Source organism: Nuphar pumila, chromosome 15 (assembly GCF_984573655.1).
Source record: "Nuphar pumila chromosome 15, dmNupPumi1.hap1.1, whole genome shotgun sequence".
In the NCBI taxonomy this organism is placed as follows: Eukaryota; Viridiplantae; Streptophyta; class Magnoliopsida; order Nymphaeales; family Nymphaeaceae; genus Nuphar; species Nuphar pumila.
The window spans coordinates 71,970,067-72,107,870 of record NC_143263.1 but is presented as its reverse complement, the minus strand read 5'-3'; the positions used below and the strand labels follow the sequence as shown (position 1 = coordinate 72,107,870).

The 137,804-nt window shown below is 37.4% G+C and overlaps 2 protein-coding genes and 1 long non-coding RNA gene across 3 annotated transcripts; 1 reads left to right on the top strand and 2 right to left on the bottom strand.

Moving 5' to 3' along the window:
• Positions 1 to 51,503: 51,503 nt before the first annotated feature.
• Positions 51,504 to 118,302, top strand: LOC149815569 (peptide deformylase 1B, chloroplastic-like). The gene is made up of 6 exons (XM_089988799.1): positions 51,504 to 51,756; positions 54,157 to 54,295; positions 104,247 to 104,439; positions 110,910 to 111,020; positions 116,199 to 116,261; positions 117,751 to 118,302. The coding sequence occupies exons 1-6, from the start codon at positions 51,546 to 51,548 to the stop codon at positions 117,844 to 117,846; spliced, it is 813 nt and encodes a 270-aa protein (XP_089844925.1). The 5' UTR covers positions 51,504 to 51,545; the 3' UTR covers positions 117,847 to 118,302.
• On the bottom strand, positions 88,834 to 90,026 carry LOC149815570 (uncharacterized). Its single transcript, XR_016427878.1, has 2 exons — positions 89,466 to 90,026; positions 88,834 to 89,359 (listed from the first exon to the last, which is right to left on the bottom strand). It is a non-coding gene; the product is annotated as an uncharacterized LOC149815570 (long non-coding RNA).
• A 756-nt stretch (positions 118,303 to 119,058) lies between the features above and the next one.
• On the bottom strand, positions 119,059 to 124,675 carry LOC149815568 (polygalacturonase At1g48100-like). Its single transcript, XM_089990575.1, has 7 exons — positions 124,379 to 124,675; positions 123,017 to 123,148; positions 122,745 to 122,906; positions 122,431 to 122,478; positions 120,285 to 120,492; positions 119,951 to 120,141; positions 119,059 to 119,681 (listed from the first exon to the last, which is right to left on the bottom strand). The coding sequence occupies exons 1-7, from the start codon at positions 124,673 to 124,675 to the stop codon at positions 119,289 to 119,291; spliced, it is 1,431 nt and encodes a 476-aa protein (XP_089846701.1). The 3' UTR covers positions 119,059 to 119,288.
• Positions 124,676 to 137,804: the final 13,129 nt, after the last annotated feature.

Below are 137,804 nucleotides of genomic sequence, written 5' to 3'. Positions count from 1 at the left end.
TTGATAAAATCTTTTCAGAAACTCCTTAACTTGGCCTTTAAAACCCAAAATCTTAGAGTCCTAAAAATCCAGGACTTTAACCCAGAGTTTCAGTTTGCTTGAGACTCTAGTTTCAAAAATTCTGAATTTCAATTATTGATTTTAACCCCTTTTCAAAGCTATTTTCAAAGTTTATTTCAAATTTTTCAAAACCTGAGGTGGGCCTACTCAGTTGGCGCCATATCCAGAGGAGTTCTGACCCAGTTGGAACTCTATGCCATTTCAAAACTTTTAATTTCAAGTTTAATTTTGAATATCTTTTGAAAATTCTCTCAATTTCAAGTTTTAAAATCGTTTTTGAAAATTCAAGTGGGGTCCACTCGAGGTGGCGCTACATTTGAGAAAGTCAGGGTTAGACTAGGGTTAGTCAGTGTCTTGGTTAGTTTTAGAAGTTTAAAAGAATCAAAATCCATTTTGAAAACCCATTTTGAAATTTGATTTTTAAACTATTGTTTTTAAAGGTTTTAGTTAAAACTTTAAAAACCAAATGTGGAAAAATGCCAAGTGGCGCCACATTTGAGGGTCTTTAGGTCTAGTTAGGAGTTCAATTAGGTGTCAATTAGGTTAATTAGGCCAGGGGTATATAGGTAATCTTCCACCAAAATCGCCCCCCCCCCTTTAGAGTCGATTTTTTTTTAAAACGACTTAAGTAGAAAAAAACCTAATTTTTTATTATAAATAAGCCCATAAGGGGGGTCGATTTTCCCATCTCTATCTTTTAGAATTCTTGGAGCTTCTCTCTCCTCTCCAGCCCTTCCTCCATTGCTGCAACTCCAAGGTAATTGTCTTCTTTATTTTTTTAGTTTTTATTTAATGTTTTTCATGTTTTAAATGAGATTTAGCCATTGGCGCCATCTCCTTCATGGGTTAAGCCATGGATTCAAGTTCAAGAACCTCAAGAGAGGTTCAAGAAGATGATCTAACCCTGTTTTGTTGTTTTTTCAGGGATTCTAATCCGTTAGAATCAATTATAGCATCGTTTTTCATGTTCTTAACCATGAAAACATGTGATTTACCCGTTAAATGGTTCAAATCCATGATTTTTAAGGTAAAATCAAATTTCAGCCATGGATTCCCTGTGTTTTATTTATTTCTTTGCTTATTCATGTTTATTACACATTTTCTAGCATAGAAATCAATTTTATTTTACTGTTTTGGTAATTTTTTTATTGTTTTCATTGATTAATGCATGCTTTATTAGGTTTTATCAATTTTTTGTGTGTTTTAAGCTTGGATCAGCAAAGAACATGTTATTTCGTATTGAAGTACTCACTATAAATTTCTGATTTTTTAATATGTGACACATGGATATGTCGATGAACTACTGTAAAAATTTTAGATGTTTTGCGATTCGAAAACTTTGTCAAAAAAATAAAAGATTAAACTATGATTTTCCATCGTATAGAATCGATATTGAAATTCATAGGTAAATTGCTGTTGTGTTATCTTCCTTATCCGATATTTGATTCAAGATCCATAAAGTGCAGTGGATTCTTATTAATGCGAACTATTTACTGTGAAATTTTGATGATTTTTTGCTTCTGTCAGAGAATCATATTTAAAATTTAAAACTCGTTAGGGTTTACCAAAACCCTAATCAGACTTGTAATGATCATTGATCTCAAACCATAGATCCAAATCATGATATGTAAAAAAGAAAGTTCATTATTTTTATGTCTACTGTTCACTTCTAAAATTGCAAGGATTTTTTATTAAGTCTGCCATTTATTTCTATTTTTTCAATCGTAAGTACTTGTTTTAACCCTTTTTAGATTCATCATATTTTAGTCCGAATTGCCGGAAGGGTTTATCCCTTATCAGAGATGATTTTTCCGATCTATAAAAAGGAAAATATCTGTTGTTTTGTCTAGTTTACTTATGTAAAATTTCAGAAATTTCTATGATGATTTGACCCATGATTTGGGTCTAACATTGAAACTGGTCTGTGAACATGGGTGAAAATAGATTATTTTAGGGTTTTAATGTAATTTTTGAATTAAAATAATTTTAAAAATATATTTTTATGATTCCAACCTAATTTTAGGGTGATAATAAGTACAGGTGTCGATTTGTATCAAATTTGGAATTCATTTGATGCTTGAATAGATCAAATTGCAAAACAGGGTACCTCAAAGATCCAAAAACACTGCCAAAATTGTGATATTTGTGATATTTCTTGATTTTCTTGTATAATTTCATGTTTTTAGGGTTTGTTCATGGTTAGAATCATATTAGTATGTTTCATGTTTGATTTTATGTTTATTTCAATCATAAATCCCAAGTTTTTACCAAAATCTATTTTAGAAAACCCTGATTTCAAGGCCATAGTCGTGCTATTAGGGGCATTTTGGTCATTTGACCTAAATTTCGAAATTCTAAACCCTAATTTTTATGTTTTTAATCATGTCATATCATATTTGGTTTAATTTATCCTCATTTGAACTTTAAAAGTTGTATTTTACAAAATATCTTTCTGAAAACCCTGATTTCAAGGTCATAGTCTTGCTATCAGGGGTATTTTAGTTATTTTAACCCCAATTTCGAATTTTCAAATCTTATTATCATTATTTCTTCTATTTTATTTCTTATTTCATTAAGTTTATATCAGAGAGTCATGGAAAAAGGCTTATATCTAGCAAAATCCAGTAATTTCTAGATATTACTGGATAAACCTAGAAAAGCCAACATATCTTCACTAACAAGTTTTCTAGTTTTGCAGAGACATTGAAGACTTTATTTTCAGTCATTTAAATTCAATTAGTGATGTAAATTGTTATTAAATTTGGAATAAGAATTTTAATTTCTGCTTATAGTAGAATTTGCATTGCATATAGTTTAAAACTTTGATATATAACTGCTATGTATGCCAATTCATGCACAATCTTTACAAATTCACTGTGGTCTACACAAATGGCACGTGCACTAGCTCTTATGGAGTTGACAAACTCGGTGAAATTCGTATTTATGGCTATAGTCAGAATACGAATGAGACCCAGATTTATGATCTTCGTATTAGCCACATTCAGCCTACACTCTTAGGTTCACTTCAAAATGCACTGCATTTCTCAAAAATACAAAAATATTTTCTCAATTTCTCAAAATCAAGTTTTTTTTTTCAAATACATATTCATTCATTTCATTCATTTGCAAATTCCAATTTCAATTCAGAGAAATCGATTTTATCAAAATTTCTAAGTCTTATTCAAAAATCGATTTTCTCAAAACATTAATTTTCCAATGATATTTCAAGCATTTCCCAAGTTCAAAATCCTAATTTTTCAAGTTATATTTCAAAGTTTGAATTCAAAGAAATCAAGTTTTTTTTCCAAAGTTATTCCAAATTTCTTAGAATCGATTTTCACAAAACCCTGATATTTCTTCAGAAATCGATTTTCATTTTCTCAGAAACATTCTCTCAATCATGATTCACGATTTTCAAAGGACTTATTTTTCAAGTATTTTCCAATTATTTCAAATCTCAAAGCAAACATCATGTTTTCAAATCTGCATTTTTCATAAAGTCATAGCACATGCTGATTGTTTGTGCATTTAGGAAATAGAACATGATTTAGACAAGTTGAGCAAAGCTAAGCACACTTTTGTTACTTGGTTCAATTACCCCTGGTAAAGGAGCCAGGAACGGTTGAACCTCATACCAACAGGTGAGTCTCATTCTTCGAAATTATCCTGCATTTTAAAATAGAGGCGAATTATTTTCAAAAACTTTTTTAAAGGTTAGTTTGACTCGCAAAAGTAAAAATTTTGTGATGATAACAGGTTTGACGACCGTGATGGGACTTGTCTTTGCCTGATCAATTGTATGCTTAACTTAGTTCAAATTGTCAAAATCGTGTTCCATGGAATGTGAGCTTTTATTTTATGATATCATGTGAACCTAGGAGCCACTTGGAACATAGGGTCTTTAACTGGTAAGTTGGTAGAGTTAGTAGATGTTATGTGTAGGAGAAAGATTGATATTTTATGTCTTCAAGAGACCAAATGGGTAGGTGAGAAAGCTAAAGTGATAGAACCTTGGGGATATAAGATTTGGTATACAGGAATAAATAGGAATAGGAATGGAGTAGGGATTGTTATGAGTCGTCAGTTTATAGATAATGTAGTTGAGGTCCGTAGGAAGGGTGATAGAATTTTACTTATTAAATTAGTATTAGGTACGGATATTATTAATATTATTAGTGTTTATGCACCTCAAGTAGGTTTAGATGATTCCATTAAGCATCAATTTTGGGAAGATTTAGATGGAGTAGTACAAGAGACATCTTATGGAGAAAAGCTTTTCATCGGCGGTGACCTTAATGGACATGTAGGCATTAGTAGGGATGGATTTGAGAATATCCATGGAGGCTATGGTATAGGAGAAAGAAATGAAAGTGGAGAAAGGATTTTAGATTTTTGTTTGTCCTATGATATGATCTTAGCAAACACTTGGTTTAGGAAGAGGGAGTCTCACCTAGTAACATTTAAAAGTGGGGTTAATACGAGTCAGATAGATTTTTTCCTACTTAGAAAGAGAGATAGGGGTTGTTGCATCGATTGTAAGGTTATACCAGGAGAAAGTGTAGCTACACAACATAGAGTCTTAATTTTAGATCTTAGAATTAGACAATGCCGCAAAAGGGATAGACATAGGATAGATCCTAGAATTAAGTGGTGGGCACTGAAAGGAGCTAAACAAGGAATGTTTGTAGAGCAGGTAGTTAAGGAAGTTGATTGGTGTCTCGAGGAGGATTCAGAATCAATGTGGAATAAGATAGCGGGTGGTATGAGAAAAGTAGCTAAGGAGGTATTGGGTGAGTCTAAAGGTGGTGCACCACTAGGTAAGGATACATCATGGTGGAACGAGGATGTCAAATTAGCTATTAAGGTTAAAAGAGAGTGTTATAGAAATCTAAGTAAGAGTCGTGATAATGAGAATTTGGAGAAGTATATGATAGCAAAGAAGGAAGCTAAAAAAGTTGTTCGAAACGCGAGGGCTAAGGTATATAAGGAGGTTTATGACAAGTTGGATACCAAAGAAGGCGAGAAAGATATTTATAGGCTTGCAAAGATGAGAGATAGGAAATCGAAGGATTTGGGTATGGTTAGATGTATCAAAGATGAAACGCAAAGGGTTTTAGTCAAAGATGAGGAGATTAAGGAGAGATGGAAAGATTATTTTGATAAGCTATTTAATGATAGTCATGCTCAAGATCTTGGAGACTTCTCCATTCCTTTTCATGAGATAAATCGTGACTTCATGCGCAAGATTCAAAAGAAAGAAATTGCAGAGGCTTTGAAGAAAATGAAATCAAGAAGGGCAGTTGGCCCAGATGGTATACCTATCGAGGCTTGGAAATGCTTGGGAGAGAAAGGTTTAGAATGGTTGACAAATCTTTTTAACTTGATTTGGCGAACAAATAAGATGCCTAATGAGTGGAGGAAGAGTACTTTGGTGCCTTTATATAAGAATAAGGGTGATATACAAGATTGCACAAACTATCGTGGTATAAAACTCATGAGTCATACTATGAAACTTTGGGAGAGGGTGATTGAGTCTAGGTTGAGGAAGGTTGTCATGATATCGGAGAATCAATTTGGTTTTATGCCTGGAAGATCAACTATGGAAGCTATACATCTTCTTAGACAACTTATTGAAAGATATATAGAGAGGAACAAAGATTTGCATATGGTTTTTATTGATTTAGAGAAGACATACGATAGAGTACCTAGGGACGTTCTCTGGTGGACAATGATGAAGAAAGGTGTTTCTCTCAAGTACAATAGTATAATTAAAGATATGTATGAAGGAGTAGTAACCAATGTCCGCACTTGTGGAGGGGTGACAACCAATTTTCCGATAACGGTTGGGTTACATCAAGGATCTGCTTTAAGCCCTTTCCTATTTGCGATAGTGATGGATGAGATTACGAGATCAATTCAAGAAAATGTACCGTGGTGTATGTTGTTTGCTGATGATATTGTTTTGATTGATGAGTCTAGAGTTGGGGTTAATGCTAAGTTAGAATTATGGAGACAGACATTGGAAGCTAGAGGTTTTAAGTTGAGTAAGAGTAAGACTGAATATATGGAATGTCGGTTTAGTAAGCAACGAAGTAGTGATGGGAGTGTAGTGAAGCTTGGTGAGCAAGATATACCGGTGAATGGTTATTTCAAATATTTGGGATCCATCATTCAAAAGTATGGAGAAATTGATGGAGATGTAAATCATAGGATAAAGGTTGGGTGGATGAAATGGAAAAGTGCTACTGGAGTGCTGTGCGATCGTAGAATGCCATTGCGGTTGAAGGGAAAGTTTTATAGGACGACTATTAGACCCGCTTTACTATATGGTACGGAATGTTGGGCTGCCAAGAGGCATCATATTCAAAAAATGAGTGTAGCTGAGATGCGGATGCTTAGATGGATGTGTGGAAATACAATAAAAGATAAGATTCGGAACGAAGAGATACGTAAGAAGGTAGGTGTTGCACCCATTGAAAATAAGATGCGAGAGAATCGTTTACGGTGGTTTGGACATATTCGGCGAAGGCCTAATGATGCTCCAGTTAGAAGGTTGGAGAAATGGGAAAATATATTAGTTAAAATAGGTCGGGGTAGGCCTAGGAAGACTTGGATGGAGATGATAGGAAAGGATATGAATGCTTTGAACCTCACCGAAGACATGGCGTTGGATAGAAATGATTGGAGGAAAAGGATTCATGTGGAAGACCCAAAATGAATTTCTTTTTTGGTTCATATCGCTGACCCCAATTGTTTTGGGATGAAGGCGTAGTTGTTGTTGTTGTTGTTGTTTGTATGTGAACCTAGGAGCCTAGACTTGAACCCAGCTGACATGAATTGCATGTACACTAGGCATGGTTTGGTAGGACCATATTGAGAAGAATTATTCATGCTCACATTGACTTAGGTCTAATACAACACTCCTCAATCTAGAAATTGTATGAAAACAATGCTTGCTTCTTCAAATATTTCAAAATTCTATCTCTTTAGGACTTAGAGCCCTCTGTTTGCTTGCATGTGCTCATGTTTTCAAAAACCACCCCACCTACTTTTACCCGGTCTTCACGTTGCTGGTCTCTCTTCCAAAACCATAGTTCGGGACAGAGCCTCACAACTGGGCCACTTATTTTGGCTAACGCCCCCCTGCCACGTACCAAGGGCCATAGTCCAACGTATATCAGCAGGTGCTCAAGGATGTTGGAAAACTTGAACCTAGAACCGGAGAAATTGATTTTATGCCACGTACATCGAGCCTTGGCTTGAGTATATAGGCATAGCTTGATTGGACACAGATGATCTGAACCTTAGAGTTAGGATTAAGATCTTACAGCTATTTTAAAACTTGTGCATCTAGAGTCAGCTTTTAGGGAATGTTGTATGTGCATACTTGTTTGTACAAGATGTGATTGAATGTCAGTTTCTTTTATTACATTTTTCCATAAGTTTTCTAAAATACTGGACGATTTTAAAAAATCTCCAATTTTTTCATATGTTTCCATATACTATCTAAAAATCCTATTTTATCCAAACCCTGGATGATTTTCTAAATTCTTTTATATTTCCTTCAAAACTCTAGGTGTTGTTCCGTTCTTTCATTCTTCTGGATCTCAAATTTTCCAGCTTCATTTTTATACTGCCTGCAATTTTTTAAAATTCTTGTATTTTTCTAAGTCTTATTCCAATTCTCCATGTTTTCCAGTCTGATGGCATCCAGTCAACTCGATTCAGTCTTTTCTGAAGGTCACATCTCCTACGAGGTGCGACAAGGTCTTCCAGAACATCGAGTCCTCAACACCAGATCCTTCCTTCTTCGGTGGTATTATTCATGGCTCAAGAACTTCTCTCGTATGTTTTCGGACCATTTGGACGATTGTGGATTAAAATTGGCATCTGCAGTGGGCTCCCCGTATTCCGGCAGAAATCAAGGGCAGCAGGTTGAGGACGACATTGATCCTCAAATGTATGCCATGTTCAAGAAAATGATGACCAAAATGCTGGCAGAGCAAGCTGAAGCCAGTTCAAAGCAGATCCAAGTTAAGCAAAAGGCAAAAGGTTGGGCAATGAAGGAGGTCTCGAAGGCAGCCAAGAAGTCCATTCAGTATGTTGATTCGATCGATGAAGAAGAATCAACGAAAGTATGTTAGAGAGATTGTGAGACTGCACGGTGTTTCGGTCTCGATTATCTCCGATCGTGATCCCAGATTCACTTCAAGGTTTTGGGGACAACTTCAGCTGGCTTTCGGCACAAAGCTGAAGTTCAGTACTGCGTTTCACCCTCAAACTGACGGGCAGTCGAAACGTACGATTCAGACCTTGGAAGACATGCTTCGAGCCTGTATGATGGACTGGAAGGGAGAGTGGGATTCCCACATCAGTCTGGCGGAATTCGCGTATAACAACAGCTATCATGCGAGCATCGGGATGACCCCACATTTCACAAGTCAACTCAAGGGCAGAGGTCAGCCCATAAATTCAAATATCAGTCTAACAGTGACTCTGACCAGCCACAATTCAAAGATGTGGTCAGAATAGTTCGAGATCTACAAGCCCATGACAAGGAAAATAAGGTCTTCACCAGCGAAGACTTCCATAATGGTTTGGAGGGAGACGATAATCTGGATAATCTCCCTAAGAAGTTCATCAAATTCGATGGTTCTGGTGATCCCAAGGCACACCTCGCCATGTTTTTCGCTGAATACTCCAAATTCAAGCGAGACAATCAGGCGCTTTTTCTTTGTTTCCCTCGCAGTCTGGAAGTAATAACAGCTAAATGGTACTCGGAGCATGTTAACCTAATTGAACTGAAAGAATTTGACAAGGTGGTAAACATGTTCATTGAGCGTTTTCTCTTTAATGCTGAGGCGCTTCCCACCCTCAGTCATTTATGCGGCCTCAAGCAGAGAGAAAATGAAAAGGCTAGAGATTTCATTCATCGCTGGAGGTCAGCTTGCCATAAGATAAGAGACCCCATATCAGAGGGGAATGCTTTGTCCTTGATTCTAAGTAATTTCTCACAACCTTTGAAAGGCCTCATCTCCACCGCACCATCCAGAACATTTATTGAGTTAACAGAGCAATCCAAATGGCTCGAGTTAAGTATGGAAAACGGTTTCTACGAAGGCTTCACTTTTGCTAAGAACAACAGTCTGAATGAATCAAAGAAAAAGACTCATTTCACCCACTCTGCCAGAAATGATAAATGAAATCATTGCAAAGGGCAGAATAAAGTTTTTTGTTATGGGGCCGGAAGTTCAAACAAGAATGATCAGAAAGGGAAGTCGATCTTGCAATTCAACAAGCTACTTCAGATAGAACAGGGACCGAAACCCCGGGAGAAAGTAAAACATGAAGGATGGAGCTATGATAGGAAGTTCACTCCACTGGATCAATCACTTGAGACTGTGTTCGAGTACATGTTGACCAAAGAAATGGTCAAATTGCCTAGACTGGTCGATCCCCATGTGCCCATGGTAAAATTCAATGATTAATTTTGCAAATTTCACAAAACAGTGGGGCATAATATTGAGAACTGCTTCGTTCTCAAGAATATCGTTCAACATCTCATCGACAAGAATCTTCTCGTAGAGGGTGACGAAGATGAAAATATGGATATTCTGAAGAGACAATTTCCCCATCATTCTACAGCAGTCATCTCTGAACAGTCTTTTCAACCACAGGAGCATATCAGGTCATGCTCTAAAAAGGATATGCAAGCTCAGCATCAGGTCCTTGTATTGCAGCAGGCTCGGTCCAAAGCTCAGAAGATGGATCTTATCTCGGCCTTTGGAAAAATGAAAATATCTGCCAAGCCCGCTGGGGTATCTTCTGATGTAGCTAAAAGAATGCCATGGTTCCCCAAACATTTTATTAAGCCCGCCCTAGAAAAAAATGAGACATCGACTGCAAAACCAATTACAGCATTATCTAATGTCTTAATTTTGGATTTAGCCCAAGCTTCCGCAAAACATCAGCAGGTGTTGGATGATCTATTGCGGAAAAACAAAGTAAAACCGAGCACAACTCCTGAGGACATGGCCCAGATAGTCAATCAGGCCATGACGAATGCTCCAATTACTTTTTCAGATGAGGATCTCCCAAAGCCTCATGTATTTCACAACAATGCTCTGTAGGTTGTGATTCGAACCAGAGGGATGACAGTTCCTCATGTGCTGATAGATGGAGGTAGCAGCCTCAATATATGCCCGGAAATGACAGCCAAAGCTTTGGGCATCATAGAAGAGGAATACATCCCAGACCCGATCACCATCTACGGGTTCGATAATCATGGCCAAACAGCGAAAGGAAAAATCTTCCTAGAGATTTCCATTGATTACTCGGTCCATTCAGTTCTCTTTCATGTGGTCAATGTGCCGCCTACCTATAATCTGCTTCTCGGCAGACCATGGATTCACAATACGAAGGTTGTGCCGTATACTCTTCATCAGTGTGTCAAGTGGTCAAAAGATGGAATAATCACAACAGTCTTGGGCGAAGATCCAGAGCAGAGGCTAGCACAGCCTATGGTTCCTAGACCCACTTTTACTATTGATATCTCTAGCATTAGGGGCATTGATGAGGTCAGCATCGAAAAAGATTCAAGAATACTGCAGACAACGGAACATCCAGAGCATATAGTGGCTATGATTCGATGGAGAGGTCCGCAGTTCTTCAAAATTGGAGGAAGAATTGACTATAGTACACTCAAGGATCATCCTCTGTTCTCCCAATTTATGAAGGCCAAAAGGGGATTTGATTTGTTAATGAAGCATGGTTATCAGCCTTTCCAAGGCCTAGGCAAAAATGGAGATGGTCGTCTTGAGCCTGTAGTTCCTCAACACTAGCCTAAGGGAGCCGGATTGGGTTTCACCGGCAGAAGATCTCAGAAGGGAACTATTTTCGTCAAGGGGACACATTAAAAGAATCTGCTCATCTTTTCATTTCTATTCTTTTGTTGGGATGATATCCCATTTCATTTTCATCATTGTCATTTGATCAATTCAATCTTTCAATAAAGTTACAAATTTCCTTTATCTGTCTGGATGCCTTTTCTCTCTATACTTCTTATTATCAAATCTTTGAAAAATTACCATTATTTTGCTCTTTTATCTTTCCAATTATTTTCTCAATAAAAAGAATTTGTTTTATGATGGGTGATTTCCCTGAATCAATTTATTCTCCAATTTTCAGAATGTCTTCCCGATCTATCAAGAACCTCGTTCTTAACCCAAATGCCTTTTCGAAGTCAGCAGTGATTTGTCAATTTAAAATAAGAGCAGAAAGCAGTCAAAATACAAAGCAGTCAGAAGAACCCGTAGAGTTCGATCCAACTCTTCAAGAACTACCAGAATTTGCAGCAATTCAGAAACAAGATGAGTCATCATCCTTAGTTCAAGATCCGACTGAGGATATTAATATCAGATCAGAAGATGATCCTAAAATTCTCAAGACTGGTAGCAGCTTGAGTCCGAAAGAGAAAGAAAGACTCATCAATTTCATCAAGCAACATAAAGAAGTGTTTGCATGGACATATGAAGATATGTCAGGTCTGTATACCAAATTGGTTGAGCATTGCCTCGTTCTAAAACCAGATGTGATGTCAGTTAAGCAGAAGCTGAGAAAGATGGATCTCTGAGTGGAACAACAAGTTAAGGAAGGTCTGGAAGACCTACTCAAAGTAGGGTTCATTCGAACCATTGACTATCCAGATTGGCTAGCAAATATTGTCGTTGTTCTCAAGAAGAATGGCAAAGTTCGAATTTGCATCGACTTCAGAGATCTCAATAAAGCGACTCCTAAGAATGATTATCCGCTTCCTAATATTTATCTTTTGATTGACAGCACAAAGGGCCACGCCATGTGCTTTTTTATGAACGAATATTTTGGATATAATCAGATTAAGTTGACCGCTCGCGATCAGTCCAAGACATCTTTCACTACTCTTTGGGGCACTTTTTGTTATACAGTCATGTCATTTGGGCTTAAAAATGCTGGATCCACCTATCAGCGTGCTATGGTTGTTATTTTCCATGATCAGATACACAAAATCATGGATGCATATGTCGATGATATTCTGGTAAAGTCCAACGAAGAGCAAGATCACATCGAAGCTCTCAATCAAGTTTTCAAGTGGCTCATTCTTTACAAGCTAAGACTCAATCCACAAAAATGTGTTTTTAGAGTCGAATCTGGCAAGTTATTAAGCTTTCTAGTCAGCAAAAAGGGGATAAAAGTGGATCCTGCTAAGGCCAAGGCCATCATTGACATGCCGCCCTGACTAATCTCAAAGAATTGCGTAGCCTTCAGGGACATATGCAATCAATTCGGAGATTCATATCCAATCTCGCCATGAGATGTGAGTCTTTTAATCATTTACGTAGAAAAAGAGTGAAGTTTGAATGAAGACCAGAATGCCAGCAATTGTTTGATCGTATCAAGAAATATCTTCTTAACCCACCCGTTCTGAAGCCACCGGAATTGGGAAAGCCTCTTTTGCTATATATTTCAGTTAACCAGGTCGCTTATGGTGGATTCTTGGCACGGTATGAGGAAGACAGTTTGACTGAGCATGCCATCAACTATGTAAGCAAGACTTTTATTGACTACGAGAAGAAGTACTGTCAGATAGATGTTATCGTCGCGAAATTTTCCCCCCGTCTTCCCTTCCTTGCGGAAGAGAGAGAGGGGAAACGCTTTCGTGCTTCAAACTTTGACCGGATTTTGGAAATTGTTTTGAAATACTCGCCTCCGTTTTTGAAAATTGCGAGAAAATCCATGGGATGGGGCTCGACCTGTCGGTACGCGGTTCGACCGTTCCTGCCGCCTTTAACAGCGGTAATCGAACCAAGGACCAAAACTATGCTTGACTTAGCGAAATTATCAAAGTTATGTTCTATCCTAAATGCACAGAGAATTCAGGCATGTGCTATGAGATTTTGGAAAATGCCAGTTGGAAAACATGATGTATGCTTAGAAAAACAGTTGGAGTTGGAAAGAATCTCTCAGGAAAAAGGTCAATTTCTCAGGAAACTCAGATAAAACAGGGGTTTTTGAAAACATGAGAAAGCTTATAAAGATGTGGAAAAATCAGAAATAGTTGAAAATCTTGGGAAAATGGAAGTGATTCTTGAGAAAAGATGAACCTTTTGAAAAGGGAAACACTTCTTAGGAAAACTTGGACTTTGAGAGTTTTCTTAGGAAAATGATGGAAAATTTATAGGAAAACTCATTGGAGAAGGAAATTCAAAACTTGGGAAATTGAAATCCTAGGAATTTTTACCCTTGAAATACTTGGAAATCGATTTTGATCTTAGAGAAAGATTGGAAAACTCTTTTGAATCTCTTAAGAAAATATCATTTTCCAGGGAAAACTGTGGAAAAACTTGTCTTTGGAAAACCGATTTTGAAAATTCCTTAGAGTTTCTTGAGAAATCGATTTCTTGAGAATGAAGTTTTCTTGAGAAAATCTTGAGAAAATCAATGATTTTATGATGCAAATGACATAAGTGAATGAATGCACTTTGAAAAGATTTTCTAAGAGATTTGTTGGAAAAATATGCATTAAGTCAAGATAAATCCTTCACATATCCTGACTGTGGCCATGAATATGTTCAGAATTTAGTTCATTTGATGCACATGATTTTGAAAACTTTGGAAATATGATGTGCATTTTAAGATAGCCTAAGAGTGTAGGCTCAATGTGACTAGTAGAAAGATGATGGATCTGGGTCTCGTCCATATTCCGACTAGGGCCGTAAATATGGATCCCACCGAGTCCATCAACTCCCTAAGAGTTGGTGCACGTGCCATTCGTGAACATCCATAGTGCTTTTGAAATAAAATGCATGAATCATAGAAACAGGATATTGCATAAATTCAAACTATATGATATGCATCCTAGTCTAAGCAGAAAATTAAATATCTTATTCCAAAATTTACATTATTACATCACTAAATAAAGGAAATAAAAGAAATTTGCAGACTTCAGCTCCTTCTTTGGAATGTCCCTGCCAAGCTTGAAATAAAGTTAGCTCAAATATGTGGGTTTTTCCAAGATTTTCCAATAATATTATGAAATTATTGGATTTAATTGGATATAAACCCTATTCTCATGCTTCCTTGATGTTTTGAAATGATGTAAATGCGGGTAATTCCGTGGAAAACAGTTTGAAATTCGGAATTGGTGGTCAAAATGACCAAAATACCCCTAATTATAAAGTTATACCTTTAAAATCAGGGTTTTTTGAAGGAAAACTTGGTAAAATTGAAATTTTGAAGTTCAAATTGAATCAAATGATGATGAAATGCAGTAAGAGATATGATGACATGCTGCTAGACACATTAAGACTGTAAAATCAGAATTTGGTATTTTGCAATTTATCAAAAATAACGATTTTCGCTTGTTTTTCGCTTGGATCCGGGTCCTGCGGGACCCTGTTTTGGTATTATGGATGATCCGAACCTCAAATGGATTCCAAATTGCACAAAATTCGGTATGAAGCATCTAAACACTCTGATAAACAACCTAGAATGCTAAAAATCACGAAATGATATGATTTAAATGCTAAAATTCAAGGAAAGTCCTAAAATGATGGATTTTGCCTATGGATCCGAACCAAATGCAATGCCTAATATGATAATGCAAGATTTACACCATAGAAACTTCTTATATTTTGTAGACTGCTAAAAGACCTGAAATGGAACATTTTTGGTTTTTACAGCCTCGGGATTTGAGCCATGGTGAGTTCAATAACAGGGGTTTAGTTCTGACAGAGGTAAAAATCACACTAATCTGATGTAAAATGCTAAAAAAATGTCAAACAGCCATGGAAATTTATGCAATTAATCAGAGTTATGCACGACACCTATATGAACAATTTTCATGTTTATAACTTCGGCATTTGATCAACGGAAACACAGATAAAAATATAACTATTCCTGCCTAAACTAACAGAACAGACAAATGTAGCAAAACAGAAGACTGACAAGAAAAATCCGAAGCAGGGGTCAACACTATTTTAAAAATTACAGGCTTTCAGATGCAAATATAGGATATCTCGGAAACCACTTTCACTTTTTATAATTTCGGATTTGGAGCAACACACAAAGAGAAACCATAGCCCTAAGTCGATCCAAGATTTCAGAGGCCCAAATTAGGCTCTGACACGTGTCCCGAACTCTCGGATTTTTTGTCAGACATAAAAAAATCATAAAAATCTGAAAAACTCATATTAAAAACTAGACATTCTCCCGAGTTCAGAACAACTTTCGGATTGAAAATCGGATCTTCCATGAGGGATATCTCGATTTTACAAGTCGGCAAATGATTTTGAAAACGTATCCCGGGTAACAAAACCCGACTTGCCATTTTGAATGTTTACCGCAGTAAACAAATTCAAATGGCTCCGAATTTTTGGCAAAATTTTAGGACACCTAAGGTCGCATTCCGTGATTTTTTTAAGATTTTTAATAAAAAACAAATTCATGAAATGACGTGTGGACTGACTGACAAAAACAGAGATCTACTGAAAATAAGCAGAATTGAAATAAAGGTTAAATTAATCCTAATTAATTCATGAAATATGCTAAATGAATGAAATAAAATGCAAATTAAACCTAGCTAACTATATGAATGTTAAAAATCATCAAGGAAGCATAACAAAACATTTTTATATATGTCGTTTTATGAGAATAGCTCAATCATCCCTCGGATGAGCTCTTTCTTCAAACGACTCCCGATTCGGATTATAGAATCACATCAAGGGGAAAATAAGTGCACCTTGCTTCGTTACGCAGCGTAGGAGCTCTTGAAAGGGGCGGCTATCACGAGCTTCCTTCGTCCTTCGCTCCGAGCTTCGGATGGTCCACCAAAATCGAGCTCTGTTGGAATCGGATTGGCCACGGCACGAACTTTACTCCACCTTCTTCAATGCGCCAAAGGGGGTACGATTTCCAAGGTTCAAAATCAGATGTTAGGAAGGCTAGGTCGGATTTTCCAAGTTCACAAGAGCTAAAAAAAAATGATCTCCTTAGGCTGGGCGTGAACCCTTGTTTTTATAACTTTTCTGAAAATTTTTGAAATTCAAACAGGCTGGATCTGAGCCCTCCATGTGGCGCCATCTCAGGGGGTGTCATCTGAGGGGGTTGAAATTCGAATTTGTCTTTTGCAGGGAACCCTCAGGTGGTGCCACCTCAAAAGGTGTTTTGATTTTGAGAAAAATAAAAGAAAATGGAAATTTTGTGGGTGAGACACCTCAGCAGGTGGATTTGGAATTTTTTTAAAAGTTTGCTTGATTCTCTCTGCAGGGAACTCCCAGAAGGCGCCACCTCAGAGGGTGTTCTCTTGGAATTTGAAATTCAAACTCACGTTTTGTAGGGAGTCCTCAGGTGGCGCCACCTCATGGTGGGCTACCTTTATTAAAAATAAAATAAAAAATAGAAATGGAGCCAAGTGGAGTCCTGGAATGGTGCCACCTCAAAAGGTGTTCTGAGGTGTAAAGTTGGAACAGTAGGGGCATGCCATGTGGCACCACCTCTGGGGGAGTTCAAATGTTTGAAATTTTGCTTTTTCTGCAGGAAAGGAGAGGCTGACATGTGGCATTTCCTCAGAGTGGCTCCTACGATGCCATGTGGCAGGAGAACATGAAGGGAGGAAGCAAAATGCGCCACCTCATAGGGGGGGTTTCTACTTTTTCTGATGCAGGGAGGTTTGGACATGTGGCAGACAAGTGTCAGCTGTCTGGAGAGGCCTTCTCAAATGGCGCCACCTCAGAGGAGAATTTGAATTTCAAATGGAGGTTGGCCCTGGAGGAATGGAGGATGGACATGTGGCGCCACCTCAGGGTGGCTCCTACAATGCCATGTGGCAAGAGGGAGGAAAAAGAGGGCAGTGACATGTGTCTCCTACTTTTCTGAAAAAAGTAGGGAGAGGACATGTGTCCTCTACTTTTTCTGAAGAAGTGAGAAGGAGACATGTGTCACCTTCTTTTTCTAAAAGAAGCAGAAGATGACACGTGGCAGAGGGGTGAGAAGGAGGGGAGGGACATGTGGCGCTCTCATAGGCCATCTGGGAAATCAGAGCTCAGGATTTTCGCCACCTAGTGCCTTGTTTGAATTTTAAATGGTTTGCTTTTTCTGAAGAAGGCGAGGAGTGACATGTGTCTCCTACTTTTCTGAAAGAGGTAGGGAGAAGACATGTGTCCTCTACTTTTTCTGAAAGAAGCAGAGAATGACACGTGGCAGAGGAGAGAGAAGGTGGGCCAAGCCATGTGGCGCCATCTCAGACAAGATGAAAAAGGTAGGAGTTCAGGATCTGCGCCACCTATGAGGAGGTTTGAATGTTTGAATTCTAGTTTTCTGAAGAAAGCAGAAAATGACACATGGCATTTGCTTTTTCTGAGGAAATGGGAGCTTGCCACGTGTCCTCTGCAGGAGACACTCCAGATGGCGCCACCTCAGAGGAGACAAGCCTACCTTTTTTGTAGGAATTTAGGAGTGACACATGTCTCCTACTTTTCTGAAAAAAATAGGGAGAGGACATGTGTCAGGCTACTTTTCTAGAATGAAGGAGGGGTTGACACGTGTCCCCTGCAGAAGACACACTTCAAGTGGCGCCACCTCAGAGGAGACAAACTCCACTTTTTCTAGACAGGACAACCTATGACACTTGGCATCTCCTGGTAGTCTTTGAAATGACACATGGCGCAGGATGGATAGGGTGACATATGACAGATAATTGGGATGACATGTGGCGGCTTCTGAAGGTAGCCCCACACTGACACGTGGCAGAAGAGGGAAGGTGACATGTGGCACCAACTCTAGGTGAACCCTATGCTGACACATGGCATGTAAATGGGAGGAGAGAGAAAGGACAAGTGGCACCAATCCAGGGGACAAGGCTCCTATATTTTTTTTGGGTTTTTCAAAATTCAAATTTTCAAAAGAAAAGCCTGTGTGACACCACCTCAATGTGGGTCCCACATTGCTTCTTTATTGACATAAGGATAAGACAGTAAAACCTCTTTTTGGAATTTTCATAAAAATTTGGACTAATGGGCAAAACAGAAATTTTGGAAAGAGTTGGCCCTTGTAGGGCGATTTTGAAAAAGAAAGATATTTGAAATTGTCAAAAAGGGGTAAAATCTGAGGTGAAGTGGCTGAAATCCATATTAAAAACTATCCAGATCGTTTTCTTGGAAAAATATTTTGAAATTCATAGTCCTGGGGGTAAAATGGGAAGAATTGATAATTTTGAAGACCCAGGGTTTTGAAATCAATTTTGAAAAGAGTTAAAATTCTAATCTGGATTGTAGATTTTGAAATCGAGAGTTCTGGACCTCGAAATGACATGCTGTGCAGTGCAGTGATTTGAAATGCTCATGCAATGATATGCAATGTCATGTCTTATGAAATGCAATCTTGAACCAAGACTCTGGAGATGTCTGTCTCCTGTCAGGAGTAAAATCTTGAACATCTGAGATAAAAATAGAGAAAATTTGAGAGTTTCAGATGAAATTTGGACTTTTGCAAGGTCCGGGCTCAGAAAATGACCATTTTGCCCTCCAGCGATTTCAGAGGCTGGATGATGATGGGAGGTGGAAATGTCGGGGAGGTGAGTGAAAATTTGGGGTGTTTACAATAGAGAAGACATGTCTAGCACTGGTCTGAATGTGTCAGAAGTTAAGACATTACCTGTTAGCATCAGAAGTCAAGATTCTCTCAAAACTTAATCCTCTCAAGTATATTCTCGAACAACCATTCCTTAGTGGACGGATTGCCAAATGGCAAGTCCTATTAATGCAATACGACTTGGAATATGTCTCTCAACAATCTATCAAAGGCCAAGCAATTGCATATCAATTGGGAGATTTTTCTCTAGCAGAGAATGTTAAAGCCGAGGATGATTTTCCCGATGAGCGGATCTGCAATATTCAACAATCCCCAATTTAGAATTTATTCTTCGACGGTTCCAAGAATATGGCAGGCATAAGAATTGGGATTCTGCTAATCACACCAGAGAAGGAGATGATCCCTTTTTCTCTCAAACTGGATTTTCAGTGCACTCACAATATGGCCGAGTATGAAGCTTTGATACAAGGTCTGAAAATTCTACAAGACTTTAATGTCAAAAGAGTGCATGCTTATGGTGATTCTTTGCTTGTCGTAAATCAAGTCATAGCCGAATGGCAAATGAAGGATCAGAAATTACTCCCTTATCAGAAGATTGTCTCAGCTCTTGTCGACAAATTCGAAAAATTCCAACTTTTCCATATCAAGAGAGACTTCAATCAAGTTGCAGACAGTTTAGCTAATCTAGGATCTATTATGTCTTTTAAGTGCGGAAAATCTTGTCGCTCCTTTGAAATTGGTAGACTTGATCAATCTGCTTTTGTCCCAGCAGAGCATATAAATTAGGCTGAGCAAAAGAAAAAGCCCTGGTATCATGACATCAAGAATTTCATTAAAACTGACGAATTTCCTCCAAAACTCTCAAAGAAAGAGCAACGAGCAATTCAGCGCATGTCTACTCGATATTTTATTCTTGCTGACGTCCTCTATCGTCGTGGATTCAGTTCTGAATATTCCAAATGTTTGGACGAAGAAGAAGCCAAAGAAGTTGTGCAGGAAGCACATGAAGGCATTTGCGGTGGTCATGTTGGCTACCAAACTCTTGTCAAACAAATCATCCGAGCAGGATATCACTGGAGGACCATACAACAAGATTACTATCATTTTGTGAAGAAGTGTGTTCAATGCCAGATTCATGCACCTTCTATTCATGCGTCAGCGACATACTTGCAATTTGTCGTCTCACCATGGCCATTTTCCATGTGGGCTTTTGATGTCATAGGCCCCATTACTCCGTCTGCCTCAAATGGTCACAAATATTTTCTTTCCGCAATGGAATATTTTACTAAATGGGTAGAAGCATTCACTCTACGCACAGTAGAAGGTCGACATGTGGTCTCATTCATCCACAAGAATATCCTTTGTCGTTTCGGCATACCGTATGATATTGTGTCAGACATGACAGTCACTTCAAGAATGAGAGGATGAGGACGTTCTGCTCAAAGTTCAGAATTCATCATCATTCCTATGCTCCTTATTATTGTCAAGGAAATGGTCAAGCAAAGGCCACCAATAAGATTCTGATCCGAATCCTGGAGCGAACTCTGGAGACAGGCTGTGACTGGCATGAAAAGATTCATGATGCGTTGTGGGCATATAGAACCACCATTCGAACTCCAACTAATGCAACTCCGTCAGAACTTGTCTACGGAACTGAAGTAGTACTGCCTCTACATGTTCAGAAACCTGCTCTGAAATTTGCATCACTTCTATAATTACCTCTTGATCAGTATCGACAACAACAGCCAATACAACTTGATTTGCTAGATGAAAGAAGACTCAGAGCAGCAGAGCACGCTCAATCATATCGTCAAAGGATAGCCAGACAATATGCAAAATCTGTCATTGAAAGAAAATTCTGAGTCAATGATCTAGTGCTCAGATCAACAATTTATCTCAAACACCGCCCGGGTGGCAAGTGGTCACTCAATTGGGAAGGTCCCTATGTTGTCAAAGAGGCATTACCTCGTATCTCATATCGGCTCATCAATGCCGACAAAGTGGAATTACCAGATCCCATCAATGCTCGACATTTGAAAAAAAATTATACGTAAATAATGTCTTATCCTTTGTAATTCCTCCACAATTTTCTTCGAATAATGATCAAATTCTCTTTTCCCAGTTATACTGAAGCATTTAATAATTTTGTTTTATCTATAAATACCCTGTATGCAGGCAGGATAAACAAATCTCCTATTTTGCACGCATATGCACTCAGTTATATCATTTTCATATCTGCATGCATCTGCATTCATCAGCGTCAGTATTCATTGGCAGGCTTCTGCATCAAATTCAATACTCATTCAGGACAAGGGATAATCCTGAGGCCCCGACAAGCATTCTCATTATAATTCCCAAATACTTTAAGAGCATAGGTCTCTTTCAAAATTTCAAGTATCAATTTAAAAACAAGGTATGTTTTCAAAATCCAGAGCTCGAACAGGTATATCTTTCAAAACCCATAGCTCGAACCAGTATATTTTCAAAATCCAATGTTTACACATTTTTAAAAAAACCAGTATTTATACTGGTATTCTTTCAAAATTGAGCACTTGTGTTAATGTCTCACTGGTTGGCCGTGTCAGTCGACCCCTTGGGTCCAGTTTTCGTACTGATCATTCATCAAAATTCAAAAGTTTCAATTACCAATTTCGGCCTTCGGGTCAATCAAGTTCCAATTTCAAATTTCAAATTTCAAATTTCAAATTTCAAATTTCAAATTTCAAATTTCAAATTTCAAATTTCAAATTTCAAATTTCAAATTTCAAATTTCAAATTTCAAATTTCAAATTTCAAATTTTCAATTTCCGATTTCGACCCTTTTCGGTCACTCAATACCAATTTCAAACATTTATCTTGCGAGAGACCCTTTTCACAGGGAGAGTTCGAGGGAGCTTATTCTTTTCGCATGCTATCCTTTGTTCACTTAGCCTCTTTTTAAGGAGAGTTTCAAGGGACTCGTGTCTTTGTGAACCGTTTGCAAAATAAATTTTCAATTTCATACAAGGAACCCTTAGTTCAGGGAGAGCTTCGACGAAAGTTTGCTTTCCTTGTGACCACAATTCCATACTAGGTCATTTCATCATGAAGGACACTCTTTTCAGGGAGAGTGTGATGTACTCGTTCCTTCATGACCAATTCATCGACCTCACCATAAACGTCCCCCTTTCCATAAGAGAAGCCTAATGTTAGGAAGTTTTGACGAAAGCTTAATTTCTCTTCGAAAGTTCATTTTGCAAACACCTCCTCTTCAGGGAAGAGAGGAGTAATTCCTATTTCCAATTTCTGAATCTTCTCCTTTGGGGAAAGGAGAAAAAAAAATTGTCATGGATGCGTTGAGTTGTGCTTCAAATGCTCACTTCCACAAAGGATTTCAAGAAAATTTTGCCAATTTGTTATTAAATATTTGTTGATTTCAAAATCTTTATTGCACAAAATCTTTACCTCAGAATACCTTCAGTATTACTTTCGAAAGGATAAAGCTTTCGCGAAAAGGCATTCAAAATTTAAAATATTTCTATTGGTCAACCAAAAGGACGCAGAACAAATCCTTGATATGGCCAGCAAAGGAAATTCAATGTTGTCGCGAAGCCATAAGTGATAGATATTGATCGAATGACACATTTTTAAAGATCATTCTTGGAAAATAAAAGCAGTCGAAATATCCTGGGTGACAGAAAAATTCATACAATCTCCATATCTCCTCAATCACCTAAGCTGCAATTAAATATCTGCAAAAGGGATCCCTCAATTGTCGTCAAGATGAAGGCGAATTAGGCGAGTAGACCCTCGGGGCCAAAGAAGATTTAAATCATCTTCAAGATGATGGAGTTTGTGAGAGATCCTTCCAAAGAAAGTTCAGAGCACCGTCAAGATGAAGGCGACTGCGATGAGCCTCCCGACAAACCCTAAAAGATATTTAATTTCTGCTATCACCAAGAGATTTCCAACCCATGAGCCAATAACCGTCAACATATTCCTTGAGTGAAAAGAAGGATCTAAACATCTCTAAGATGAAGGAGTGTGTGACGTACTCTTCCAAAAAAAAAGGAGAGAAAAGTCAGGACATCTCCAAAATGAAGGATGATGTAATCCCCAAAAACCCAAGAGCGCTCTAATTCTGCCAATAAAAAAAAAAGTGGGCAGAAAGTTCATCATGAGAAAAGAATCTCAGGATATCAGACTGCCAAATTTGCCAAAGAATCTTCTTTAATTTTGTGAAATTCTATTATCAATATTCTTTCACCAATGATTTCGCAATATCCTTAATACTTTCTTTTCTGTTCATATCAAGGAAATTGATAGCTTCCTTGAAATAAAGCCAATTGCAAGCAATTTGAATTCGAATTTTGATTCTACGAAAGTCAAGTCCAGTTGGAGGTAATACTTTAGGTAGAAAAGAGGGAATATTTTCAAAACAATGTGCATCATTTTCAATTATTTTGAATCAACAATAATTTTCAACATTTTGACAATATTTTCTAGCTATCCTAGCGTAAAGAGAGAGCTTGAGGTTCATCTTTGGCGTATCCTGACATCAGTTGTTATCCCTTTTAGGACTTGATAACGGGAGTTTTCAAGATTCCTTCCCTTTTTTGGTATAATCTAAGCGTCTGGGCTCTCAGATTCGCACACTTCCCTGTGTCCCCACTATTTCACCATAGACAGTCCAATTTTGGCTTGAGGTTAAGCCACAAATCATCTTCTCGCAAAAGGTCATCAATTTCAAAAGTTATTTAGTCTCAGCAATGAGGCACCCAAAATCAAACCCCTTTTCAAGCTTTAGGTCCCAATTTCAACCTTTTGCAAAACCTCTGTCGGATTTATTGTGCAAAATCCGAAGGTTCCATCATGGTCTCTTGTTTCGAGGATTTCGTTCATTTTCTGCCCGATTAGGTTAAGGGTATAAAACTGAGCTTCATTTGATGAGGTGTTTTATTTTCCGCCCAATCAGGTTAAGGGTATAAACCTGAGCCTCATTTGATGAGGTATTTCATTTTCTCTCCGATCAGGTCAAGGGTGCAAACCTGAGCTTCATTCTGATGAGGTATTTTATTTCTCGTCCCATCCAGGTTAAGGGCTAAGCCTGAGCCTCATTTCAATGATGTGAATCTTCTTCTTTATTCTCCATTCCATATCCATCACCATCATCTGAATTAATTCTTTCACACCTAACCAGATTTTTCTAACTGGGGCATTTTATAGTCCAAATTTGGTGTGTTTTTCTTTGCCACTAAGTTTGGCTTACAACCGGCTTAGTAGCAAAGATGGGCATCTGTAAACACCCCAAATTTTCACTCTTATCTAGTGCTTACATTTCATGTGTCATTGCATATCATTACATGTCATTACATCTCATTTTCGAGATCCAACACTCCTGTTTTCAAAATATTTAATCCAAATTCGAGTTTTAAAACTTTTCTTTCAAAATCAAATTTAAAACCTCGGTTTTTAATCAACATTTTGTCATTTGCCAACCCCCAGGACTTTATATTTTGAAGTGTTTTTCTCAGAAAACAATCTGAATTTGTTTTAAACTCAATTTTCAACTGATTTCAATTCTCAAATGAGACCCATTTAGGTGGTGTTGCTTCTGGATTCCTTCATTTATCAAATTTTTCAAAAATTTCTGAGTCCTAGTTGGATCAGGACTCTATCTTTTTATCTTTTATCTTTTTAAAATATTTTCAAAACTCTAATTTGATTTTAAACCAGTTATGGTCATATCCCTTATCTGGTTCCTCTGTTTTGGTCAAAAACTTAGAGTCCTAGTTGGATCAGGACTCTTTTTTCAGAGTCCCAGTCGGATCAAAACTCTACTTTTTACTATCTTTTCTACCTGTTTTGGAGAAAACTTTTCAAAATCTTCGGTTTTGGCCAAAATCTCAGAGTTCTAGTTGAATTAGGACTCTTCTTCAAGAGTCTAGTCGGATTAGGACTCTTCTTCAGAGTTTCAGTCGAACTAGGACTCTAGCTTTTGTCACTATTTTTACCTGTTTTTAACCAAATCTTTCAAAATTAGTCAAAACTCAGAGTTTTAGTCAAAACTCAGAGTTTTAGTCAAAATAGGACTCTGTTCATAGAGTCCTAGTTGCATCAGGACTCTGATCCTGATTTCAATTTTGAGAGAATCTTTCAGAAATCTTTCAATCTACCAAAACTATTATACTTTTATCAAAGAATTTTAAAATTTTGAGGTTTTAGCCCAGAGTCCTGATCAAATCAGGACTCTACCCCAGAGTCCTGATCGAATCAGGACTCTATTTCTCACTTCATTTTCACTGGTTTTCAAAAGCTTTGCTTAAAATTCATCATTTGCTTACCAGAAAAACCAAAAATCTTAGAATTCTGATCGAATCAGGACTCTTTCTTAGAGTCCTAATCAGATCAGAACTCTGAACCAAAACTTTAATTTCATCCTGTTTTTAATTGTTTTTCAAAATTCTCTCATTTATTTTCTCAAAAAATCCAAAAATCTGAGAGTCATAGTTCAATTAGGACTCTGTTTTCAGAGTCTTAGTTGAATCAGAACTCTGTTTTATTCCAATATTTGTTATTGTTTTCACTATTTTCACAAGTTCTTTCATCTGTTTTTCAGAAAATACCAAAAAAATCTAGAGTTTCAGTCTTATCAGGACTCTGTCCTGGAGTCCTAGTCCAGTCAAGAGTCTGTTTTTTATTCCTTTCTATTTGTTTTCAAAAATTAGGTCATTTTGTAGAGTCCAGTTAATCCAAGACTCTATTTCAGAGTTCTGATCGAGTTAGGAGTCTAACCCTGACTGTATTTTCTTATTTATTTTGCCATTTTTGATAAAATCTTTTCAAAAACTCCTTCATTTGGCCTTTAAAACCCAAAATCTCAGAGTCCTAAAAATCCAGGACTCTAACCCAGAGTTTCAGTTCGCTTGAGACTCTAGTTTCAAAAATTCTGAATTTCAATTATTGATTTTAACCCCTTTTCAAAGCTATTTTCAAAGTTTATTTCAAATTTTTCAAAACATGAGGTGGGCCCACTCAGTTGGCGCCATATCCAGAGGAGTTCCGACCCAGTTGGAACTCTATGTCATTTCAAAACTTTTAATTTCAAGTTTAATTTTGAAGGTCTTTTGAAAATCCTCTCAATTTCAAGTTTTAAAATCGTTTTTGAAAATTCAAGTGGGGTCCACTCGAGGTGGCACCACATTTGAGAAAGTCAGGGTTAGACTAGGGTTAGTCAGTGTCTTGGTTAGTTTTATAAGTTTAAAAGAATCAAAATCCATTTTGAAAACCCATTTTGAAATTTGATTTTTAAACTATTATTTTTAAAGGTTTTAGTTAAAACTTTAAAAACCAAATGTGGAAAAACGCCAAGTGGCGCCACATTTGGGGGTCTTTAGGTATAGTTAGGAGTTCAATTAGGTGTCAATTAGGTTAATTAGGCCAGGGGTATATAGGTAATCTTCCACCAAAATCGCCCCCCCCCCCCCCTTTAGAGTCGGTTTTTTTTAAAAAGACTTAAGTAGAAAAAAACCTAATTTTTTATTATAAATAAGCCCATAAGGGGGGTTGATTTTCTCATCTCTCTCTTTTAGAATTCTTGGAGCTTCTCTCTCCTCTCCATCCCTTCCTCCATTGCTGCAACTCCAAGGTAATTGTCTTCTTTAATTTTTTTAGTTTTTATTTAATGTTTTTCATGTTTTAAATGAGATTTAGCCATTGGCGCCATCTCCTTCATGGGTTAAGCCATGGATTCAAGTTCAAGAACCTCAAGAGAGGTTCAAGAAGATGATCTAACTCTGTTTTCTTGTTTTTCCAGGGATTCTAATCCGTTAGAATCAATTATAGCATCGTTTTTTATGTTCTTAACCATGAAAAATGTGATTTACCTGTTAAATGGGTCAAATCCATGATTTTTAAGGTAAAATCAAATTTCAGCCATGTATTCCGTGTGTTTTATTTATTTCTTTGCTTATTCATGTTTATTACACGTTTTCTAGCATAGAAATCAATTTTATTTTACTGTTTTGGTAATTTCTTTATTGTTTTCATTGATTAATGCATGCTTTATTAGGTTTTATCAAATTTCTGTGTGTTTTAAGCTTGAAACAACAAAGAACATGTTATTTCGTATTGAAGTACTCACTGTAAATTTCTGATTTTTTAATATGTGATACATGGATATGTCAATGAACTACAATAAAAATTTCAGATGTTTTGGAATTCGGAAACTCTGTCAAAAAAATAAAAGATTAAACCGTGATTTTCCATCGTTTAGAATCAATATTGAAATTCATAGGTAACTTACTATTGTATTATTTTCCTCATTCAATATCCGATTTAAAATATGTAAAATGCAGGGTATTTCTATTAATGTGAACTATTTACTGTGAAATGTTGATAATTTTTTGCTTTTGTTTAATATTTTTCCTTTGTCAGAGAATCGGATTTAAATTTTAAAACTCATTAGGGTCTACCAAAACCCTAATCAGACTTGTAATGATCATAGATCTCAAACCATAGATCCGAATCATGATCTGTAAAAAAAAAAGTTCATTATTTTTATGTCTACTGTGCACTGCTAAAATTTCAAGGATGTTTGATTAAATATGCTATTTATTTCTGTATTTTCAATCAGAAGTACCTGTTTAAACCCTTTTTAGATTCGTCATATTTTAGTCTGAATTGCCGGAAAGGTTTCTCCCTCATCAAAGATGTTTTTTCCGATCTGTAAAAATGGAAATATCTGTGTTTCTGTCTAGTTTACCTCTGTAAAATTTCAAAAATTTCTATGATGATTTGACGCCTCATTCGGGTCTAACATTGAAACTGGTCTTTGAACATGGGTAAAAATAGATTATTTTAGGGTTTTAATGTAATTTTGAAATAAAATAATATCAAAAATATATTTTTATGATTCCAACCTGATTTTAGGGTGATAATTAGTTCAAGTGTCGATTTGTATCAAATTTAAAATTCATTTGATGCTTGAATAGATCAAATTGCAAAATAGGGTACCTGAAAGATCCAAAAACACTGCCAAAATTGTGATATTTGTGATATTTCTTGATTTTTGTGTATAATTTCATGTTTTTAGGATTTTTTCATGTTTAGAATCATATTAGGATATTTATTGTTTGATTTTATGTTTATTTCAATCATAAATCCCAAGTTTTTACCAAAATCTATTTTAGAAAACCCTGATTTCAAGGCCATAGTCTTGCTATTAGGGGCATTTTGGTCATTTGACCTAAATTTCAAAATTCTAAACCCTAATTTACATGTTTTTAATCATGTCATATCATATTTGGTTTAATTTATCCCCATTTAAACTTTAAAAGTTGTATTTTACAAAATATCTTTTTGAAAACCCTGATTTCAGGTCATAGTCTTGTTATCAGGGGTATTTTAGTCATTTTAACCCCAATTTCGAATTTTCAAATATTATTATCATTATTTATTCTATTTTATTTCTTATTTCATTAAGTTTATATCAGGGAGTCATGAAAAAAGGCTTATATCTAGCAAAATCCAGTAATTTCTAGATATTGCTGGATAAACCTAGAAAAGCCAACATATCTTTACCAACAAGTTTTTTAGTTTTGCAAGGACATTGAAGACTTTATTTTCAATCATTTAAATTCAATTAGTGATGTAAATTGTAATTAAATTTGGAATCAGAATTTCAATTTTTGCTTAGAATAGGATTTGCATTGCATATAGTTTTAAACTTTGATATATAACTGCTATGTATGCCAATTCATGCACATTCTTTACAAATTTACTGTGGTCTACACGAATGGCACGTGCACTAGCTCTTATGGAGTTGACAAACTCGGTGGAATTCGTATTTATGGCCATAGTCAGAATACGAATGAGACCCAGATTTGCGATCTTCGTATTAGCCACATTCAGCCTACACTCTTAGGTTAACTTTGAAATGCACTGCATTTCTCAAAAATACAAAAAGATTTTCTCAATTACTCAAAATCAAGTTTTTTTTTTTCAAATCCATATTCATTCATTTCATTCATTTGCAAATTCCAATTTCAATTCAGAGAAATCGATTTTCTCAAAATTTCTAAGTCTTATTCAAAAATCGATTTTCTCAAAACATTAATTTTCCAATGATATTTCAAGCATTTTCCAAGTTCAAAATCCTGATTTTTCAAGTTATATTTCAAAGTTTGAATTCAAAGAAATCAATTTTTTTTCCAAAGTTATTCCAAATTTCTTAGAATCGATTTTCACAAAACCCTGATATTTCTTCAGAAATCGATTTTCATTTTCTGAGAAACATTCTCCTAATCATGATTCACGATTTTCAAAGGACTTATTTTCAAGAATTTTCCAAGTATTTCAAATCTCAAAGCAAACATCATGTTTTCAAATCTGCATTTTTCATAAAGCCATAGCACATGCCTGATTCTTTGTGCATTTAGGAAATAGCACATGATTTAGACAAGTTGAGCAAAGCTAAGCACACTTTTAATCCTTGGTTCAATTACCTCTAGTAAAGGCGCCAGGAACGGTTGAACCTCGTACCGACAGGCGAGTCTCATTCTTCGAAATTATTATGCATTTTAAAACGGAGGTGAGTTATTTTCAAAAAAATTTCAAAGGTTAGTTTGACTCGCAAAAGTAAAAATTTTGCGATGATAACAAGGGGAGAATAATATTCTCATACAAGTTTTGCAGAATTCGTGCATAATAACAGTTACCACGCTAGCATCAGGATGGTTCCTTACGAGGCTTTGTATAAAAGACCTTGTTAATCACCTGTCTACTGGAACGAGGTTGGCGAACATAAATTGGACTCACCGATAGTGATACAACACTATACTCAGCAGGTGCAGATCATTTGGGAGCGACTCCGAACTGCTCAGAGTTGGCAGAAGAGTTACGCTCATCAACGTCGTTGATAACTCACTTTCTCGACTGGATATATGGTTTTTGCTAAGGTATCTCCGACAAAGAGTATTTTTCGATTCAAAAAAAAGGGGAAGCTAAGTCCTCGATATGTCGCACCTTTCAAAATCTTGGACCAGATCGTTGATGTTGCTTACCGTGTGGCTTTTCCTGCTCAATACACTCAGATCCACAATGTCTTCCACGTATCTATACTGAGGAAATACGTTCATGACCCATCGCACATCGTCAATTACAGTGATATGGACATTCGAGGAGATTTGACCTTCGAAGAAAGACCTGTGAAGATCATAGATCGACGAGACCAAGTGCTAAGAACAAAGACTTTCTCTCTCTCGTTAAGGTTCGTTGGAAGCATCATAGAATCGAAGAATTCACTTGGAAACCTGAGACTGACATTAGAAAAAAATATCCTAACTTGTACTTTGAGTGATGAATTTAATAAAATTTCGTGGACGAAATTATTTTAAGGAGGGTAAGATGTAAAACCCATGCAAAAAAACAAAATATTTTCAGATCAAGGTTGGACACTACCCAGATCTGGACTCGTTCCCCCCCCTCCTCCGTGCTCTTTTTAAGCACGAAAGGGGGAGGGGGTCTCCTAAAACGCTCAGAAGACCTCCCAACCTTCTCTTACTCTCTCCTTTCTCCCACTCTCATTCTTTCTCCCTCTCTCTCTTTTTTTTCGGCCACTCGATGCTGGCGACCCCCCCCCCCCCTCGGCCTCCTCTCAGGTGAGCCCCCCCCCCCCCCTCTCTCTCTCTCTCTTCTTCTTCTTCTTCTATTTGCAATAGAGGGGAGGGGGGCTCTGCCCTCCCCCTCTCTCGCTCTAAGTTGGGTTCACAGAGAAGGGGCTCGGCCCCTCCCTGCTCTCTCTTATAGCAGAGGAGGGGTTTGGTCCCTCCCTTCTCCCTCTTGTAATAAAGAATATATATATATATATATATACTTTTACTCATAGATGCAGTTTTGTGATCCTTGTCCTTTATTTTCTTTCATTTACTGTTTTTTGTCTTTACTTTGTCGTCACGCTTTAGTGCACAAGCTTATGCTTTCACAATTATTGCTTTTTGTCTTTACTTAATCATTATGCTTTAGTGCATAGGATTCTACTTTTAGTATTTACTGCTTTCTGTCTTTATTTTGCCATAGCGCTTTAGTGCACATGCTTTTGCTTTTGCAATTACTGCTTTTTGTCTTTCCTTTGTTGTCGCGCTTTAGTGCACAAGCTTTTGTTTGAACATTTACTGCTTTCTATTAAATATTTTGTCGTCGTGCTGTTATGTGCATAGCTTGCATTGTGAGATATGCATAAATTTGCAACCTCATAAAACACGCAAAGAGCATACCCTATTTTTTACTTGCTCTTTTTCAAAAGATGAGGATTTATGCATAGGTCTGTGAATGGGTGAGATTCTGTTGAGAAACCTGTACCCCATTTATCAAAATCAGTATTGCAAGACATGCTCAACATGATGATACTACGATAAATGTATGAAAGATTCATGGCAATCTCGTAATGTGCAAGTGGCACAAGAATGCACAAGTATTTTTGAAAGACTTGACCTGGTCAAACTAAATATTATGCATCCTTCCTTTTAAGAAAACAATGGAGTTGGGTTTTCTTTTAAGAAACCCATACCCCTCTCATTGTAGCTATACTTTTAGACAGGTACAATATGTTAATATTGCGATGAGTAGGATAAGAGGTTTGTGCTAACCTCAAAACTTGCGATGGGCACTTTGTTGAAATCACATAAATGACAATGATCGCCTTCACAGACAAGATGCTCGAGTTGGTTTAAAAGACTTGAGCATGTAGAATGGGTCATCAGTTAAATAAAACCTGATGCACCCATTTGCCTCTTGTTTTCGTCATGAAAAATGATGGATCAATATAAAAACTCTGATGGATAGGTTGTTAACAACCACCCCTGAGGCAAATGACTCGGTGTACCCAATCATCAGAGTTAGGGGACATGACTACTAGAGATTATCCTAGGTAGTAGATCCCATGGACTTCTGTAGAAGTAGGATGTATCCATTGCCACAAATGCCTTTAGGAAATCCTCTCTCGATCACTGACCATCCTTTTAGGAGTGGTCTCAGCTAGCTACCCAGGGTATTGAAAATACATGACATAATATACCCCCAGATCAGTCTCTGTTGTTTCTATGTTTTACGCTTGTGCATACCCGCAGGCCAGCTAATATTGAAACAAAGATATCTTGCTCACAATAATTATTGAATTGTGTACCATGTACAAATTTGATACATATGTTAGATTTTCTCACAATACTTGCTGAATTGCATATCATGTATGAATTAATTTTTTTTGCTAGATTTGTTCTTTATTGTCTTGTGCACCTACCAATTTTTTATAAAACTGACCCATCTTATGTGTACAGGTGATGATTAGGTTTACAAAACAGGTGATGGCATGATTGCAAGATAGCTTTAAGATCCCACTGTTTTTTATGGCATTTTGCATCCTCGATACATTTTGAGTTTTGCATTTTGTATAAGGGTTTTTTCAGAAAATCCCATTTTATACAAACTTGAAGTTTACCTCTAATATATGTGGCTTTCTAAATGTTTTGTGAAGTTACTTCTATTAATAATGATGGTTTTTATGCTAACGTGCTCATGGTTGTCAACTTGCCTTTCTTTTTTTTTTCTTTCAAAAGATTATTTCTGCAGATTCTTTAAAACAAAAATTCTAAAAAATGAAAGATTTTTTAGTCTCTTCAAAGGCTTACAAGTTCAAAATTTTGGGGCGTTACATGAGGAGCAAGGAAACCATGCATTTTGGCATGAACATGACTGACTCACACTACGAGCATGTTCAGGCTATTACTACCCTTAGGAGTCGAAAGGAATTTCATGGTACCAAGGAGATGACTAAAGAGTTTTAGAGGCAGAAGAGTGATTAGTCGGTCTCCGTAGACTTACCCCAAGAAAGTAAGAGGGCTCTACCACCTAAGCTTTCCAGATCATATATACCCAAGGCCCCCTTTCTTGAAGCTCTTGAGAATTGATTTTTTTTTTGCAGGCATGGGGAGAAAATGCAAGAGATGCTTGGGATATTCAAGCACGTTCATATAAACCTCCCACTGTTAGATGCCATCCAACAAGTGCATGCATATGAGAAGTTCCTTAAAGAACTTTGCACCCATAAATGAAAATCAAGATCTTTACCGAAGAAGGTCTTCCTGACTGAGCAGGTGAGCTCAGTGCTTTGACACCAAGCTCCACCTAAACTTAAGGATCATGGGACATCGATCATCTCTTGTGTTATAAGAAACATGTCCATCGAGCATGCTCTGCTCGATCTTAGGGCCAGTGTAAACATATTGCCGAGTTCTCTATATGACACCTTTGGGATTGGGGGGCTAAAACCCACCTCAACCATCCTACAATTAGTCGAGAAGTCTACCAAGATTTCTCGAAGAATATTGGAAGATGTGTTAGTCAAGGTTGATGACTTTTATTTTTCTGTTGATTTTATTGTTCTAGATATGGAAGACACTGATGTCGTTCACCAGACTCCCATCATTCTGGGCAGACCATTCTTGGTCACTGCCAATACTTGTATTAATTATCGTACTGGAGAGATGGATGTCTCATTTGGCAACAAGTGAATATGCTTAAACATCTTTGATACTGCCATGAGAACGACAGAAAATGACAAATGCTTCCATGTGGAGGACACTAATCCTCAATGTAAGCAATATGATCCATCACAGTTGGAATCATGTATGAATGAATATTCAGTTTATGGCTCATCATCATCAAAGAATCATCCCCATGAGTGTCACAAATAGTTTCAAATATGTAGGGGGCTACTTTCGTTCATAGCGGAGAAAAGTGTCATTTCAGGGTCCAGAGAGGTAAACTTTTAGGACACGTAGTGGACAAAGCGAAGGATGGAACTATATATCTTAGACCTCTCGATTGAGCATGATTTTGAGTCCATTGATCTCATAGACAATGAAGGATAACCAAAGATTCGTCTAGTTGAAGACGTAAAATTTAGCGCTTTTTGGGAGGCAACCCATACTGTTGTTGGTAATTTTAGTAACCAATTAGTTTTTCTGTTTATTTCTTTCCTTCTTTTTGTTTTATGAGCATGTAGGATAGATCATGTATACATTTACTTTCTTTGATATGGTTTATAAGTTATAGGTGACATGACAACTTTCAGCAAATATATCAAGTGATATCTATCCCTTCTCTTGTGTGTTAGTTGCATATAAGCATGGGGGAGTGCCACTGAGGACAGTGTCATTAAGCATGGTGAGAGAATATAGTTTGCACCCAAAAAAAATTTTGTCTATGTATATGCACAGTGTTGAAAACTCATAAAAATTAGGCTTTTAAGGAATGAGTTTTAATCTTATATGAATGCTTTACATAATCTAACATTTTAGAACATTTTTAAGCCCCCCCCCAAAAAAAAAAATGACACTAATATGGGAAAATGTGGTCATTTATATAGATTTTAAAGAAATGATGGTAGATGCAAGCTAAAGTTTATTGTTAAATCACGAGTATGAATATGCACAACTTTATTTTTGAAAAACTAAGCAAATGAACAGTATCAGAAATAAGAGCTTAAAAATAAATAAATAAACATATGTTTAGTTGTTTGATGTCTTTGTTGTCCCTAGTAGTTGGGCTTAGATACAAGTTAAAGTGTTTGATTTCCATGCCAAAAAGGATAATGAAGAAAATCACTTCTTGGCAGAAGTCAATATATGTGGCCTATTTGATTCGAACAAGTAGAACCAAATGGGTGTTTACACCTACTTCCCTAAAACTATCTGGTTTGGGAGCCACCGGCCCGAAAGTCCATTACGTAGACTTTATAGAAAGCCTAAGAGATGTTGACATTGCACATAAAAAGAAAAAAGCTATATGTAAAACTATAAAAATAGAAGGTCTAGTGACTCGAGCAATTAAGGCTAAGAGATACTTTGTATCAAGTGCCCTAAGGTCGTCTGGTTTGGGAGTCGTTGACTCAAAGCTCGTTACATGGGTCACAAAACCCTGAAAATTTGATATAGTGATCAACGAAAAAAAAAAAGTGTGAAAATTTGAAAAAGAAAAAAAAAAGAAAGAAAATCACGAGCATAAAGACAAAGTTCACTGTTTAAGAATAATTTTGAGAAACTTGTGCATAAAACATATTAGTGAGGATAAATAAGCAATGACATGTGTGTATTTAATTTTTCGAGAACAAAACATAAATGATTACGATATTTAAAAAAGTAAAAGAAATTTTTTTTATTATGTGGTGGCATGTAAAGATTCTAAATATGTTTTGAGAGTGTCATACCATGAAATATTTGTTTAAACAAACTTCTTAGTTGTCTAATGCTTCTTGAAGTTGAATCTTTATGTATACATGACATAAATGTTTGTGGCTAGCATCACTGCAAACCCTCACGAGACCTTACTCATCCACTAGGGTAACCCAAGGCTTTTTGCATATGCTAAATGCAACCGTGATTTCTATGAAAGTGAGCTAGGATTTGATTTGCTTATTCTGCTTTTGTTTCTGTTAATGGCTAGTTTGCTCGAGCACTAGCAAACAATAAGCATTAGAGAATTTGATTATGCATAATTGTATGCATTTGATATACAGTTTATTTGCATGATTACTCTTGAAAACAAGAATAATCACTCATGTTTCATCGGTTTTGGTAGAGAATCTTTTGTTTTTTAAAAAGGGAAAATAAGTAAATAAAGTGAATCCAATTGAGTGTTTTTGTAAAATTAATTTCTTACTAATAGCCCTTTTGAAAATAGTTTTTTAAAACAAACTTTTTGAATTTATAAAAAATTTAAACAAGTATTTAGAAAATTTTCTTAAAACAACCACTAACCCTAATCCTAGTCTTTAAATAGTAGCAATTAGAGAGGGGCTTGAGTCTTTTCAAGAGATAAACGCCAACCAGCCCCCCTCTCTCTTCAGTCGGTTCTTCCTATGCTCTTCTCTCTTCCTTTCTCTATTTATTCTTTTTTTCTTTGTCTCCTTGTCGGCATCCCCTTCTTGTTTCAACGGAGTGCACGTGCATGTTCAGAGAAAGATCACTTCTTCTTCTCAACCCTGCTGTCGGAGGTGAATCGCAAGGTGAGTCTCTTCTCCCCTGTCTCTTTATTTTTTACATATAGAATAGTTTTCGGTTATGAGTACATATAGTTTTTTTTTTGCATTGTATCTTAACATGATGATGTATTCCCATTCGTTGTCTACATAGAGTTAGGCTTTGATTTTTTTTTTAGAAAATACAAAAAAAGGAAAGGATCACTGCAGCAAGCCTGATCTGATTACTAGATCCAGCCGACCATTTGGTTGGCTCAGATTTGATCAGATCAAGCCATCGTTGGCCTGATTTGCTGAATCGTTGTGTAGCAGTCTGCATCTTTCCTATTTTCGGTATATAAAAAAAAAAATTCTGCTAGTCACGACATATTAGGTATGCTACCTTAAACTGCATGGATTTGTTAACAGATTAGACAATCCTGATTTGTAGCAAATCTGCAATTAGATCTATCAACCGAGTTCACGACCTGCCAGCCAATCCAAGTGAATCAGCCCCAATCTGATCAGGCAAATCATACTAGATAGATTAGCCGATCTGTCAGTCTGACAAACTGACTGATCTGCTGATTACCAGCAGGTCGTTCTATCTCAAATTCTGCCAGGTGCAGTTAACGTGTGAAGCCAATAAGTCTCACTGGCTGCCCATTAAATCACATCAGACCTGAACTGGTAATTGATTGCCATCAACCCAACCCAAGTCTACCCAGATCTTATCTTGTGAGACCCTGTTAGCAATCAGTCAAGCACAACCAAATATGTGTCAGCCCAGATCTGTTGCTCAAATCTGACTATTTATAGGAGTGCATGACTTTTTTTACCGACAAAAAATTTGACCTAGCACAGGCGATAGGCCAAATCTGAGCTGAACTGCTGCACGACCAGTAGACAAGTCTAAATTGCATTCAGCAAGTCCGATTCTGATTTGTTAGCTTTGATTTGCCCAGCTGATAGGTTGATTGGACTCTGGCAGGATACAACAACATTGAGATTGTGTGTTTTCTTCAGCTTTGATTTCCATTAGTTGAGTGCTAGGATTTAGTTAGTAAATTTATTTTCTTCGATAATAGCTCAACATAGTTAGCTTTCAATTTTGCTACATATTGAAGGATATATTGAAATTTTGTTTTGAGAATCTTGATCTAGCAAATTCTAAGCTAAACCAATTTTTTTTTAGCCTAGATTTTTCCTTTCCTTTAGAAAATTAAATACATCTAAGTTTTTGCCATTTAGATTTAATTGTTATTTTATTACAACTAACTTGAACTAGATTATAATCTTGTAGTTTGGGTGTTTGTGTTTAGTGTGTCTTGCAGGTGGGTTTACATGTGTGAATAGAATGCTATCGCCAGGGTCATGCCTGTGTGAATCAAAAGAAAGTGAGTCCGTGAAAGCAAACAGAGCCCTACAATTTTTATTTTTCTTTATTTTATTTATTTTGGCGCCAGAGGGTCATTTACTTTAAGTTGGGTTATGATAAAGCCTTTTTATTTTTGAGCCCTCTACAAAGAGTAGCACATTTTAAGTTTTTTATTTTATTTATTCAAGGCAATAAAGTTTGTTCTTGTGTAGGGTACGGAAGTTTTTTTTTCACGATTTCTATGTTCGAACCGGATTTCACCACTTGTGTGAACTAGAATTTAAAATTTAATGCATGGTTTATACAAGTGAATTTTACTGAAAAACATCTTTTAAAATACTTTCATGCAAAGTTACATAATTGATTGCTAAATAAAAAATGTCAGCGAAACTAGACTCAAGCGATTATGCCAATCAGTCAAAATAAGAATGTGGGACACCTAGCTAGACTCTTGACTGAAGCGCCGACTCCTCTGACTGCCTTCTTCTCTAATACGCCACTCCTCTTTACTTGCTTGGTTGAGTCATGAACTCTTGTGGGAACACCCATAAAATCCTGAGGTCCTCTCATGTACACCAAACATCTTATTTGCCTTTAACTATTTTTTCTCTTTCCTCCTTTATGTGAACATGAAAGTACAAAAATGGGCTTCCTCCCTTAAAAACAAAGAAAGTATGAAATCGGTCATCTCAATTCTCATATACGATCAAATGCATTCTACTTTATTAGTGTCAAAACTTATCCAAAATACAAACAAAAAACAGTCATTCACCATCTTTATTCTCCTCAAAACAACTGCCTCATTGAAGAAAGGGCTGCAAAAGTGAATAAAAAGTATATTGGGCGCAATCATTGAAGTAATTTCTTAAAATGATAAATCACTTATCTTAAATATTTGAAATCAAAATAGTGAAGTAAAAACATGCCATACGATGGGCACGTAAATGTAAAGTTTGCATTTTTTTTTTAAAGAGTGATCATCACTGATTCAAAATACTACAAACTTCTACAATGTTTCTTGGTTAATTAATAAGTGGAACATATAGGTGCTCAACGTTATGACAAATTTATGGTCAACTGGTTTAGATTTCAAATATTTAAGATAGACTCCTAACATTTCATGAAATTACCCAATTAACCACTTCAATTGCATTTCCTCCCTGGAACTACTTATTTACCTTTAAGTAATAATAGCTATGAAAGTAGAAGGCTACAAAGTGACCATCAATAATTAATAAGTTAAATTTATCATGTTCAAAAGTTACCTAAAGTTAGTAGATAAAATAGCAACCAAGTCGTTATTTAAGTAATTTTAAAAAGTTAAGCATCTATCTCAAATATTAGAAACTTGAACGGGATAAACATAAAATTGTCATAGGACAAGAGTTTATATGTAAATTACCTTTAACAAAAGAAGCTTTGATAATTTTTAAGATGTAAAGGGCACCATAGGATAAGAGTCTATATGTGAATTACCCTCAACAGAAACAACTTTTAATAATTTTTAAGGTGGAAAGGGCGGTCGGGGGAACTAATTTCCAACCGGACTATTTTCAAAGCAATCACTTCTCTAGCGAAGCAGGTTATATGTTCTCCCCGAAACATGCATGTGCGTGCATGCGTGTTTTGAGGTTCCAAATAAGAGCCACTTATATAAGCACGTGGGGCTCATATACCCGTGTGTGTCAACATCACTTAGCATCGGAGTCTAGTACGGTTACAATGACTTAAGTACCCTTTTCCATCATTCCCGTCATGAAACAATGATTCAAGAAAAGAACAAAAGTGTCCTCTATCCAAAAAATGGAGGATGATCTTAACTCTTCAAAGTCTAAACATTTTATTTTCGCCCTAAGCAGTAAACTCCTATGCTACCGCTGGATCACCCTTTGACGATGCACCATTTGCAGTAACAGGAGCTCCCTTTGACGAGACACCCTTTGTCGTTATCTGCTACCATTAGAGCACCTTTTACCATCGTATGCTATCGTCGAAGCACCCTTTGTCATCGTTTGCTGCCACCGAAGCAACCTTTGTCGTTGTTTGCACAGTGGGAACGTCGTTGCTACCATCGATTGCATCTACCTTCTGGGTGTTTCTTTTCCATTTTTGGATTACCAAAACTCCTGTCATTTCAGAGAGTTTTGTGTAAGGTTTTGTTATGTAAACAAATCGATTTGTGAATTTGAATGTTAAATCTTACAACTGGTTGTACTATTCATGCTAAATAACACCTATTTTCATACTAAAATAAATCGATTTGTACCTATCCACCTTCTGGGCGTCGAAAAACAATTAGCACAATTTGTTCTTATGAAAGCCAAACATTACTACAATATGTACTTATGAAGGCTAAATTTCTACAATGATTTGTATGTTTGATTACAGTAATGATTTATACATTTAATGCAGTAGCGATTTATACGTTTGATGCAACAACGATTTATACGTTTGAAGCAGTAGCGATGTGTATTTATGCTTTATGAAGTTACCACGATTTGTACTTAAGTTTGCTAAATCCTACAACGATGTTTACTTATGAAGATCAAACATTGCAACGATATGTACTTATGAAGGGTGCAATTTCTACAATGATTTGTATGTTTGAAGCATAAACAATTTATACATTTAAATCAATAGCAATTTTGTACATTTGAAGCAGCAACAATTTATATGTTTGATGCAGTAGTGAAGTGTATTTATAAAGTTACCTCAATTTATACTTAAGTTTGCTAAATCTTACAACGATGTTTACTTATGAAGCCAAATATTACGATGATTTGTAATGATGGTGATTGTGTAACGAATGTGATAATTTATAATAATATATACTTGGAGAGGCGGTTGTAACATATAATGATATAGTTAAATTTATATGTTGTGTAGGTTAGCAATGACTAAAATTCGTAAGACAAGAAAACCTCTGTCGTTCGAGGGGATGACCACTGGAGAAGTGATCCGCTAGTCCGATATATATGAGCATTATGAAACATACCAAAATATAATGAAGATTGACAATGATAAAGACAGGGACAAAGTGTTGGAATTTTATAAAGCGGAGACTAATCCATCATATATTAAAGATGAAAAGCAAAGAAAAAGGGATGAGGAAGAACTAAAGATGAAGAAGAAGAAGGATGATAAAGAGAAGGAAAAGCAAAGGCAGAAGCAGAAGAAGAATGAAAAGCAAAGGAAGAAAAGACAAATGAAGGAGGAAGAGGAGGAGAGAGAAAAGCAAAAGAAGAATAAGGAGAAGGAGGAAGAGAATGAAAGGCAATTGAAGAAGAAGAAGGAAGAGAAGGAAAGACAAATGATGAAGAAGGAAGAAGAATTAGGATGAGGAAGAAAATAAAAGGCAAAGGAAGAAGAAGGAGGACAAGGAAGAGAAGAAAAGACAAAGGAAGGAGAAGGAGGATGAGGAAGAGAATAAAAGGCAAATGAAGGAGAAAGAGGACAAGGAAGAGAAGGAAAGGCAAATAAAGAAGGAGGACGAGGAAGATAAGGAAAGGGAAAGGAAGAAGCCAGAGGAGGAAGAAAAATAAAGGAAAAGGAAAAGCAGAAGGAAGAGAAGAAAAGGGAAAGGAAGAAATAAATAGAAAAGCAAATGAAGGAGGCGAATGAGCGAAGGAAGGAAGAAGTAGAAAAGCAGAGGAGGGAGGCAACATAGCGAAGGAGCAACAAGAAAGGCACAGGAAGAGGCGAGAATGAATGAGTAACAAAAAAGTCAGAGGAGGGATAAAGAGGAGAAAAGTATGACCAAGGTACGTAAATCGCTTCTGTCTGTCACGATTTACTGTGATAGGTATTATTATGTATAGAGATTATTGTGATAAATATTATTATGTATAGCGATTACTGTGATAGTGATTACTATGTATAGCGATTATTATGACATATGTATAGCGATTACCGTAATAACAATTAGTACGTATAGTAATTACTTTGATATCAATTATTGTATATACGATTATAGTGATAGCGAGTGTACAACGATTATTATATATAGCAATTATTGTGTACACCGACGTGTAGAAGTATAAATGAGACTAATTGTGAATTGATATAAATAATATGTTATTTTGTGTTACAGAGAGGTTAGAAGATAAGTAGAACACCATGTCAAAAGCACAAAAGGCGGTATCAGTGGCCTATAGTTCTGTCATGATATGGACAACCGAGTGAATATCAGAAGGACCGATTATGAAATATGCACTTTGGCGGCCTTCTGGACCAACATTATTGTGAAACGTGCTGAAACAACATGACCTACCTGGTCAATAAGTGAAATTATAAGATGAACACATTCGAGTTTGATGGTTTTGATATCACCATGACCCTAGAAGATATGACACGAATTATGGGTCATAAGTGCCATGGAAGTGTTGTCCTAGCACAAGATTCAAACTATAACGCAAGGGACAAGTGCACGACCCTTCTAGGAATGTTGATGGAAGACTGAGGCCAATGTATTTCTGGTAGAAGCAATTTCACATCGATGAAAGTTTTTTTTTGTAATAAATTGGAAGGTCGATCTGCTACATGTGCATCTAAAACAACTGACCAAGAGTTGTGTGGCTTCCTTCTTTATTTTTTTGGACTTACTTTATTTTTGGATTTGTCTAGTTTGAGGTTAAGTTACTTGTGACTGCAATTCTTGGAAGACTTAGATGAAGTTGACAACTATGCATGGGGTGTTGTTATGCTCGCAAACTTTCATAATCAACTTTACCATGTGAGTAAGGGTACAAAATCGTCGGAGGGTTTTGGCCATTTGTCTAGGTAATTATTCATTACATATTTAGTAGTTTTAGACTAAGATCATTGAAGTTATTGTCTTACTAATATATTATTTTTGTAGGCCTGAACGTGGGAGCATATTGTCATCTTGCGTCCTGAGTGTGGCCCTACAATTTGTGGTTTTCCCAAGATCAGCCGGTGGGCTATAATAAATGTCGAGGATAATGCTAAGTATATTTTAGATGGTTTACAATTAAATGAGGTAAATGGTTTAAAATCGTTTACAATCGTTTTAGCATTTATCATTCATTAGTATAAATCATTGAAATGTTTAACATTATTAAGTAATCATCACTGCAAGATTTTGTCTTTGTTAATACAAATCGTTATTGCATTAGCATTTAACATTCATTAGTATAAATTGTTCTAATGTTTAACATTCTTAAGTAATGATCGTTGCAGGATTTTGTATTCCTTAGTACAAATCGTTATCGCTTTATTATTTAACTTTCATTAGAGTAAATTGTTGTAATGTTTAACATTCTTAAGTAATGATCGTTGCAGGATTTTGTTTTTGTTAGTACAAAGCGTTATCGCTTTAGCATTTAGCATTCATTATTGTAAATCATTATAATATTTAACATTCATTGTTGTAAATCATTGTAATATTTAACATTCATTAGTATAAATCATTTTAATATAAAGCACTCATTAGTAACAATCGTTGTAATATATTTAACACTCGTTATTATAAATCATTTTAATATTTAGCATTCATTAGCATGAATAATTATGTCTATACCTAAACCACAATCTCCAATGTACAAGTTGTGTGGAGACCATATGGAGATGAGGAGGACGAGGACCAAGAGGTTGTTGTTGAGGCTGAGAGACTGTCTAATTGCAATATTTGGATGTTTAGCAAATCTGAAGCCGAGTTACAACATGGTAGTTGAGTTTTCTTATAAGCTAGCTTGGGACAGTCGACCCCAAAGCAACCTGTGGTAGTGAGAAAGAAGATAAATAGTGGTGGGGCCATGAACGTGAATTGACACAAATGCTTCCTGAAATAATTGGATAGCTAAAATAAAGGAGATTTCTGTCATAACATATGATCATAAAGAACGACAATATGACCCCAACTATTTCAAAAAATATTGGAAACCCATGCGTTAAAATCTGGAGATAGAGAAGAAGCAACATGGAAGTAAGGTCTTTCATGTCCCCCAGCAGGTCATCTCCCAGCATAGAAATAATATCCAACGTGTCTCTCTGACTACAACTGTGATTCTCTCTGTTGCAGTACACGATGAGGAGCCAACACAACTCACAAAGAAGAAGGTAGTCTTCGCCAAAAGGTTAGCGATATTGAAGAGGGAGAATAAGAAGTTACAAAAGCAGGTGTAGAATTTGGGGAGACAAATGCAATCACAATATGATACACTGGTAGAGATGATTACCAGTGGTTTTAATAAGATCGAGGAAACCAAGAGGCCACCGAGGAAAGAGAGTCAAGCAAGGAAAAGAAAGAGACAATTTATATGTCATAGTCTATCTGAGTCATCAAGTGCCACTGAATAAACATTATGTGATTTTTGTATCTTGATAATTATTTATTGTAATTTTGTCATTCTTTGTTGTAATTCTATAATTTTTTTTTGTAACATGACATTCTATAATCATATAGTTTTTTTTAATAAGTATGACACACAAGTGCCACTGAACAAATCGTTGTAATGTTCAGCCTTCATAAATAAAAATCGAAGAAGCGTTTAGCGTTGTGTACTGTAAAAATTATGATTTGCTTTTACGAGCTTTGTATTCCTATCACGATTTACACAGTGATTGATAAAAGACTGAAATGATTTGTACATATGAAGGCTACATGCTATCATGATTTTCTTGATATCGATTAGCTTGCAACCAGTTATAATTCTTTGTTGTAATGTAACATTTTATAATTATATAATTCTTTTTATAACAAATCAGGATTTGTTTTTTTATAGAGAAAGTGTTCTATCACGATTTGTATAGCCACAGACATAAAGCAAAAATGATTTGTCCTATCGTGATTTGCTTTTACGAGCTTTGTCTATGTGAACAATATGTCACATCACGATTTACACAGTGATTGGTTCATAAAAGGCAGAAAAGAAAAACAATAAACAAATCAGCACAGTGTTTAGACTTTACAAATCGAGGTAACTTCAATGATACAAATCAAGGTAACTTCATAAATATAAATTGATTTACAACTTGATACTGATTTAAGTTTTATACTAAAATAATATTTTAGTAATAGTTGCAAATCGATATGAGTAAATCATGATATTACATAACGATATGCACCTGCTTATACGAGTAAAACAACTTGGATCTCAAAGCACAAGTTGGCATGTTACTCGATGACTTTATAGTAGATTTGCAAGCATAATTGGATCAATTTCCCAAGATCTATATCTCACAACTAGCTTGGATCAATACATGCGAAAACAATTTGCTTATACAAGCTATGTTTTTCTTAAATATATGTCATATAACGATTTACAGAATAGTTGATATAAGGCAAAAATGATTTATATTATAAAGATCTGATCTCGATATTCTATTTTCTATAGTGATTTGCAAATGAAACAACATTTTTTTATTTATGCGCAATGTAATTTATGCATGATTTTTTAAAATGAGCAGGATGTGAAATGACGTTTCCTTTATAAATGAATGACAAGTCACACAAGTTCAGGAGGGTGTTGCTTCACTTTGCTTCATAAGTAAGGAACAGATGAACCAATATTTTCTTTATAAACAACATGTTCGGAGGCCGAACATATAACCTACTTCGTTGCAAAGGGGGGATTGATGGCAAGGAAGGAGATAACGACAGCTACACAACTAGCGACAATGAATTAGGCATATATTTTATAAACCCCGTGACGAATATCTTCAAAATTTATTTCTTTTATGTCGTATATTTGATTTGTTTTATTTACTATGAAAAGAAATTGCAATATAATGTGACAGATCGTTTATTGAATATTTTGCTAATGTCTGTGGAACATCCACAAAAAAAAGATGCCCAAAAACTCAACAAAGAGCTCCAAGAGAACATCAACTGACTGCGAAATAAATTTGCAAAAGGAAACACTATCAGTAATTTTGTACATATGAAACCGCTATCAGTTATACATTTATGTATGCCATGGGTATGTATATTAACACGTGCAGATTTTTTGCAAACAGTCTATATATGATCTCGTCATGTAAATTCAAAGAAACACAACAACCAATACTAGATGCATCGTCAACCCTTATTTTATGATATATCGGTTCTCTTATGTGTTTATTTTCTTTTTTGATTTACTCTTGTTACTTCGTATTTTAACCTTACTATTATCATTGTTTCATTCAACAAAGTTCCGTTGGTCGACTGCCATACGCCACTGGATTTCAAGATGGACTACAATACTAGGGTAACGATGTTCACTACAGAGACTTTTGGTCAAGTGAAAAGGTAAGTGAAGAAACTTGTTGTCCAAGGTTTGTGAGGCATAACACTCCTAACACGATTTCTACTATCAATTTGTAAGATATTATATCGATTTAAGATATTGTTTTGATTCTTAATATCGATTTCTAAGCTATCAATAGGAATTCCATATCGATTTGTAAGATATTTTATCATTGATTTGCTGATATTGATTCCTACATTATGGCGATTATCTAAGCATTGGGTCTTATACGTGATGGATTTACGAAAATAACAATTATGGTGCTACAACTCATTGGACTTTCACACTGGTATAAAATGTGACATTATTCATTTGGTAAGTTTCTATATATAAGTGTATTATATCTTGTACAATGACCTAGAATTTACTTGCTTCTGTATTAACCACAGGTGAGATTCCTCAAAGATGTATTGGGTGTCAACATTAGCGAGTGGAGGTTTCACTGCACACTCGATGCTCCTTTACAAAATAATGACGTCGATTGTGACAATTTTGTAATGAAGTATATTGAAACAATATACAATGGACAATAACATGATTTCGACTTTGTATGCTCTACACTTAAGCATGTTTTATTATCCTATATTATTGAGGATTCAATTTCTATATTGGTCTCACATTACCTTTTTGTTGTACGATGATATAACTGGATTCCACACAAAACTATGCAAAAAATTGGTGAAGTTTCTAATTACGAAAGAGAAAAAAACTTAGACGGCAAGAATACCTAGAAGGCAATAAATGACGCGATCTCCCCCGAAGTAATATGATGTATAGATATTTGTAACAAATTTTATAGAATGTGTATACAAATTATGTAAATATCTTTGGGTTGAAATAAAAAATCAGTAATTACCCTGATTTCAAGAGGAGTGCTGATAAATACTGATAAATGCTGATATCAAGAGGAATGCAGATATATACTTCAAGAATGGGAAGATCTGTGTTTTTCATCCTTTTACATAGGACACTATGTAAATTGATGTGGTTATAAATCGCATCGATGGGCTACATGATAAATCACTTTTACTATACACATTAATAAGTTAGACTATTGTTTGTAGCAAAGGCAAATTGTTGTCTCTGACATAGACATCATTGTGGAAATCACTATAGGACACTATATGGTATAACGATTTATATAACATGTTTGAAGGAAAAAAGTGTTTTGTATTTACAATGATTTGTACATGTGAAGGCTAGATGAGACAATAATTTTTACTTTTAATATAGTTTATCTACAGAACAATTTTTTGTGCAATGATTCAAATATAGTATGTGTATAATGATTTGTATATGTGATGGCTAGATGAGACAACAATTTTTACTTATAATGCAGTTTATTTTCAGAACAACGAAGGACATGAGCACGCCAAACGTTATATGATGTACAAAGATTTGAAATAGAATTTGTACTGTATATAAATTTTGTAATAGACTATGTATACATATTGCTGAGTACATTCCTGTTTAATCAAATAAAAAATATGTACATCTATCTCGATTGAAATATAAATTCTATAAATTATACTTCTAATTGTACTCATGTAAGTTGTGTTTAAAAGGCTAACTTTTATTGCGATTTGTACTAATGTACAATGTGATTTTCATTCAGTTGTGACCGACATAGACGTCATTGTGTAAATCACGATAGGACACTACATGGTATAATGATTTATATAACAAGTAAATCGCGATAAAAAACTATAAAGGTGATTTACTAATGGTATAAAAATTAAACTACAACAATTTAACAGTGATCATGCACAGGTAGTAAATGTAACTCATCGGCGTGGTTTACAACCACAAACATGTCAGCGATAGCGATTTAATACTAACAATTTACCAAATGGGAGAAGTTGGTAAATGCTATATTAGTTAGCATCCCTTGTACAAATTGCTATCACACGTTTAACATTCATAAATAAAATTCACACTGAAAGAAAAAAAATGTTTTGTATCTATAATGATTTGTACATGTGAAAGGCTACATAAGACAACGATTTTTACTAATGGTATAAGCACTGAACAACGATGATTTACCAATGGTATCAAAACTGTAGCTTTGTAGGCTAAATGAGACAATGATTTATACATGTGAAGGATACATATTACAATGATCGGTCTTGAAATGATCACTATTTACAACAATTTTTGCAGTGTGATTTCAATTACACAAGTCAATCATCACAGAGATTTATTAAGTTACATCAAATTACATAATTCAAAAATCACACAGGTTTATTATGTTGCATCATGTTAATACAATGTTATGTTCCATCATGTTAATATAATCAAATACAATTATGTAGCTGAAGAATTCACATGTGATTCTTGTGTTCCATTGCTCACTTTTGAATTGAAATGAGTCAGTCATGAAACAAAACAATATAAGACACTATATTAAGTTTAACAAGAAATACAAACATCCTCCCAACGTTGATTACATACCAAAATACTTGTAAAACTGATGTCATTGTTCCTCTCAAACTAGTCGGGAGGATTGAAGGTTCCAACATTATAGTGCACGTCTGTAAGGTATTGTTGCATGTTGAAAATTACACAAGTTAGATATTGATAAACTGCACGTAATAAAATTTACATGAAAAATAATATAATTATTACATAATGCTTAGGGGTTGGTTGTTTCTTAGACCTTTTCTTATCAACAAATTCTAGTGCACCCTTTGTTCTTCAACGACTGCGATCAGAGACAAGTTTTCTTTTGATACCCTTCGCTACTGAATTTTTCCATCATAATCTACAACGTTGACTCATGACTTATTGAAGATGATGTTTACGCTTTGACGCAACTTCTCATGCGGGTCAAGAAAAGCATGATTTTCACCTTCGTTGTTCATTCTCATTTGCTTAGACTGGTCTTCATGAGCTGCAACAGAGTGGTGGTGAATTAACTGCACGTTTTTAAGTAAGTCTCTTGACACTTTTCTTATGCATACATAGGCTTCTTCGGTTTTTTATGTCAAATCTACAACACGCATAAGTGACTTACATAGTTGTTGGTAATAAAAGGTTATATGTCACTTCTCATCAACACCAAATGGACTCATATTATATGTATCCAACAATTCAATCTTTGCTTGTCTCATCCATCTTCGCATTAAATATGACTCAAGCATTTCTTGTATCATCTCGTGATTAAGTGTCTTTAATGCATGACGACAAAAAATACCTTTGAATTCATACATTTTGCACATACATTCAACTATTTTGTTGTCAACATTATACATAACATGTGCTTCTTGCCTTTTCAGATGCTCTTCGTCCTCCCATACAATATAGTATTTATGCATATTCTCGGTTTGCTTACATCCTTCTATGTTGCAATTCATGATGTGTATAACCTACTTCTTAATCCATTCAAATACAGTTAGTGTATACAAGTCGGTAGGTCGCATTAATATTTTCATGTCTAACGTTACAAGGCGTGTGTTGAAGCATTTCACATATTGTTCAAGCTTAATCTATTTAAGACCATCTACAAATAATTTATATTATTTTATGAAGCAAAACATTGTTAAACATGAATACAAGGGTTTTTTCAGTGTGACATGCATAGATTCAACTCTTTGTGTGCTTATCATACATGCACAAAAGTATTGTCTTCTATATGTCAATGCCCACTTCTTTTTGTGTGCATATAATTTTTGTAACCACACACAGTCTTCAATGTCGTACATCTGAATCATTTCCTCCTAATCAGACATAAAAGTGACCTTGTCTATGCTCTCAAGTACACACCTTGTGAAATTTTTATCAAACTCTGTCTTCTGATTAAATATGTGTCTTATGTTCTTTACTGCATTTTGAAAGATATGCCACAAACATAGGTGATAATGTGCATCTGGCCATACATGAGACACTGCAACCGTAATTGCATGATCACCATCTATAAGTACAACTTTAGGGTGCTTCCCATTCATTGCCTGTATAAATACTTTGAAGAACCACTCAAAGGTTTCCTTGATCAGGTTATACAAAAAAACGTCGCCTAATATGCAACTCTGTGAGTAATGGTTTACTCCAACAAACTGCGCAAATGGCCACTGTTAAGTATTAATCTTCACTATCGTATAAAAAATAAGCACAACATTGAAGCATTCATAATCTACTATTGACTTTGAATTTTTCCAAAACATATTCACAACATATCCATCTTCATCTAGTTGCATTGCACTAAAGAAAACATGGTCATTGTTTGATTTGTTCTATAAGTAATCAACTAAATAACATATTTCTTCATTTTTCATGTTATTTGTCCTCTTCTTTCTCAAGTGGTTTCTTAGATCCATAGGTGTGAATGACACATCCTCGCGACCACCATCTATGTGCGCACACAAATTGTATGTCTTCCTTGGTGCAATGCCGACACTATCAACTATTTCAGCAATCGTAGCAAGCGCTTCAATTACTTTACGTTATTCATAAATGAAGCTGCTAATTCATAGTTATGATCACTTATTAAAGTATAAAATACATATTTCCCATTCAGAAGTCTTCTTAACACCATTCTCGCTGGACATCCACATCTTGAATCTGGCGTGCTCTTTGTTGGATATCCACTTGACTTCCTCCAAGCTTCCTTAAAACAAACATGTCTTTCTCACCACGACACCCTATGCATTTTTTGACCAAGAATACCTTCTAACAATGAAATTAAGTTTTAAGGCATAATCATTGTAAAATTTGTATGCAGCTTCCTCATTATTAAACCACATCCTTTTACGAGAACAAAGTCAAGTGTACTATCATGTACATTCCCACTGCCTGCACCTTTATCAAGTGTATTGTCATGATTGTCTACCTCATTATCGAATCACATTTGTTATGCTGGAGCATTTGAGTCAATAATGATTTCAATGCTTGCACCCTTCTTATCACGTGCATCATTAGTGCACATATTCACTTTTTAAGATGCGTCATTAGTACATATGTTCACTTCTTCATAACTTTCTAATGGTTGAGATACATCATCATCACTACAACTAGATGATAAGATCACTACTATCATAAGCAAGATATCAATTTGCGTTAGCCAACACATATGTTTACTATAATTTATTCAAGATGCATATAACAATGAATACCGATTAGTTAAGCAAGTCAAAGAAACGATTGAATGAATCACAATATAAAAGCAACATCGATTTGTTATTTGTTTATAATATGCATTGAGTTGTTATTTACCATACCAATAAAAGAAACAATTTATCGTATATATGTGTTGACGATAGCGATTCATGTGACAATAATCTAATTATATCTACGACACTCTGAAGTGATTTCAATAAAAAACGCTAAATGAGTAACAATTTGAATATGCAAATCGCTACCACAAGCGCGTAACAATCTAAATTTTGCACACACACGTTTAAAAAATATACTACAAATATCTTATAAATCGACATTATAAAACACATAATATCTTACAAATCAATATACATATCACATAATATATTACAAATCGATATGACAATTCAGCATAATAGCTTACAAATCGATATTAACAAACAAAACAATATCTCACAAATCGGTAGTATATTACTACAACCGTGATTTGCGTTACATTACATATACTGAGTGAATGAACGATACCGAATGAGATAGAGGCCCTTCCTCGCACATGTTACCAAGCATGCTTGTCAATAAGTTTCAATGTCTTACAAATATCTTCAATTTTTCAACCGTCGAAAAGCCAACATCCACCTGCAATAACAAAACAATGCCTTAATGACACACATGATGATATATATTCTTCAACAATAGCATAATGACATGAAAATGTACTCACGTTGCCTTAATGACACTTGTTGAAATGTGTGTGCATTATTATTTTTTTCGTACTACCTAACAGAAACGAAGAAGAGAAGGCTCTAAAAGAGATGGCGGACAAATCTCTCTATGACGCCCACCAATAATCGAACCACTCAATCAATTTATAGTTATCTCCACAAGGTAGGTACGAACCCAATAATACATATCTATCTTTTTTATATATTATTCATATTATTTATATATTCTTTTATTATAAAATCATCATGAGTAACATGGCACATGAATTATCGCGGGTCCGAAGATATTCATCTGTAAACACACGAATTTGTGTTTGGGGCGAACACACAATGCTCTCTCCTTCTCTAGTGCCTATTTTAAGACGGGATGCTCAAAAGAGCTTTGTCGAAACAAACATAGAGAATACCTCCCTCTCTCTCTCTCCAGGAGCATGGCTTACACTGCATGCCTACAAACATCACCTTTCTGCAATACCCTCCTCTCAAGTAATCGCAAGCTCTGCACACTGCACATCCTACTCCCTCATCTCAGAATTATGAGGCCGTTAACATCCTGCCCATCTAAAAAGGCCTCACCATCTAGAGTTGTTCTTGCTCTAGCTAGAAGAGGCTTCTCCTTCACGGAAGACCCAATCGCATCACGTAGGCCTCTTCTTTGTGCCACCACTTATCTTTTTTTGGTGTACCTATTTGCATGTTTTCGATTATTACATGAACTTTTGCTCTCTACGTTCCATTGGAATTCATTGATTTGTAGGAAGCCGTGTAGTGGTGTGCCACCACTTACATTTTTTGGCATCCCCATTTGCATATTTTTTTATTATTGTATGAGTTTTTGCTCTTTACTTCTCATGCGATTTATATTTTAGCAGTAAACCATGTTGTGGCATCCCTGTTCAGTGATAATCTATGGGGGTGTTGGTTTTCCTCTGTTTCTCTTTTATAATTTGCTTGATAAATTAGTGATGCAATTTGCATGCTTTCCCGCTGTGCAAAGGCGACTTTTGAGGGTTCCTTCGTAGTGGATGTTTGGTGATATGTGAAAATTTATGAAATTGGGTAAATGGGTACTAGTTTTTTATGCGTTTGCTTTCGTTTCCTTTGTTGAAGTTGATATCTTTCTTGGTTATTTGTCGCTGTCATTTTCATGTTTCCATGGTATGTCCCTTAGTGATGGATATTTGGTGCTTTTGTGACTTCAAAATTATGAAATTTGGCCCAGAGTTCAAGTTTTCTAAGCTTCTCTTTCGATTTCCTTTGTGGAATTTATGATCTTGGACATGGAAATGGTCAGGAGTATGTGGAAGTTGCTATGGTTGCGAATTTAAATGGATATACTATCCAGTATTAATGATTTTTTTTGCTAAAAAAAAGTTGCTTTCCGAAAACATAAAGAAAAATGCAGGATGGTCATGATGTAACCTTCCTTGCTCTTAACAACAATCATTTGTCATTAGTATTTTCAATGTTGCCATCATTTCTGTTGTATGAAGAGCGTAGTGACTATGATGAAAATGCAGAATTTTTATAGTCACCATCTACTATTTACATATTTAAAGCTGCCCATGATAGATTTTATGCATTGTATATTTTCTTATCTGTTACATGACTACATTCAGGTTATATGAATGGCGAGTAGTTGGTGATAGGCATATTCTTTATTTCATTTGCTACTTTTAGTATTGTTTAGGTGAAATATCAAGATCTCAATCCGTCTCATTGCTAAGGTACCTTGATCAGAATCTTACATGACTTACAATGTTTGAAATTCTGTGAAAATCCTCAATGAATTAACCGAAATTCAATTAACCCTTAGAAGAAAATCTTTTGTACAATATCAAGTCAAAGATCCGGTCAAAGCTTTCCTTGATTGGTTAAAATAAAAAACTTGTTGTGGATAAGAGTTTAAGTTTTTTCATTTTGTAAATAGCTAATATTTTTGGATTTAATTGAAAATGTATTCTTCTTCATGCAAAGGTGTCAATCAATTAGTTCCAATCATGTTTTCAAGGGCCATTTCACCTTACCTTCCAAGGCCATCTTAACTTCATAAGGGAACCTTCTACATGTAATTCACTCTTTTATGTATTTCTCTATGTTTGTTTTCATTGCTTATAGTTTTTACGCCGTAAAATTTCCATATTGTAAATAGAAAATGACTTCAATAGACAAGCTATTGCAACACAGTAGAGGATTATCTCGTCCATATTCTTCTTTTTATTAGTTTCCAGTTAACTACCGTAGCTTGTCACCTCAATCATGTGCACAATAATCCATGATTCAATGTAGTTGGAAGACTTTTCATTGTCATGTACTGACAGATTATCTATTCAGTTATAATCAATAAGTTGGTCAAGTGCAAATGGTTGCACCAACATCACATTTTTGTTGGGTCCAGATGCATTATACTGTTCACGTTTCCAACTTTCACTAATTAAAAACTGGTCAAGTTTAATGAGGTGAAACCAATATAGTTTCACACAAATATCTACTTTTACATTTTTTTTTTCTAAAAAATCTCCATTGGGCAATATAGGTGCACTAGATACTATTAGTTGTTGATGTTTGCTGCACACTAAGGAAGAAGATATTTGTTAATAAGTAATAATTTGTTTGAAGATTATTATTTCAGAGCTTATCAGTTTTTTTTTTTTCTTTTTTACGTCCAAAGTAAATTTCTTATCATGTTGCCTATTGATGATTGCTTCCTTATCGATACATAATCAACTAAAGTTTCATATCTGATTTCCATAGGTAGTCGGCATTATGAGGCAGTCTCCAAATATCATGCTGCTGCAACATCGATAGTCATCAAATATTTATTTGCTGGATTTTCCTTTCTCTTTCTTTTCTACTCTTCAGGATCTACCAGTGTTTTAAAGATGTTTCTCTTAATCTTTTCATACAAAAGGAAACTGTTTTTTGTATTTTTTAACCCACTTTCACGAGCGATCCAAGTCTGGATGCTTGCCGTAATGGTGAAAAGTTGAATCTAATGGTGCTGAATCTTTTCTTTCCATTGTTTTTCAATTGTGTATGCAGCTGCTGATTTGCATTATGAATCACCACTTAAGATTGTTGAGTATCCAAATCCATTGCTAAGGACGAGAAACAAATGCATTAACACATTTGATGATAATCTGAAAAAGCTGGTTGATGAGATGTTTGATGTTATGTACAAGTAAGTTTTACTTTTCTTAATCAAGGCCTTAGTTTTGAATTCAGTTTCTGGTTTTGTTCCTTATCCGTGAGTAATCGATTAATTTAACTGATGATGATGGGTTAGCAAATTCCTGCACTATTTCTTGATGCGTTCATGATAGATGGGTTGGAGTCTGTATGTAACGGTCAGCCCCTTTCTGGTATCTTTCTTAATCAATAATCATACCAAGAGATAAAAGGTAGACATCAGATTGCTTATTGTTGTGCTTTTATGTTTGGAAACTATTCAAACAGTAGAAAGAAGGACTATTAGGGTATGTTTGGTTGTGTTTTTCAAAAGTGGAAGTAAATCACATGAGATTTGGAAATGTTTGGTTGTGTTTTTCAAAAGTGAAAGTAAATCACATGAGATTTGGAATCTCATGAGATTCAAAATCATGTGATTTGGAATCTCATGTGATTCCAATTCTCATGTTTGTTTAATGTGAAGAATGAAATCTCAAAAAAAGATAAAACAAGATAAAAATTAGCAGAACTGAAACATGTGCTCTCTGGCATGAGGCCCATTTTCGGTCATGGAAGATGCATGTTGGCTTGTCAGAGGTGGTACTCCGGTGATCTCCACTCATGCTGCCACTCAGCTGGTTGGCTGCAAAACAACAAAAATTATAAAACAGAAAACAGAAAAAAAAACTAATTCAGTGGTTCTCTAATATGAGCCCCTCTTCCATCGTAGGGAGGGCACGGAGGTGTGGTGGAACTTGCTGGAGGAGGTACTCTGGCAAGCTCCACCCGTGCTACCATTCAGTTGAATGTTGCCGTTGGCATCAGCCAGACGCTGAAGCCCCACGAGTACATCGGGATGGTTCGGCGGGAGGTCCTCAACTCTTTCCTACGCTGCTGCGCGGCCGAGTTAGGGGCAACGATGATCGACGGGCTCTTCTTTGAGCTCGACCAGCCAGAGTCCGGTGAGGCATCCTCGAACATCGCCGGCTATCTGGCTGGATTAAAACCCCAACCCTCTGCAACCTTTTATGCAGAAAAAGAAAGGAAGAAAAACGTTGGGGCTTGCCCTTATACGTATATATAAATATATATAGTTCCATTGTGGATCCTGGATCCTAAACACGGATCCTAGGCCCATTTGAAGAAAATATCCATTATTTTTAGATAAATTGAAAATAAAAATTGAGGTTTTTACAATGCCTAAAGTTGTTTTGAATTATCTTTCGCTGATTTCATAAACAAACTCTGAAAGAAAAGAGATTTTCTTCTAGTCTCTTGCTTGTTTTATGAAAGGTTTGCAAGTTTGAAATTTTGGGGCATTACAGATTGGTATTAGAACTAAGGGAAGCAAAGATTCTTGACCATTGAGCATCCGCATCGCGCTGTGAGTATACAATTTCTCTTGTTTTGTAGTTGTATTTTGCATTGTTAAGCTAAGTGACTTGACACGTTCTGCTTATGTACCATCATTGTTGGGTTTTTGTAAACTACTCATGTTACGCATGAATAATACATATGTTTTTGGCTTCTATCTCGAGCTTCCTGAAATTTCTGATCTTTGGTATCCCTTGTTTACCTTAAGGATGGTAAGGAACTCGAATGAAGATTTTGTTGACGAATGGTTAGAATAACGGGGTTTCGTGATAGATTCTCTAAGTACCCTGACAGAGGCTATACGAGACCAGATTCGTTCCCAAAGGGATCAAGCGCCCTTTCCTGAACCGAGCTAGCATACCGCAGTGACCTATGAGAAATTTTTGAAGCTTGACCCCCTGACCTTCGTTGGAAAGCCCGGCCTAGATATGACCAAGAACTGGGTGGATGAGGTAGAACGAGTGTTTGAGGTCTTGTCAGTTCTCGACAACAAGAAGTTATACGGGACCTTCAGGCTGAAGGACAATGTCTGTAGTTGTTGGGACATGGCCCATGGTGTGTAGTTTCCGGGAATTTCACCAATTCCTTGGGAAGCTTTCAGAAAGACTTTCTTAGAGAACTACTTTCCTCATGCGAGGGAGAAGAAGAATGTGGAGTTCTTGGAGCTTAGCCAGGGCAATTCGAGTTTCACAGATTACATCGCTAAATTCCAGAGTTTAGAACCCTATTGCCCCAACCTGTTCGCGGATGATCGCGAGCGAGCATGAAAGTTTATTCGGAGGCTGAAGGAGGGGCTCATGTATCGGGTCCTAACTAGTATGCTCTCGACCTTCTCTGCGGCAGTTGCTGCCGCCACCCTCATGAGTGAAGCCTGTGAGCACTCTAAGAGTGCACAGAGCAGGAAGCCACCTGTTGCGGGTGGTGAGTCGAAGACACCATCCGACGACCCAGACAAACAGTCGTTCTTTCTCATAAAGATCGAAGGAGGAAAGAAACAGTTTCCTCCTTCGAAGCGTTAGTGGCCTCAGGGCAACCCTTCAGCCAGGCAACAGACTGACAATGTATGCCCCAGATGTCAACGATCTCACATTGGGCAGACGTGCTCGCTCGAGACAGGCAAATGCCTGTATTGTGGCAAGATGGGCCACTACTTCCGCGAATATCGTAAAAAGGCAGATGATGACCTCAGGCAGAATAATGGAGCACCTCTGCTCCCTCGGCCACCGCAACAACAACATCAGTCGCCGCAACCGCAGTCGAGTGGTCAGAAGAAGGCGCCGGGATGCGTCTACACCGCCACGGTCGAGCAGTTGACCAAGGGCGACCTAGTGCAAGGTACCATTTTTGTAAAAACAAAAAAATTTCGCTAATAAAGTTTGTTTATATTACGAAATATGCAATTTGGGCCTCAGATCCGTTACCGTTATCGAATCCATTAAAGAATTCGTAAATAACCCACAATGAGGTGTTAAATTATACTTATAATATTAATTTTTAATTAAATAAATAATTAATAGTATTTATAAGAAAAAAATAAATAAATTTTGGTACATAGGGTCGAACCCACAATTGAGGATCCGTCATTCGTAGGCAAACCGGGTCCATTTTAATAATGGACCCAGTGTCGCGGGTCGCGGGCTTGGACTCGGACCCGAGTCCAATTTAAAAAAAAGAAAGGGGGCGTTAAAACAGGAATCATGCTTAGGGCACGATTCTTGCTTTCAAGAATCCGAAACAGAAAGGGGCAGGGGTGGGGTTACGCAAAGCATAACCGAACCCCGTGCTTCTCGGAGGAGAAGGGTGGGAGTTCGGTAGGATATAAGGAGGGGGTGGAGAGGGTTTCACCCTCTTCACTCGGCCCTCTTTCTTTCTTCCCGTCTCTCTCTCTCTCTCTCTCTCTCTCTCTCTCTCTCTCGGTGTGCGTACGCCGGATAACTGGGGCCATCGACTGCCATTGGAGGCCACGACAAGCATCCCTGTCACGACAACAGTGAGGGGCGATTTCAGCCGGCTCCGTACTCGCGCCTCCAACCGGCTCCGTACTCGTGTCTCCAGCCTCTGATCACCGGAAAACCCACTGAAAACAGGTACGGGTCTTCGTTGAATCTTGGTGAGGGATCGAACATGTGTTCGATTTCGAGTAAGGGTTTGAGATGAGAAGCCATGGAAGTCCGTTAGATGGCTACCTTCTGGGTTTTCAAGAATTGATGGGGTTATTTTGGTCTAACCCTAACCCGTAAAATCCCCAAATCAGGTCGATAGGGGGGGGGGGGGGGAAGAGGGGTCGACTGAGGTAGTAGATGGCCCAGCCATGGAGGTCCCGAGTTTCTTATAGGGATACCCCAGATTTGGGGGTTTCTTAGTTAGGAAACGAGAAACCCCATGGTACCTATTGAATTCATGCGGAAAACCCCAAATCTTCGATTAGAGGGATTTCAGTTTCAGGTTAATAGGTAAGGGAATGTAGAGGCTTTTTAGGTTTTAGATTTCTATACTGAAAAGGGGATTTCCTCCTGGTTTCAGCTTCCTGACAGGGGGGTTTCGTTTGACTTAACACCTGCCAGGTTGAACAACCTGTTTAAGTTAATAGGATGTTAGAAAAAAAAGGAAATGGTGGATTTCAGATTTTCCCTAACAGAAGGGTTTTGTTTATGTTATGAACCTATATATATATATATATATATATATATATATATATATATATATATATATATATATATATATATATATATATATATATATATGAAGGGGGTATCTCAATCAGGTCGAACTTGTAGTTCTTGTGAAATCAGTCACTATTTATTTACTTATGTATTTATGGCATATTTTCTTACTGTCTCTTTACATTCAACCTGATAAAGGACTGAATCTGTCATTTCCTTGCGGATATGCCTCTCAGTGTAAAATTTAAGTAGCTATGTTATGATCTGACATGCTTTGCATTGACTGATGTTCGGAAAAACAAGATTTTTTCCTTCTGTTAATCGAATTTCAGAATGTAGGAATAAATAACAAGTAAATACAGTACATAATATAGTTAGACAATGAAATTAAACCAGAATGTTTTACCTGTCATACCTAGTTGTGGACCTATTCATCTGAAATCAACATCTGTGGCTGTTGAACCACGTTTTAAATGGATATTTCGTTGTATTCTGTATAATTCTAGTGAAAACTCTCGTTATTTAATGTTAGATGCATGATTTGACTAAGATATTCATTTGGTTATCATGTGAATAGCTTATGGGGTTATATGCTTTTTAATATGTTGTTCGATATATGGTGGCATCGAGAGTATTACTTGCATTATACAAACTGTATTTTTTCTTTCCTGAAAATCTATGGCATTTCAGTATGATTGGTTGATATGTAGTTGGCTGGACTGAATTTACTATATCTTTTGTTTAGCTAGAAGGATGGGAGTTCGGGATTGGTAAGCCTGACCAACTTCTCTAGCATATGTAAAAACTTACACTTCTGCCCGGTGAATATGTGAAGTATTATCTTAGCATATCACTCTACTGGTTGTTCAATCGTGAATGTGATCATGGATCGGTTATTGATAGTTTTGTGAGCATGTACGCCTGATGAGAATCTGTATTGATGTGTACACTCACACACTCAAAAGAAATATGCATTGGTTAATACACGAATATGATGTAGGTGCCACACATAGTGAAAATGCATATGATTGAGAAATGACATGCATATGATTGGGTTATGTTTGCATGAGTGCCCATGTTTTTGGCACTATTGGCCTAGTGTTATGAATGAACACTATTTGGTTTTATTATGTGATGCATCGATGGCTTTAATGGACCATCATCGGCCTGGAGAGCCGTGAGTTGGGTTTCTTTCATATATATTTTGAACTGCATCACTTAAACCACATAAGATGGTTTGGCACATTACTACACTGTTCTAGTTGTTTATACGGGCTGGAGTCCTGTAAGGGTCCCCGCAAGGGAGGATGCGAGTTTTCACTTTACTTTTGCATATGGTGTTGCAAACTTAAAGAATTGACTTAAATAAAAATATAATGAATAAGAACAGTGTAATATACGTTCTGGGATATCTCATATGGAGTATGAGAATATTAGAGATTCGGTCTTTGGGAGACTGTGAGGATACAAAAACTCCGTGTGCTGTAATTTTGTCCCCTGAACCCGATATTGAGGTTCTTTCTCCTGGCCACGGTTTTAGGTAGAGTCCGCCACTTTACCCGGGAGTGGTGTGTTTGACACAACTGTTGTTTATTGTACCAAGAAAGTGGCACATGTGGGCGTGAGGTGTCCCTTGTGTCCCCGACATTAGATGTGAAGGTGTAATGTTCCGAATGTGATTCGGTCGAGGGCTAAGTTGGAACCCATTAATAAAATACAAATTGTGTGTTAAGCTTGTTAAAATGTATCATTCAATCTTTGTAATCTTATATATATTTTATATATATAAAGGATGATACATATACATATATAGTATATATGCATATGTATCTTCCTAATTATATATATAAAATATATATTTATCTATTATTAGTCATAGGGGTAGTTTAATCATTTCCCATTTTTACGCATATTCCATTTGGAATGCGTTTGTAATTTTATTTTTATTTTTATTTTTTTATTTTTTCATTTTTGTGGTTTGCGCCACCTAGGGAGGCTCCCCAAAGAGTCGTTGGGGAGCCCCCTATGTGGCTCCTCTCTTGTGTTATAAATAGGGGTCTCCCCCTTGTAATTTACTCACTCCTTTGGAGGAGCTTTTGCTCCATGTAATGGGTGTTACACCCTTCCTCTCTTCAATAATATTAACTTATGCCTTATATGCATTTTTGCCCCTTTGTGGGTTTATGTGTTAGCACATTATGTGCTTATGTTTTCCCTTTTAGTGGGTATATTCGCACTTCATGTGCATGTGTATTGGTTCATTATTGAACCTAATATATTCAAAGCCGTTTCCTTACATGGTATCAGAGCAAGGTTGGGATCGAGTTGCTCTTTGTTGCATTGGGAAGCGTGCTATTCAAGAAATTTTAAAGAAGAATGGTGAAGTTCTCGTTTCTCTCTTTTGCTTCTTAAAATTATTTTGTATGCATTATATTTCTTTAAGTATTATGCATTATGAAGAATTAGATATGTTTTTGCATATATGTTTCTCTCTTTTGCTTCTTAAAATATTTGGTATGCATTATATTTCTTTAAGTATTGAGCATTATAAAGAATTAGATATGTTTTTGCATATGTGTTCTCCATGTCATTATGAGTTTGGATTTTTAACAATTCCATTGAACTTTTTATATTATTCTCTTTCGTATGTCTTTTTCTTATAAGTTTTTTAAAGAAAGTTATGTTAGAAGTAAAATGTTTGTGAGAGATGTAGCATTGCTCACATACTCTCATCATAATTATTTCATATTAAAGGTATGTGTTTACCCTCTAAAATGTCCTATATGAGGTTTTTTTCATAATAACATGTGCCCTTGAAAGATGATGTTTTATTTTCCTACCTAATGAGTTTTTTTTCATACGAGCAATGTTTGATTAAGAAGGCATTTTTATAATATCGGTTGAATTAAGTTTTAAAAATGATCTCATAAAATATGGTTATTCTCTTCTCATTCTTCAATTCAATTTCAAGAATATGTTTTATTATAAGATTTATGGTCTTCATTAATGTTGCATACTTATTACATATGTTTTAAATATTTCATGTTGTGTTTATTTAAAACATATTCATCCCATTGGTTATAATCTATTAAGTCATATAATATTATGAATTTTTGTTTATAGATTTATGCCATAACACAATCCCTCTTTGGGATTTTCTCCACTTTAATAAAGTTTTCCCTCTTCCTTTCGTATATACCCTCATTTGATAATTTTGTTTGTTGGATCTCTCTTTGAGAGACCTTTTGATCCTTGTGAATCTTCTTGTGAGTATGTACTCTTTGAGAAAATTTCATGATTCTTATAAGCTTTTTTTTAATATTGGTTTTTTATGAGATTTTTTAAATATTACCATCTTTGTGAAAAACATTTACACCTTTTATAAAATACATGCATTATTGCATGTTTGCTATTATTATGCTTTTTGCGTATTTTGTTCAAGTGTTGAGAGTGTCTTCGTACACTTCTTTTATAAAGTATTCATGCTTGTATGCGTATTGTCTATTCATAGACATTTTTCACATGGTACTCTCTTTTCAATAAAGAGATGATATATATTGTCTTCCTTAGGGCTTGTTTTGTCCCTTAGTGGACTTGTGAGATTGTTTCTTTTATCAATTTAAGTGCTTCCGCAATATCTTGTTACATGTCCTAAATTTGCTCATTTAAGATTATTGTCATTCTACATCTTGGTATGCATATAATTGCAATTTATAAAAGCTTGATTTGATTCTTGGATTATTTCAAATCCGTCCTCACACATGACATTGCTTAAATATTTCATGTTGTGTTTATTAAGTCTTTTGATAATGATCATGATTGAACATAATTTCGTATTTATGCAAAATTATTATAAGGCATATTGTTGTGATTAATTATGTTGGACCTTTGAATCGGCCCTTTTTGTAAAATCACATATTTGGAAAATGATTTCCCTAAGTGTTCATTGCCTTTTTATGACATTTATTTTTATCCATCACAAGTTATATGATGCATAAATCCTTCTTGTATGGCCTTATTTTTATATTAGAGATGATTGTTGAGGTGAGTTAAGGGCACCTTGTGTTATGCCATTTTAGATTGTCCAATTACCATATTAAAGATGGTTGTTGAGGTGAGTTATGGGCACCTTGGGACTCTAGAATGATTTGTTATATGATCTCTAATTATGAGTGTGTCACTCGTTTTCTTTTGACCATTGATCTTATGGATGCTCTTATTTATATATAAATGTGATAGATATATGGTGTCTTGGAACCTTAAATATTTTAAGGTATATTTAATTCAAGGGTGTTGGAGATTATTGCCCAACCTTTTATTGCTTATGAATCTTATGAGTGCATTTGCACATTTGTGATTTCGTGTTTTGTGCTTTTGTGCACAAGTGTTCCAAGTGTTCTTGGTGTGTGTATGTTCTTACATTTATATCGTTCAATCGATTATAGTATCTTGTTAAAGATACTTGTACATGCTTTTGTGCACAAGTGTTCCAAGTGTTCTTGTTGTGCGTATGTGCACAAGTGTTCCAAGTGTTCTTGTTGTGCGTATGTGCACATATTTATTTTCAAAATATTGTCCAAGGTTTTATTTATATGTTTGTCATTACAAGTTTTATTGCCTCAAAAGTCTTTTCCTCTTATACCTCTTATCTAAGTGGCATCATATGTAGACAAGACATTTTATTGCACCATTGTGTGTTGGTAGCCCTTTGTTGGCTTTGTTCTCTTGGTCTAGTAGCTGAACACACTTGTCTTGAGTGTTATTATATGTAGACAAGGCACGTTGATTCACACCATGGTGTGCGATTTTAGTCCATATTGGCATTTGTGTCCTTGTTCTAGTCGCTGAGATGTATGCCCATGGTTGGCTTCTTTCACTCATTTCAAGTGCCATTTTATATAGACAAGAGATGTATTGTGTTTTAGCCTATGGTTGGCTTGATACTCTTGTTCTAGTAGCTGAACATACTTGGTCTTGAGTGTATTTTTACTTAGACAAGAGATGCTTTTGGTCCATGTTGGCGTGTATTCTTTTGTTCTTATCGTTAATGCACTCATTTCAAGTATTATTACATGTAGATGAGAGGTTCTTTTACAACTGTTGTGTGTGTCCTTGCCCTTTAATGGCATTATATTCTTGATCTAGTAGCTTATACACTTGATTTGCGGGTTTTGAAGGACTAATGAGGTAGTTGCTTGTAATTGATGAATTATTGTTGAAATTTGTGAAATTTCATTCATATTTTGTCTTTTAAAGATACATGTGAATCATATCATTAATATGCATATTTTAAAATCAAATTGATTTATTGGTCACCTTTTATATTTGATATGCAAAATGAGTTTTTGTAATTGCAATCATTTGAGTGAGATGTTCCTAAATGTGCAAGGTTCTCTACTCAAATAACTCTCATTATTTTGCTTCTTAAGTGGACTTAAAACCTTTTGAACTCTTGTGTTTTATACACTCTTTTGAGCATTTCCCTCTTGAAATCGCTTTCAAAAGACTTGCTGAAATCAATAACACTTGTCTTTCTATCTTAACGGCTCATATAATATTACTTGACTAGAATATGATTGGAGCATGATCATTAATGACTCTTTTAGGTGTTGATTCATTTCATGATATTATATGCATATGTTCATTATGGGCTTTTGGCCCTCATTAAATAAATTATGTGCAACTTATGCTTCTTCGTAGGCTTCTTGTGGTGTCCCTTGTGGACTATTATGTTATTCCTCGTTATGAGGTTATGTTTGTCCAATGTTGGACTTTATGAATGCATTATGCATTCTTGTAATTTGTTTCCGCTCCCTCTTCAACATGGTATATGATTATGAAAAATTGGTTTTCTAAAATCACTTTGCATACATAAGTAATTATCTTGTTCCATCAAATCCTGTGATGAATTATGCATAGAATATCTTTTTGCATCATTACTTTTGGATGAATTATATGATATGATTTTTTGGTTAATTCATCTTATTTGAAATATTTCACTTGATTAAAGTGCAAAGATATCTTTTACTTGGACCTTTTCTTGATTTGTTCCATAGGATCTTGAAGATGAGAGGAAAAAAAGTACCTTGGATAGATCATGAAAGGTGCTCATCGTTAAAGACTTTGGAGGAAGACATTTGCAAATTTCAATGGCATTCGGACTAAAGGCTCTTGAAGCCTTGAGTTTCTTCCTCTTGCATTCTTCAATCTTTTCGTTCCCCCACACAAAGTTTGAGGGGGGGTGTTAAAATGTATCATTCAATCTTTGTAATCTTATATATATTTTATATATATAAAGGATGATACATATACATATATGGTATATATGCATATGTATCTTCCTAATTATATATATAAAATATATATTTCTCTATTATTAGGCATAGGGGTAGTTTAGTCATTTTCCATTTTTACGCATATTTCATTTGGAATGTGTTTGCAATTTTATTTTTATTTTTTTATTCTTTCATTTTTGTGGTTTACGCCACCTAGGGAGGCTCCGTAAAGAGTCGTTGGGGAGCCCCCAACAGTAACAAATGTGACCGTTGGGGGCTCCCAACGACTCCTTTGGGAGCCCCCTATGTGGCTCCTCTCTTGTGTTATAAGTAGGGGTCTCCCCCTTGTAATTTACTCACTCCTTTGGAGGAGCTTTTGCTCCATGTAATGGGTGTTACACCCTTCCTCTCTTCAATAATATTAACTTATGCCTTACAGGCATTTTTGCCCCTTTGTGGGTTTATGTGTTAGCACATTATGTGCTTATGTTTTCTCTTTTAGTGGGTATATTCGCACTTCATGTGCATGTGTATTGGTTCATTATTGAACCTAATATATTCAAAGCCGTTTCCTTACAAAGCTACCCTGAGAACCTACTTGACCTCGGGGATTGTACCCGCTTGGTGTATCAACGGGCAACGGTAATTAAAAAGAGGAACTTAAAGTTGTGTGCATTTAATAGGGCATGCATATGGAAATATGAAACTTAAATGAAAGATAACAAAAATGAATCATGCATTCCACATAATCATGCATTTTTCTGCTATGTATTAGATTATGCATAATTGAATTGTTCTAGAATGGTGGGTGTATGTTATTTACTTCTTAAGAAGCATGCTGAAAGATCTTATTACTTAGTTCTTGTCTATGTTCATGCGTTACTGTTTCTTTCTGCTTAGCATATGTAACTGGTTGCATGAATGGTTATTTAGATTATGCAAATCTTATATCTGCACTCACTCAAATAATTACATGAAATCTTATCCATGTTCTTTATCTAACCTGGTTTCTTTAGAAGTAGCTGTGCTCAGAATTTCGGTTCTGACACCCTACTTTGTTGGTTTTCACAGGATATGGTGAACAATGAGGTTGAACTAGCTACTGGGGATGGATGAGAGTCATACTTGGGCTTGACGGCTTCAGCAGGGGACAAAGTGACTCTTTCTTTTGTTTCAGTTCTTTTTGCTTTTTCAGTTGTTGCTTTATTTTCAGTCGAATAAAACATTGTCTCTACAATTTACTCTTACTCATAAATAAATAAATTGTTTTGGTTCTTATGGATGATGGTTGCAAGTTCATTCATGGTGTTTGGGCTATCCAATGGAAATTGGAACTGTGAGGACCCCGGATCTCTGGGAAGGTTTTCGCATTGATGGAAAAAAAATATTCCGCATTTTCAAAGGGTATAATTTGGGGTTGTTACAATTTTTGTCGCTAACCAAGCGGCCTTTGTGTTTTTTGATTGTGGTACCACATACTCTTTTATTTCGGTAAATTTTGCTGAGTTTTTGCACATACCTGTAAAACCCTTGCATAATACCCTTGAAGTGTATAACCTGATTGGAAAAAACACAATTTATGCGGCCTACATATCAGAGTTGGACGTAGTCTTGGCAGATTGACATTTACCGGCTTGTGCTATCCTGCTAGATATGACGGAATTTGACGTCATCCTAGGCATGGATTGACTGCACAAGTATCATGCCAAGATTTTCTGCCAAGATAGCAGGATTGTCTTATTATCTCCACCAGGAATGCCCAAGGTGGAATTCAAGATCGTGAAACCCGTTCGGGCGAACAAGTTGATTTCGTCCCTAAAGGCACATAACTACCCGCATAAGAGATGCACTGCATTCTTGGTCAGTGTTATCCAGTCCAAACCGATGCGAGTCCCGATCGCAGACTTGGAGGTGGTTCGGGATTTTTCAGACGTCTTCCCAGAGGAGCTGCCAGGACTTCCTTCGTCACGTGAGGTGCAATTCATCATCGAGTTGTTGTCGGGTACTGCATCAATTTCAAAGGCTCCATATCAGATGGCGCCTTCAGAGCTCGAAGAGCTCAAGAAGCAGTTGCAGGAGTTGATGGATCAGGGATTCATTCGCCCCAGCGTCTCGCCTTGGGGAGCTCCTGTCTTGTTCGTGAAAAAGGATGGATCATTACGGTTGTGCATCGACTATCGGATGCTCAACCAGGCAATAATAAAGAATAAGTACCCGTTGCCACGCATTGAGGATCTGTTCGACCAGTTGTAAAGGGCTACGATCTTTTCAAAGATTGACCTTAGATCTGGGTACCATCAGCTCAGAATTAAGGGAGATGATATCTCCAAGACGGCCTTTCGGATCAGGTACGGGCATTACGAATTTACGATCATGCCCTTCAGACTCACTAACACTTCTGCAACCTTCATGGACCTCATGAACAGGGTGTTCGAACCCTTCTTGGACACTTTCGTGATCGTGTTCTTCGATGACATCCTGGTGTATTCAGATATCTGGGAGCAACATCGTGAGCACTTGAGAGTTATTCTCGAAACCTTGCGAAAGGAGCGTCTGTTTGCTAAGTACTCCAAGTGCGAGTTTTGGCTCGAGAAGATCATGTTTTTGAGGCATGTCATCTCCAAGGAAGGAGTGTCAGTAGATCTGGTGAAGGTGGAGGCTGTAATGAGTTAGCAACAGCCGAGGAATGTTCGTGACATCAAGAGTTTTCTTGAATTAGCTGGGTATTATCAGAGATTTATCCAGGACTTTTCTAAGATCTCTCTACCCACGACGAAGCTTCTAAAGAAAGAAGCTAAGTTCGTGTGGGACAACAAGTGAGAAAGCAATTTTCAGATGTTGAAGGAACGTCTTACGACTGCTCCTATTTTGGCCTTACCTTCGGGTCAAGGCGGCTTCGTGATCTACACCAACGCTTCCGGGACAGGCTTGGGTTGCGTCCTAATGCAGAACAATAGAGTAATCGTATATGCATTGCGCCAACTTAAAATTCATTAGAAGAATTATCCGACTCATGATTTGGAGTTAGCAGCGGTGGTCTTCACATTGAAGATATGACGACACTATTTGTACGGAGAGCGGTTCAAAGCTTTTATAGATCATAAAAGCCTAAAATACTTGTTCTCGCAGAAGGAGCTAAATATGAGACAACGACGTTGGCTGAAATTCCTCTAAGGATTACGACTTTACCCTGTCCTACCACCCAGGAAAGGCGAACATCATGGCCGACGCCCTGAGCCGCAAGTCTCTCAGCATCAGTGTTGTGAAAAGCGTTGAGGCGTAGCGAGGCGCTTCACCAAAATCTGAAGCGAGGCGTAAAGCGTAAGCCTCAAATTTTTTTTAAATTAATTTTTTTTTATAAAAATTATTTAAAATTATAAATAAATAAAAAATGATAAAGCAACAACTATCGTAAAATCAGTAATTTCACTGGTGACAATAATATACATGAAAAACATGATGCATCTTTACTGCACCAACACCCGTACCAAACCCTATGGGGTCAAGGTATGGTGATAAACAAGGAGGTCCGATTAGAACTTGGGTCAAATTCAAAAGCACTGACTAATATATGGAGCTGGGTATGGTTTATAAAATTTCATGGGGCCCGACCCCAATTAAGATCCATAACTTTTCAATGTAAAAAATATAAATGATATTATTTTACTGGTTATGGTTAGAGTTTGGTTATGCAATTCCTATATGGTTCGACTATGAATTCTCGTGGTAGGTCTCACTAAACTAGAATCCGAACCTGGTACCAGTATCATAAATCAAATTTGGGTTTGAACACACTTGAATCCAACGAAACCCGACCTCTTGACACCCTTAATTCTGGCTCAGATGATTCAAGTTGAGTTTGAGCTCAGCTCGTGCTAGCTCATTTAGTTTAAATAACTGAATTTTTTAAAGGTCCATGATGAGAATAGAACCATGACCCATTGGCTACAAGAATACCGACCAACTAATTGAGCCAACATATTATTTTTTGTATCACGTATGCTCATTTAGACAATCCGAAATAAGTTTTTGTCAAGCCGAACAGTGGGTGTTCGACTAGGCTCGTACTACATGAGCTGCTCAGTCCTGTTTGCCGAGCTCACTTAGCAGTTGGTTTGCCAACTCTCTTCAAAGAGGGTTGTCGTATAGTATAGGCAGAAAATAGATACCTTTTACCCTGAATCAGTTATTTTTTAATAAATATAAAAAATACTTAAAATTATTATTTTAATATTAATTTAATAAATTTAACATGTGTCACATTTTGATTGACATGTAATCTTTTTTAATTATTTTTTAGTCAATTTAAAACTATTCACTTGAGTAGCGGTATTGGTCATTCACCTGAATTGTTGGCCAAACAATACAGGGCCGACACGAATACTAAATTGAACTCCCTTTTTCTCGATCCACTGCCAACACCCCCCTAAAAAAAATAGGCAATTCTACAGCAAATGGATAATATTGAATGTGTATCCGATTCCACCAAAAAAGACTCAAAATACCTTAATTCAAGGTGAGGGTGGGTATCGAGTGGAGCCCCACTTTTAATCATTTTGGCACGACCCCTCAACCCCTTTCCTTCTTCACCTTGGCTGTTTTCACACACACAGAGAGAGAGAGAGAGAGAGAGAGAGAGAGAGAGAGAGAGAGAGAGAGAGAGAGAGAGAGAGAGAGAGAGAGAGAGAGAGAGAGAGAGAGAGATGAACAACGCGTTCAAGGCGAGGGTGGGTATTAAGTGGAGCCCCCACCTGTACATAACACTGGTGAGAGGGCTGCCAGGGACCCGAAAGCTCCACTGGTGGACCCTCAAGGCCGTCCGTCTCCACAAGTGCCACGAACATGCTTTCTGTGAAGAGCAGTGAACATGCCTTTTCACAATAGGTACATGATTTCTCCAGGTTGCAATGTGAAGAGGTAGTGAGGCCAAATATGTTCCTCGCATCAATATTTCCACCATTCCTTTTTAATTGTGTCAAAGCAACATGCTCCAATAGGTCTTTCTCTCTCTCTCTCTCTCTGAATGAATGGCTGAATAAATAAGATTAAAAGTGAGAGGCGTATATGCCTCACCTTGAGGCGGGCCTCGCCCTGAGGCGTGCGCCTCAAGGCGTACGAGGTGCACGCCTTGGGGCATTTTGCGCTTTATGCTTGCGCCTCAAGGCACAAAGGCCCTGGCCTTGAGGCTAGGCACGCTTTTTGCGCCTTGAGGCACACTTTTAATAACACTGCCCAACATTTTCTTTAGCATGCTATTCGCTGGGTGGAAGTTGATCGAAGATTTGGTATCGTGAGAACCGTTTGCGGTCACTCAAAATTCGATCAGTTTATCTAGCATGGTAGCTCAACCTGAGTTATTGGCCAAGATCTTTGTTGGACAAAAGATCAATGCGTAGTACGAAAAGCTGAAGGCTCTAGCGCAGTAGGCCGATACCCCCTTCCGTCTGAGTAAGAAAAGAAGTGTATGGCATAAGGATCACCTCTGGGTACTAGAAGATCCTAATTTGAGATGTGAGATTCTCGCAGAAGCCCACAAGTCTAAGTACACGATTCACCCTGTTAAAATATGTAATCTCATAAACAACTCATATCTCATATGTAATCTCATAGACAACTCATGTAATCCACTGTAATGTTTTTCTTTCTTTTAGTTAGTTTAGTTCTAGTTTAAACCCAACTAGAACTCACTTGAAACCCATTTTTAGGACACCTTTAGGCTTCACATTTTTGACCAAGTCAAAAAAGGTGCAGCTCCAAGGGAGCTGAGTGTGAGCTCTTTTGTGTGAATGCCTTTGTTTCGTAAATCCTCTTTGTGAGTGTTGAAGAAACAATCCTTGTTAGGGATTGCTACATTCTTTCATGGTATCAGAGCAAGGTTGATAGAAGCAATCAGCCTGGAGGTCTTCTTGTGCATTGGGAAGCATGTCGTTCGTGTTTTTCTCAAAGGAAAGAAGCCTCTTTGAAAGGCTAGTTGTGTGGAAACTTAGAAGCTTGGAAGACTAGATATTTTTTGCTTCTTGTGGTGGTGTATTTCTCTCTTTTTCTTTCCTTCTTCTCCCCTTCTTCTTTTCTTAAGCTTGTAAAATGGATGACAATGATAATGTCACCATTAAGCCCATAAAACTCAATGATTCTAACTATGTAACATGGGCTTCTATCATGAAGTACCTCATTTGGGAAAAGGGGCTATAGGGATTAGTGGATGAAACCGATGAGGAACCTAAACTAATGCTCACTAAAGAAGAAGAAAAAGAAATACTTCTTTCGGAGGTAGAAAAAGTTAAAGCGTTTCCATTTATGAGAAAAAGTGAAAAGAATGGAGAATGGGTCACGCCAAAATTATGTCTTGGCTCATTTCTAGTGTGGATATAAAGAAGTGTTCAAGTCTTGTGAAGTTTGAACACATTAATGATGCTTGGGACTATCTCAAGAGAATGTATTCTATTAAAGATGTTGCCCATATATGTAATCTTCAAGAAAATGTTCGCAATATGGTTCAAGGAGATAAAAGTATTAGAGAATACTATAATAGCTTGTCCGAGCTATGAGAAGAATTGGATCTCCTTGAACCAAAGTGGCATTGTCCACAAGATATAGAACTTCGTCAAAATCAAATAAATGCAGAGCATTTTTTTCAATTTATTAATTGTTTAAGACCGGAATTTGAGACAACCAAGTCCGCTCTTCTTCATCGAGGGAAGGTTCCCTCTATTAAGGACACAATTGAAGAATTGAGTATGGAAGAAAACCGACTGAAGAAAAGAATATCAAAAAATGATGATGACTCAGTTTTAGCTGTTTCAAGATAAGGGAATCATGTTCGTCTATATAAACCTCCACATTTTGGAAGAATATATGATGAGAAATACAGAAGGTGGAAAGAAAAAAAGTAATTTGTTATTATTGTCGTGAACTTGGGCACGTCAAGACGTACTGCCCAAAGTTAAAGAAGCCTTATGAAAAGAAGGTTGCTACTGTTGAAGCCCAACAAGAGACAAAAGAAACATCTATTGGAAGCATGTCATTATCTCAGTTAGTGGAGGCACTTCAACCACTTCTTAAAGGAGCTTCCTCATCTGCTGGAGCTGCGGTCTCTTTAGTAAGTATCTCCGATGCAGGTAAACCTCTTTGGCTTCTTGATTCTGATGCATCTTTTCATATAACTCCTAACATAGAATTATTGTCTCAATATCATAACTCAAGTGGTTCAAACGTTATGACTGCCGACGACACTTCTCTTGAGATTAAGGGAATAGGATGTTTTGAAAATTCTTCTCAAAACTCAAATAAATTTCGTGTTCCAAAAATCAGATATATACCCAAACTTAATTTAAACCTTTTATCCATATCTCAGTTAACTGATCATGGGTGTAATGTTTCCTTCTCCTCTTGTGATTGTCGAGTACAGGATCATCAGTCAGGGAAGCTGATTGGGGAAGGTCATAGAGAAGGAGGCTTGTACTACATGGATTTTTTGGATTTTCCCAAGAACACACTTGTTGCAATGTTCAAAAGTTGGATTTGGATCTTTTGCACAAAAGATTTGGACATCTTTGTATATCCAAGATTCAACACTTTCCGAACATGAATTTTTTTTATAATTTTGAAACTTTTACATGTGAAAATTGTATTCTTGGAAAAATGAAAAGATTACCTTTTCCGGAAAGAACTTTTGTTTCTACATGACCACTTGAGTTAATTCATTCTGATGTCTGGGGTCCTGCACCAATTATATCAAAAGGTGGGTTTGTTTATTATGTTATCTTTGTAGATGACTTTACACGACACACTTGGATTTATTTTCTTAAACATAAATCCGAAGTCTTCTCGCATTTTAAAATCTTTCATAATGTGGTCAAAAATCAATTTAAAGAGGACATTTCAATATTTCTTACCAATTCAGTGGGCGAATTCCTATCAAAGGAATTCAAAGATTATTTAAATCAATATGGAGTTATATATCAAAAGTCATGTCCCTACACTCCTCAACAAAATGGCCTAGCTGAAAGAAAGCATAGGCACATTATTGAGACAACAAGAACCCTCCTCATATCACATCAAGTACCAAAAATTTTCTGGGCTGAAGCAGCCTTAACTACTGTTTATCTCATCAATAGGATGCCCTCTTCGTCGTTAAACAATATTTCTCCAATCGAAAAGCTTCTTAAACAGATTCCTGATTACTCCAGGTTAAGGGTATTCGGGTGCAAATGTTTTGTGTTCTTAGATAAAAATGATAAGCTTTCCTCTCGAGCTATTCCTTGTGTCTTCTTAGGATATGCAAGTCATCAAAAGGGTTATAGATGTTTTGACTTTAGAGATAACAAATTATATGTCTCAAGAAACGTATCCTTCTTAGAAAATAAAAGTCCATTTGAAACCAAAATATCTGCAGAAACAGATGAGTATTCCTTTCGATTTGATTTAGTCTCAAAGAATGAAGAATGTAACGTTGAGCAAGATGATCAAAGTGATATTTCTCCTATTGAACCAATTAGTGATAACCAATAGTTCATTCAATATTCTAGACGAGGAAACTCAGAAAGACCATGTGCCCTTGAAAGATACTCTGTATAATCAGAACCCAAGATGTCAACAAGAAAATCTACTACTACTACAACAACAACTACTACTACTACTACTACGCCTTCATCCCAAAACAATTGGGGTCGGCGATATAAACCAAAAAAGAAAATCATTCTGGGTCTTCCACGTGAATCCTTCTCCTCCAATCATTTCTATCCAATGCCATGTCCTCGGTGAGGTTGAAAGCATTCATATCCTTTCCTATCATCTCCATCCATGTCTTCCTAGGCCTACCCCAACCTCTTTTAACTAACATATTTTTCCATTTCTCCATCCTTCTAACAGGAGCATTATTAGGCCTTCGTTGAATATGTCTAAACCGCCGTAAATCATTCTTTCTCATCTTATTTTCAATGGGTGTAACGCCTACCTTCTTACGTATCTCCTCGTTCCGAATCTTATCTTTTATTGTATTTCCACACATTTATCTAAGCATACACATCTCAACTACACTCATTTTTTGAATATGATGTCTCTTGGCAGCCCAACATTTCACACCATATATTAAAGCGGGCCTAATAGTCGTCCTATAAAACTTTCCCTTCAACCGCAATGACATTCTACGATCGCACAACACTCCAGTTGCACTTTTCTATTTCATCCACCCAACTTTTATCCTATGATTTACATCTCCATCAATTTCTCCTTACTTTTGAATGATAGATCCTAAATATTTGAAACAATCATCCATCGGTATTTCTTGCTCACCAAACTTCACTACACTCCCATCACTACTTCGTTGCTTACTAAACCGACATACCAAATATTTGAAACAAGAAAATCTACTAGGATCTCAAAAATATCAGAGAAATTTGTGTCATATAAATCTTTTTCGCCAAAATTTCAAGTCTTTATAGCCTTAATTCACTCCTACGAAGAACCTCCCAGTTATGCTATAGCCAAAACTCAACCAGAATGGGTAAAAGCCATACAGGTGGAATTAGAAGTCTTAGAAAAGGCAAACACTTGGACTATACAAGAACTTCCACCTAACAAGAAACCTATTGGTTGTCGATGGGTTTATAAAGTAAAGACTAAAAGCGATGGCAGTCTTTAGTAGTTTAAGGCTAGATTAGTTGCCAAAGGCTATGCTAAAAAATATGGAATAAATTATGAGGAAATCTTTGCTCCAGTAGCCAGAATGACCACAGTTAGAATCCTAATTGCCCTTGCCTCTATAAAGCAATGGTCCATATATCAAATGGATGCTAAAAATGCGCTCCTAAATGGTAGTTTAACTGAAGAAGTATACATGAATCCACCACCAGGAATTGATGTTCCTAAAGAAAAAACTCTTCGTCTAAATAAAGCCTTATATGTACTTAAACAAGCTCCGAAGGCTTGGTATGAAAAATTTAGCAAAGTGATGCTTGATTTTGGTTTTCAATCTTGTCTTACTGACATTGCGTTGTTTGTTAAGAATTCTAATGTAGGTATCATTATCCCCCTTCTCTACGTCGACGACATGATCATCACTGGCAGTGACAAACAAGGAGTGTGCAATATTAAAAAATTTCTCAAAACTCACTTTGAAATGAGTGATTTGGGTTTCTTAAAGTACTTTCTTGGTATAAAAGTTGTTTATTTTTCTAGAGGATGTTTGCTAACACAATCTAAGTTTGCTTGAGATATTGTTGTCAGGTCAACCTTTTCAGATGAAAGACATGTGGACACTCAAGAAGTTGTAAATGTCAAGATGAAGAGTGATGATGAGAACCTCTTGAAAATCCAACTCCGTATAGACAACTCGTCGAGGCTTTGTCATACCTTTCCATTACAAGACCTGACATTGCACATGTTCATACAACCAGTCAATTTCAACATGCTCCAACCACTGTCCATATGGGAGTAGTTTTGCGAATTATCAGATATATTAAAAATTCTATATCTCAGGGTCTATTTTTGTCTACTTCTTCTAATCTCAAGCTTCTTGCTTATACTGATGCAGATTGGGGAGGTGATCCGAATGATCGTCATTCAACGACATGTTTTTGTGTCTTCTTGGGAGAATCGTTGATCTCATGGAGATGTAAGAAGCAACAGAAAATATCTTTTTCATCAACAAAGGCTGAATACAGAGCAATGGCTACTACAACTATGGAAGTAGTCTGACTTCGATGACTGCTTTCCGACATGGGAGTTGAAAGTTCAGAAGCATCCGACATGTGTTGTGACAACAAGAGCTCTATCTACATTGCAAGCAATCGGACATTCCACGAATGTACCAAGCATATAGAAATGGATTGTCATTATGTTCGGGAGGAATTCTTGCACGACATCATCAATCTTCCCTATGTTGCTTCAGAATACCAGCTGATCGATTTCTTCACCACGCCTCTTGCTGCTCTTAGTATTCACTTTCTCTTAGGCAAACTTTTGGTTATCCAACCGTAAGTCTGAAGGGGGTGTTAAAATATGTAATCTCATAGACAACTCATATCTCATATGTAATCTCATAGACAACTCATGTAATCCCTTGTAATGTTTTTCTTTCTTTTAGTTAGTTTAGTTCTAGTTTAAACCCAACTAGAACTCACTTAAAACCCATTTTTAGGACACCTTTAGGCTTCACCTTTTTGACCAAGTCAAAAAGGTGTAGCTCCAAGGGAGCCGTTGGGTTCTCAACAACTCTAATAGAGCCGTTGGGAGTCCAATGACTCCCTTAAGGCTCCTCTCCCCTTCTATAAATATGGGGGTTGTTTCCCCTTGTAAAGCATTCTTTGTTCTTGTGGGAGTTCTCTCCCAAGTTTATGAAATCTTGTTCTTCATTTTATGTATACCCTTTTTTGGGTATTGTGTATGAGTGTGAGCTCTTTTGTGTGAATGCCTTTGTTTCGTAAATCCTCTTTATGAGTGTTGAAGAAACAATCCTTGTTAGGGATTGCTACATCCTTTCACACCCTGGCGGCACAGAGATGTTCAAAGATTTGCAACACAAATATTGGTGGAGCGGAATGAAGCGAGACGTAACCGAATACGTCTCAAAGTGTTTGACTTGCCAACAGATTAAGATCGAACACCAACAACCAGGCGGAGTGATGCAACATATGAAGATTCCACAATGAAAGTGGGAGGACATCACAATGGACTTCATCGTCGGTTTGCCGAGGATGCGGAGGAAACACGATGCGATTTGGGTGGTCGTGGATCGACTTACTAAATCGGCGCATTTCCTCCCTATCCATCTCAGTCAGTCACTGGACAGCTTGGCAGACCTCTATGTCCGGGAGATTGTGACATTGCACGGTGTTCCTGTGTCAATCATCTCCGATCGTGACCCGAGGTTCACCTCCAGGTTTTGGGGGCACTTGCAGTTGGCCTTAGGCACGAAACTGAAATTCAGCACTGCCTTCCATTCTTAGACCGACGGACAATCTGAACGTACGATTCAGACTATGGAGGACATGCTGCGAGCTTGCATGATGGACTGGAAGGGAGAATGAGACTCTTATATAGGGTTGACAGAATTCGCGTACAATAACAGTTATCATGCGAGCATCAGAATGGCCCCATACGAAGCCTTGTCGATCACCTGTTTACTGGGACGAGGTTGGTGAACGGACGCAAGATTCACCAATAGTGCTACAACACTATACTTAGCAAGTGCAGATGATCAGGGAACGTCTGCGTTCTGCGCAAAGTTGACAGAAGTGTTACACCGATCGTCGGCGTCGAGAGCTCGTCTTTTCAACGAGTGATATGGTTTTTATTAAGGTATCTCCTACAAAGAGCGTTTTCCGGTTCGGGAAGAAGGGAAATCTCAGTCCTTGATTCGTCGGACCATTTAAGATCCTGGATCAGATCGGTGAGGCGGCTTACCGTGTTGCACTGCCTCCTCAGTACGCTCAGATCCACGTCTTCCACGTATCTATGTTGAGAAGATACGTTCACGACCCATCGCACATAATTCATTACGATGACATGGACATCCAAAAAGACTTAACGTTTAAGGAAAGACCTGTGGCAATCGTTGATCGTCAAGACCAAGTGCTCAGATAAAAAACGATTTCTCTTATAAAAGTACGTTGGCAACACCGTGGAATAAATGAATGTACATGGGAGCCTGAGTCAGATATAAGGGAAAAATACGCTGACTTTTATTTTGACCAATGAATACAATAGAAATTTCGCAGACGAAATTATTTTAAGGAAGGTAGGATATAAAAACCTAAAAAAAGAAAAGAAAAAAAGAGGCTTGGATTCGGGTCAGATCCGAACCAGAACCGACTCGGACCCAACCTGAGGTCACCGCCTCTCTCATGCTTTCTAAAGACAGCGAGGCAGGGGAGAGATTTCAAATAAAAACCCTTTTTCCCCTCTAGTTCTCTCGTCTCTCTCTCTACCTGACCCCCCCTCTCCTCGCGTCTGTCGAGTAGCGGCCACAAGCGACCCCCTTCCTCCGATAGGCTCCTTTTCGGCGAGCTTCTTCCGGCAACCCCCAGGTACGCTCCCCTCGTTCTTCTTCTCCTTTTCCTTCCGTCTCTCTCTCCCTCACTTCTCCGTTTGAGCATGGAGGGGCAAAGCCCCCTCCTTGCTGCCTTAAATCGCAGGGGAGGGGCAAAGCCCGCTCCCTGCGATGTGTTTTGCGAGGGAGGGTCCCAACCCCCTCCCGATGCCTCTGTTTGCAGGGGAGGGGTCGAGCCCCTCCTTGCGTGCCGTATTTGGCGGGGGAGGGGTCGAGCCCCCTCCCTGCGTCTCCTTTTGGCAGGGGAGGGGCCGAGCCCTCCCTGTGCTCCCTACGGCCAAGGGAGGGGTCAAACCCCCCTCCCTGCACCACCTTTAGCAGGGGAGGGGCCCAACCTCCTCCTTGCTTCCTTTAATGGCAGGGGAGGGGTCGAGCCCCTCCCTGCTCCCTCGTTGTTCAGGGGAGGGGCTGCGACCCTCCATGCACCCTCCAGCGATAGGGAAGGGGCCAAGCCCCCTCCTTGTACCCTCTGTATGCAAGGGAGGGACTGAGCCCCTTCCTTGCGTACCCTTTGGCAGGGATCGGGCCAAGCCCCTCCCTGTGCCCTCGTTTTTGCAGGGAAGTGACCGAAACCTCTCCTTGTACCCTAAGTTTGGCGAGGGAGGGGCCAAGCCCCCTCCTTACGCCTTCTTCTCCTTCTAGTAGGCAGGGGCATTGCCCCTGCCTCTACTAAGTTCGACAGGCAGGGGTAAAGCCCTCTGCCTCCCCCTTTGTGCTAACTGGTATCCGGCAGGCAGGGCGAAGCCCCTGCCTCCCTTGTTGCCTTTATTAGGCAGGGGTGCAACCCCCTGCCTCCCAGTTGTTTGCTGACAGCAGGTCAGCAGGGGCTTGCAGCCCCTGCTTCTTTCGCGTTCAGCAGGTTCGTAGGGGCACGATGCCCCTGCCTCTGCTTCTGTCACGTCAGGACAGCGACAACGCCCCTGTTGTCTCTACCTTTCTGATTGAGATATCATGTTGACGTCTTGCTTTTGCAGCTCGTACGTCGGATCCCGCTCGCGCCCTGTGACTCGAGCCGTCCATTGCTTACACTTGTAGACACCAACAGTCTCGCAACTCCCCAAGGTAGGGGAAGATTACACGGAGGACTTGGACAATTGAATTGAGTTCAATTAACTAAAAAAGGATAATTAAATAAATATATATGCATATATATATATATATATATATATATATATATATATATATATATATATATACAACAACAACAACAACAACAACTACGCCTTCATCCCAAAACAATTGGGGTCAGCGATATGAACCAAAAAAGAAATTCATTTTGGGTCTTCCACATGAATCATTTTCCTCCAATCATTTCTATCCAACGCCATGTCCTCGGTGAGGTTCAAAGCATTCATATCCTTTCCTATCATCTCCATCCAAGTCTTCCTAGGCCTACCCCGACCTCTTTTAACTAATATATTTTCCCATTTCTCCAACCTTCTAACTGGAGCATCATTAGGCCTTCGCCGAATATGTCCAAACCACCGTAAACGATTCTCTCGCATCTTATTTTCAATGAGTGCAACACCTACCTTCTTACGTATCTCTTCGTTCCGAATCTTATCTTTTATTGTATTTCCACACATCCATCTAAGCATCCGCATCTCAGCTACACTCATTTTTTGAATATGATGTCTCTTGGCAGCCCAACATTCCGTACCATATAGTAAAGCGGGTCTAATAGTCGTCCGATAAAACTTTCCCTTCAACCGCAATGGCATTCTACGATCGCACAGCACTCCAGTAGCACTTTTCCATTTCATCCACCCAACCTTTATCCTATGATTTACATCTCCATCAATTTCTCCATACTTTTGAATGATGAATCCCAAATATTTGAAATAATCATTCACCGGTATATCTTGCTCACCAAGCTTCACTACACTCCCATCACTACTTCGTTGCTTACTAAACCGACATTCCATATATTCAGTCTTACTCTTACTCAACTTAAAACCTCTAGCTTCCAATGTCTGTCTCCATAATTCTAACTTAGCATTAACCCCAGCTCTAGACTCATCAATCAAAACAATATCATCAGCAAACAACATACACCACGGTACATTTTCTTGAATTGATCTCGTAAGCTCATCCATCACTATCGCAAATAGGAAAGGGCTTAAAGCAGATCCTTGATGTAACCCAACCGTTATCGGAAAATTGGTTGTCACCCCTCCACAAGTGCGGACATTGGTTACTACTCCTTCATACATATCTTTAATTATACTAATGTACTTGAGAGAAACACCTTTCTTCATCATTGTCCACCAGAGAACGTCCCTAGGTACTCTATCGTATGCCTTCTCTAAATCAATAAAAACCATATGCAAATCTTTGTTCCTCTCTCTATATCTTTCAATAAGTTGTCTAAGAAGATGTATAGCTTCCATAGTTGATCTTCCAGGCATAAAACCAAATTGATTCTCCGATATCATGACAACCTTCCTCAACCTAGACTCAATCACCCTCTCCCAAAGTTTCATAGTATGACTCATGAGTTTTATACCACGATAGTTTGTGCAATCTTGTATATCACCCTTATTCTTATATAAAGGCACCAAAGTACTCTTCCTCCACTCATTAGGCATCTTATTTGTTCGCCAAATCAAGTTAAAAAGATTTGTCAACCATTCTAAACCTTTCTCTCCCAAGCATTTCCAAGCCTCGATAGGTATACCATCTGGGCCAACTGCCCTTCTTGATTTCATTTTCTTCAAAGCCTCTGCAATTTCTTTCTTTTGAATCTTGCGCATGAAGTCACGATTTATCTCATGAAAAGGAATGGAGAAGTCTCCAAGATCTTGAGCATGACTATCATTAAATAGCTTATCAAAATAATCTTTCCATCTCTCCTTAATCTCCTCATCTTTGACTAAAACCCTTTGCGTTTCATCTTTGATACATCTAACCATACCCAAATCCTTCGATTTCCTATCTCTCATCTTTGCAAGCCTATAAATATCCTTCTCGCCTTCTTTGGTATCCAACTTGTCATAAACCTCCTTATATACCTTAGCCCTCGCGTTTCGAACAACTTTTTTAGCTTCCTTCTTTGCTATCATATACTTCTCCAAATTCTCATTATCACTACTCTTACTTAGATTTCTATAACACTCTCTTTTAACCTTAATAGCTAATTTGACATCCTCGTTCCACCATGATGTATCCTTACCTAGTGGTGCACCGCCTTTAGACTCACCCAATACCTCCTTAGCTACTTTTCTCATACCACCCGCTATCTTATTCCACATTGATTCTGAATCCTCCTCGAGACACCAATCAACTTCCTTAACTACCTGCTCTACAAACATTCCTTGTTTAGCTCCTTTCAGTGCCCACCACTTAATTCTAGGATCTATCCTATGTCTATCCCTTTTGCGGCATTGTCTAATTCTAAGATCTAAAATTAAGACTCTATGTTGTGTAGCTACACTTTCTCCTGGTATAACCTTACAATCGATGCAACAACCCCTATCTCTCTTTCTAAGTAGGAAAAAATCTATCTGACTCGTATTAACCCCACTTTTAAATGTTACTAGGTGAGACTCCCTCTTCCTAAACCAAGTGTTTGCTAAGATCATATCATAGGACAAACAAAAATCTAAAATCCTTTCTCCACTTTCATTTCTTTCTCCTATACCATATCCTCCATGGATATTCTCAAATCCCTCCCTACTAATGCCTACATGTCCATTAAGGTCACCGCCGATTAAAAGCTTTTCTCCATAAGATGTCTCTTGTACTACTCCATCTAAATCTTCCCAAAATTGATGCTTAATGGAATCATCTAAACCTACTTGAGGTGCATAAACACTAATAATATTAATAATATCCGTACCTAATACTAATTTAATAAGTAAAATTCTATCACCCTTCTTACGGACCTCAACTACATTATCTATAAACTGACGACTCATAACAATCCCTACTCCATTCCTATTCCTATTTATTCCTGTATACCAAATCTTATATCCCCAAGGTTCTATCACTTTAGCTTTCTCACCTACCCATTTGGTCTCTTGAAGACATAAAATATCAATCTTTCTCCTACACATAACATCTACTAACTCTACCAACTTACCAGTTAAAGACCCTATGTTCCAAGTGGCTAACCTAATTTTATGGTCTTGGACTAACTTCTTTACCCCCACCCGTCCAACAAAGTGAGGGAACCCTTGCCTATTTGACACCACACCCGGGCGCCGGTGTGACGCGTCGCTTCTGGGCGACGACCTAGCAACCCTTGCACATTTATCACTGCCTCCGGGCCTAGAGAGTACAGCGCGTCGCTCAGTAGGGAACGCCCCAACGAAATTCTCATATTGGTTCATTTTCATAGGATATGACAAAGTTTTTATGCTGGCTGTCACAGGCCTACCGCAACCCTCCTCCTTTATCCGGGCTTGGGACCGGCAGTGTATAACTACACAGGCGGAGTTATATATATATATACATATATTTATTTATACGAGTATGCATTTAACTCAAGGATGCGGTTTCACGATCTTTGTCCTTTACTTTCTGTCATGTCTTTACTTTACCATCGTGCTTTGCTCCCAAACTCTTACTTTTGCAAATGTTTCGTTATTGCCTTGCCATTGTAGATGACGCTTAAGTTTTCGCTCATTGCATGCTCTATAAAAGGCATCATCGTGAAGGATGCAAGAGGCATTTACCACTCTTCCTCTTGCGACAAGAGTTGAGTCAGGAGCTTAACGATACATCCTCGTCTAAGGAGAGGGATCCCTTTCGAGTGAGCAGTCCTGTAAAGTAGACTTTAGAATTTAGGGAGCTACGCAAAAGCATCAAAGACCGCCCAAATCGAAGTATTTGGAAGTATGTGATTGGCTGGTTCTGTTCGTCTATTCAACATATCTCGAGTAACCCCGAATTGGGGCTTGAGCGAACTTCTTAGCGGGGGTTCTGTTGAGAAACCCGTATCCTGTCTATCGAGGCCGATATCGAGTCATGCGAGACATGTAGATACCACGATAGCGCATGAGATTCTAGAAAATCGCATGCCAAATGTTGGCACAAGCTGTTGGTTTTTTCAAAAGATAAATAATGTCAAAAGTAAAGTTTGAGAAACATTACATCTTTGCGAAACACTTCTGTTGAGGCTCATATTGAGGAACTATACCCCTTTCATCCTAGAGTACTTATAGTCGTGCACTACATGCTAGTATTGCGATGATCGGATGAGACGGTCGTGCGACCTCAAACAGTGCTAAATGCACATTGTTGTAAATGCATAAAAATGAGATCGCCTTCACAGGTAAGATGCTCATTCAGTAAAAAAACCAGAGCATATAGAATGAGTCGTCAATTAATTTACCCCTGACGCACTCATTCGCTTGTAGTCTGTCAAGGGAGATGACATAGCGGTACACACTCCAATGGACAGGTTGTTAACAACCACCTCACGGACAAAGATCCAACCTCCCAGTCATTGGAGTTATGGGAAGGGACTACCAAACATTATCCTAGGTGGTAGATCCCATAGACTTCTACAGAAATTGGATGCATCCGTTGCCAAGTACCTGCCTTTGGGGAATCCTCTCTAGGCTAAAGCCGTCCCCTTAGGAGCGGACTCAGCTAGCTATTCGGGTTATTGAAAATACATAGAATAACAAACGCCCAAACTTGTCTCAGTTGTTTCTACGATTTGTCTGCGCGTACCCGTAGGCCAGTAATATCGGAACATAAAGTCTGCTCACACTGGTTGATGGGTCATGAGACTTGCTTGTTGCGTGGTAGTTCACAACTTACGTTCAAATGAATCGTCATGCTACGTTTGACAGTTGCACTGCTTACTTGCTTTGAACTGCTTACCTACTTTGAACTACTTACCTGTTTAACTGCTGATCTACTTTAAACTGCTTAGCATGCTGAATTAAATGCTATTAATTTAGTTTCCTGTAGTCCCTCTTGTGCACCTACTAATTTTTTGCGAAACTAACCCATTCTGTGGGTATAGGTGATGATTAGGTACACCACGGGCGATGACGCGATTGCAAGATGGCTTTAAGACTTTATTTTCCTGCTCTTGGCTCGCGTTCTGGATGTTTATGGATTTTGTAGCGGATTTTCCTTGGGATATCCAAATTTTGTACTATTTGGGAACTTCTTAAATGAAAGTGGCTTTTCCAAGTATCATTTGTAGTGAGTTTTGGTTCTTTTAGCTAAGGTGCCCAAAGTTGTCAGCTTGCCTTTCTAAATTCAACAAAAGAATTATCTTCCGTTGATTTTATAAACAAACTCTGAAAGGAAAGAGATTTTCTTCTAGCCTCTTGCCTGTTTTCTGAAAGGTTCGCAAGTTTGAAAATTTGGGGCGTTACATCAATAGTGTGGACATCCATAAGTGCTCTGGCTTAGCGAAATTTGATTTCGCTAGTGATGCATGAAAATATCTTAAAGATATGTATAGTCTCAAAGATATTGCTCACATATGCAATGTGCAAAACAAAGTAAGAATTATGACCCAAGGAGAGATGAACATTAGGTATTATTAAATGCACTCTCTCATTTGGGATGAATTGACTCTTCTAGAACAAAAATGGCATTGTCTTCAATATATAGAATTCCGTGAAAAACAAATTAGAACGGAGCATTTCTACCAATTTGTTAATGTGCTTAGACCCGAATTTGAAGGGACCAAGTCGACTCTCCTTCATAGAGGAGGTGTACCAACCATAGTCGAAACTCTTGAAGAGTTAACTATGGAAGAAAATAGGTTGAAGAAACCATCTACCTCAAAGGATGAAGAATCCGTGTTTGCTATGTCAAAGCCCGGTAACCACACTAGGAGTTATAAACCTCCTCAATTTATGAAGAATGAGAATGGAAGAAACTGCAATGACTATAGAAGAAGTCAAAGCGAAAAAAAAAGTGATCATGAATACAAAAAGGGTGGCAAAATCATATGCTACCATTGCTATGAACTTTGACACATCAAGCCATTTTGTCCCAAAAGAAGGAAAGATCATAGAGATGATAAAAGGGTTGCTTTGGTGGGAACATCCTTTGAAAGAAATGATGTAGATGACTCAAAATGCATCGGCTCATTATCTTTGGCGCAACTAATGAGGGCACTACTACCACCAATGTTCAAAACTCAAGCTTCTTCCTTCTTGGGAGCAGTCGTATCCACAAGTGGTGACCCTGGTAAGACTTCTTGGATCCTTGACTCCGGTGCCTCTTTCCATATAACTCCAAATGAGTCCATATTATCCGAATATCATATTAACCCAAATAACTCTTATGTTTCAACCGCAAACGGAACTTCCTTAAAAATTAAAAGTTTTGAGGTTTTTCAAAAACAACAAACCTTTCACATACCAAATATTAGAGTAGTACCAAAATTGAATTTAAATCTTTTATCTGTTTCTCAAATTACAGATCATGGATGTAAAGTCTTGTTTTTGTCTAATAATTGTTTAATACAGGATCTGCAGTTCGGGAAGCTGATTGGGCGAGGCCATAGAAGAGATCTTTATATTATGGACAATCTTGAGTTATCAAAACATACTTTTTGTAATTTTGTGGAAAAGAAAGATATAGAAAATTGGCATAAAAAACTAGGACATCCTGGTGTGTCCAAATTATACTTGTTTCCATTTTTTACAAGTTATAAAGAAAGAAATTTTGTTTGTGAAGATTGCATTCTTAGTAAAATGAAGTCTTTACCTTTTGGGCCAAGATATTTTATATTTAAAAATCCATTTGAGTTAGTACATTCAGATGTGTGGGGGCTGGCTCCAGTTGTTTCTAAATGAGGTGTATCTTATTATGTTGAGTTTGTGGATGATTATAGGAGACTCTCTTGGATATTTTTTCTTAAACAAAAATTCGAAATATTTGATTGTTTTAAAAAATTTTATTGCTATACAAAGACTCAATTTAAAACCAATATTCAAATCTTTAAAAACCGATTTCGGAGGAGAATTTGTGTCAAAAGAGTTCAAAAATTACCTTGACCTACATGAGATTATTTATAAAAAATCTTATCTGTACACTTCTCGACAAAATGGACTAGCCGAAAAGAAGCATAGACATATTATTGATGCCACTAGTACACTTCTTATATCAAGAAATGTTTTAATTTTTTTTTGGGCAGAAGCCGCCCTTATAGCTGTTTATTTGATAAATAAAATGCCTTAAAAAAACATTGAAAATATCTCTCCTATTAAAAACTTGTTTAAAACATCCCTCAATTATAAAAGGTTAAGAGTCTTTGCGTGTAAATGTTTTGTTCTTACCAATAAGAATGACAAACTTTTCTCAAAAGTAATTCCATGTGTTTTTTTAGGTTATGCCAAAAATCAAAAGGGATATATATGTTATGACATTGAAAGAAACAAATTATATGTTTCAAGAAATGTTACTTTTCTTGAAAACGAAAATATGATTGACAAAGAAAAAATCCAAGAGAATTGTGATTATTCATTTCTTTTTGACCTTGTCAATGAACATGAAAGATGTGAAAACATTCATGATCTGCATGAGAGTGACAATGAAAACACTCATGATGCAAATGAGAATGTGAATGAGGGTATTGATAATATAAACCTATCTCATAGTGACATATAAACCTATACTCGACGTACCGAAGACCATTCACCATGTGCTTTAGAAAGATATTCCCAAAATCAAGATGTAGATTCTTCTAGTATTAGAAAATCCATGAGAATTTCAAAAGTTTCTAGTAGATTTGTATCTTATATTTCTTTTGAACCAAGGTATAGATCATGTCTAATGGCCATACACTCATATATAAAGCAAACATCTTACTATGAGGGTAAAAATCATGAAGAAGGGATTAAGGGGATGAATGATGAATTAAAAGTCTTAGAAAATGCAAAAACTTGAGAAATCCAGACATTACCTAAATGAAGGAAAACTATAGGATGTAGATGGGTCTAGAAGATAAAAACTAAATGTGATGTGACATTAGTATTAGAACATCAGTTTCCATCTGTTCTGATCTGCAAAATAGGGAAAAGTGAAAAGATAAAGATAGAAGAAAGAGGTGACGCTGACACATTTTTGCTGTACACAGGCTCACGATTTTCATTATATTATCGTGGCCTTGTTTAATATATTTAAGCATTAGGTTACAACTTATGGACATGATTGTCCTATAACAAGTTACAATATTATATTTGTGCCCCAGTAAACACGTCAATGCACAATCCCCGTTTGGATCTGGGTCAGACCCAAACTGGGTTCAACACTACACGACACTTAGTACCCTCCCTCAAGTTGTGCTTGGTCTTGAACCATGGACAACTTGTTCTTCAGGAACCAAAATCTGTTTTTCGTCAAACCCTTTGTAAATAAATCTGCCACCTGGTCTTCTGTAGGAATGAAATGAGGCTCAATCTCTTTGTCTTCAACCTTCTGTCGAATGAAATGCTGATCTATCTCAATGTGTTTTGTCTTACTGTGGAAAATAGGATTAAAGGATATATTAATGGCACTTTGATTGTCAAACAATAAAATAGACTTGGAAATCTGTTCCTCCAATTCATTCAACAAATGCCTTGTCTAAGTAGCTTCAACAGTTGCAGCAACCATTGATCGATATTCAGCCTCAGTACTTGATCTAGCTACTGCATCTTGTTTTCTACTGCTCTGCTCCAGGATACCTTGTTTTCCCCAAGAAAGATGCAATATCCGGAAACCGACCTCTTTTCATCAGGATCTCCTGCCCAGTCCGCATCACTGTAGACCATGACATCATACATGCTTCCTCTTTTTCAACTTTTCTGATACACCAACCCATCTCCAATAGTACCTTTTAAGTATCTCAACACCCTCTTGACTGCATCCATATGCCTTGTTCGTGGCTCATGCATGAACTACGACACTTGATTTACAAAATAAACAATGTCCGGGCGAGTAAAGGTAAGATATTGAAGCATGCCAACTACACTTCGATATCTTGTAGGATCCGGGTACAAATCTCCATCCTGTGAGCTGAGCTTTTGATGTAAGACACTCGGTGTAGACAAAGGCTTGCAATCTTGCATACCAAATTTCTTCAATAAATCTAGTGTGTATTTATGTTGTATCAAGGTCAGGTAACCATCCTTCCTGTCTACCTCGACCCCAAGGAAATAACGCAAATCTCCCAAATCTTTCATCTTAAACCTTTGACTTAGTCCTTTTATTTCTTCAATGTGATTCATTGAATTCCCTGTAACTATAATATCATCAACGTATATCAATAACAAGTTGGTTATGCCTTTATCTTTGAAGATGAATAAGGAGTGGTCTAAGAGAGATCTACAGAACCCATGCCTCTGTATTTCTAAGGAGAAACTCTCAAACCACGAGCGTGAGGCCTGCTTTAAACCATATATGGCTCTTTTTAGTCTGCATACATATGTGCTCGGGTCTCCCTCAGCCAGTGTTGTTAAAAGCGTTGAGGCGTAGCGAGGCGCTCCACCAAAATCTGAGGCGAGGCGTAAGCCTCGAGGCGCAAGCCTCGAGGCGCAAAGCGTAAGCCTCAAAAAAATTTTTTTTAAACTTAAAAAAAAACTATAAAAATGATCTAAAATTATAAATAAATAAGAAATGCTTTATTGATGAAGCGCCAACCAAAACGAAATAAAAAATCTCAAATAAATACGAAAAAAATATGAGATTAACATGTAAAAGTAGCATTAATGCAACAACTTGATCTATATAAGTATCTAATTGCATAAATATGAGCATTCATTCAATAAAAAACTAACATTAACAACAAAATGCATATTAGCACTAACAACATCATGTCATAATTAAAAAATGCATGTTAACATTGACAACCAAATGTTAATGTATTTGTCCAGAATTCTTCAAAATTAGAGTGTTAACATTCACAATTACAACTGAAAGTCCCAAAAAACATATAAATGGCCAATAGCTCTATGATATGAATTAGGGCCTAGGCTCTTGTTGTGTCTCGTCATCATCAATATTTAAGTTTTCAATATCATCATCTGAAGAATCCATATAAATAGGTTCTTCTTCATCTTTATTCTCTGACTCTTCATCATCTACACTTTCTTCATCCACGTCCTCAATTACTTCTTTTGCTTTTCTTTTTCCTTCAATAAAAAAACATGTATTAAATATTTAGGTTATGTAATTAAAAAAATACATTTATATTCATAGCTAGGTAAAAGGAATATAACTTTACCTGGATCTCTTGAAGACATGTCTTGCCTAGAACCACTTTGTGAAACATGAGGTGAAGTGACTTTTTCAATAGGAACATGCTCAATGGCATTTATGTCGAAGTTCGGATCCAACCATGAATCCTCCAACCAATTGGGATCACTTGGCAACACTGGATCTTCCTTCTCCACAATCCATTCATCGTCTGAGTCTATATGATCTAGACATATAGGGTCTTTGGTAGCCCTCCTCTTCATATTTCTCTCTCTTAATTTCATATTGTACATTACAAAAACCAATGCATTCATCTTCTCTTGTTCAAGTCTATTCCTTCATTTTGTATGCACCTATAATTTCAAATCATTGATAATCAAATATAAGATAATTAAAATATAAAAATGTATTTCAAAAATAAAATACAAAGTCACAAACCAATGAGAAAGTACTCCAATTCCTCTCACAGCCCGATGCACTGCATGTCAAACTTAAAATTCGAATTGCAAAATTCATCAACTCAGGATTTTCGTGCCCAAATGAACTCCACCAATCAGCTGCATTCAAATAAAATAATAAAAAATTGATAAAAACATTAAGAATGTCATAATTAACAAAAACATAAAAAAATATTGACAAATAACAACATAATTGCAAACTTACCAGGACTTTTTAATTTTCTTGTTGTAACAGCTGCCTCTCTGCCAAACAAGCCATTTGCCTTTTTAAATGCATCGATTTGTGTTGTAATTTTCAACCGAATATTTGCATCAGAAACTAATTTTTCAACACAATCATAAAAGTCACCCATAACTTCTCCATCAGGGTTGAAGTTGTCAGCATAATGAAAATGTGGATTTAAATAATAAGCAGCTGCATGCAAAGGCTTATGAAGTTGCAAGTCCCATCGTCTATCAATGATATCCCAAATAGGTTTATATTTTCTTTGGACATTGTCAAGGTTTGAAGCAATTTCCTCCTTCGCTCTATCCATTGCCTCATACAAAAATCCCATAGCAGGTTCGTCTGCATCAACGAGTCGCAACACTTTGACGAGAGGTAGTGTAGCTTTAATTGCATATGATATGGCAGCCCAAAACTTATGATCATTAAGAACAATACAAGAAATGTTCTTAGCATCAGATTTCTTATAGTAATTAGATGTTCTAAAATTTGAAGATAAGAACATCGACTTTAACTCTTTCTTATAACATCCAATACTATGAAGTGTAATATATGTTGTGGCAAAACGAGTGACGGCTGGAAGCAGAAGTTCTTTCTTCTTTGTGAATTTTCTCATTAAATTTAATACCCATGCATGACTATAAATGTATCTTGTAATTTTTTTTGCCTTTTCCACTGTATCTTTAAAAATTGATATCTTTCCAATATCTTCTAACATAAGATCCAAGCAGTGGGCTGCACATGGTGTCCAAAAACATGTTTTTCCTGCTGTTAACATATTTTCAGCTGCCACATAATTTGGTGCATTATCTGTAATGAATTGCACCACATTACTTTCACCAACTTCTTTAACAACTTCTTCAAACAACTGACACAAATTTGCACCAGTTTTTTCCATGTCACTGATGTCAACGGACTTCAAAAATACTGTCCCAGATGAGCTGTTCACAAGAAAATTAATTAAGTTTCTTCCTTTCCCATCTGTCCAACCATCTGCCATAATATTGCAGCCAACCTTTGACCACTCTTTTTTGAACTCTTTCAAAATTTCATGAGTACAATCTACCTCGTCCTTCAAAATCCACGTTCTGATCTCATGATAAGAAGGTGGTTTGAACCCTCGCCCATAATTTGCAATAGCTTCTATCATTGCACCAAAATATGGACTGTTGCAAAGATTAAATGATAAGGCATTTGCATAAAAAAATCTACCAATGGCACGACATGCATTTTTTCTTTCATCCCTTTTGAAAGCAGTGTTTATTGTGGTTTGCCGTGCTTCTTTGTTCACAAAAAGGTCCATAGGACCAGCTGCACTTGTTTTTGCATCACTACCTGATCTACTAGCTTCTTTATTCACATTATCGCCGGTTGATGATCCAAAATAAACACTTCTCCCGATATCCAACTTGGTTTGCTCTAACTCTTCTTTCTTTAGCCTCTGATCCTTTAGATGATTCTGAAAAAATCTTTTCACGTCAGGTGGAACCGCTTCGCACATGCTTACATCATGCTTTGTGCCAGCTAAGTGATGTTTTAGCCTATAGATGCCTCCTGTAGTCTGTTTATGACAGTAATTGCAAATTACATGTCCTACAAGTTTGGGATCTTTAGTAGGATTTGGAACTTTAACTCCATGATCCCATCCTACATCTTTTGCCATTTTTCAACTGCAAAAATACATAACACACAATATATATTAACATCATGCATTCTGCTGACCACATTACATGAAAACAAATGCAAAATAGACAATCTTGGTGTATAAGCTATATACGAATCCTAGAAAAAAACATAATTGACGAGAAAAAAATAATAAATATAATTAGGTCAGTTTTTTAATTGGGTCTCAAAGTTCATTCAATAATGCACACTTATAGCCACACACACACATAGTAGAGATAGAGTGGAGGTGGTTTGGATCCCAGATTTCTTCTCAAAAACAAAAAGAAAACACCAACCAACTCCGGAGATCAACCCCAAGAAATTGTGAAAATGCCGAAAAAAAAAACATATATTGAATATGCTAAACAGAGGTCACCATTATGTTTGAATATTTCAATTGTGTGTTCTATCTCAGTTTACACAGTAGTGAAAAGAAACCTACAACCCCACAATCTGTTTTAGTTTGCTTCATTATCCTATTGTAAAAGCACTCAAAACTGAGACTGTTTTCATACTCAAAGATGTGAGCCAATAAAAATCACAAATTAATTCAATTAAAATGGGTTATAGTGTAAAATATCCTATGGATCAACATCTAGATAGACCTAATAGCATCTTGAGAGATCCTTAAATAGTCAGTTTGAAGAAAAAGTTGCTTTTTATTGTTTCATTCAACAAATTTATTTCCAAAATGTAGGTCGGGTGGGCTCCTATACATCAGAAACTGATTGAAATAACCATACAACTGCTCCTTTATGTCCAACTTTTATCTTCAAGAGAAGTTGCGCTGAAGTGACCACCAACATGACAAGGGATACAAGTTCCATAAGAGCCTTTTCAGTTCCTTTCTTTTCAAAGCAGATTGATATTCGCCACCATGAAAAGCAAATGATGCTTTCCAAAAGAATAATAAAATATGCAAATTTAGCAGCAAGGAATTAATTTCTGGACTGTATTCTACACAAGATGTCCAGGCTCTCTCTCTCTCTCATATGCCTCAAGTAAGCAAGCATTATTGACGAAAAACCAAATCAATGCATGCTTAAACAATTCAGGACATCACATATTTGATTGCACACCAAGAAATCATCATCGCTACAGTTATATGGACAAAAAAGGAAAACAAGGGACCGCAGTCATATGGACAAAAAATGGCTACAATTATTAATAAAAATCTATTTCATATGGACAAATCAAACTATTTGGTGCAGTCAGGGCTGGGCTAGGACTGGGCTGAGCTACAAAAATGGATAAAAATCTATTTCATATGGAATCAGGGTTGGGGTAAGACTGGGCTTTTAAAAAAAAAAATTTTTTTTAACTGTTTCGGGAGGCAGGACTGGGCTACAGCCCAGTCCTGCCCCCCCTAGATACGCCCCTGGTTAATAAAAAAAAAACGAAAAAGCCATACCTGAAGGAAAACGATGATCGGCGACGGGTGGTGGCCGGCGACAGCAGTGCCGGCGGCGAGTGGTCGCACGGCGAGTGGTTGCACTGCGAGTGATCCCTTCTTAGCAGAGGCGGCGAGTGGTGGCCGGCGACAGCAGTGGCGGCGGCGAGTGGTCGCACTGCGAGTGATCCCTTCTCAGCAGAGGCGGTGATCGGCGAGTGGTGGCCGGCGGCGAGCAGTGGCCGACGGCGAGCAGTGGCGGTGGACGAAAGGGGACGGAGTGGAGAGAGAAGGGGCGAGGGCTTTCCCTCGCCCCGAAGCACCTGTGTCTTTTTTAAAGACACAGGTTCTCGATCTTTCGAGAATACGGGCCCGGATCCGGGTCGAACTCGGGTCCGGGCCATCCGATGTTTAATGCGCGCCTCACTTTGAGGCGCGCCTCGCCTCAAGGCGTACGCCTCAAGGCGCATGAGGCGTACGCCTTGAGGTTGTTGTGCTTTTTACGTGCGCCTCAAGGAGAAAAGGGTCTCGCCTCGAGGCGAGGCGCGCTTTTTGCGCCTTGAGGCGCGCTTTTAACAACACTGCCCTCAGCATATCCTGGAGGCTGTTCCATGTAAACTTTTTCCTTCAAGTCTCCATGAAGAAATGCATTTTTGACATCTAGCTGACTCAATGTCCATCCATGTTTGACGGCTAAAGACAATATAATTCTTATTGTCTCCATTTTGACCACGGGACTGAAAGTCTCATCATAATCCTGACCATATTCCTGTGTAAACCCCTTTGCAACAAGTCTTGCTTTGTATCGTTCTATAGTGCCATCGGGTTTGTATTTGATTTTATAAACCCACTTGGAATCAACAACATTTCTGTTAGGAGGTATGACAACAATTTTCCATGTCTGACATTCATGAAGCGCTTCCACTTCTTCATTCATGGCCTCAATCCATTTGTTTGATTTCACAGCATGATGAAACCTTATGGGTTCATCATGCTTATCAACCTGAGACAAAAAAGTTGAAGATCCATAGAAAAATTATTGTAGCTGACCCATCTGTTAATAGAATGTTTGATTCTATTCGAACTCCTCAGGTTTCCAACAGGCACATAAGTATCTGATCCAATGTGAGGAGCAGGGGGGAGTACCTTTTTCTCTTCGCACATACACATACCCTTTAAATTTGTCAATAGGATGCGATTGTGGGTCTGCCCCTTCTTCAATGTGTAAAGTGTTAAAATGTATCTAATATATATATATATATATATATATATATATATATATTACATCAATACCCGATAGGGGTATTTTTGTAATTTCACATAGTTGTTTTAGAAAACAATTTTTTTCGTTTTTTGATAAAATGTAATTTTATTTTCTTATTTTTTTATTTCTTTTTTTATTTCTTTTGAGGGTTAAAAGGGGCTCCAACCTTAGAGTCATTGGAGCCCCCAACGGTCACAAATGTGACCGTTGGGGGCTCCCAACGACTCTATGGGAGCCCCCTTTTGGCTCTCCTTTTGAGGCCTTTTGGCCATCCCTTTGCTCCTCTCCCTCTTATTTAAATAGGGGTGAACCCCTTGTATATTTATTATTCTTGAGAGCTTTCTCTCTTCTCAATAAGAGGTTTTTTATATTATTGCCTTCTTAAAGGCTTTTGCTTGTATTGTCCCTTTGTGGACTTGTGATATTGTCTCTTTTATTCATTGTTGTAAGTGCTTGTATGCACTCTTTATATTTCCGCAATATCTCATTACATGGTATCAAAGCCACTCGATTTTTGAAGGAAAGGTGTGGTTCGCGTATCTCATATTTAGTGGATATCTTCTCACTTCTTGGCAACATCATGGAGGCAAAGATTGACCTATCTTTCAAGCTCAATGGAAAGAATTATATGATGTGGGCATCAACAATGAAAAATAATCTCAAAGGAAAGAAGCTTTGGGGTTGTCATGGGTACCGTTCTGGAACCTAAGCTTATGCTTATAAAGGACGAATAAGGTCAAGAAAAGGCTTTTGAAGGAGATGCTCACATCAAGGCCATTGAAAATCATCAAAAAAAAATGAAAGATTGGGAAAACAATCACGCAAAAATCCTTGCGTGGTTTATGAACAATGTTGAGCTTAAGGTATGTGCTAATATAGCTAAATTTCGTAGAGCCAATGAGGCTTGGTCCTTTATGAAGGGTATGTATACCCAAAAGGATCTTGCGAGAGCATACTTCTTGCAAGAAAAGATTAGAACCACCAAGCAAGGTGATTCTAGCATTAAAGACTATTATAGTGCCCTAAACCCACTATGGGATGAATTGGCTCTTTTGGAGCCAAAATGGGTTTCTATGGAAGATATTGATTTAAGGCAAAAACAAATGGAACAAGAGCGTTTGTTTCAATTCCTTTTTGGGCTACGTCCCGAATTTGAGCAAGTGAGATCCTCACTTCTCCATAGATCTATTTTTCCTCCTATTGAGGATGCTATTGCCGAAATCACTCAAGAGGAGACAAGGCTTGGCATAAGTAAACTTGTTGATGAAGTCCTTGCCGTATCAAAACCGGGTAACAATGTTAGAACCTATAAACCTCCTTATTTTGGGAAACAAGAAAACTACAATGGAGGAAGAAAAATGATTGTTTGTCATTATTGCAATGAGCCGGGTCACATTAAACCCGCTTGCCCAAAGCTTATTGGAACATTCAAGCCTAAGGTGGCCTCTCTTGAAGAAACCACCACCAAAGAAGATGAAGGCAAGAACAATGACATCAAAGAAACTATTGGACAAATATCTATGGCTCTCCAACAAATACTAGAAGTTTCTTCCTCCATATCGGGTGCGGCTATTGCCTCGACATCATCACCCGGTACGTATTCTTGGATCCTTGACTCCGGAGCTTCTTTTCATATGACCCCTCATGAAAATGCACTTATTGATGTTTGCACCAATTCAAAGGACTCTTGTGTCTCTACGGCCGATGAAACCTTTTTAAAAATTTCAAGTATTGGCTCTTTTAAAGATTCACAAAATTTTTGTGTTCCAAAAGTAAGAGTTGTTCCCAAACTAAATTTAAACCTATTTTCGGTTTCTCAAATTGCCGACCATGGATGTGAAATATCTTTCTCATCTAATGGTTGCTTTGTGCAGGATCTCCGGTCCGGGAAGCGGATTGGGCAATGCCATAGAAAGGGAGACCTCTAGTATATGGACCATCTCGATCTCCCTACAAATTATTTTTGTTCTTATGTCCAAGAAAAAAACATGGAAACTTGGCATAAAAGATTTGGTCATCCAAGTTATTCCAAAATGTATCTCTTTCCTTTTGGAAACAAATTTTGTAAGGAAAAAATAATTAATTGCAAAGATTGCATTTTTGGAAAAATGAAGTGTATTCTATTTCCAACTAGAACTTTTCTTTCATCAAGACCTTTTGAATTGGTGCATTCGGATGTTTGGGGGCCTTCTCCGGTTATGTCTAAAGGGGGCTATTCATATTATGTTACATTTATTGATGACTTTACTCGGTATATTTGGATTTATTTTCTTAGTCATAAATCAGAAGTATTTACTTTCTTTAAAGATTTTCATAAAAAGGTTCAAAATCAATTTCAAAATAACATATCTATTTTAAGATCCGATTCCGGTGGCGAATACTTATCTCACGAATTCCAAAACTATTTGACCCAAAATGACATTTGCCATCAAAAGTCATGTCCTAGGACTCCCCAACAAAATGGCCTAGCGGAAAGGAAACATAGAACATTACTTGTTTCTAGGAATATTCCAAAGAAGTTTTGGGCCGAAGCCGTTTTAACCTCAACCTATCTAATCAATAGAATACCCTCTTCTAAGTTAAAAAATGCTTCTCCCTATGAAAAACTCTTTAAATTTTCACCCGATTTCAATAGTCTTTGTATTTTTGGTTGCAAATGTTTTGTCTTATTACATAAAAGGGATAAGTTATCTCCAAAAACAATTGAATGTGTTTTTCTAGGATATGGTGAAAATAAAAAAGAGTATAAATGTTATGATTTTAAGAATGATAAACTATATGTTTCAAAAGATGTAACATTTCTAGAAGAAGAAAACAGTTTTGATAAAATAGAAGAAACAAATGAAATTGATTATATATTCTTATATGATCTTATTGATGACATACAAGAAGATTTTCTTGAAAACATAGACGATACACGTGAGGTATCTCCTCTTGACATAACTCCCTCAAATGATAGTGATCCAAATATAAATGTTCATGATAGTGATATAAATGTTTACTCAAGAAGAAATCAAGAAAATCCTATTAGTGCCTTCGAAAAATACTCTCAAATTTCTGAATCCACTGAGGAACCACAAGTTAGGCATTCTTCTAGAATATCAATACCCCCAAATAGGTTTGTATCCTATAATTCCTTAACCCCCAACTATCGGGCATGTTTAATAACCCTACATTCTTATTTTGAATCAACTCACTATAATCAAGCTAAATCTATACCACATTGGGTTGAAGCAATGCAAGTTGAACTAAATGCTTTAAAAAAGGCCAATACTTGGGAAATAGTTAATCTACCTTCACACAAAAAACCTATTGGTTGTCGCTGGGTCTTCAAAGTTAAAACTAAAAGCGATGGCTCCTTAGAACGATATAAAGCTAGATTAGTTGCTAAGGGATATTCCCAAGAATATGGCATTGATTATGAAGAAACATTCGCTCCCGTAGCTCGAATGACCAGTGTCAGGACCTTAATAGCTGTCGCATCAACCAAAAAATGGCCTATTTATCAACTTGACGTAAAAAATGCCTTTTTAAATAGAAGTTTAAGTGAAGAAGTTTACATGGATCCGCCACCCAGAATTAATATTAAGCAAGGTCAAACACTTCGGCTTTTGAAGGCATTGTATGGTCTTAAACAAACTCCTAAGGCTTGGTATGATCATTTCAGTGATATCATGATAAAGTTAGGATTTCACTCTTGTAATACTGACACTGCTCTTTTTGTTAAACATGCAGGTTCTAGTATCATAATTTTGTTGCTTTATGTTGATGATGTGATTATCACTGATAATGATCAAAATAGTATTATTGCTGTTAAAAATATGTTAAAAAATAATTTTGATATGTCTGATTTAGGTTTTCTCAGATATTTTCTTGGAATTGAAGTTGCATATTCTCCTAGAGGATATATTTTGTCACAGATGAAGCTTGCTGCAGATATATGTTCTAAGTCTGGGATTTCTGATGACAAGAAAGTAGAGACTCCCGAGGTTATTAATGCCAAATTACGGTTGGAGGATGGGGTTCTTCTCGAAGATCCCACACCTTACAGACAACTCATTGGGTCTCTTACCTATTTAACCATCACCAGACCAGATATCACTCATGCGGTTCACTCAGTTAGCCAATTTCAGCATGCTCCTACAACTGTGCATATGAGTGTTGTTCTCCGAATCATCCGCTACATTCGGAATACCATCAATAAAGGGCTATTTCTATCCTCCTCTTCTTCCTTGAATCTTCTTGCTTATACTGATGCCGATTGGGAAGGTAATCCCAATGATCGAGTCTCAACTACTGGTTTTTGTGTCTTTTTAGGGGACTCTTTGATTGCCTGGCGATGCAAGAAGCAATAGAAAGTTTCACTATCATCCACTGAAGCTGAGTACCGGGCTATGGCAACCACGACAATGGAGCTTGTATGGCTTCGCAGCCTGCTTAAAGACATGGGAGTTGATATTACCGAAGCCTCAAAACTATGTTGCGACAACAAGAGTGCCATCTATATTGCGAGCAATCATACTTTTCATGAGCGTACAAAACATATCGAAATGGATTGCCACTATGTTCATGACGAATTCTTACGATGAACCATTGCTCTTCCATATGTCACTTTAGAATATCAGTTGGCGGACTTCTTCACTAAAGCTCTTCCGGCTACTCGCTTCATGTTTCTTCTTGGCAAACTTTCCGTCATTTCCCCGTAAAGTTTGAGGAGGGGTGTTAAAATGTATCTAATATATATATATATATATATATATATATATATATATATATATATATATATATATATATATATATATATACACTGTATATTACATCAATACCCGATAGGGGTATTTTTGTAATTTCATATAGTTGTTTTAGAAAACAACTATTTTCATTTTTTTGATAAAATGTAATTTTATTTTGTTATTTTTTTATTTCTTTTTTATTTCTTTTGAGGGTTAAAAGGGGCTTCAACCTTAGAGTCGTTGGAGCCCCCAACGGTCACAAATGTGACCGTTGGGGGCTCCCAACGACTCTATGGGAGCCCCCTTTTGGCTCTTTTTTTGAGACCTTTTGGCCATCCCTTTGCTCCTCTCCCTCTTGTATAAATAGGGGTGAACCCCTTGTATATTTATTATTCTTGAGAGCTTTCTCTCTTCTCAATAAGAGGTTTTTTATATTGTTGCCTTCTTAAAGGCTTGTGCTTGTATTGTCCCTTTGTGGACTTGTGATATTGTCTCTTTTATTTATTGTTGTAAGTGCTTGTATGCACTCTTTATATTTTTGCAATATCTCATTACATAAAGCTCCACCAATCTGATCACTAGATTGAGGTAAGCATGCTTGGCCTGAGTCAATATTATTTTGGTCAGCCGAGTTTGTTTCTTAAGTACACTGAGGTGAGCAATCACCATCAGCATCTGCAAATAATTCTGCATTTATTCACGGATGATAAACTTCTTCTCTGAGAATTCTTTGACAGTTATTAAATGATACATCTCCAAGATTATTCTCGTCAAACACAACATTCCTGGAAATCTTAACACGCTTAGTCATGGGGTCATAACACCGATAACCTTTATAATCATCAACATATCCCACAAATCTATACTTGGAAGCCTTTGGTTGTAATTTGTTCCTGAGAGAATCATCAATATGAACATAACAAATGCATCCAAACACACTTAGAGCATTATAATCGGGTTGAATGCCCAAAAGAGAACAAAATGGTGAACTATTTTGCAAAGCTGTCATAGGCAGACGATTTATAATATAGACAGCTGAATGGAATGCTTCTGTCCACAGACTAATGGGAAGATTACTGTCGTGCATCATGCTCATAGCCGTTTCAATAATATGCCTATGCTTTCTCTCAGCGACCCCATTTTGTTGTGGCGTATGTGGACACGACACTCTACGCTTTATTCCATTACTTTGGAGAAAATCAGTAAAATCCTTCGATGTATACTCACCACCTCCATCACAATGAAAATGCAGAATACTGGTAGAGAAATGATTTCGAACAAAGGCATGAAAGTTGCGAAATATGGAAAAAGTTTCAGACTTATGCTTAATAAAGAATATCCAAGTATAACGAGAGTAGCTGTCAATAAAGATGAGATAATATTGAAAAGAACCCCTTGTTACAGGTCACGAGTCTAGAGATCTAGACCCGTGATCATTAACTTCTCATTAATGACATTGTTTAATTTACTTTATTGTAATGAGGGTACTTTAGTACCCTAATCTTTGTAATGGTATGTTAATATAAATGAGTTAATACAACAGCCGACCCTAAGATTTGAGGGTATCGGTTTTTCTCTGCAGCTTCTCTCTCTCTCTGTTTCTCAGCTCTCACGCGTGGAAGAACTTGAATATTGAAAATCTAACATGGTATCAGAGCCACGCTTCAGCTGAAACTGAAATCGATCTCAAAGGTACGTCTGAAAGATCTGTTTCTTCTCGATTTTCTCTTCTAAGTCAAGATTTTTTTTTTCTGTTTCTCCAATCTCATCTGAATCCTTTTTCCCTGTTTACCCAATTCCTCCTTTTTCCCTCTCGATCAGATCTGACGTTATTCAGATCTGACGATAATCAAATATGTCTATTTTTTTTTCTCTGTCTCTTGAACTCGATCAGATCTGATCAAACTCTCTTCTCTACCTAATCTGAGTTAACTCAGAGAGGACTGGGTAACTCAGCCCAGGTTTTCGATCCCAAACCCTTTGTTGAATATACATTTTTTCATTCTTCATTCTGTCATCAATACACCTTGTTCATCGTTTTGATCACAGCGTGATCTAATCACACAATCGGGGCCTATTTCGATCCAGCTACACCCTTGATCAGATCTGACCAAGTCGATCTGATGTTACCCTCATTTCTACCATTTTATCTCTTTTAGCTTGAAAGCATTGCGTCAATAACGAGTGTGAATTCATATTCACATATTTTTTTGTGTTTTTCATATCCAATATTCAATTTCTTATGCAAATTAGAAATCTGATAGATATTCAATTTCTGTTTCAAATTCAGCCATTGATCTGAATTAGTTTCTGCAAAAAAAAAAGGAGGTTACAGAAACTGTAGACAGATGGTGCTGAACACACTCTTAATACTGTGAAACATGGATTCACTTCCTAGTAAGTCGGTCCTTTCTTCAAGTTTCCTCAGTCAACTCGTGTCTGAAAAATTAAATAATGGTAACTTCTTGACTTGGAAGAGGCAAATCATACCTTTCATTAGGAGTCAGGATCTTTCTGGACATCTGTATGGATCTATTCCAGTTCCTCCTGAGTTCATATCACGAGAAGAAAGGGATTCAAAGGGAAATCTACTACAGTATATGTTAGAAATCTTGAATTTGTAGCTTGGATGAAAAGAGACCAAGCGCTAGTTGCATGTCAATTTTCTCATGCTCTCACTACAGTACATATGAGTGCTGTAATGAGAATTATTAGATATATTAAGAATTCTATCAATTATGGATTATTTATATCATCCTCTTCCTCGCTAGAAGTCATTGCATATTCCGATTCTAACTGGGGGGATGTGAATGATAGACGCTCAACCATTGGTTGTGTTTTTGTAGGTGATTCTCTAATTTCATTGCGATGTAAGAAGCAACAGAAGGTGTCCCTCTCTTTCACTGAAGCAGAGTATCGTGCCATTGCAACAACTACATCCGAGTTAGTATGGTTGAGACAATTACTAAAGGATTTAGGAATTTACATTGCAGAACCTTCAAGATTATATTGTGACAACCAGAGCACTATATACATTGCAAGCAATCATACATTCCATGAGAGGATAAAACTTATTGAAATGGATTGCCACTACGTTCGTGAAGAATTATCGAGGAAGACCATCGCATTGCCTTACGTTCCATCTAAGTATCAACTAGCAAACTTCTTCACTAAAACGCTCTCGGCACTTAGATTTCACTTCCTACTTGGCAAACTCTCCGTTGTTACACCATGAGTTTAAGGGGGGGGGTGTTAAGATATATACTTATATATATATATATATTTATGTAAAACAAAATACCCATTAAGGGTATTTCAGTCATTTCATTATAATAGGCGTCAGCCCATTAGGGACTGACCACTTTTTATTTATTTTGTACTTTTATTTTATGTAATGATGGGGCAACTCCAACTAGCTGTGAATGTTGGGAGCAACCCAATAGTTGGGGTTGCTCCCTTGTGGCCTCTTATATTATAAATAGGCCTCTAAGGCCTTTGTATTCTTAACTCTCTAGAAGAGTATTTTCTATGCAATAACAAGAATATTTTGACCCTTGTGAGGGTGGTCTGGCTTATTCAATCGAGTGTTTTTCTTGATTGAGTGTGTTGTTGCAAGTCCATAAGTGACGTCTCTTTGGATTTAATCTATTTCATTACAGAGCTCAACATTGTTCATAAACCATTCAAGAAACTTAGCATGGTTACTTTCTCAATCTTCTACCTTAGTTTGGTGATCTTGAATAGCTTTCATAAGTGCATCACCTTCCAAGGCTTTCTATTGATCTCCTTCTCGTTTGGTGAACTTGAGTTGCGGCTTCGAGATGATACCCATCACATATCCCCAAAGTTTTTTGCCTTTGAGGTTATTTTCCATTGTGGATGCCCACAATATGTACTTGAAGCCATTTAGCTTGAAGGATAAATCTTATTCATGCTCCATCTTGAGTGATAGAAGAGAGAGAAGGAAAAAAAGAACAAAGAAATGTGAAAAATATCTCCACTTGAGTCACCATGATTACCGTAAACATTTGATGATGCTTCCTACAAGACCAAGAGCACTATGACTCTAATACCATGTAATGAAATAGCGGAAAAATATAGAACCAATGCCACTAAGGGCTTACAAGATCACAGTTACAATGTGCACAAGCATAAGTCCACTAAGGAACAATACAATAGACAACAAAGAGCAGATGCTTTGGTAAAAAGCATAAAGGAATAGGGGAAACACACCTATTTATACAACAAAAGGGGAGAGTGGGGGACCATTGGGGCTTCCACATAGAAACGTTGGGAGCCCCCAACGTCTCTATGATCTTATGATCATAGAGCCCTCAATGACATTATTAATTACAAAAAATATAAAATAAAAAAAGAAATAACTGTTTTATAAACAGTTATTTATTACATATGTGAAAAGACAGAAATGCCCCTAATGGGCATTAGCTATTACAAAATTGAATATATATATATATATATATATATATATATATATATATATATATATATATATATATATATCAGTGGCGGAGCCAGGAGTTTTTCATTGGGTGGGCAGACCTCGGGTCTTGGGGACAATGCTATGGCCTTGAAGGACGATCCATTTATTCGGATCAATGGCGGAGCCAAAAAAAATTCGTTGGAGGCACAGTCGTTGGTGAAGAGATAAAACTTAAATAAGCCTTTTAATTATATTGAAATCTATTGGTTATCAATGTAAAAAAACTCAGCAATATTTATCACAATATACTCAAATCATTTGAGATCAGTCTTGCATACATTCAGCTCAAATAAACAGCAAGGAACCAAAACATTACGCTGCTTTCCGAAAGCAGCTTCTAAAGCTTAAAACGCACAATCCAGAACCTGGTTGAATGCAGATTCGAACTCGGGGAGTGACAGACGCGGGTCCAGATTAGGTGGAAGCTTAGGGTGTATGTGATACCGCTGCCACAGGAAGACATAAACGTGTCAGCACCACTTGCTGATTGCTATCCTGGGCGAGTGCTCGCCAACTAAAACAAACTGCATCTAAATGACAACACACTACGGACGATAATATCCAGAACAGATTGCTGGATTAAAAGTAAACATACACTTATTTTCTGTTTGTCACACACCAGACAAATTAAAACACACATAGCGGTAGGCATTAGCATACAAGAGTTAAAATCAGATTCTTTGTTTCTTTACGAAATATCGCTGGAGGCACAGTATTTTTTTTTTCGGTTTCAAATTCTGGGGTGGACGACTGCCCACCCATGCCCACCCTGGCTCCGCCACTGATATATATATATATATATATATATATATATATATATATATTCATACATGTATTATCACAGTTGCAACTTCCACAAAAACTTATTGGGCAGTCGAGAGTTACTTTTGGATTGACGTGCATGACTTTAGCTTGAACATTATGACCTGTATTATGATCCACATGAATGATAACTTCGTGGTAGCCCTCTACCTGCTCCTTTTTTCTGAACCTTTTACCTTGAATAGCATCTTTCTTGTTGCTATTTTCAAGAGCAAAATAGTGTTAATTTATTTCCCCGTGTTTTTGTCCTTGAGTGATGGAGTTCTTAGCTTTTGTCACTTTGTCCTGTCTTTGAATGGTCTTTGTATTTGCTAATAAAGCTGATGTATAAAAACCATCTAAAGTTGATTTTGCTATCAAATGAACTGCTTTTGCTGTCTTTTAGGACTGATGGAATTGGTCTCTCTGCACCGCAAGTGGGTCTCAACATTCAACTTATGGTGTTCAATCCTGTTGGGGAGCGGGGTGTTGGGGAAGAGCTTGTCCTTGTCAATCCAAGAGTTTACAAGTACTCAAAGAAGATGGTTCTTTTCAATGAGGGCTGTCTCTCCTTTCCAGGGATTTATGCGGATGTGGAGGTGCAACTAAAATGTCCTTTTCTTTGTTTTTAAGTGAATAAAAAAATTATTCACTCATTTGCTGAAAATGGTTTATTTTTAAGTTTGCTTAACATTTAACTCGATGCCTTATTACACTGTCGCCTGAATGATTCTAGTCACTTATTGTGGTATCGAGCCCTCATACAACATGGTATGCTCCTTTGTATTAGAAGAGTAGTGTATCATGCTATATTGTATGACATAGTACTGTATGGTGCAGATATCATAAGATCTACCTCCTTTCAAGTATATTGAATATAAATCTTTTTATATCATACAGTGCATGAATGTAAAAGTTTGATGATTGTTAAAACTCTTAACCTTTTTGGAATTCATACATTTGTCTTTTTATTTCCTTGTGTCTTACCATTAGGGGTGGCAATCGGGTCGGGTTGGCGGGTTGGGTCGGCGGGTCAGCATACCTCAACACGAATCCGACCCGTTTATTAAACGAATCAGCTGTGGCAAACACGAACCCGACCCATTTATTAAACGGGTAACCCGACACGACACAGTTAACCCGTTTAATAAACGGGTTGGGTCGGGTAAACGGGTTGGCGGGCGGGTCGGGTAAACGAGTTGGCGGGTCAGGTAAACGGGTTGACCCACCCGCCTAACCCGTTTATTAAATGGGTCAGCCGGGTTGGCATACCCCTAACACGAACCCGACCCATTTAATAAACGGGTTAGGCGGGTCGACCCGTTTACGACACGAACCCGTTTAAACCAAACCCGAACCCGGCTAAGAAGCGGGTTGGCGGGTCGTGTCAGATTTTGCCACCCCTACTTACCATACGATGTGATGCTATGATACCTTAGACCCTTTTTGCCGCATGTTATCTTGTGCTTTTCACAACAAGAATAAGGGCTTCTCTTGCAATTATATGTTTACTTTATTGCTCATATCTCTTATTAATTAAAAATATTATTTCTCAAGCATGAGAAACTTCAAAAGATGTGATTTTGTTTGTAAGCTATGCTTTTTGAAAATGCTTGATTAATTATCTGTAAGTTCTTTAGTTCTTCATTCCTCATTTATAAAAAAAAAATCATCAAGATGATAAAAAAATAGTGAAATTGAGAAAAATAGATGTTGCAAAAATAATCTTTGGTTTAATTAAATCTTGGATCAGTCATGTTCAGCAAGAAGAAGCAAAAAGAAGAAAAGAAGCAAAAAGAAGAAAAGAAGCAAAGAGAAGATGAACTTCATTAAGCAAAAATGAATGAATGATGCAACATAAGGGGGCGTCCCCTCTTGGCTACAATAGAGGAAAAAAATGATTGACTTGAGTCCCATAGCTAAAATACAAGAGTACCCCTCAAGAATAAACATATGTACATGGGATAAGAGGGTAGCACACAATAACTATAATACATTGATTGCATTTCACAACACTCAAACTTGGGATGATGAAAATGTAAGATGAAAACCACAAACAAATCTTCAAATGATTCTCACCAAAGAGATTTCTCACAAGAACCACGAAGGTTCATAAAGAATGCATACTCACAAGAACCACCAGGGTTCATACAATATACCCAAAAAGGGTATTCAAAGCAATGGAAAAATATGATCTTTATTCAAATGGGAAAACGCCCACACCAAAAGTGTCTTTACAAGGGGGGAATAACCCCATATTTATAACATTCAAAGAGGGCCACTAGAGGGATTCGTTGGGAGTCCAACGACTCTCTAGTACTCTTTGCTTTTTTACTTTGGTCAAAAAGTAAAGAGTCCAAAAAGGTCCAAAACCCCCCTAAAAAACCCTAAAAAACCTATCCTAACTAAATTCTAACTAAAATGCACAACTAAAGAAAAATAACTAAAAGAAGTTATATTAATATGTTAAATTTTTTAACACTCTCCCTCAAACTTACGGTTGGATAACCGAAAGTTTGTTCAAGAGAAAGTGGAATCGAGGAGTAGCGAGAGGTTTAGTAAAGAAATCTACCAATTGATATTCTGAGGAAACATAGGAGAGATCAATGGTGCATATAGAAATTCCTCTCGCACGTAGTAACAATCCATTTCAATATGCTTGGTGCGTTCGTGAAATGTCTGGTTGCTGACAATATAAATAAAACTTTTGTTGTCGCAGCATAGCCTAGATGCTCCTGTACTTTCAACACCCATGTCATGAAGCAAGCGCCTTAGTCAGACTACTTCCATAGTGGTTCTAGCCATTGCCCTGTACTCGACTTCAGTTGACGAAAGACTTTTTGTTGCTTCTTGCACCTCCATGAAATCAATGATTCACCTAAAAATACACAAAAACCAGTAGTTGAGTATCGATCATTGGGATCACCTCCTCAATCTACATCAGTATAAGCAGTTAAATCTAAGGAGGAAGAAGCAGACAAAAAAAGTCCTCTAAAAATAGAAGTTTTAATATATCTAATAATGCGCAAAACAACTCCCTTGAAAGGGTATAAAAGGAAGAACACTTGAAAAATAAATAATACTTTATTCATGAACAAAATGCTTAAGAAACATGGATAGTTTACATTGAAGGGGTTCACCCCTATATATACAAAAAAGTGGAAGAGAGAGGAGAGCTCATTTTGAGCTCTCCAAAAGAGACGTTGGATTCCAACGTCTCTTAATATAGCTGTTGGACTACAGTCCAACAACATTTATTATTATAGCTGTTGGACTATAGTACAACAACATTTATTATAGCTGTTGGACTACAGTCCAACAACTATTTGCACAGTCAAGTTCCAACAGGAACTTGACTGGATCAAATATCTAGTTTCTATTGAACTAGATGCTAAAAAAAGAAAATAAAGAAAAATAATAAAATAAAATATAATAATATTAAATAATATATATATATATATATATATATATATATATATTACAGTTTACATTTTAACACTTCCCCCTGTCTCCCTCTTTGGTTTGACCGACAGGGGAGCAGAGCTCCCTGTCGTTGTTCTTTTGTGTCAGGTAGGGCGGGGCAGAGCCCCTTGCCTGTGTCTTTTCTTCGATCGGTGGGCACGGTGGGAGAACTGGGTCCCTTCCCGTCGCCCTATGCTTGCAGGGTAGGGGAGGGTCGAGCCCTCCCTGTGTTCTGTTTCTGCTTGGCAAACAGGGGCTCATCCCCTCTCTTTGTTTCTTTCTGCAGGACAAAACAGAGTCGTTGCCGCTGCCTTTCTGCAGAGATGGCAGAGGACTGAGTCCCTAACCCTCTTTGTTGTTCAGCATGAGGGGAGCAAGGCTGCAAGGCTCCCTGCCTCTGCTATCGTTTGTCGCCCGCATCTTGCTGCCTTGTTGCCTCCCTGTTTCTTGCTGACAGCAGGGGCTCGCAACCCCTGCCCCTACTTGTGCTATAGCAAGTGCGCAAGGGCACGATGCCCTTGCCTCTGCTTCCTTCGCGTTAGGTCAGTGGCAGTACCCTCGACCTTCTATTTTTGGTGTTAGCTTGCTAAGATTGTCGCTTTTGCAGCTCGTACGATAGATCCCGCTCGCGCTCCGCGACCCGAGCCGTCAATCGTTTACACTCGCAGACACCAGCAAACCTGCAACTCCCCAAGGTAGGGGAAGATTGCACGGAGGTCTTGGACAATTGAATTGAGTTCAATTAACTAAAAAGGACAATTAAATAAATATATGTGCATTTATATATCATATATATTTATACGAGTATGCATTTAAATCAAGAACACAGTTTCGCGATTCTTGTCCTTTACTTTCTGTCACGTCTTCCTTTTTGCCGCCGCGCATTGCGCTTAGGCTTTGCTTGCGCACTCCTGCTTACAGTCTTTACTTTGCCATCGCGCTTTGCGCCCAGGCTTTTGCTTTTGCAAATGTTTTGTTACTGCCTTGCTGTTGCAAATAACGCTCAGGTTCTCGCTCATTGCATGCGCTTTTGAGGCATCCTTGTGGAGGATGCAAGGGACATTTACCGCTCTCTCTCTCTCTTGCGACAAGAGTTGAGTCAAGAGCTTAGCGATACATCCTTGTCTAATGAGAGAGATACCTCGCAAGGATCCTGGCTCTTCGAGTACACAATCCTGTAGAGTCGACTTGAGATTTTAGGAAGCTGCGTAAAAGCATCAAAGACTGCCCAAATAGAAGCATTTTGAAGAATGTGATTGGCTGGTTCTTTTGAGAAACCCGTATCCCGTCTATCGAGGTCGGTATCGAGTCATGCGAGGCATGTAGATACCTCGATAGCGGATGGGATTTTAGAAAATCGCATGCCAAATGTTGGCATAAGCTGTTGGCTGTTTCAAAAGATAAAGAATGTCAAAGTATAGTTTGAGAAGCATTACATCTTTGTGAAAACTTCTGTTGAGGTTCCTATCGAGGAACTATACCCCTTTCATCCTAGAGTACTTGTAGTCGTGCACTACACGTTACTATTGCGATGATCAGATGAGACTGTCGTGCAACCTTGAATAGTGCTAAATGCACAATGTTGTAATCACATAAAATGGTGACTATTCGCCTTCACAGGCATGATACTTGAGTGGTTTAAAGACCACAACATAGAATAGGTCGTTAGTTAAGCAACACCTGACGCACCATTCGCTTCTTGTTGTCTGTCAAGGGAGAGGACAAAGCGATATAAAACTCCGATGGATAGGCCATTAATGGCAGTCACGGGCGAAAGACCCAACTTCCCCAGTCATCGGAGGTTAGGGGAAAGGGGCTAGAAAAGTTAGCTCAACACTTCTGCAGAAGTTGGATGCATCCATGGCACTGCTTACCTGTCTTTGGGGAATCCTCTCTCGGCTAAAGCATTCGCACTGCTTTCTCGCTTGCACTGCTTACCCTATTGTACTGCTTACCTGTTTAACTGCATATCTGCTTTAAACTGCTCAGCATACTGAATTAAATGTACTTAATTTAGTTTCCTGTAGTCTCTCTTGTGCACCTACTAGTTTTTCGCGAAACTAACCCATTCTATGGGTACATGTGATGATTAGGTACACTACGGGCGATGACGCGATTGCAATATGGCTTCAAGACTTCTTCTTCCTGCTCTTAGCTCACGTCCTGGACGTTTTTGGGTTTTGTCACGGATTTTTCTTTGGATATCCGAATTTTGTGAGTTTTGGTTCTTTTAGCTAACGTGCCCAAAGTTGTCAACTTGCCTTTCTGAATTTAACAAAAGAATAGTCTTCCGCTGATTTCATAAACAAACTCTGAAGGAAAGAGATTTTTTCTAGTCTCTTGCATGTTTTATGAAAGGTTAGCAAGTTTGAAATTTTGGGGCGTTACAGCAACCATCTATCATGTTGAGGAGCCAACCGGGCGTCTAGAGTATGCAATAGCTCTTGTTGTTGATAGATTTTCTCAACTCTTTCTTTTGATGTGGGTAACCATATTATTGTTCCCTTTGAGGAAGTTGAGTTGATGCACAACTTTTACAGCATTTTTCTTTGGCCAACTTCAGAGGAAGTTTATATGGTTATTTGTTATTTCGCCAAGGTTCTCTCAATGTAACATCTTTATTCCCTCCAAGAGAGTTCCTGTTAAGTACAAGAAATTGAATACCTCAAAGGAAGTTGCAATTTCAGCTTTTTTTTTGTGGCACTTTTACTTTCATTTTATGCTGCTTTTTTGGATGCCAGCTCCTTCTGAGATAATTGACTCAATCCTTGGGCTTCTTATCCATCTTTTTTTTTAACTTATAATAAATTCTCTCTTTTTCTAGGCTTAAAAAAAACATACTTTGGCTCTTGACAAGATGTTCGTTTCAACATGACATTTGCAATTAATCACAACATGTGATGCTCAAGGGGAAAATATAGGTGACTTTATTAGTGGTCCTATTACATTTGCTGTGCTCTTCCATATCATGTTGTTGCTTGCTTTGTTTAAATTCCATTATGAAACTACTCTCAAACCTTGGGCTAGAATCCAGTTACCAAGAGAAACGCACTCTGAAACCTTGGACTGGAATTTGGTTATGAGGTGAAAAGTATTTTCGCGAACAATGTGGAGTACTCCTATCCATTTGTCCAACCAAACAAGTGGAAGATTATTTCCAGCAATTTATTTAGTCTGAGATCTTCTCATATGTAATATCTCAGATTTACTTGAGAAATTTGCATCCATTTAATATTTTTTTCCTTATAAGGAATTCATCTATGACTCAGTTTGTCCTATCCGGTTCACATGCTCAAATTATTTTGCATTCGGTATCATTTTATATTTCTCTACATTTTCTTAAGGCATGGTTTTACTCTCTCAGACATCACATGTTCTTTTCACTTGAAAGATTCTTTAGTGCCAGAACTCTTTAGTGAATATCCATTTTCTGATGAGAGCCTGTGTTACTGTGCCCTATAGTTCTTCTATCTCATATTTTAAAAAAGTTATAATTACTGTTCATGCTACTCTTGCTGCTGTATTTATTTTGGTGCTTCTATTATTTTTCAATTGAATAATTAAAGTTGTTCATATACTTCTATTTGTCATTCATTCAATCACGCAGAGGCCTGCAGCGGTAAAGGTTGATGCTCAGGACATTAACGGTGCTAAATTTTCAATTAATCTGAAAGGTCTTCCAGCAAGGGTATTCCAGCATGAGTTTGACCATCTTCAGGTGCCACTTGTACACTCGTTTTTGTTTTTCACGTTTTCCACCTGGAGTTAAATTACATATTAAGAAACATGCAAAGAAGCTTAGTTTATGGTACCTGTTTTTTGCATGTGTTGGAGTTTGTTCTTTTCTGAGAAGATGAAATGGTAATTTGTCCATGGGATTCACATTTTGGTGCCCTTTTAATTTCTTACTGAAACACTTGGCTCTTAACATTTCTGCTATTTGAGTTTTTCAAACGTGCCTTGGTTCATTTGTGCTTTTCCTGTAAAATTTTTAACTAGCTTTGAATCATACTGGATGCTGGAAATGGGGAAAATTATATTAGAGTACGGTATTTATATTTATATTTATATTTGTGTATTTGGGTCTGGATCCAACCCATATATGTGTAACATGTCCAGCGTGTAGTATTGGACACACTTATAAATACCTGTACTATATAAGGGTATACTTGTAAACCGTGTATTAGGGTGTTGTTTTATATTGAATGGAATCAGATCACGCCTCTCTAATTTATTTTAGGGGAAAACATGATCAGTTACAGCTCCATCTCTCTCCTCTCTGCAGTTTCTTGATTGTGAGCAGATTCTGGTGATTTCTGACATGGTATCAGAGCATTTCATTTTGTCGTCCACGTTATCAATCGTCTGCTCATGAACATTTTGGACAATAAATCACCCTATTTCATTTTATTTGGGAAGCATCCTAATTATGATGAACTAAGAGCCTTTGGTTGTATATGCTATGTTCATATTGACTCTTCTCTGCGTAATAAGTTTCAGGCTAAGGCATTAAAGTGCAGATTTGTTGGGTATCATCATAAAGGATACAGGTGTTATGACCTTGCCAGTAGGCGAATCAAGATCTATAGAAATGTGGTTTTGATGAAAATGATTTTAGAGATGGAGAAGTTGTTTCTGCCCAGACTAATATGAATATGCCCTTCTATGATCCATGGCTCAGTGCAGAGCTATTTTATGAGATAAACAGTGGCTGCTCTTCCTCCTGTGCTCAAGAGATATCCTGTCAAAAAGGAAATAGAAGAATGCATGAACTTGCAGTAGAGAGTTTAGCGCCTCCGGAAGTTAATAAGTTTGTTGGGCTGGCCTATACGCGAAGATAGAGGAACTCCCCTTTGCCTTCGGATGATAGCGAACAAGAAGCTCCTACCTCTCCTTCACCCAATGACACAAATTCTCTTGTTTCTACTACAGTGGCACCTCCTGTCAGACGATCAGAAAGAGTCTGACATCCTATTGAAAGGTGAGTTATGAGAATTTCACCATAGATTTTCAGTTATTTTTGTCGCAGATTGAGGAGAGTGAACCTATGCATCTCTATTAAGCCATTAATTCAAAAAAATGGATTCACGCCATGAATGAAGAGATGGAGGCTTTGTACCAATGCCAAACATGGACAGTCGTTCATCGACATTCAGATAAGAATGTTGTTGGGTCGTGATGGGTCTACAAGATCAAATACAAACCAGATGAGTGTTGAGTGCTACAAAGCCCGTCTTGTAGCAAAGGGATTCACACAAGAGTTTGGACATGATTATGATGAAACTTTTAGTCCAGTTATGAAAATGGGCACGATTCGCATTGTTCTCTCATTGGCTGTAGATTATGGTTTGAGAATAAGCCAGTTAGATGTGAAGAATGTTTTTCTCCATGGGAACTTGAAGGAAGAGGTATACATGGAGCAACCACCAGGGTGTACAGAAGGGGATTCTAAAGATTATGTCTACAAATTAAAGAGACTCTATGGCTTGAAGCAAGCATCTCAATCTTGGTTTGAAATTTTTTCCTTAGAGATTCAAAGACATGGCTTCCATCGATCGTAATTGGACCATTTTCTTTTTATCCTTCGAGGTATGGGGTTTACTACTTTCTTGTTGATATATGTTGATGATATAATTATTACAGGAAGTAGTGAGAGTCATATTCAAGAGACTCAAGATGTTCTGAGTCAGAGATTCAAGATGAAGGATCTTGGAGACCTTCAATATTTTCTTGAAGTAGAGGTAGATAAACAAGGAGACAAGCTCACTTTGACTCAGCACAAATACACCCTAGATCTATTAGAGAAGGTTGGAATGAAGGATTGCAAACCCCTCGCTACTCCTAGTGTGCTTAATCAGAAATTGAGCACACAAGATGGAGAGTTGTATCATGATCCCACCAAATATCAGAGTCTAGTAGGGATGCTTCAATACCTCATTTTTACCAGGCCTGATATCACGTATTCAGTCAATTAAGTTTCTCAATTCATGCATGAGCCAAGGATGGGACACGTGGATGCAGTGAAAAGGATACTGAGATACTTGAAGAGTACTATTGGAGATGGACTTTTGTATACCAAAAGCAGATCCAAAATTACATACCAAAGTATATCCTGATGAAGTAATGGATGCTAATAATTTTCTTCTTCATCATCAAATGCATCATTAGAAGGAATACTAGGCTCAGCTAAATCCATGTTTGTTATGTTGAAATCATGTTCTTCCTCGAAGTCACACTCTTCTGGGTTTACATCCCAAAATTTGGATGTTCCTTGTCTGCGTTATAAATCCAATTTGAAAATGATAAATACAATACAAGTATATTTAAATGAAAACTAAGAAATAATCAAATAACTAAGAGAGCAAATTAGTACCTATATTCATCATTGCTTCGCGAAAGTAATCGAAGATTTGAATGAACATATACTAAATCCTCTGCACGCTTGCTGGTGAGTTTATTTCTCTTCATGTTGTGGATTTGAGAATATGTGCTCCAATTTCTTTCACAACAAGATGAACTAGCAGGCTGCGATAACAATCTTAATGCAAGACGTTGGAGAAGAAGTGTTTCTGATCCAAATGTTGACCACCATGTGATAAAATCTATATTATCTTCTTCTCTCGCGAATAATGTCGGTCCATATAATCTCGAAGATGAAAATTTTTCAAACTCTTGTATGACTTGATGTAGAAGATATGCTTCTGGAAAAAGTCTTGTTATACACATATTTCTATGTCTTGATAGCTCTGGGTCTAAATTTGAAGGGACACGACCAATACCACCAACCCGCCACTTATTTGCATAATATTTTGGATTAAGAGAATGTGTCATGCAATGCAAAGGAGTGTTGCTCTTATCCCATCTTCTGACTAAAATTGAATGAATATGATTAAAAAAATCTGAATCATCCAATGCAGAATTTTTTTCTTCATGCTTGAAAACTATAGCTTGTATTTTTTCAATCATATTATCCCACATTTCATAAACTCTGTGAAGCATGGGCTCATCCTTATCAACTTCTCTTAACATTTCCCAAATAAGTTGTGTAAATTGAAGGAAGTATACCACTCTATCCCAAAACTCATCATCAAGAATGAATTTTTTAATTTCTTGAGCCTTAATATCATCATCAGCACGATAGAATGTCCAATTTTCATCAGTCACCATGTTAATCAAAGCATTTTTCACTCTTTTAATCCTCTTTATCATCACAATGATGGACGCAAAACGTGTTTCAGCGACCTTCAACAATTTCAAATCAGAATGCCTATTAAATATAGCATTAGCACGATGGTGGTTAACAACAAAATTTCTAATGCTTTTGACATTTCTTTCTAAATCTTCAATCCATGAACATAAAGCATATGCTTGTGAATTTTCTTCTTCTTTGGGTTGCAGATGCTCTTTAAGATTAGATTTAAGCTGTGTGCTACATAGGGAGTCCAAAAAATATGAGGGTACTCACTCTCCAAACTCAACACTGCACTTTTACAAACTGGAGCATTGTCTGTAATGATTTGTACCACTTTCTGATCACCCACTTCTTTTATCACTTCTATAAACAATCCCTTCAAATACTCTGCATTTTTATATTCCCCAGATGCATCAATTGCTTTCAAGAATATTGGGCCACTAAGCGAACAAGCAATGAAATTGATTAATTGACGCCTTTGAATATTTGTCCATATATCAGACATAATAGAAACTCCATTTTGCTCCCATGAATATTTTTTGATCTCTAGCAACCTCTCCACATTTGCCCTCTCTTCTGCAAGAAGTGTGGTTCGTATTTTTTTTGAACTTGGAGGCACATAACCACTCAAATTACAATTTGTCAAGGATGTTACTAAATCCTTCCAATAAGGATTTCTAGCCGCATTAAATGAGAGTAAACCAGAATAAAAATACCTCCCAACTTTTCTATCCAATTCTTCTCTTCCATATGCATTGAATGCTGCTTGTATCGTTCATCTACCTCCTACATTGACTTTTCTTTTTTTTTTCAGCAGCTTCTTGGTGGCTTGCAAATGGCACACTGACTGCAGAAGAATCGGCCATTGTCTTTCTCTTCTCATATTCTTCTTGTATTTTCTTGTATTGTCTTCGCATTGCCTCATCAACTTTTCTGCAAGCTGAAATGCCATGTCCTGGTATTTTCAACAAATGAGCCTTCACTCTTGTGTAAGACCCAACAAAATCTTTTTCGTAGAGCTTGCTTATTGCCTGCTGCTGTGCATAAGGTTACTAGCTGTCTTACACATCTACGTGTAGGTATTACATGTTGTCATGCCACTACTGTAACACCTTGCACTAACATTGCTTCCTGCCTGCATAGGCGTGTTCTATGTGAGGACCCCCTCAAGGAGGAAGCCTGAATAACTCTTCGAGGAACCATACCTATCCTGGCTGCCTATCTGCATGCCCAAAAGCAGCACAAGCTGCTGTTTTTTATCCTCCATTACATGTTGATGTATAGTAATGCTTTTAAAGCTTCTTGCACTACATTGTACACTTTTCATATTATCAGTGTTTACTCTGCATTGCTGTATGTTGCTATTGCATAATACTTACTGACCATATGTTGACTGCTGCAAACCACACATTTTCCATGTAAGCGTATAATATACTTGTGCTAACACCTTGTCTCAACCAACTTCATGACCGACCTTTTACATATGCAACACCCTTTGGCATCCAACTGAATGATGCCATACGCTATGCCATGTATTACACTGCCCACGTTTTCTCCAGAATTTGCAGCCAACTCCATGTTTGTGACACATGGTTGCCAAAGGGAAAATGCTATACTGGCATATGGAAGACTTATTGTAATGTAACTAGTAATTTTGTCAGCTGATCTAGGTATATTATCTAATGCTGGTCCATTTTCTTCCAGGGAATTCTTTTCTTTGAGAGAATGACTCAGGAAGTGCTTGACAATATTCGGCAATCATTACAGGTGAGTGTTGATACCATTTCTGCCCTGCAAGTTTCTTTAATATCTCTCACAATATCTGATCTTCACGGGTTGATGTGATGCAACTTCCTATGCTAATCATTATATATATAAAAGGGGGTATTTATTTGCCTGGCAAAAAAACATATGTTAAATAGACTTCTATGTGGTGTTTATCTAGTTTAACATTTGACGTATTCATAAATGTGTCAATTCTTAATGAAAAGTATATTTTGGGATATTTTACTCCCCATACAGCATTAGCGAGTAATTGTTTTTCATGAATTATTTGATCTGTTAAGTGAGATTATTTTGATGAAAGCAGTCTAATTTTGTGGGATCTGATAAGTGTTTTTGTTGGCTGGTTCCTCAAGATCTTTCAAGTTATAATCATTTTAAAATGTGAATTTCATTTACTCAATTATGTGGATTCTACAGGATAAATGATTATGCTTACGTTTAGCTCAAGCTTAACATGCTGTAAGCTTGACAGTTAAAAAATGCAAAATGGCCTTTGGTTATTGAAAATTGCAATTTGAAAAAACAGTCTGAACCAGTGTTATCAAAAATGTGCCTTGAGGCACAAAAGGTGTGCCTCGCCTTGAGGTGCGGCCCTCTGTGCCTCAAGGCGCAAGCCTGAGGCACAAAAAAAAAAGAATTTAAAGATTTCTAAGACATAATCAACAAGATTTTTGTAGGTTAATCTCATATATTTTCCAGTTATTTCAGTTATGTAATCAGTTTCTTAGTATATTTTAACTTTTGTTGGTTAATCTAGTATACTTTCCAGTTATGTAATCAGTTTTTATATGTTACTTAAAGTAACTTACTTGTATATGTTAATCTCATATTTTTTAGACTAATCTCATATATATTTTTAATTATTTCAGTTATGTAATCAGTTTTTTAGTTACTTTTATAAGTTAATCTCATATATTTTAACTTTTGTAGGTTAATCTCATATGTTTTCCAATTTCCAGTTATTTCAGTTATGTAATCAGTTTCTTAGTATATTTTAACTTTTGTTGGTTAATCTCATATTTTTCAGTTATTTCAGTTATGTAATCAGTTTCTTAGTATATTTTAACTTTTGTTGGTTAATCTCATATATTTTCCAGTTATGTAATCAGTTTTTAGTTACTTTTATATGTTAATCTCATATTTTTTAGTACTTATTTGAGATTTTCTATTTCTTATTGGTTGTTATTTCATCAATAAAGCATTTCTTTATTTATTTGTATTTTTAGATATTTTTTATAATTTTTTTATAATTTTTTTAAAGTTTTCAAAAAAAATTTGAGGCTTACGCTTTCCGCCTCGAGGCTTACGCCTCGCCTCGGTTTTTGGTGGAGCGCCTCGCTACGCCTCAAAGCTTTTCACAACACTGGTCTGAACGTTTGTTAAAGTGATGTTGGAAACAGTAGTGTGGATACATTTCCAATTTTCAATCTTCTGTTTTTCTCCTAAACTATCTGGTTTGATATTTTATCAGGATCTGGAAAAGAAATATGAAAGTAGAACAGGTTTGCCGAGTCCTGAGCAGATTGAGAATGTTAAGGGAAAAAAGGCTGTTGTTGGTTTCGCATAATTGTGAGACTACGGCAGTTGATTGTTAATGTGATACTTATGATAATTATGTGAGTACTGTCATTATTTTTCTATAAAATTGATATAGAAACTGCACATTGAGAAATTCCTATGAACATATGCACTAGCGTGTGACATTCTACACAGAGAACTTTTTCGGTGGAAGGTAATTGCCGTTCATGGTCCGGTTAAATTTGTATATTGAAGGAACTGCCATGTCACTCTTTCATATGCAAGTTGCTTCCTGGATATTGGATTTCACTTTTAATCATCCATTAGTGAAAAATAATGTTCTGCTGTAGATTTGTTGACACTGATTGATTGCCTCATACATCTTGGATGGCCTGTTTCTAGGGTGTCTATTGTTGCTTAAGATAGATATAAAAGCAACTTACACTGCAGAAAGAGTTGTATATGTCAACCATTTACACTGATTCTATTCATAGCACTCTGTTAAGGCTGTTGTGGTTTCTTAATTTTTTGTAACTAGCTAGAATTTGGGAGCGTGATTTATAACTTCACAAAATGATGTAATGCAAAAGGCACCAATAATCAGCGACAGATGGACTTGGGCTGATTTTGGAGAAGATGTCGCTTGGAGGTAACTGCATCTTTTATGATGCCCACTGGTCTAAAAAGTTGAAATGAGACCTAACAAATTTTGTCTGTATCATATGTGGATCCAAAACCTTTTTATCTAATTGTAATTTTGTTTGTAATAAGACACCATGATCACTTACTATCTAGGCATTTGGCAATTTTTTTGCTTGTGCAAAATTTCCACCTTTATTCCTTTTTTATGCTGCATCATTTCAAACTGTTGAATTATTAACAGAATCCTTCACTCCAGTAAGTTGGTCAGCTGCATCTTCCAGGTGCTAAGATCTTGTTTAAGCTGCTTAAATGAAATTCATGTCTTCTTACAAATAGTTTCAGGTAATGCAAGTTACTAACAGTAGAAGCGAACCCTACACAGTTCCTGTTGGTAATGGATCAGTGACATTTATCGGGTAGCTCAAGAATCACCTTCTTGATTCTTCTTGCTTTAGCATGATATTTTCTTCAGAGAATGCTGTACATTCTTATTATATGTGTGAATTTTGCTTTTGATTGATGATGCTATGATAGCATGATAAACTTTACTTGCATTGGCTTCAGTTTGATATAAATTCTGGGCTCTAGCCTTGCGTCAGGAGAGAGAAAAGGCATGGAATAGGAATACAAAACTACCCAATAAAAATTAGTATAAACACATGCAATGATGGTGTGCCGGGGTCGAATATCGCAACCACACATACATATACACCATATCTTGGTAGCTGGAACCTGCTGCTAAATGCTCCTGCTACTGCTTACAAAATCGGCATAACTGGTATGGAACTTCTAGGCCTCTTGCTTACATGGATGCACATGGCTTCTAATAACCATATGATGCATTGGTGCTCAGCATGAATCGTGATCTGACTGAATATGAGCATTAGCAGGTTTTCCTACCAGTAGACAATCTATCGGTGGCTCCGTGGGAGTTTCTAGTTCTCCGAAAATTTGCCAGCAGAATGGTTGATACATATGGTAGGCCTTCTGAACTGGTTGAAGTGAAATATCATTTAGGATGACATCCGTGCATGGGACATTGTCGCTGCATGCAAAGTGCACTGGTTTAACGGTGTAGGTGCCCCTTATCCTCTCATAGGTTATGCCGGATAGTGCTACTGCTGATGTCTGGTTCTTGCATGAGCTCCGGTCGCAATAGAATTGGTCGATTACAATGGGGAATTGTACCTCAGAGACCTGGATGTTGGAGAAGAGTACACCTTGAACAGAGCCTGAACCTCCCTGCAGGTAAATTTACTGAAAGTGTTAGACTGGTGGAAGGGCTTTTAGCTGAGGTTAGAGACCTAGCTGTTAGGGTGGGGCGAATTCATCCATGAGTGACCAACCAAACATGAGTCATTAAGTTGGCTTGGCCTGACGTAACTAACAGACTCAGAATTGACTTGGGCAGTTGCTCAAGTAGCTAAAGTCAAGTTATGCATGGTTCATATTCATTAACCAGCCAGGACCTGTATATGCTTACTGTGCCTGGTGAAGTTTGCTGAATTCACCTGCCAAGTCTTAATTCTGACTGCTGTCATTGTGCCCTCCATCACTATATCTCGCACGGTTACATTTGAGACACAAGCTTTGGTGTTGTCTCGCCCAAGCCCTCCGATGCTGATCCCATGGCCAGGTCCGCAGTTGAGGTTGTGTATATGTATATTTGAGCTGCCGGTTTGTATGGATACACAGTCATCCCCTGCTTGGTGAAATATGGTAGCATTAGCTACTGAGCTTATTTTGCATAGCAAGTGGACAAGCTTTCCGAAAGGCTGGTCATTCCTCTGGCAACCTTGAATTGCTTGAATTGACAAAAATGCCCTTTGGAGTATAGGTTATTACCTGAAGATATATTTGAGTGATGAACTTTTACATCCACTGAGTTTTCCAAATGGATCCCATCAGTATTTGCGCTGTTTCCTGGGGATGAAATGGTCATGTTGTAGACGGACACGGTTGTGCAGCTATCAAATTTCAGGTGGCACTGGGGGCTGTTTCGGATTGTTATGCCTGTGACGGTCACGTTAGTGCTTCCATAGAATCGCAAAGCCTGCAAGAGGAGGAAGATGCAGAGGTCCTTAAGCTTCCGTTGCCCTTTCATGAAACTATAGATAACTTCTATTCATGGGTCTTAAGTGACAAAAACCACCCTTCTGACGGAAGGGTCTGTTTTCCTTTTAACTAAAGCACCAACTTGATCTTCTTTGAATAAGGGTTCTGACTCAGGTTGGATATATAACCAAATGAGATTCTGTAGCAAAACCGGATCTGGATTCTTTGTAGAGTGTTACATCTGCACAAAAACTGAACCTGACTCCCAAGTCCGAATAATTGTCAATATTGCATCCTCTTAGCTATTTAAGCTAGTCAGACCCAGATCTGGTTGTTTAGCTTTTTCCATCTATGTGAGCAGTGGCGTAGCTAGGATTCATGTGAGGGGGGGGGGGGGGGGCAAACAGGGGTGTAGGAAAAAAAACTGGTTTGGTAGTCGGGGTTCGGGGGCACTGCCCCCCCGAAATTTTTTTTTTGAGATAAAATAAAAAATGGCTACAATTATTAATAAAAATCTATTTCATATGGACAAATCAAACTATTTGTTGCAGTCAGGGCTTGGCTAGGACTGGGCTGGGTTAGGACTGGGCTAAAAAAATGGATAAAAATCTATTTCATATGGAATCAGGGCTGGGCTTAAAAAAAAAAAAATTAACTGTTTCGGGATTTAGGACTGGGCTACACCTAGTCCTGCCCCCCCCCAGCTCCGCCTATGTGAGAATCTGATTGGGTTGGGTTCAGTACTGCTTATATTCAAACTGAGTTTGGCTCTATTACTTCCCCCTATCTTTGACCCAATATTTAGTTTCTAACTTGCACTAACTACTAAATATAAATAGATGAACTGATCCCCTGCTAATAAACATGCGATGGGGTCTATGCATGATGATATCATGCTTTATGCCTCTTGAATTAAGGTTGTACGGAAGTCCAACACCAGGTTTCCAATTGTTAGTTCTCTTCTCTGTTGTCCATCCATCATTCGAAAGGGATGGAAGAATGTTAGACAGGCGGTCTAGGTTCAAATCCTGCAAGCATAACTTCTTTGCACAAGCCGACACCCAGCATAGGCTCTGGGGACAGGGTTCTTAGCCTCAGAGATTTACACTTGGAACGATGATTGTAGGTATGGCAGGCTGAGCCAGCACAATCAGGTCTTTGATCTCAAGTGTGGTTTCTTCAGGTAATAAATAAAAAAAAAGGAAGAAAAAAGAATGGAGGTGTTCAGACCAAATAATGTTGAGACATTCCTCCACTTGGTCATCTACCTTACCTCAACTGATTCATATTGAGCTAAGTTTGTCTTTTGAGTAACCAAGCATGATACCATTGTGCTTGACCCCCCACCCATGATTTTGCTCTTAGAAATGGATGGGTGTAACTTTGGATTCCAGCCATAGTACATGGTCCCTTCCAGTCCGTACAAAATTTATAGATATGGATCTAGCAGGTTTTACATGGAGATCTTGTTCAGCATGATTTGTCAGTTGAGATAGTGCCAGAACCTCTTCCTATATATATATATATATATATATATATATATATATATATATATATATATATATATATATATATATATATATATATATATATAGAGAGAGAGAGAGAGAGAGAGAGAGAGAGAGAATTGAGCTTCTACAGTACCACATCTCTTTGTTACTGACTTCATAGTCAGATGAAGGAGCCAAACATGATGTGTACTGCGCTTTGTCCCTCCCCCCATCCAACTCCATCCATCTATAGGATGGACGGCGTTCATCACATCTCTAGATCTATTGGCAATGTTGGTGAGACTATTTATCCATGTCTAGAAGATGAGATGGGGGTGGTCGTGGTAATGAATAGGCGACCAAGTACCATAAAGTGTTGTGCTTGGTGCTCTTTAACAGGACCATACACCGAGATCGTTGATTATGAGGTAAGGAAGTATCCTCACCGTTGGTTTGATACTTGGCATCCCAGCTTTCAGCATTTCATTGATTATCTGCACACAAAAAACCATCCACCAAAATCACCACCTGAAGATTGAGGCTGTTGCAGGAAAGGAAAATACAGTTGTAAATAAAATGTCTCATAGGGGTAATGAATGCCATTTGGATGATGGAGCCTGCGTTCAGGTGTTTTGGCTGCTATGGAAACAAAACGATGTGAATCTTCGTACTGGTTCTTTTCGTTCACTGACTAAACTACCCTTATGTATTTCTTACATGACTAAAATACCCCTCTTATGAGCTATAGTGTGCTAGTTACCGGATCGTAAGACTGAGTGCCGCCCCACCAGGCGTCTCCCCGGCCGTCGATGATGCCCTGACCATGAATAGTTAGCCCTCTGAGCTTGGTGAACTCGAGCCATTGCAGCAACCCCGAGCCGAATGGTGACGCGCTCATGGGTGCGATTATAGTGCCGTCCAGCTGCAAGAAATACCTTTGTTAGGCTCACAACACTGAGTGCCATTCTCACTGATTTGTGAATTCTGTTTTCACAAAGAACTTGTTAGGAAATTCTTGGCTGGAAAACTCGCCTGGAAAACGATATTAGGCTTGCAATATGGGCCGGAAAATGAGATCGGGCCGACGAGGAACTTGAACTTGGACGGAACCACCATTGTTGATGCCTCCACCTTGCACGCAGCAGCCCATGCTGCTTGAAATGCCTGCACACCACATCCCAAGCGCCAAACAACTTAGCTTCACATGGCAGAGAATAATTTTGGCATAAAAGTTCAAATCAAGGGCATTTTGGTCAATTAGTTGACCTGCATGGCAGCACGACGAATCTGCGAGAAGGGCCTACGTTAATGGGCCCCACATATCTTGCCCGTGAATGGACGATATCTAATTTCGAAAATACCCTCAGACCTTTAATTAATTTACATCTTAAGAACCCTTCACTTCGACCACCTCTATATTTAAAAAAATGATCGTTCCATTCCTTAAAAAAACGAGGACCCTATGAGGAAAATTAGGGTTATGGGGACATACTTGGCAATTTTGAAAAAGATGTCACGGGACATTCTGCCCCTTTTGATCAGCGAGACAGCAACAAGCAAAATTCTGTATACCAGGATAGCAAAAGCTGTTTCAATTCAGATAGTGAAATGACCTCGATGGCCCTAGATTAAATCAGAATTGTCAATCTGGGCTCCAAATTGAAACCAGAATGCCATGAGGTGATGAGGGCCATGACTGTCATTCTAGAGAAAGATCACCTGAACAAAAACTGTGAATTCAAAATTGCCATCCATGCCCCTAAAATTTCATTAAATGACTATTCTGCCCCACGTTTCCGTAATTATTTTAAAAAAAAGTACTCAGAGTCCATTGAAAGACGACACCATGTGTTAACCGAGACAGCCGCTTCCATTTTTCAAAAGGTTAACACAATCATTTACTAAAATGATTAAATAATATGCTCTTTCTGCAATAACCACAAACATGCATGTCCTATTTGAAATAATTTGACGTTTGAACAGCATGCCAAAGTTTTTCATCGAGAGTTGAGCTTGCTTGGCCCATTGTGAGAAACATTTTCTCACATTTGTGTGAGAATGATTTTTCATGAGCTTATTTTCGTCTTGTTCGTCCCATTTTCTCACGTCATTGCAAACGGTACAAAATGGGGCTGAGAGAGAATGATTCTCGCATTCCGTGAGCATCGGAGTCATGTGGTTGGCTCCGTAACTCAGATTCTCACTAGAATTATTTTTACGAGAATTATTCTCATGGGAGTCCAGTGCTCATGCAAACAAAGGTACTCTGGTAGAAAAGAACAGAAAAAGAATGAGAGCAATGTTTCAATGACAGATATCATGAAGATAGTGGTGGTGGTGGTGGTAGTAGTAGTCATAATAATGATAATGATGATGAAAATGAAATTAAATAACCTTAGTATCATCCGTCACGCCGTCACCTTTGGCTCCAAAGTTGAGAACATCGAAAGTCACACCATATTTGCCGTCTGGCAAGGGAGGCTGTGCATGTGCCGGCGCAGCTGGGGCGGCACGTTTTCCACCACCACCACCACCCTTGCCCTTTTTTTTGGCCAATGTGACACCCGGAGATGGCTTCTTGTACTTCCAATGGTGCATTCTGTTGGCCTCGCAACCATGGAAGCTCGACAGCCAAAGAAGAGAAGAGACGAGAAGAAGCAGAGAGAAGCCCTTAACTGTAACACCCACCATTCTTTTGTGTGCGTTGGATGGCAGGACATGGAGGGTTTATATAGGTGCAGCCGCACACAAATCTTTGCCTATCAAAAGGTCTGTTTTACCCTCTGATAATTACGGGTATGGCCCTCATGCCCCGGAAAAATGACAGCTGATAATTTGACATGAAAGGTTTCAACACTCTGGTCTTCAGTGGCATAATTCTGGTTTTGCAATGACAATTTTGCCTTTTGTAGTTTGTGGTGTGCTGGTTTTCCAAGGGTCATGGGCATTTTGTTTATTGACTTTGAAGTAGGAGAGAGTGTACATATGATATATACATACTACATAGTCATTGTAGGTATGCATTATGAGTTAAGGGAATCCCTCCATCCCTCTCAGCATGTATGTATAGTAGACTGTAACTGTCTACACTTTCGCTAAACCTGCACCGCTAAATATCGTTTCTTTATTGCCTTGATCCTGACCAATGGATCTTGCACAATCAATGACGTGCGTGCATCTCTTGGTTCCAAACTTTCAATGGCATACAAGTCTCTTTTGGTTTTGTCCACAGATAATACATCCGCACCAGACACTTATCACATATATATGCAAGTGGAAACATAATTTCTAAGACTAATTATCTTATACGACCCTAAACTTGCATAGAGGTTAGAATATATTATCCACAATATCTAGCTAGAGGTACAAAATACATACTCAATCAAGTGAACTGCTATTATACGGTTGTACCATGTTTTTTACGTTACAAGAAATAACACTTTTACTGGCATTATTTTAGCGCCAGTAAAAGCCTGCCTTGCACCAATAAAGATTTTTGTGTACATATGCTCCAACTTAAGTGCTAGCTCATCATCAACCTTCTCTCAAGTTCTAGACCCACCCACCTGTACCATGGGCATTATTATACGAGTTACCATCATGGGCTAGGCTACTAATCGTATTAATCCTTCTACATTCTTTTCTAAGACCATTCATCACCTCATTCTCTAGTCTCTATTGGTCTCTTCTTATAGATATAGCTTGTGGCTTACATACCATGTTACATTCATCATAGTTTTATGGTCTACATGTATAAATGCATGGAACAATGGACATAAACATGTACGGCAGTAGACTCTGCACGCATGGATGCAAAGCACACGTGTGAGCAGCCACACCAAGTCTGTTGGTGTGTGAGCATCAGACATTTAATGCACAATTCTCCTTTTTGTTTGACCACACACCGTTATCTGTGTTTAAATTAAAATTTGTAATGTGGGTTCATGCAATTTTGTTTGTTTGGTTGGTAGAGTGTAGGGGAAAGGGGCAAACAGGAAGACATGTGAGGCGTCCCATTGATGGCAATAGCTCCTCCCCTCCCTCCCTCCCTTCACATGCAACACTCACGGGCGAGAAAACACAGTACTCTCTCTCTCTCTCTGTACTTTTTTTTCTTCACAATCACCATAGGACAATCCTTCTTCTCGGACAATGTGAATGTCACTAACAGCACATCCTTTTCACCTCTCTCTCTCTCTTAAGGCTGCACTTTGAGCCGAGCTTGTGACCGGTTTGGGTTGTTTGAGCTCGGCTCATTCACCCAACAGCATGTTCAAGCTTGATTCAAGCTAGAGGTGAGCTTGAGATAGGGCCAAGCTTGAGCCTAATTCAGTTGGCTCAAACTGAACCGATTTTATCGAAAAAAATAAAGAATTGCATTGTAGAGGGGGCTAGAATTGAACCCATCACCTCTTTTAACTGAGGCAAGCTTCCTACTCTTTTATGAGGCAAACGCTCTACTTTACAGGACCTTTTTTGAGATAGTTCATTTCGGTTCATACCCTATGTCATCTCTTAAAATTTATGATGCAAGTTGTTTTTTATCAAATCTGGCCCTACAGATGGATTCAACATGGTCCGTTTAGTAAGAATCATCCTTGGATTGTCTTTTTCAACAAAAGACTTATGATTTTTTAAATCACAATTTTTTGTATTTTGTCAACCATTGATTTTTGAATTGCCAAAAAGATCCCGCAAACAAGTCAGATTTCGAAGATTTAAACATCGATGTGAATCATGTAGATCACATCTGTGGAGTTTGATTTGATCAAAACAACTTGTATGATGAAATCTCAAATAGAAGTATGAAGATGACATAGGGGATGAGTGGAACCTATTTGTTTGCGAGAGGGTCATGTGCAATCAGATTGCACACTTTTAGCTTGCCACTACACTTAATCCTTCAATCTGTTGTTGATCTCTGCATCCCAAATATAGAGGGCGATCAGGTGCAGCGGCAATCTAAAATTGCGCAATGTGATTGAACGTGATCCACCCTCCTTTTATTCGGCATTTTAATCAATAAATACAGTATATATCCTTTTAGTTGAACTCAAAATTCATCTTGAAGTTGGTTTATTTTAATACGCAGAGTCTATCGTGTTGCTTAGACTCAGTTTTTTTCTTATTCAGACAAGCTTAAGCGAGCCGAGCCCGAGCCAGCTTGGCTCATTAATGTACACCCCCCTCTCTCTCTTACTTTTTCTTCCTTTCTTTTTTCATATTCTTGCTTCCTTTTGCTTCTTCTTCGTCTCCTTTTGCCTCACATTATTTGCCTGCAAATTTGGGATCTTTCCATGCAAAGGAAAGCATCATAAAAATAGTGATGATGAGAAACCCCAAAAAAAATTTACCATTTGGTTGTACCTGAACCTCACCTGCAATTCACAGCATGGCAACCAATTCCTTCCTTTTTCTCCCTTTCTCTGTAAAAAAATAAAGAATAACTGTAAACAACAGTAGGTAAGTAGCTGCTGCAGCAACTTTACCTACTTCTTGCCTACGTGGCAAATGGATTGGATCTGGACCCTCTAGCTGAAATTGGGCTGAGATAAGGTCCAAACTTATGCAAATTGGATTTGGATCTGACGTGGGTTTGGCTTGTTTTTCCTGTCTCTAGAGAGAAATGATGTCAAAATCGGTCTGAACCGGCCCAAATGTGATTCAAAAGGGGCCGATTCAGTTTAGTTTTTAATATTTTTAAAGGGGTAAAAAATAGTTTTAAACATCTTCTATTTCTTAGTGACACATCATCTGATCGTAAAAAAGGGCCGATTCATGATCGACTCCATTTAAATTTTTTTTATTTTTTTAAGAAACCCATTCACCTAGTGAATCTAGAGAGAGCCATGATTGAATAGGCTGAAACTGGTCTGTATCCAAATACTTAATCGTCTTATACCTCGTGGGCATGGATTCACCTGGATCCTATGAGACTTGGCTATAATGGTGTTAACCTGAATTTGATAAGTGAGGTGCTGCCGCGAATAGGACGTGGATCCTGATCCAAATTATGTGGTTTCTAGTCTGAACCATAGTTACAAATATTGCTAAGAATTTGAAAAACTTGTGATGTTATCGACAGATTCCAAAGAAAAAGGAAAATAACAATGATATATATATATATATATATAGTGAATGGTAGGCGCATGATCACTTTTGAACATGACCAAAAGTAACTTCCACTGAGCGTTCATCGAGCGTGTGATGGACGCTCAGCAGAAGGGTTTCCGCGCTAAGACTTTTAGCGGCGATAAAATTCGACGCTAAGACCTTTAGCAGCAACTTTTGTCTCTGCTAAAAGTCTAATTACAACACCTCTAGCGGTGACTTTTATTGCCTCTAAAGGTGTTGGTTGGCGTAACCTCGTGCGGAGCATCCATCACGCCCGCGATGGACGCTCCACGTTAGTTAGTTTTGATCATGTTCAAAAAGTGATCATGCAACTACCACTTTTCTTTTATATATATATATATATATATATATATATATATATGAGAACTGAAACTTGAGATTTTCATAATCTCACATATTTAATTGCAATATTTTATCATGGTTTTTATAGTTTTGATTCTTAAATGTTTTATTATTTACATCTAAATGCACTAAGATTTTTCACGATATTTTTTCAAGAATAAAAAAAAAAATCAATCTCTTGCAAGAATTTTCCGTGCCGAGAAAAATTCCGAAAATGAGATTGCAGGTAAACGGATACGGATCTTGGTCAAGTTTCGGGCCGGGATGGATGAGAAGGCCAAAAACACATTTCAGATCTTGGGCACTCTACCATAATACAATGGTACTTCCGAAGATGCTTGGGGGTATACTAGTGAAACTGTATTTCAAATGGCACTTTCGCTTTTTTGTTATTGAAATGGGGGCATTTTTGTACTATAGTAAAGACGAGGTCACGGGTGCTCACGGGGCATCAACTATCAACTAACAAAAAGCGTCCAACCGTATCGAAACATACGGAAATCATTCCAAATAACGTGTGAAAATTACGTAAATGCCAGCATAAAATATTGTTAGACGTCCGAGACAGAAGAACCGAAATTCCTCCATAATTTCTGTGACGACCCCAAAGACCAACCGAACAGGACCCCTTTTGGATTATTATAAAATGACAAAAATACCCTCTATCGATAGGTTTCAAATATGTGAGATATACTAACACCGGTCGATATATCCATTTTGAGGGGCATGGATGCATGTACCAGTGTATCCATGTAATTGGGCATGATATGGATGTGTCTTGGATCCATAATGACCAAATTGCAGTATTTTCTGGAAATATCTAAAAAAATATAACAATATTTTGGTTAAGATATCACAAAAACATCATTAGATTCTGTCACCTAATTAAAGTTTTGAAGTTTCAAAAAATATTGTTATTTTGACAAATCATGATATTTATGTTTTTACCGGGTTGCATGTCATTTACACGCTGTTAGTTTTATTATGTTTTACTTATCTTTTTCACAAAACTTTGAAATTATTTTATTTTTGGTGATATTTTCTCATGAGGACCCAAAAAATATAAAAAAAATAAAAAAATTCATGATTTCTTGTTTAAAACTTTTATTACTGTCCTTGTAGCACTTGACTGGATATGTATGTAGTATGCATCTAGTTCTTGTAAATACTAGTCAATTTTGGATTTTCTGTTTTATTTAATATATATATATATATATATATATATATATATATATATATATATATATATAAATATATGTTTATAAAAGTTTTTTCTATTCATCCACAATGTAGGGACAATAAGAAAATGACAAATTTTTTCTTTGGAATATATATATATATATATATATATATATATATATATATATATATATATATATATATATATATTTGTAAAGGATCATGCCCTATTTCCAATTTTGGTAAGACAGGCTGGTTGGTTTTTATCTTTTCAAAAATGACAAAAATGTCCGGCATTTGACAAGGAGATTTACACAAGTTGGTGCTTTTTGTACGACATGAATTTTGCGGTTGTCATATTTGAAAAACCGTAAGGGTATTATAGTCTTTTTATTTGTGCAATCCAGACCGCACAACTAAGATCCTCGGCCCTGTTTCGTTGGAGACATGAAGATAGGGAAACGATTTTGTTAAAAAGGTTATCGAGTTCTCTTGGCATGAGGGCGTCCCCATGTGACTCCAAGTGAGGCCATGATTTGGGCCACCAGTTATGGTTCACTGGGACCCACTAGCCATGCATGATTTTGTTTCAGAGGTCCAGATTGTGAGGTCACGTGAGCCCTAGTGCTAGTGTTCCGACTCCTCGGACCCACGGATTGCACCCTTGGCCCGGTGGATCCGATGGGCAAGCATGTGGTTCAACAGGACAGCAGCATTCCGGATCCGGCAATCCTGCATCATTCTTCGGAATGTTAACTTGAACAAGAGACAATCCAATTTTATCCCTCTCAATCCAGTCTGGATGCTTAATTCACTAATCTTTGCCGGGCTCGTGCCGCAAGTACTGCATTCGTGGACCCAGTAGCCACATCGACTGCACCTCTGATAAAGTGGCTTCAGATCCGAATCCAATAAAAAAGATGAATTTGAGAAAGAAAAAAAAATGGAAGAGTTTCATCTGGATCAAATATGATGGACCCGGTTCTGAACCTTTATCCAATCGATTCATATTTGACTCTCTTCAAACAGACCATACAGATCTAAATCAGCTTTTGGGACCAACCGGATCTCGGTCTCACCTATGTCAGCATTTCAAATGGGGCCATACAGATCTAATCCCACATTTAGGGACAAAACTGGAGGCAGTTGACATTCAAGGATCAGTAATCATTGGGTCATAAACCTGAGTTTGAGATCCACGGAACTCATTCACCCCCTTAAGGATCCAATCCAATGCACTCGAGAATCATGTCCTAAATATTCGTGCCACGTCCTCGAAAAATGGATCCACGTGGGGACCAGATCTGACTTGGATTTAACGCATTGACAGCCCTAGATTGCCAGCCAGGAAACTGAAGGTCCACAAAGAAAGGCTTCATGCTACTAAGTAAGGGAGGCCTCATGGTATGAGGACCCAAATTTGGGCTCACATAAACTTCGCGTGGGGGGAAATGGCCAATAATTTCTTGTGGACCCCACATGGGTGAAGACAAGAAGACACAAGGCGTCTTTTAGCGTTTAGGGCTCGTGAACTCAAAGGGGATGCTCGTGAGCTCCCGTATTGCTTGCATTATTGCTTGCAACCAAAGCATCAATCACAAATCCAAGTTGAGTGTGTTTGTGCTCATGTAGCCCCAACAAAAAAAGATTAAAATCAAGGGTTGGGGTTTAGTTTTTTTCTTCTCCCCCTTTGGTAACTCAAGGAAAAAATTCACATTTTTACTTGTTTAATCTACATATTTATAGCAAAAAAACTTGTGAATAGCATATTTTTTGTTGTGTTTTTCTTTGATCTTTTTAATGATATATATATAAGGCCAGGAAAAAAGATTTAAATTTAGGCCTAGGGTTTTTTTTTTCACTTTGGTCATTGATGAAAATATTATGTGTCAATCATAACGTGACATGTGTTAAAACCATTAAAATAATATTAAAATAAATAAATTTATTTTTTTGTATTTTTTATATTTATTTAAAAAATAGCCGATTCAGGGTGAAGCTTATCAATTTCCTGCCGATACGCACCGATACTTATAACATTGGCTAAAACCCTTTGAGGTTCCTCTTTGAATAACGGAAAGTACACCCAGCTTTGACCTTGCGGCAAGGAACACCCCTCATAAGTTTCGAACTGTGATCGTCCCACGTCGTGTCTTGCATGTGTTTTTCATCTTTGTTGAATAAACATGCTTTCTCTTTAATCTTCCGGCAGAAACATGCCAGTTGTCCGTTGCTTAGTTTTTAAAAAAAAAAAAGACCCCAGTATTTATTATTAAGAAAAGACAGAAAAGTAATTGAAAAACTGGACAGGTTTCTCGGTAAATAGCCAACAAGTGTGGCAGCTTCTTGTAATTTACTTTTTTTCTTATAGAAAAAAATTGTAAAAACAATTAATAAATCTTTTTTTGATAGGCAACATATTGTGTTTTCCATATATAGTCAAAATTGTAATAATGTTGTTAAACAAAATAAGCTACTTTCAAAGACTTTCTTTTGAGGGCCTTAAAACTTATTTTTGCTTGAGGAGCATCAATATCTGACTTCAAGGACCCACCTTATTTAGCTTGGGAATGCATTTGGGTCCGTATATGGATACAATTAGGCATGACCCAAATCTACGCATATGCTGAGCTGGATCTGGGTCATATTTTTTGGTCTAGACCCAATAAGTCCATTCGATCTTCTAAGTCCATCATCTTGTTACATTAGGACTTAGGCCGGGATCCAATCTACAGCTAGTCCAAGATGCATCTTACTTTTGGAAAGTAAACCACAAAGATGATTCTTGATTAGAGTAATTAACAAACTTTTTTTGGTAGCCAATCTTTAATCCCACCGATGTGAGATCTTAGGGTGATCTTTGACCCGATCCATTCCCCACCCCCCAAATTGAGCCAGAGATTCTTGATTTGCTGCATCTGGCATGGGCCCCACGCAATATCCATCCTTGAGCCACGTGTCCCGAGTACTCAAAAGTCCCATACAAGAAAAGGAACAAGAAAAAATGCAAAAATAAAGTAAAAAACAGAAAGTGACAGAACATAGTCCAGGGTATTATCCAAAGCGTACGAGTCTCTTGACAAGCTTTAGGCAAATAAGGTTACCACCACCATAGGGTAGTCAAGGTTCGATTCTCATGGGCATCACCACTGTGAGTAAGCCAATACCTGCACTGGCCTTGGGAGCAGGGGCCCTAGTCTCGGCATGACAATAGTAGGTATGGCAAGTTGAACAAGTGCAATAAGTCTTGGGTGTGATTTCTTGTGGTTATAAATAATAAAAAAAAGAAACAAAAGGGTTACCTCTACTACCACCAATCACACTTTTGCAACTGTAAGTAGTAATATTTGGACCTAGACAAGGGAATAAAATCCATTTGGTGACTCTAAACACTTAAACCTACTTTTATTGGCTGTTTTGGACATTGACTTTTAACATTGTTGATGATGATTCCAGTGTGATATCTTTTTCTTTCTTTTTCTCTTTTTCTTTTTTTTTGAAAAAAAAATTAAATAGGAAAAACTTTTTTTTTTCGATAAAGAAAGGTGGGGTTAGGCAGACCCTTACCAGTAATACAACTATACCATTGAGATTCAAACTTACAACGTCCTAACACAAGGAGACGGCCACTAACAGATCCTGCTAGACAAGCAGAGCCCCGTTGGTTGGATAGAAAATTGCTGAAGTGATGAAACAGCTACAAGAGTCAGACAAGCAGATCAGGGCATGCTGAACATGAGCGTTTTTGCTCATGCCGACATCGTGGCCGTCCGATTTGCATTTTAAAACGCTCAAAAGTGGCATTCATCCAAAATGCAAACAGACGGCCACAATGTCGGCATGAGCAAAAGCGCTCATGTTCAGCATGACCTGATCTGCTTCAGAGTCAGTCACATATAGAAGTGACGACAACTCTTTTACATAGAAGCTGATAACCTTGTCCTATTCAAACCCGAGAACCCTCGGTTATGATAGTGAGAATTAACCATCCACCTATTTCATTTGAGCCCCGGGATGAATAGAATTATTAATGCTAACTTGGTTTGTTTTAGTTCAGTACTAACTCTAACACGAAGGAGAAGATGAAGAATGAAATACTTATGCTCATTTAAACTTTTACTTTTGTGCCTAAATCATGCCTAGCAACTAATTCATTTACATAAGTATTCTGTGATTCATAGATCCCATAAAGTATAAATTTGTTTGTACGGGCCTACCCGAGCCAAGCCGAGCTGAAAACCTTTCATATAGAGCTGAATGCAAGCTCAGTTTTTTTTTTTGGATAATCTAAGGGAAAATCCCCCATCACTGACCACACCTTGGCTAGCCTCCTGTTGGTAAAACCCTTAAGATCCTCCCTTGCCCACCAGGGAGTACACCTAGCTTCGACCTTGCGGCAAGAGACGCCACCCATGGGTTTCAAACTTGTGACGTCCCGTCAACTTAGTGACATTCACAAGTTGCCCCTACCAGATGAGCGAATGCAAGCTCATTTTAAGAGCCGAACAAACTTATTAAAGTTCCAAGTGGCTTGGCTCATTTCCCAGTCCTACTAATTAACCATAATGATAGTGTCAATCTTGGTGAAAATTATCAACCTTCCACTTTGTTCCTTCTTGTGGATGCATATAGTAAGGTAGAAAGTTGCCCCTAAGAAACGGTTAAGGGCAAGGATCCAAAAGGAGAATAAAAGTGGGATGGTCCAGTGGCACCTGCAAAAGGCAAGTGGTGGTCTTGTTAGGCATGTGAACCTTCTGGGTTTTGGGCTTATGATACCTCACATCCCTCCCCCTAACCACCCTTTGGGTTAATTTTGTGGTCTGCTTCAATAAGTTGGTGAAAGCCCCTGCCAACTTTGTTGGTATATCAGCCCAAGGGGCTTTTGTGGTGTAGGACCTCTAGCAGTCACGGACGGTTCATATTCTCAACTTTGAAGTGGGCCCCCACCAATTCTAGTGCTAATGGCACCTTATATGTCTGTGCCCTAGTTACTGGGGTTACTACTGCCTTGCGGGTTAGGGCGAGTTGAGATCAAAGGAGCGGTTAGGTGACATGGATAAGTGCTATAGCCAAACAAATGACAGCATTGCATGGGGGCCACAGTTACAGAGTGCAGGCCCCACATGAAATGCTGTCATGTGATTGATTATGGCACTTAGCCGCTCCCTGGATCCCTGGACAGGTTAGGGCTGCACCGTCTTCACCCTCCTGGATGGTCCATGCATGCATTGATGGTTGGAGTTGACCCCCATTAAATTCTTGGTCACGCAGGGACGGCAAACTGCCAGTGATATGGTTTTTGTACGGATATAAAATCGACCCGGATTCGTTCAGTAGATAGAGGCAAGAATCTACCGGGGAAAGAATTGGTACCCTAAACCCCTTAGTTGGAACTGATAGAGGGAGGTTGTTTTGACCAAATCTGACCTCATGGCTGAGTTCAGCATAGTCAAAATAGTAAGAATGGTTGGTTCGTAGTTTTTTGATGTAAAAATATGTTTTGTTGAGGTTTGAAAATCATGTAAAATCTGGCATATGCATCAGAAAAACATGATCCAAAGGTCAGTTTCTATTAAACTTGATAAGTAGATGACATTGGAGGATCAAATGTAAAAAAAAAAAATATTATATTTTTTCACTACCCAAGAGGCAGCAAATATTACCCAAATCTACAGAAGCAAATAAGGTAAAAGTTGGATATATTGAAGGCATTTTTTGAACTTTTAAAAACCAAAATAAGTGCATGTGCGTAGGAGGGTCGTGAGAATATGCAAACCACCAAACATGCTAACTGGGTATTTTCGGTACCTATTTTTTCTTGCAAATCCAACCTTGTAGATGTATTCAGCATGATCCATTTGCCAGTAATCGACCCATGAATAGTGTTTTTTAGCGAAAATTTTACAATTTTTCTGAAGCTTGAATATTTGCAAAAATATTATGCTCTTCATTTTAAAGCCACAAAAAACTATTCAATTCGTCATAATTGGATGATCCAAGAGTTGATTCATACAAAACCAAGTATGTAGAACACATCTGCGCAGTCAGATTAAAAAAAAAACTTCAAATGCTATAAGATTCTGATTCATAGGATTGCATTATTCCATGTGTGCATGTATGTTGCTAGTGTAGCGCATTTAAGCATGCAGATGTGTGCGTGTGGTTTCATACCAAGTGTATGTGAATGAACGGAGAATGCACAAGAATATTTCCCTGTTTATGTGGGTACATTTTTTTTTACTCGGAGAAACCGCTCCAGGCACAGAGACCTAGCCGCGCTCGCTCAGCCAGACATACTACGGTCTCTGTCCATGTCAGCGTCCGAGGGCTTACCCTTCAACCCCAGGGAGTTGCCAAGCTTCGGCTTACGCAGGGAGGGTGATGCCCATGGGATTTGAACCTGTTTATGTGGGTACATACCACGTAGAGAGTCAGTAGTTTACTCAATATCGATATGCTTTGTCCAAAAGCAGTTTGGATGGGGTTGTTTGGTTAATATTCTCTGACATGCTTTGCTATCCTAGCTTCTTATATCAGGATCAACACTGACTGATGAAGCATGCCCAAAGTTCATGGATTTCAAAGTTTCCAACTTTATTGTAAGGTCATGAATTTAGAACTATTTCATGGGGACATGTGAATGATCAGGGTGTTGACTCAACCTGGATGCAGCTTTATCATGACCCAATAGTCAGCGTTGGTGCATGTCAGCCTTTGCAAGTTGCTTAGACTAGCATGCTTGAGTGCAGTAAAACATGAGCCAAGTTGGTTTAAGTTGAGGAGCTGCCAAAGAGCTGGAAATCTGACCTGACCATGCTGCAGTTTTTGTTGCCAGGTTTGGGCTCGTGCCTTGAGCCTAGTTGCAAAAAATGCATCAAATCTAGGGCTTAGAAAAGAAATTAAACTAAAATCTTGGTCAAGCACCTAGTTAGCAATACGTGAAACGGCAAAAAATTGTTAAACGTTGAATACATTATATGAAAGGTTTTGCATTAATAAAAGACTGCTGAAAAAAATGGCATAAAATAGTGAGTTGCAGAAAATCGGCAAGCAATACATACGGGTTTAATTCAGTTTTAATTTTGTATAACGGGGTTGAAAAACCAACACATAAATGAGATTTTTCCTTCGAAATCAAGGTATGGCATAGGAGCTTTGAGATTCAAATTCAAGAATGATTGTTATTCAAACCCAAGATCCGATCCAATTGGATCCATAATTAAGGTTTTAAAAAGTAATTTTTTAAATATAATTTTTTGTTCTAAAAGTTTCTCTAGAAAGAACATGTTTTTTTTTGTTTTTTGAAAAAGACTGTTTCATTTGTTTTTAGAAGTTGTATTGAAAAAGATGTGTTTCTTAACAGAGTTTTAATAAATATGGTCAAGCATAAGAAATTTGACAGTCAACCCAGGTTGAACATGCCCAGACCTAGACCTCAATGTACCCATGCAGACCCAGTTTTATCCAGTTTCAAATTCAGGTCTGGGTTGGGCCAAAAAGGTGAGCTTCCATTTCTACATGGGTAGGACTTGGACAGCTTGTTTATAGCTCCATTTTACTTGGGTTTTGTATTTGTTCCCTTGATCAGTGTTTAAGCTTCTTTAGAAGGCTTGATGATGAAAAATAATGAGCAGATAGTATATTCTGGCTCTAAAGATCTAATAGAACCAACTAAAAGTGGGCATCAGGCCGGAGCCAGCCCTGACTGAACCTGATTTGATCCAACCTACCACTACTTTGTAGAGAAACCAAAAACTAACAAAGCCCAACCTGATACGTTGGTAGGCCAGGTTTATGCCCAGGCCTTATTGATAGGGCTGGGAAACAAGCCGAGCTCATAAAGAACTAGTTTGAACTTGTAAAATGGGCTTGCGAAGCCAAACATGAACACTAGATGTTTGACTTGGCTTAGCTCATATAAGCTCGTCAAGCAGTAATAAATATGTTTTATATTATATATAGTGTAAAACAAATGATTGGAGTATTTGATTTGCAAGCAATAATTTTAGAGATAAAATCTTATTGCTTTAAACTCTGCCACTATTTTTTTTGTAGTACTATTACTTCCAGCTCTAAAACAAGGTATTTTTTCTGTCAACAAGCCAGCTTGATCTCGACTCATTTAGCTTGGGCTCATTATAAGCTTGAACTCAGCTCAGCTCAA

Excerpts from the sequence above, each read along its gene's own strand:
- LOC149815569 (XM_089988799.1), top strand. The coding sequence starts at position 51,546 with ATGGCTTACACTGCATGCCTACAAACATCACCTTTCTGCAATACCCTC. Across the intron at positions 51,757-54,156 it reads GGAAGACCCAATCGCATCAC|CTGCTGATTTGCATTATGAA; the intron begins GTAGGCCTCTTC and ends TTGTGTATGCAG. Across the intron at positions 116,262-117,750 it reads ATATTCGGCAATCATTACAG|GATCTGGAAAAGAAATATGA; the intron begins GTGAGTGTTGAT and ends ATATTTTATCAG.
- LOC149815568 (XM_089990575.1), bottom strand. The coding sequence starts at position 124,675 with ATGGTGGGTGTTACAGTTAAGGGCTTCTCTCTGCTTCTTCTCGTCTCT. Across the intron at positions 122,907-123,016 it reads AGCCTAATATCGTTTTCCAG|CTGGACGGCACTATAATCGC; the intron begins GCGAGTTTTCCA and ends TATTTCTTGCAG. Across the intron at positions 120,493-122,430 it reads TGCCAAGTATCAAACCAACG|GCTTTGCGATTCTATGGAAG; the intron begins GTGAGGATACTT and ends CTCCTCTTGCAG.